Genomic DNA, 122839 nt, shown 5'->3' with positions numbered 1-122839 from the left:
AGAAAATACTCCAGAAATGGTAGGGGGAAATATGGAAAAGGAAAGCCCCTTTTCTCAGAAGAGCAGACTCGGCTCCCTTCCGTGTCTGTCACCGGTGGATTTAGCTTACAATAAGGGTGTCCCTCCCTTCCTGTGGGATGTAATAAAAATGAAGACAAGACAAGGTAATATGGTGCAAACAAAGGTTAGTGTATTAAGGGTAACGGTACAGAAAACTGGGAAAATGGGGGGAAGAAACACAAACTTAACCATACAGTGATTCAGTGACTGGCTTTAGGAGCTTGACGCTCAGACCCACAAAACCTCCCTTGGCATTTGGAAAAACAAGAAATGAAACCCCAATACAGAAACCTTTCCTATGATTTAGGCGCAGTGGACACAGCGCACAGGTGCGAAGCCCGGGACCTTCTACTCTCCGGCTGATTTAGCGCCTTCGAGGAGGACTACTGGGGAGTCCCGACGACTGTTGGATTTCGTCGCAGGTGGGAAGACCCTGTGGGATGATGGACACCAGGAAAGCAGGACCCTCCACAGGTAAGATGGATAGTGGCGGGATAGCTGGTACTCTTCTCTCTAGCTCTGGAGCGTTAGGAAGACCTGACCATGCACGCGCAAACGCTGGAAGGGACAGCCCTGCGCAGGCGCTGAGCAAGTTCTTATATAGACTTTGTGGTGGGAAACGTTTTGAGGGAATAGGATGTTGGGGGTTGGTTTTGGCGGGAAAAACTGGTTCAGTCCGGTTTGAGCCAGGGAAATCCAGTGTCTTTAACAGTAAACAAGTCTGCTTACAAAGATGGAATCCGAGGGTTACAGATGATATACTCCATATTGGATTTCATTAAAGCCAGTGACTTACATAACCTTTACCTTATACACACTATTAAAACAGCTAATTAAACACATTTAAACAGTACCAACACAACACCGCCTCTACATCAACACTTAGCTCAGTATAACTACGTCGCTCAGGAGTGTGGATTATTCCCACGTAATTTCTAGTGTAGAGTTGTTCTTAGACAGAATCCCCCCCACTGGATAGAAACTCCGCTCCCACCCTCTTTCCCTTCCCATAGGGATTTGGCACCCCTACCGCCTGCTTAGCGAGTGCAGTGCCAGGAGCATAATCTCTAAAAAAAGGTCTGCTAAGCACAGATCTGCTGCCCTTTACTTATACCATATGGATAACAACATTGCAGGACCCCTGCATTCAAATTTAATTGTTTTTATTAAAGCTAATGCTAAAATTATCTCATACACGGGTTAAGGAAAGAGTATGTATACATCTGAGTGTAGTGCTTAAATTATTCAAATGTACAAAGTTTGGTTTAAAAGTCATAAAACACATAATCTGTAATATCCCAAATTAAGGTTAATACATTTAAACATTAGCATCCAACTATTTGGGTACATCACTCCTAAAAAATTATACTAAGAGTGGCTTGTGGAAAGCAAATATAGCAGTGAGTGTAGATTGTCCCTCAGTAATTGAGAATTTAGGATAGGGTGTCCCTCTGGGAAGTATTTCAGTAACTGATCACCTTGGCAAGGCAGCTCTGCTGCTGGATACCTAGGCAGGTGTGTTTATGCAAATACGGTCTGGTCCTGATGTCAGGGGAGAGCTCATTCAGACCCGGCTTACACATCCTGTGTGGAAGCAAAATGTGACTATAGGCAGGACTCTGTCTAGCTTGTTTTATTCCATGGATGGGGGTATCGGTAAGTGGGTGGTTGATGTTGGCAGTGACCTGCGCGACCAGCCACTCACCTGTTAGAGAGGGAGCAAGAGAAGCTGATGGAGGTGAGCTAGGAACAAGGGCTCCCTAAACCCGAGTAAAGAAGTGGCTCCCTCATGAACATAGAACATAAGAAAGGCCGTACTGGGTCAGACCAAAGGTCCATCTAGCCCAGTATCTGTCTACCGACAGTGGCCAATGCCAGGTGCCCCAGAGGGAGTGAACCTAACAGGCAATGATCAAGTGATCTCTCTCCTGCCATCCATCTCCATCCTCTGACGAACAGAGGCTAGGGACACCATTCTTACCCATCCTGGCTAATAGCCATTTATGGACTTAGCCACCATGAATTTATCCAGTCCCCTTTTAAACATTGTTATAGTCCTAGCCTTCACAACCTCCTCAGGTAAGGAGTTCCACAAGTTGACTGTGCGCTGCGTGAAGAAGAACTTCCTTTTATTTGTTTTAAACCTGCTACCTATTAATTTCTTTTGGTGACCCCTAGTTCTTGTATTATGGGAATAAGTAAATAACTTTTCCTTATCCACTTTCTCAACATCACTCATGATTTTATATACCTCTATCATGTCCCCCCTTAGTCTTCTCTTTTCCAAACTGAAGAGTCCTAGCCTCTTTAATCTTTCCTCATATGGGACCCTCTCTAAACCCTTAATCATTTTAGTTGCTCTCCTGTTTGGTCTAAGGAGTCTGTGTTGTACCCAGCCCGCAGCACAGCTCCTCGGAACCTGCTGGGAACTAGGGCCTGTTCTGGGGAGTCCCCATCCCCCAAGGCTGCTGGGCTGCATTTTGACCTGCAAGTTATTACATGGTTTTTCATGCATTTAGCAAAAAGGGAAGCAGCTTGGAGGGTAGCACAGGTCAGTCTCAAAATTCAGGGTCAGGAGTTCATCCATTTCTGGTGCGTTTCTCAAGTGAGTTGGATTTTTCAAAGGGGAAGTGGATTTGTTTCGTAACTAGAGAGGCACTGACTGATTTGCAGGCACTTCACACCGTGTCTGCAACTCCCTGATGGTCCAGGAGTGTGTGGGACTAGAGAGGAGACCTGGAGGGAAGGCAGGAGGGCACCACTGGAGCCCAGACTCTGAATGGTCTGACTCAGGTTTATGGGGAGCCAGGGGCTGGGCTGAGAGACGGGCAGGAAGTTCCTCGGTCCCTAGAACACTTTCTTTGTGCCAGAAGGGGAAGCTAAAGTAAATTGTGGTGAATCAAAATTTGAGTGAAACCCTCCAGTGCCACTGCATCATGGCCCCATTTCCAGGGCCGCTGGCCCCATCCCAGAGCCATTCACCTTTCTTCAGTCTTCGGGTAGATGCGGAGTCCGGGCGCCAGGAAGATCAGACCCAGCAGGAAGCCCCCGACCCCCGTCAGCATCTTGCTTCTGGCGGAGTCAGACTGCGCCTCTGTGAAAACAGGAACTCAGGTGGTTTGGGCTGAGCCCAGCCTCTCTTTGCCTTTGTAATAATGTCCCTGCTCTCTGCCCCCAGGGGCTCTGACCCAGGCCCATCCCCTGAAGGCTTCACACCCAGAGACTCTTACCCCAGTGCACAGTGAGAGGGTCCCTCAGGCTGATGTGCTCCACCTGGCAGGTGTAGACGTCCCCGCGCCGTAGGGTGACCAGATGTCCCGATTTTATAGGAACAGTCCCGATTTTTGGGTCTTTTTCTTATATAGGCTCTTATTACGCCCCACCCCGTCCCGATTTTTCACACTTGCTGTCTGGTCACGCTACCGCGCTGGGGGCTCATCTCCAGCATCACCAGGATCTGGAAGGTCCAGTCTCCATTCTGGAGCAGCTCCGTGGACACCATCTCCCCCCCTCGGGGGTAAAACCTCATTATGGAGCAAACCAGCAGGTGGGGGTGGGGCTGGAACCCCAATCTGAGGGGGAAACTTTCACCATGGGTTGAACTGGAAGGGACAGGAGAGAGTGAGCTGGAAAAGGGGTGAGAGATGGGAGTGGGACTCAGAGAACAGGTTCCAGCTCCAATTCTTACAGCCTTCCTTGGAAGAGGCTGCCCCAGTGTGGGGATCTCTGCTCACCGGGGGGCTCCGTGCAATGAACCAGGTGGGTTCTCAGCACTGTCAGTGTCACTAGCAGAGCCCCAGCCCCCAGGGCTGCTCCAAAGGGAAGGGGACAGGGAGACTCACCCAGAGAACTTCTCTGCACAGCTACGAGCACCAGCCCCCGGGACTCTGCCCATCTCCCCGGGGGGCACCTCCAGGCAAGGGGCCAGGCAGCATCGGGGCTGGGCAGCATCACCAGGAAGAGCTGGGCTCAGGTGCCCCCTTCCCCGAGTGTAGTGGGGAGGGGAGGGGATGCAGGGTCCCAGCAGCCCAGCTGGCCCAGGGTCAGGCAGGGACAGGGCAGGATGTGAAGGGAAGCACGGGAGACGCCAGGCGGGTTAGGTTAATTTAACCCTTTTGCTGCTGTCTCTGCCTGATCCACTCGGCCCCTTGAGAGCCACCGTGCAGGCGAGGGGCACAGACCCCTGGGCAGAGGGGGGCCCCAACGGATGGTGCAAGGGCGCTGCCCAGTGGACAGTCCTGGGAACGAAGGTGCTGCTCCTGTCCGGGAAAGGCTGGCTCCTGCCCTAGACGCAGAAGGGGCTTCCCCACTTTTGGACTCCTAGATCCCCAGGCGGGAAGGGACCATTGTGACCAGGGCCGGCTCCAGGCACCAGCTTAACAAGCAGGTGCTTGGGGCAGCCAAGGGAGAGGGGCGGCACCTGCGGCAATTCGGGGGCGGCAGGTCCCTCACTCCCTCTAGGAGCGAAGGACCTGCCGCTGAACTGCCGCCGCCGATCGCGGCTTTTTTTTTTTTTTTTCCAATTGCAGCCGGGGCGATCGCGATCGCGGCTTTTTTTTTTTTTTTTTGCTTGGGGCGGCAGAAATGCTGGAGCCGGCCCTGATTGTGACCGTCTAGTCTGACCCTGTGCAGAACTGGGGCAGGCCCGGCTGGGCTGGGGGCCGATGGAGGCTGGAAGCCCGAAGTCTGCCCCCTCCCCCGGGCACCAGCACAGACCCCGCACCACCCACGGGGCATTAGCCGCTGGGCCAAAGGGGCCTGTGCACAATTGGGGGACCCCAAAAAAAGGGTGCCCGGGCCCCGACCCAGCTCCCCGCAGGCGGAAGGGGTGGGGAGGGGCCTCTGGCAGCACCACAGGCTCGCGGCACTGAACAGCCCAGCTGGGGGTAAGGGCGGGTGCCGGGCTGGTCACAGCCGCAGCGACTCACCTGGGCCCCGGGTGGTGGCTAGTTCCTGGGGGAGCTGTGGGGACCCCCCTGGCAGAACACGCTCACACACAGACCATCCCGCAGGCCCAGGGGCCCACAGACCCTGCCGGGGGGAGCCATATGTGTCACAGCCGGGCCTGGGGCTATATAGGGACTGGGCCCCGCGCTGGGCGCAGGGCTCAGCAGCGTTGGACCCCGGGGCAGCCGCACACGGGCGTGGGGGGGGCTTTAAATTGCCCCCCCCCATCCGCAGGCGGGTCTACAAAGGCTCCCGCGCCCCGCCCCCGCCAGCTGCAGCCGCCCGCAGGCCGGAGAGGCCGGGCCCAGCCCCGGGACCTGGCGCGGGCTCGCGGCGCGGAACAGCTGGGGCTGGCCAGGGCAGGGGCGGGGCGCGGGCAGGCTGCGGGAGGGGCGGGGCCGCGTGAGCACGTATGCAGATCTCCGTGCGAGCGGAGCATTGTGGGAACGGGAGCAGGCTGACGAGCAGGGCCCCAATTGACCGTGCGGGGCTCGGTGGCGAGAAGGGTCCGAGCCCGGGGCCTGTCGGAGCAGCTAGCGGCGGTCGGGGCCGGTGTGGGCGGGGCCGGCGGTCGGTCCGAGTCGAGCCCCACCGTGTGTTGAGAGTATGGGGCGAGCGAGGGCGGGCGGCGGCCGGGGCGGAACAACTCATACTTACCTGGCCGGGGAGATACCATGATCACGAAGGTGGTTTTCCCAGGGTGAGGCTCATCCATTGCACTGCGGGTGTGCTGACCCCTGCGATTTCCCCAAATGCGGGAAACTCGACTGCATAATTTGTGGTAGTGGGGGACTGCGTTCGCGCTCTCCCCTGATCTCGCGGGTGCAAAGAAAGACTGATTCTGGAGGCTGTGAAGTGCTGTTGTAGCGCTTTTTAATTTGTTAGTTGGGGGTTGTGTTTATTTGTTTACTTTGTTCCTGGTTATTTTATGCTGTGTAGAAGTTCACATCTCTGCTCTCAGTTCTGTTATAGTCAGGCCCGTCTGAAATCTCTTAAAACTAAAAGCATCCTGCTGTTTTCTTTCTTCTCTGCAGCTCTTTACTCCGGGGTTCTCACACCGGGGGCTTGGGACCTCTCAAGGGTGTTGTGAGGTTATCACGTGAGGGGTTGCAAGCTGTCAGTCTCCACCCCAAGCTCTGCTTTGCATCCAGCATTTATCATGGTGTTAAATATATAAAGGACTGTTTTTAATGTATAAGGGGGGGGGGTCGCATGCAGAGGTTTGCTATTTGAAAGGGGTCACCAGTACAAACGTTTCAGAACCCCTGCTTTTACCGCTCCATGCCCCTCGGCTGTAATGGGGGACTGCGTTTGCGATTCCCTTGGCACGCAGTGAAGCACAGACAAAGCTGGGAAGGCGGGAGGTGGGGTGTGTGCTGCTCTCTCCTCTGCTCTGGTGCCTGGTGGGGGGCTGCAGCTGATCTGTTCCTTTGCAAGTGGCTCTGTGTCCCCTGCCTTGCTCACCAGTCTGCACTATGGGGACTTGACCCATGGCCTCACTCGCCCCAAGGAGCCCCAGCGGCTCCTCTGCCCCCTTCCCTGCCCACAGCCCTTTGCCCATCCATCCCTCTTGGGCTCTCACCCCTCTGGCAGAAAAACAGCCCCTCCAAAACCTGTCTCACCTGGCACCTGGCAGCACTTGTCCAGGAGGCAGGTTCCTGGCCTGCCCCAGGGCGCCTTTGGCTTTTGCTGTCCATTCTCTCTCTCGGGGCACGGCGGCACTACCGAGACTGGGCCGGCAGAACCCTGTGGCGGAGGAGGTCTGTCTGTCTGTCGCTTTACCCCACCGCCTCCCTGAACGCCGTCAGCTACACTGGGGGTTAGGCCGGGTAGCCGTGTCGCCCAGGAGCGGGTATGACTTCTCACACCCCGGCCGGACAGAGCGATGTAGACGTGACGGTTCAGCACGCACCAAGCCTCTGGACTGGTCTCCTGGGGAACTTACATCAGCACAGCTCCATCTGTCAGGGGTGCGGAGGGAAGAATTCTTCCATCGACCTAGCTCCCGCCTTTCGGGGAGGTAGATGTCCCACGCCGACGGGACAAGCCCGGCTAGCGTCTAGACTGGAGCACCGCGGTGGCACAGCCGTAGTGGCTTAAGCAGAGCCATAAGAACGGCCGTACTGGGTCAGAGCAAAGGTCCATCTAGCCCCGTGTCCTGTCTGCCGACAGCGGCCAGTGCCAGGTGCCCCAAAGGGAATGACAAGAGCAGGGAATCACCAAGTGATCCATCCCCTGTCGCCCATTCCCAGCTGCTGGCAAACAGGCCAGGGACACCATCCCTGCCCATCCTGGCAAATAGTTCTTCCCTCAGGGAGGCCTGGGGCTGTCTCGTCCTCGTGCTGGCTCCCACGTCCCCACAAGCTGGCGCTGTTACAGGCAAAGGCAGAGGAGCCAGAGAGCTGAACCGGAGAGGCGGGGCGGGCGCCCATCCTGTGGTGCCAGTTGGTGCCGGGTTTCCGCCCCATCTGCCCTCCGCAGGGGCTGCTTCCGTTGAAGAGCGCCGGCCTGGGGCCCCCCCAGCTGCCTTCGAAAATGTACGGAAGGAACTGGAGGGAGAGGGCGACGGGCTAATTTTGGGGGAGGAAAAAGGGCCGGATCGAGGGCAGAGCGGGAGCTAGGGCCGGGTCGGGGGCTGGCCACACGGGGAAATACCGCTCTGCTCCGTTACATATTTCACAACGTTATCGCTGAACACAGATTTTTAAAATTACTCTAGGGAAATATTTTCTTTCCATCCCAAACGATGGTGCAAATATACTCCCCCGGCGCCCCTCTCCCATTACCCCAGTATCCGAGCATCTTCCTAATCTGCAGGGGAGTTCTCCTCCGACACTCGTGCGAGGTTGGGAAGCGCCACCAGCCCCATTTCCAAGACGGGGAAACTGAGGCCTAGAGAGACCGAGTGATGTGCCCGAGGGCACCCAGGAAGTCTGTGGCAGAGCAGGGGCAGGGGCCGGATGCTTTTTCTTAAGGAGGGTCCCACCCTCCCCCCCGGTCTGGGCTGCTCCTGGATCGCCCCTGCTCTGCTCCAGCCGCTGAGCCCGGATCAGAACCGCCGCAGGGCTGGGCCAGGCTGCGGGGCGATGGAGGCTGGAAGCCACGTTGGTGCCCCCCGAGTTCTGGCCCCGGCACAGGCAGCCCCAGCAGCTGCTTGAGCTCCGGGCAGCTTGGAGAGGCCCTTGTGCTCTGTGCTGAGGCCCGCAGCCGCCCGCCCGCCCGGGGAGAGCAGGTCCAAGGCCTGGAGCTCGCGAGGCTGCCGCTGAGCTCGCAGCGCGGAACAGCTGGGGCTGGCCAGGGCAGGGGCAGGGCGCGGGCAGGCTGCGGGAGGGGCGGGGCCGCGTGAGCACGTATGCAGATCTCCGTGCGAGCGGAGCATTGTGGGAACGGGAGCAGGCTGACGAGCAGGGCCCCAATTGACCGTGCGGGGCTCGGTGGCGAGAAGGGTCCGAGCCCGGGGCCTGTCGGAGCAGCTGGCGGCGGTCGGGGCCGGTGTGGGCGGGGCCGGCGGTCGGTCCGAGTCGGGCCCCACCGTGTGTTGAGAGTATGGGGCGAGCGAGGGCAGGCGGCGGCCGGGGCTGAGCAACTCATACTTACCTGGCAGGGGAGATACCATGATCACGAAGGTGGTTTTCCCAGGGTGAGGCTCATCCATTGCACTGCGGGTGTGCTGACCCCTGCGATTTCCCCAAATGCGGGAAACTCGACTGCATAATTTGTGGTAGTGGGGGACTGCGTTCGCGCTCTCCCCTGGTCTCGCGGGTGCAAAGACAGAACAACGGGCTCCGGGGAGTTTCTTGTTGCGGGTGTTGTCTTTTCGAGCGGCTGTACGTCACCGCTTTTTCCTGCAGCCTCCCTGCGCACTTTTCTCTCTCCTACGGATCGCCGTTGGGGCGGGTGGCCAGGGGCGGGGGGGTGCTGCTTTTTAAAGCGAGGGGCCCGCTCCCGCCAGAGCAGCGGCTGCCCCTGCACTGCTTGGCGCTGGCTTCTGGCCTTCAACTGCGGTGCGGGGCCTGGGGGGTGGGCCGGGAGGTAGCGGCGGGGAGGGCACTTTCCAGCCGCGGAGGAGAGCGCAGGGCCACAGCGGAGGGCGGCCTTTTGGCGGGGCGGGGGGGGGAGCGCCCCCCATTCTCTGGCCTAAGGGTGAGCGCCGGGGGGCGGGCAGGCTCTTGGGGGGAAGAAGCAGCAGGAGGGTGGGCGGCCCAGGGACGGGGCCTCAGGGGAAGCTCATGAAGTGAGAGCTGGGCCGTGCAGGGGCCGGTCTCTGGTGCCGAGCGGGGGCTGGGGTGACGGAAGGTCCTTAACAGAGGTGGGGCCACCAGCGCCCCCCCCCCCCCCCCCCGTCAGCTCTCGGGCTCCTGTGCCTTTGGCCAGAGGCTTTCTGGGCTGCCGCGGCGCCACCTGGTGGCGATTTGGGGGCCAGCGCCAGGCCGGGAGAAAGCCCGAGGGCCTCACGGACACTGCGCTGCGGGGCGCCCCAGTCGGGGGCAGAAGGCAGGCGGTGCGGGAGAGGGAAGGAGCCTGGGAGTGAACCTGGCGGGTTGCTGGGTGTGGGTGGGGGGAGTATGGGACAGTTTCTTTGGGGGGGGGATTGTTAGGGAGGTGGGGGTCCTCCCCTGTCCCCATGTGGCCTGAAGTCCCCCCGCCCCCCATCAGCCTCTGGCCCAACCGGCCCCGGGGCTGTACGAGGGAGTGAGGAAAAGAGGCGGGAAACGGGCGGGGCGATGGCGCGAGGCGTCAACGGACATGGAGAGCGAGACAGGGGAGGGGCCAACTGTCACCTGAGGGGGTGGGACCAACAGTCACCTGATGGAGGAGTTGGGGGAGGGGCTAATTGTCACCTGAGGGAGGGGGATGGACCAAATGTCACCCTGCTTGGGCTGTGTGGACAGGCTGGGTTGTTATTGTAGGGTTGGTGGGGAGCGCTGGGCTGTGGACAGGCTGGGTTGTTATTGTAGGGTTGGTGGGGAGCGCTGGGCTGTGGACAGGCTGGGTGGTTATTGTAGGGTTGGTGGGGAGCGCTGGGCTGTGGACAGGCTGGGTGGTTATTGTAGGGTTGGTGGGGAGCGCTGGGGCTGTGGACAGGCTGGGTGGTTATTGTAGGGTTGGTGAGGAGCGCTGGGTCTGTGGACAGGCTGGGTGGTTATTGTAGGGTTGGTGAGGAGCGCTGGGGCTGTGGACAGGCTGGGTGGTTATTGTAGGGTTGGTGAGGAGCGCTGGGTCTGTGGACAGGCTGGGTGGTTATTGTAGGGTTGGTGAGGAGCGCTGGGTCTGTGGACAGGCTGGGTTGTTATTGTAGGGTTGGTGAGGAGCGCTGGGGCTGTGGACAGGCTGGGTGGTTATTGTAGGGTTGGTGGGGAGCGCTGGGGCTGTGGACAGGCTGGGTGGTTATTGTAGGGTCGCTGGGGAGCGCTGGGCTGTGGACAGGCTGGGTTGTTATTGTAGGGTTGCTGGGGAGCGCTGGGGCTGTGGACAGGCTGGGTTGTTATTGTAGGGTTGGTGAGGAGCGCTGGGGCTGTGGACAGGCTGGGTTGTTATTGTAGGGTTGGTGAGGAGCGCTGGGGCTGTGGACAGGCTGGGTTGTTATTGTAGGGTTGGTGAGGAGCGCTGGGGCTGTGGACAGGCTGGGTTGTTATTGTAGGGTTGGTGAGGAGTGCTGGGGCTGTGGACAGGCTGGGTTGTTATTGTAGGGTTGGTGAGGAGCGCTGGGGCTGTGGACAGGCTGGGTGGTTATTGTAGGGTTGGTGGGGAGCGCTGGGCTGTGCACAGGCTGGGTGATTATTGTAGGGTTGGTGAGGAGCGCTGGGTCTGTGGACAGGCTGGGTTGTTATTGTAGGGTTGGTGAGGAGCGCTGGGGCTGTGGACAGGCTGGGTGGTTATTGTAGGGTTGGTGGGGAGCGGTGGGGCTGTGGACAGGCTGGGTTGTTATTGTAGGGTTGCTGGGGAGCGCTGGGCTGTGCACAGGCTGGGTTGTTATTGTAGGGTCGCTGGGGAGCGCTGGGGCTGTGCACAGGCTGGGTGGTTATTGTAGGGTCGCTGGGGAGCGCTGGGCTGTGGACAGGCTGGGTTGTTATTGTAGGGTTGCTGGGGAGCGCTGGGCTGTGGACAGGCTGGGTTGTTATTGTAGGGTTGCTGGGGAGCGCTGGGCTGTGGACAGGCTGGGTTGTTATTGTAGGGTTACTGGGGAGCGCTGGGCTGTGGACAGGCTGGGTTGTTATTGTAGGGTTGCTGGGGAGCTCTGGGGCTGTGGACAGGTTAGGTTGTTATTGTAGGGTTGCTGGGGAGCGCTGGGCTGTGGACAGGCTGGGTTGTTATTGTAGGGTTGCTGGGGAGCGCTGGGGCTGTGTGGACAGGCTGGGTTGTTATTGTAGGGTTGCTGGGGAGCGCTGGGCTGTGGACAGGCTGGGTAGTTATTGTAGGGTTGCTGGGGAGCGCTGGGCTGTGCACAGGCTGGGTTGTTATTGTAGGGTTGCTGGGGAGCGCTGGGGCTGTGGACAGGCTGGGTTGTTGTTGTAGGGTTGCTGGGGAACGCTGGGGCTGTGGACAGGCTGGGTTGTTATTGTAGGGTTGCTGGGGAGCGCTGGGCTGTGGGCAGGCTGGGTGATTATTGTAGGGATGCTGGGGAGCGCTGGGGCTGTGGACAGGCTGGGTTGTTATTGTAGGGTTGCTGGGGAGCGCTGGGGCTGTGGACACGCTGGGTTGTTATTGTAGGGTTTCTGGGGAGCGCTGGGGCTGTGGACAGGCTGGGTGGTTATTGTAGGGTTGCTGGGGAGCGCTGGGGCTGTGGACAGGCTGGGTTGTTATTGTAGGGTTGTTGGGGAGCGCTGGGGCTGTGGACAGGCTGGGTGGTTATTGTAGGGTTGCTGGGGAGCGCTGGGGCTGTGGACAGGCTGGGTTGTTATTGTAGGGTTGCTCCTCATTGTTGTGCTGTCTCATGCTGGTCTCACAACAGTGAAATGCAATGACACTCCCCAGTTGGTTGTGGGTTCAAATTGCCACCTGGTGGGTGGGACTCCATGTGGGGTGTGTCTTTTCTGGGGGTGCGGGGACCTCTGTGTGAAGGGCGAGCTCCCTGCTTGGTTTTCCCCACTTGGCCCGGGAGCAGACGGTGCTTTTCCAGAGAGAATTTCCCCCAATTCATCCTCTGGGTTCCGGCTCTTGTCTCAACTCCATTGCTGGGGTCAGGGCAGGTCTGGGTGTTGGGCCCTGCCCCCCTCAGCATCCCCTATTTCCTCCAGCCCACAGTAACTGAGCAGATGATTGCCACCCGCAGCAGGGGGTGCAGTCCCCTGGGGTGACCCCTGTGATGTTGCACTCCATATGTTTATGGAAATATGCTTATGAGTGTAAATATAATGTTACTGGGATATGCTTTATGCAAAAGGTCTCTTGTAAGGTATCATTACAAAGCTTATAATCTATTGAGTGTGGTCATCCCATTTGTATGAATGTATCATTCTTGTATCTGAAACTAGAAATATGAAGCATTACTCTGAGGGCCTATTGTAACTATGCAAAGTGTGGGCCATTAATGGTGGCTTGGAATCTTGATGGCTCCCATTAACCAGGACCATTGGTTGTAAATGGCTCTGTTTACTCCCAAACCTTCCTGGCTCTGTGCAGGCCAACCCTGAAAGAATGGAGAATAAGGTCTTACAGTGACATGTGATCATGTCACCTGATACTGAAATCCATCTTAAACCTGGTGCTTTTCCATTGAGAAGGAGGGGTGGGGACCCAGAGAGACAAATGATTCCCGCCTTGTGCCAAAGCTATAAAAGGGTGTGGAACAGGACAAAGGGGGGGCCAGTCATGAGAAATCCCCTAGCTACCACCTGAGCTGGAACTAACAAGAACTGTACCAGGGGAAAGGATTGGGCCCAGAGTAAGAAGGAGTCTAGTCTGTGAAAGAAGCTAATTGGAACATTTCTGAGGGTGAGATTTACCTGTATTCAGTTTCTTAATGTATTAGGCTTGGACTTGCGTGTTTTGTTTTATTTTGCTTGGTAATTGACTTTGTTCTGTTATTACTTGGAACCACTTAAATCCTACTTTTTGTATTTAATAAAATCACTTTTTACTTATTAATTAACCCAGTGTATGTATTAATACCTGGGCGGGGGGGGGGGGGCAAACAGCTGTGCATATCTCTCTATCGGTGTTATAGAGGGTGAACAATTTATGAGTTTATCCTGTATAAGCTTTATAGAGGGTAAAACGGACTTACTTGGGGTTTGGACCCCATTGGGAGCTGGGTGTCTGAGTGTTGGAGACAGGAGCACTTCTTAAGCTGTTTTCAGTTAAGCCTGCAGCTTTTAGGGGATGTTGTTCAGACCTGGGTCTGGGTTTGCAGCAGGCTAGCGGGTCTGGCTCCAACCAGGCAGGGCACTGAAGTCCCAAGCTGCCAAGGGAAACAGGCTCGGGGTAGTCTCAGCACATCAGTTGGCAGTTCCCAAGGGGTTTTCTGTGACCCAGCCCGTCACAGCACAATACACAATGACCAGCTAGGGGTCTCCTAACTCCTGCCTGCACAGAAACATGTTTTCAACTTCAAGTGACCTGCCTGTTCTATACTTTAAGAACATAGTTTTTCTGTATAGATACAGAACTCCTTAAATCTCATCCACACATACAACTCATAATGCTTATGGCCACCTGCGAATTGCTGTCTTTTGTTAGAGTCCTCACATGCCGCCCTTTAATGAATTATTACATGTCTGTCTGACCCAGGGGATCCTTGTGAAACTCCTGAGCATGCCGTGTGCCCTCTGCCAGCTGGCATCAGGAGGTTCCTGGGTCACAGCGACTTTTGGGGCTCTCAGACTCACTGGTTTGAGAGAAAGGAGCCCCTGGAAGAGTCACGAATGCTCAAAGGCATCGTTCCTTTCGCTCCAGATCAGTCAATCCAGTTCAGTTCCACTTCCATCAGACTCTGTTGACGTGACCAGCTGTGCCTGCACTGCCCGAGGGTAAGGAAAAGGCAGAGCCCTGGCTCTGTGTCAGGGGAGGGCTCACACAGAGTCTGGGATGCGATCCCTTGTGTCTATTTATCCTGACTGGGCGGCAGGTTGATACATGTCAATCCCTATTGTCTCCTTTCTCCCCGGGTCACGTATGCATTGTCATCATCACTTTATGAGGAGACGACTTTTACGTTTCCCAATAACCGGAGGAAATATTTTTCTCATGTTTCCTTGTGTGGGGGACACTGGCTAGCAAGTGTTCCTGTCTCAATCTCTCCCCTGTCCTGCTGGCTGCAGTCGCTCTTCTCTGGGTTTTGACTTTGCTTTGTACTTTCCAGGCTGTACCCCAATGTTGAGGCCTTAGAGTCTGCCTAAGTTTTGCACATTTCACTATGGTCACGTATCTGCTAGCGTGATAGTTCTGTGCAGGGAGCTGGGGCCATCCCAGACAGGTTCCCGCAAGGGCAGCGAGAGTGACTGTGGGGCTGGGCAGGGGGCCAGGCGACCCTTAACTCAGGGGAAGTGTGCATGAGAAAGTGAGGACTCCCCCGGGGGGAAGCAGCACAGGAGGGTGGGGAGAGCCCAGGGAGGGGACAATGACAGACCAGAGGGCACCAGGCCTCAATCAGCAGCGCAGGAGTGGACCCCTGGGCTCCCAGCTTCTACATTCTCCAGGACGGGATCTGATTCAGGAGCCCGGCAGGGAGAGAGATATCACCACCTGGCAGTGAGGCTAGCGGAGAACAACGTCGAGTCAAACTCCAGCTCCAGCCGCTCCACATTCTCCTCGCTTGATTTAAGGGGCGACTTTTGTGCTTTTAGAAAGATTGTTCTAAGGGCGAAAGGCCCCAGGGAAAACGTGGGAAGTGGTGTGTGAGTGTGAAAGGGACGTCGTTGCTAATGTCTACCCTCCTGGGAAAACACCGAAACACGGGCATCATGCAGTCAGCATTCTGACCTGCAAGTTGTTGCATGTTCTTTCGCACGTTTAGGCAAAAAGGGAAGCAGCTTGGAGGGTAGCACAAGTCAGTCTCAAAATTCAGGGTCAGGAGTTCATCCATTTCTGGTGCGTTTCTCAAGTGAGTTGGATTTTTCAAAGGGGAAGTGGATTTGTTTCGTAACTAGAGAGGTACTAACTGATTTGCAGGCACTTCACACTGTGTCTGCAACTCCCTGACGGTCCAGAAGTGTGTGGGACTAGAGAGGAGACCTGGAGGGAAGGCAGGAGGGCACCACTGGAGCCCAGACTCTGAATGGTCTGACTCAGGTTTATGGGAAGCCAGGGGCTGGGATTAGCGCCACACATCCTGGGCCTGGGCTGAGAGACGGGCAGGAAGTTCCTGGGTCACTGGATTCGAGCCTGAAGGGAAAATTAAAGCAAATTGTGGTGAATCAAAATTCGAGTGAAACCCTCCAGTGCCACTGTATCATGGCCCCACTGGGGACTCATTTCCTGGGGCTGCCAGCCCCATCCCGGAGCCATTCACCTTTCTTATTCCTCAGGCAGACAAGCAATCCCAGGACCTTGAAGAGCAACCCCAGCACGGAGTCCCCGACCCCAGCCACCATCTTGCCCCGGCAGAATCAGCCCATGCCTCTGCAGAAAGAAGAGCACAGCTGGTTTAGGCTGAGCTCAGCCCCTCCTTCCCCTTGCGCTCTCTGCCCCGGGGGGGGGGGCAGGGCTTGACCCAGGCCCATCCCCCGAGGGCTGCCCCTGCGGGCTCAGGGGCTGCCCCACACTCAGAGACTTTTACCCCAGTGCACGGTGAGGGGGTCCCGCAGGCTGATGTGCTCCACCTGGCAGGTGTAGACGTCCCTGCGCTGGGGGCTCATCTCCAGCATCACCAGGATCTGGAAGGTCCAGTCTCCGTTCTGGAGCAGCTCCGTGGACATCACCCCGGCCGTCTGCTCCTGCCCGTTCTTCAGCCACTTGATTTTGATCCCCCCAGGGTAAAACCCCGACACGGAGCAAACCAGCAGGTTGAGATGCGCTGGGACTCCGATTTCATGGGGGAAACTTTCACCTTGGACTGAATTGGGAGAAATGGGAGAGAGAGAGAGATGGGAAAGGAGTGAGAGACAGAGCAGGACTCAGAGAGACCAGGTTCCAGCTCCTATTTTCACCCTCGGAGCATGAAGAGATCATCACAGATCCGGGTGAAAGTACCATTGTTAACCTTTGGTATTCCCCCATTGTCCCTATCTGGGGGACACCTACTGGGACAGATCTGACAATACCTTGCAATGTCCTGGACAAGCCTTATGGAATTAAGATAAACCTTATTGAATTAAATATTTGAGGAGTTCATTGTCTTCAAAATGCCGTGGTTTAAGTGTTGTTATGGAATTGTGTGTAACTTCTAGGCAACATGACTAACGTGATCATGAACTGATCGATTTCATGATTCTAGGGAAAGGAAGGAGTGAGAGCAGCAGAACTGGGACAGTGGCCTTCAAAAAATCAGACTTCAGCCAAGTCAGAGAGCTGGTAGGTCAGGTCCGAGGGGAAGAAAATCTCAGGAAAAAGGGAGTTCAGAAGAGCTGGCAGAGTCTCAGAAAGACAGGATTCAAGGCACAACTGCAAACTATCCCCATGAAAAGAAAAGATGGAAAGAGTCTGTCACAGAGTCACAGGGTCTGGTCTATGCCCCAGCCTGTGACCAGAACGACCCCTTAGTGTGCCGGGCCCCAAGGACCCACCCAGTTCCATAGGGGCAGGCCCGGGGCCGCCAAGACTCGGACACTGGGCCTTTGGCACCAGCAAACCCTGTCTCTCTCCTTGGCTCCCTGCAACCAATCCAGCCCAGGCAGACACCCATGGGAGGCTTGTGCGGTATTTCTGCTGGGCTCCGTGCTGTCGCTGAGGACTTGCAGCGACACAGGCAGTCTTTTCCAAACAAGGGAACCATTTATCCGTCCCCTGGCCTACAGAACCCGAAAGTCCTGAGGTTAGCAAAGGGGGTCAGAAGTGAAGCCGTCGTGCACCCTGACCAAGGCAGTGCCCTGAGGACCCAGCCAAGCTGTCATGGACTCCCTTTCTCGCGCTCTCCCCGGGACTGAGCTCCTGTGTCCCGCAAAAGGGCCCCCTTCTTCCAGTCACCTGACAGCTTCTTCTCCAGCCGTTCCCTGTTCCACCTGCTGGGGGTTCCTGGTGTTTGGTCTCGATTGTTCATCTCTTTGTCTTGCTGCACCTTCTTTTGGTTTGGGTCTGTTTCAGCCAGCTTTTCTGATGACTATAGTCACTCCGCCAGGCAGCGAGGTGACACACACATCTTCTGTCTCCTGTGCTGTTCCAGGAGCAGTGCTGACCCTATCAATGTGACGTACAGAGGGAGACTGAGGCAGGCCTAGGATTCATAACATACATCACAGAAAATTCCCACTTCATCACAGAGGCCAACATGGCTCCATCAGGAACTGTCTAATCACCTGAAAATCAAAAAGGAATCCTACAGAAAGTGGAAAGATGGACAAATTGCTAAGGAGGAGCACAAAAGAACAACATAAGCACGTAGGGATAAAATCAGAAAGGCCAAGGCACAAAATGAGTTACACCCAGCAAGGGACATAAAAGGCAGTAAGAAGAGGTTCTTTAAATACATTAGGAGCAAGAGAAAGACAGAGGAAAGTGTGGAAGTAGAGAAAGAACTGACAGGGATTTGAAGGGGATTTCAATGCAAACAGTCCCCTCTGTGAGCAAGAGTCAGGCTAGCTGTAACCCTAATAACGCGAGATTTGTAGAAGCGAGGATTGTGTGAGGCAAGTGGGAAAGAACTGTGTGAGAAGTTGTTGCGACCTTGTGTTAGATAAGTATGGAATGTGGACTAGAGTCTAAATAGAGGTGAGAAAAATAAGATATCAGGATGACCTATGTATAAACAAAATGCAGCTGTTGCTCATTATTGTATGTAACAAAAGTTATAAATGCTTGCTGTAATTGTTTACCTAGAGAGAGACCTGTTTTGCTCTCTCCCGCCACGCAATTGCTAGAGATAATAAAGTATCTGACTTGCTGCACCCAACCTGAGAGTGAGAGCTGTTTTTCTCAGACAAAAGTGTAGGTCCTCTACTTAGTGGGGAAGGAGAGCTAATACCTGACAACATCAAGAAGACTGAGGTGTTTAATGCCTATTTTGCTTCAGTCTTCACTAAAAAGGTTAATGGTGACCAGATATGCAACACAATTAATATTAACAACAAGGGGGAAGGAACACGAGCCAAAACAGGGAAAGAACAGGCTAAAGAATATTTAGATAAGTTGGATGTATTCAAGTCCAAAGGTCCTGATGAAATTCCCCCTGGGATACTTAAGGAACTAGCTGAAGCAATCTCAGAACCACTAGCCATGATCTTTGAGAGCTCATGGAAGAAGGGTGAGGTCCCACAGGACAGGGGAAGGGCAAACCTAGCACCTGTCTTTATAAACGATACCAGAACAAATTATTAAGCAATCAGTTTCTAAGCCCCTGGGGGATAATAGAATCATAAGGAATAGCCAGCTTGGATTTGTCAAGAACAAATCATGCCAAACCAACCTAATTCCCTTCTTGCACAGGGTTACTGGCCTGGTGGACAGGCGGGAAGCAGTAGACATGATGGATTTTGATTTTAGTCAGGCTTTAGACACAGTCCTGCAGGACGTTCTCATAGGCCAACGAGGGAAATGTGGGCTGGATGAAATGACAGCCATGTGGGTGCACAACTGTTTGAAAGTCCGTACTCAGAAAGCAGTTTGCAGTTTGCTGTCAAAGCGGGAGGGTGTATCTACGGGGTCCCCCAGGGGTCAGCCCTGGGTCCAGTACTAATAGCTTCATTAACGGCTTGGATCATGGAGTGGGGAGCCCTACAACATTAACTCCACGTAACCCCCGCGGGCACGGCGGCTCTCCGGTCCCAGCTAGTGGCTGATGGAGGCTGATGGAGGTGGCTCAGGCAGTAGAAGCTCCCGCTTGAGGCTCCAGAGATTGAGGATTCAATTCCCCTGGGAACCACCCAGACAAGATATTGAGTTACGCCCCCACTCACCTCTCCCGCCGTTCACCTTTCCCCCTCCATCCTCCTGTGGCCCTGGCTACAGTATGTATCCACAGCCGGGGCTCGTCTTTTCTCTAGCGCCCCACTCTGGCTGCTTGGCGAGCCACCGGCCCAGCGCTGTGATGGCGGCCTAGACACCCACATCCCTATGGAGGAATACGAGCTCCAGCCGATGCCAGCTTTGGCTCTGTGAGGGGAACGGGGAGCCCAAGCTCAGGGCTGGGCACAGCTTTCCTGCTGCACTTCCCCAGAGGGGATGTCCCAGTGTCTGCTCGGCCGTGCTTTCCTCACCTGGCGGCGCTGTGCAATGAGCCATGTGACTTCTCAGCACCGTCACCAGCCGAGCCCCAGCCCCGAGGTAGGACCCAGCCAGCCCCCAGGGCTGCTCCACAGGGAAGGGGATGAATCAGGAGACTCGGCCAGACCACCCAGACCGAGAACTTCTCTGCCCAGCTCCGAGCACCAGCGGATGGTGCAAGGGCGCCGCCCAGTGGACAGTCCCGGGAATGAAGGTGCTGCCCCTGTCCGAGAAAGGCTGGCTCCTGCCCTAGACGCAGAAAGGGCTTCTCCCCTTTCGGACTCCTAGATCCCCAGGCCGGCAGGGACCATTGTGACCGTCTAGTCTGACCCCCTGTACAGCGCAGGCCAGAGACCTGCCCCACAATAATTCCTAGAGCAGATCTCGGAGAAAAACAGCCGGTCGTGAGTTAAACATCGCCGGTGTGGGGAATCCACCACAGCCCTGGGGAACTTGTTCCACTGGTTATTTACCCTGTGAAACATTTCCCCCTTATCTCCAGTCTGAATTTGTCTATCTTCAACTTCCAGCCACTGGATCACATTATGCCTTTGTCTGGCACATTGAGGAGAACCATTATCCAATTTCCGTTCCCCCTGTAGGTACTTACTGGCCGGTAATCAAGCCATCCCTGGGGCACAACCTGGAACTGTGGGACCCCTGTGCCCCCTTCCCTCTCCAGCCTGGGCTGTCTGTCACAGAGCTAGGCCAGGGACAAGCAGCAATCGCCTCTGGGTGCTCAGCATGTGAAGCCCCACACCCAGCTAAACTGCATGAATGCTCCGGCAGCCACTCATGCATCATACGCAGAGAGGCACCAGCCTCGCAGCCCAGCACTATCCCGTCTGACACGGCTCGAGACTCCCTTGGACACTGCAACATCGGTAATTCGTCCGCCACCTCGACAAAGGGTAGTGAACGGGCGACACCCCTTGTGAACCTGAGCCGAGATTCTCTGAGCACTTCCCCCAAAACCACCCTGGTTTAGGTGAAAGATAACACAGATTTATTAACCACAGAAAGCCAGATTGTAAGTGATTATACGCAGAGATGGGGATCAAAGTTGGTTACATAAGAAATAAAATCCAACTTGCAGTCTAAATACTACAGACTAAGCAAGATTCGAATCAAGCAGTTTCTCACCTAAGGGGCTGTGTCACACTGGGCCGCCTCCACCCTGTAAGTGCCTTTGAGTCTGTCTCTGGAATAACCGGGAGTCCAGTGGCACCTTAAAGACTAACAGCTTGATTTGGGCACAAGCTTTCGTGGGTAAAAACCCCACTTCTTCAGATGCATGGAGTGAGACTGACAGATGCAGGGGTAAATATACTGACACATGACGAGAAGGGAGTTACCAGTGGAGAACCAGTGTTGATTGAATTGGGGTGGAGTGGGGGCAGGCAGAGCAGGGGCGGGGGTTTGGGAGAAGGGGTGGAATGGAGGCACGGCCTGGGGAAGAGGGGGGGTGTCCCAGGCCCTGCACCCCCCTAGGGACGGCCCTGGGCAGGGTGTTGAGCTCTGCCAGCTCCGATCTTGGGCCGTGTCCTGGAGTTGGTTCCAAAGAACTTCCAATTTTGACCCCAGTTTATAGAGTGAAACTTGCGTCCTGCTTAGCTGCACCTTCACCAGCCATTTTACTCAAGTCTTACAAAATAATTCTTTGACCAATCCTAACATATTGCAAAACAATTCTCTACCCAGTCCTACCCCTCCGCCTTAGTTGATTTAAACTTGCAAAATTAATTATGCAGGGACAGGAACAATGAAAGAACCAGACAGACCAGACAGAAAAACAATGGAGAAGTGGGGCCCATACAGGCAAAACAAGAAAGAGGTAGAGATTTTATAACCACAATCGTTGATAAGTGATTTCTTGCCAGACAGATGCCATCACACAAAGTTTTCTTTAACCATCTTGAGATCTGTTTCTTTATCTGGTGATGATAGATCCTATTAGAACAGGAGCCTCCTTAGTCGCCCGATAGTTCATTGGTTTGGTATCATGTAGAGGGAATGTGAGGACCTGCCTTTCTGCTTCTTGGCTCATGGCTGCTGCCGTGCTAATATGGCTGCAGAAAATGGCCTCAGACCTTACAGCGGGGGGGCTGGGAGCCTGGACGCCTGGGTTCTATCCCTGGCATTGGGAGGGAAGTGGAGCCTAATGCAGGGGTGGGCAAACTTTTTGGCCCGAGGGCCACATCTGGGTATGGAAATTGTATGGCGGGCCATGAATGCTCATGAAATCGGGGGTTAGGATGCGGGAGGGGTGAGGGCTCCAGCTGGGAGTGTGGGCTCTGGGGTAGGGCCAGACATGAGGAGTTCAGGGTGCGGGAGGGGGGTCCAGGAGGGGGCAGGGGGTTGGGGTGCCGGAGGGGAGGTGAGGGCTCTGGCTTGGGGGGTGGGCTCTGGGGTGCCGGAGGGTGGGACTGAGGGGTTTGGAGAGCGGGAGGGGGATGAGGGCTGCAGCAGGGGGTTGGGGTGCTGGAGGGGGTGAAGGATGCAGGCTCCGGGCGGCGCTTACCTCAAGCAGCTCACGGAAGCAGCGGCATGTGCTCCCTCCAGCTACTACGCGGAGGCGCAGCCAGGAGTCTCTGCGTGCTGCCCCGTCCACAGGCACCGCCCCTGCAGCTCCCAATGGCTGCAGTTGCCGGCCAATGGGAGCTGCAGGAGCAGTGCTTGGCGCAGGGGCAGCGTTGAGGAGCCTCCGGCTGGCTCTACACGTAGGAGCCGGAGGGAGACATGCCGCCGTATCTGGGAGCCGCCTGGGGCCACGGCACACACTCCCCGGCAGGAGCTCGAAGGCCGGATTAAAACGTCTGAAGAGCCAGATGCGGCCCCTGGGCCATAGTTTGCCCACCCCTGGTCTAGTGGGTTAGAGCAGGGGGGCTGGGAGCCAAGCTTCTTCAGCCACCAAACTCCTGCCCCCCACTGTAGGCCCTGTCTCCACACCAGGGTATGGGGGGGGCACAGGGATGAGAGCAGGGCCCCATTCTGTCTCTGGCCCTTTCCCACCCTTCCCTGACCCCCCAGTTCAGCCCAAGGTGAAAGTTTCCCCCACGAAATCGGGGTCCGGGCCCCACTCCCACCTGCTGGTTTGCTCGGTGATGGGGCTTTACCCCGGGGGGATCGAGATCAAGTGGCTGAAGAACGGGCAGGAGCAGACGGCCAGGGCAGTGTCCACGGAGCTGCTCCAGAACGGAGCCTGGACCTTCCAGATCCTGGTGATGCTGGAGATGAGCCCCCAGCGCGGGGACGTCTACACCTGCCAGGTGGAGCACATCAGCCTGCGGGGCCCCCTCGCCGTGCACTGGGGTAAGAGCCTCTGACTGTGGAGCCTTCAGGGGATGGGCCTGGGTCAGAGCCCCCCCCCCCCCCCCCCGGGGCAGAGAGCCAGGACGTGAGAAGGGGAACGGGAGGCTGGGCTGAGCCCAAACCCCCCAAGCTCCTGTTTTCACAGCGGCGCAGCCAGACTCTGCCAGGACCCCGATGCTGCTGGGGGTCGGGGGCTTCGTGCTGGGGCTGATCTCCCTGGCGCCCGGACTCCTCACCTACCTGAAGACTAAGGGAGGTGCCTGGCTCTGGGTGGGAACCGCAGCACCAGGGTGTGTGGTCAGGTGGGCTGCGGGAATCGGGTCCTGGGCTCCCCGTGGCAGACACACCGTAATCTGGTCCGGCAGGATGTCTCCACTGCAGTTACAACCTGCAGTGTTGTCAGGGCTCCGTGTGGGTAGCTGGGCCTATGTCCCACGGGGAACCCGCTTGCTTCCCAGGCACCCCAGCTCAGCCTGGACGCCCTGCCAGGGCCCTCCTGGTTCCCATCCCCCACCTGCGCCCACCCCCTTTGTGTATGTAGCTGGGCCTGACCCCTGCACCCAGGCCTGGCTCCTACAGCCCCAGGGGCCCGCTGGGCAGCCCCTCCCTGAAGGGTTTATTGAACGGCACAGGCCAGCGCCGGATCCTGGATCCCAACAATCCCACGGCGCCCCCAAGTGTCCAACGTCCCCTGAACGTCCCAGAGGGAGAAGAATCCCACCCCCCACCCAGGGCCCCGATCTCCCAGGGCCCCGATCCAGTCCTGCCCTCGGCGCCCTCAGCTCTGGAGCCGGGCACAGACCCAGCCCTGAGTGCCATGTCCCCAGGAGAGGGGCCGATCCCCACGCCCGGGCCGGGGCCGCCCCCTGAGGCCCTGGACTCCCCTGGTCTAACGTCCTGGTAGACTCTGGAATGAGAGAGGAGAGTGGATGGGTTAGGGGTGGAGTGTAACAGTTCCCCAACCTCCACCCCCACCCCAGAGAGGGGAGGACTCACCTGCGTCTGGTCCACCACAGCACCACGGCCACGGCGGCTATGGCCACAACCCCCAGGGTGATGCCCACGGCCAGGCCGGGGCCCCAGCGCCTGCTCTGCTCTGTAAAACAGAGGGTGCCATGCTGGGAATGGGGACACTCCACACAGCTCTCTCCACCCCGTCCCATTCGCGCTCCCCACAGCCCCCACCCTGTTCCCACACCCCAGTCCTGTCCCGTCCCCCTCAGCTCCTCCAGCCTGTTCCCCTGGTTCATCGCCCAACTCTCCCCTTCTACCTCCCTCCGCCCCAATCCCGCTGCCTGGACCCACCCCTGTCTCACTGAGGATGTGCAGGAAAAGCCCCCAGAGACCACGACCCCCCCCCCGGGACGTGCACCTACCCCAGGGGATCAGCAGGCTCCGGCCCCCCAGGCTGCTGTGCTGCACCCGGCAGGCGTAGCTGTGCCCGGCGCCCGGCCCCACGGCCAGGGAGCTGCGCAGCTGGTAGGTCAGGTCCGCGTTGGGCAGGATCCCGCTGGAGTTCAGCCGCCCGCCCGGCCCCACCTCCTCCCCGTCCTGCAGCCAGGCCACGCGGACGGGCCGGGGGTAGAAACCGGTGACCCGGCAAACCAGCAGTACCGGCGCGGGGGTCCCGGCTGGGGGAGGCGCTCGGGCAAACACCACGGCGACCGGCCGCTCTGAGACAGGAGGGGAGAGACGGGGCGGGGGAGAGGGGACGATTCAGCCTGAGCCTCAGGGACTCACTAGCCAAGCCCAGCTCCATTCCCCGGGGTCAGGTGTTGGCCCCGCTGTCCTGGCCAGACCCCAATTCTGCCCCCTGCAGTTACCAGCGATGACAGAACCCCCTTCACTTCCTGTCCTAAACTGCTGTGCAGTGCGGCTGTGAAATCGCTACTGTGCTGCACCCCAGATATAGCTGCATTTGTACTCCAGGCAAGGGGGCCATGTATAACCAGCCCCTGTGCCCCACCCCAGAGGTGGCTGCATCTCAGCGAGCAGGGAGTGGTGTCCAGCCTCACCTTGCCTCTCCAGAGACTCTTTCCCGTACAGAACAAACGTATTGAGCAGATAGATGCAAGTTATTCTAAAAAAAAACTGAAGCCTGGTGGACGCGCTCTTATCCCAGTTGAGAAGGTCCCGGGCGTTGAGCGCCAGCTTATCCTCCGACCGAGCGACCCAGGTGCCCACGTCCACGTCGAAGCTCACGACGTCCTCGCCATTCCCCGCGGCGTCATAGAATCCCCTCGAGGTGCCGTTGGGGGGCAGCTCGCAGCCGAGGGAGCCCTGGGTAACAAAGGGGTCTGGAACAGGAAGGGCAGGGGGATGAGGACGGGCGTCCGGAGGATACCGGGGGGTAGGGGGTAGGGATAGCTCAGTGGTTTGAGCATTGGCCTGCTAAACCCAGGGTTGTGAGTTCAATCCTTGATAGGGCCACTTAGGGATCTGGGGCAAAATCAGTACTTGGTCCTGCTAGTGAAGGCAGGGGGCTGGACTCGATGACCTTTCAAGGTCCCTTCCAGTTCTAGGAGATGGGATATCTCCATTAACTTACTTACTTACTAGAAATAGAGAAATGGGGCAATAAAGGTGCATGATAGGTGCAATGGGGACGTTTGGCCACAAGATGGCAGCAGGATTGTGGGGCGGCTCTGGCTGGAGTTAAGGGTATGCTGCAATTTCTGTTTAAAGCTGATTGTTCGAAGTGCTCTGAGGTTCATGTGCACAGTCAGATTGGCTCGAAAATCGCTGCGATACATCGGGGCCTGAGGCAGAGTTTGTGGTGCAAATTTGGGGCCCCTTGGTCACGCGGTTCCTGAGATACGGACCCCCCCAAATGACCTGCTTTTCAAAGGCTCAGGGTACACGTCAGGAAAGACCAGGAGCGTCGGCTCAGGGAGTGGGACGCGGGGCCTTTCCCCTCTAGGAAGTGGAGGCTACAATCTGGCCCCAGAGCTGGTGTTTCCCCTCTGGGGGACGCCCGCTCCAATCAGCCAAAGGGCCAGGGCCAGGTGAGTGTGTCAGTTCTCAGCACCCCGGGTGGGTGGGGGGAGGGATCCCCTCAGACCGCTCCATACTCACAGCCCTTTCCCTGCTGCTGGGCTATTGTGTTCACGGTAAGGATGAAGTCGGACAGGGAGCGATGGATCACCAGCTCCAGGTCCTGCCACTGCTTCGGGGTCAGGCCCTGCTGGGCCCAGGGCTGCAGGAAGCGGATCTGGCAGGTGCTGCAGTCCAGGGAGTGGGTCTCCAGGTCGCCCAGCAGGGCCTTCACCTGTATGTGCGCAGAGCTGGCGTCTGGGAACAGGGCGGTGAGGAGCACCCGGAGGGTGACAGTCCCTGGGGGGGCAGGAGGGAAGGCTGCGGAGGAGGGAGTAACAGAAAACAAGTGGAGAACAAAGCGGGTGGGGAGAGACATTAATGCGTCTCCCTGCTGACCCCTAACCCGCCTCCCCCCTCCTCCTACACCCCCAGCAAGGGTCACTAACACAGCACAGTGCTGTCCCCCCCGCCCCCCAGCCCTGGCTTTACACCATCCCCTCCCCCACAGTAGCAAAAACAGCAGGGGGGGGTCCCCACTTACCGGCCAGGGCCCCCCATGCCCAGGGCAGGAGCAGCAGAGGGAGCAGCATCCCGGCAGGGGAAGGGGGATCCGGGCCTCAGGGCAGTGGGACGAGGGGTCCGGAGTCGCCCATTTGCTCTCGGTTCTGCCCCAGGGCACACGCCTCTCTGCCAACTTCTCTCTGTCTGTGTCTGCGCAGACCTGTCCCCGCAGCTGCCAGCCCCGAGCCAATCAGGGTAGAGTGAGTCGGGGAGGGTGGCAGCGCGGGAGGGGGATCCCCGGCAGCAAGATCAGAACCAGGCCCTGTCCCAGGGTCAGTGTGTGCGATGCCCCCTCCATCTCCTCCGGCCTGGGGTACCGCTGCTCCCAGCACAGCCCCTAGCGCCACCCTGGGGCAATGGGGAGCCCTGACTGCCCGGGGAGAGCCCCCTGCTGCCCCCGCCTCGCTCCCTGCAGCACAGCCCCTAGCGCCGCCCTGGGGCAATGGGGAGCCCTGACTGCCCGGGCAGAGCCCCCTGCTGCCCCCCACCCCGCTCCCTGCAGCACAGCCCCTAGCGCCGCCCTGGGGCAATGGGGAGCCCTGACTGCCCGGGGAGAGCCCCCTGCTGCCCCCCACCCCGCCCCCTGCAGCACAGCCCCTAGCGCCACCCTGGGGCAATGGGGAGCCCTGACTGCCCGGGGAGAGCCCCCTGCTGCCCCCACCCCGCTCCCTGCAGCACAGCCCCTAGCGCCACCCTGGGGCAATGGGGAGCCCTGACTGCTCGGGGAGAGCCCCCTGCTGCCCCCGCCCCGCTCCCTGCAGCACAGCCCCTAGCGCCGCCCTGGGGCAATGGGGAGCCCTGACTGCCCGGGGAGAGCCCCCTGCTGCCCCCCACCCCGCTCCCTGCAGCACAGCCCCTAGCGCTGCCCTGGAGCAATGGGGAGCCCTGACTGCCTGGGGAGAGCCCCCTGCTGCCCCCGCCCCGCCCCCTGCAGCACAGCCCCTAGCGCCGCCCTGGGGCCATGGGGAGCCCTGAGTGCCCGGGGAGAGCCCCCTGCTGCCCCCACCCCGCTCCCTGCAGAACAGCCCCTAGCGCCGCCCTGGGCAGGGCCGGCTTTAGCAAGTGCGGGGCCCGATTCCTGGGGCGGCACTTCGGATTGCCAGCTGGGGAAGGGGGGGGCCGCGGGGCTGCCACGCTATGGCTGGAGCTCCAGCCAGGAGAGCGGGGCCGCGGGGTTTGCCGTGCTCTGGCTGGAGTCGCGGGGCCATGGGGCTGCCGCGCTCCAGCCGGCGCTCTGGCCAGGGGAGCGGGGCCCCCGAAGATGACTGCCGCCGGGGTGAGTGCGCGGGGCCCGATTCCGGGGAATCAGGCGAATTGGCCTAAAGCCGGCCCTGGCCCTGAGGCAGTGGGGCAGCCCTCACTGCCCGGGGACAGCGCCCCCCACTCACAGCCAGATTCACCCTCAGGCAAACTAGGCAGAGGGGGAACCCATAATTCCAGGCCAAAGTCCTGCTCCTCACCTCGCCGAGGGCCCCCCCGCCCTCAGCAGCAGCCCCAGCCCTTGCACCCCGAACCTGGGGGGGGAGATTTGAAGGGGGGGAGGGAGCCCATCCCCTTCACCCCACAGGGGGCCTGATGGGCTGGACCTGAGAGGCGAAGGGACTGGGGGGGGGGACGAGACAGAGCGGAGGGGAAGGCAGAGCCCCCCCAACCTGCCCCCTCCATCCCAATGGCTCCTCCCCCTCCCAATAGCCCCTCCTTCTCCTGGCCCCGTCCCGTTCATTAGCCCCGCCCATTATGTGGCCCTGCCTCCCCGTTCTCCTCCCACAGCTCTGCCACTCCTGGGCTCCTCCCTTTCCCTTGCCGCCTCAGCTGGCCCAGCCAATCAGAAGGCATCGCCGGGTCTTCGCGTCACTCATTGCCGGGCAGAGTCAGCAGGAGCGGGTCGAGGAGGTGAGGGAAAAGGGGGGAAGGAGCCCAAAAGCAGCGCGAGGGGGGAGGAGCCACCGGTCACCTGCGGGAGGGAGAGGGGCCCAGCTGTCACCCTGAGTGCTGGGCCTATGGTCAGGCTGGGTTGTTATTGTAGGGTTGCCGGGGAGCGCTGGGGCTGTGGACAGGCTGGGTGGTTATTGTAGGGTTGCTGGGGAGCGCTGGGCTGTGGACAGGCTGGGTTGTTATTGTAGGGTTGCTGGGGAGCACTGGGCTGTGAACAGGCTGGGTTGTTATTGTAGGGTTGCTGGGGAGCACTGGGCTGTGAACAGGCTGGGTTGTTATTGTAGGGTTGCTGGGGAGCGCTGGGGCTGTGGACAGGCTGGGTTGTTATTGTAGGGTTGCTGGGGAGCACTGGGGCTGTGGACAGGCTGGGTGGTTATTGTAGGGTTGCTGGGGAGCGCTGGGCTGTGGACAGGCTGGGTTGTTATTGTAGGGTTGCTGGGGAGCACTGGGCTGTGAACAGGCTGGGTTGTTATTGTAGGGTTGCCGGGGAGCGCTGGGGCTGTGGACAGGCTGGGTTGTTATTGTAGGCTTGCTGGGGAGCGCTGGGGCTGTGGACAGGCTGGGTGGTTATTGTAGGGTTGCTGGGGAGCGCTGGGGCTGTGGACAGGCTGGGTTGTTATTGTAGGGTTGCCGGGGAGCGCTGGGACTGTGGACAGGCTGGGTTGTTATTGTAGGGTTGTTGGGGAGAGCTGGGCTATGGACAGGCTGGTTTGTTATTGTAGGGTTGCTCTCAGTGCTGGTCTGCCTCACGCTGGTCTCATGCTTACAGAGACATGCAATGAGAATCCCCGGTTGGTTATGGGTGAAAATCGCCGCCTGGTGGGAGGGACCCCATATCAGGTGCGGCTGTTCTGGGGGCTGAGGGAGTTCACTGTGCAGGGGGAGCCCCCTGCTTGGTTTCCCCCACTTGGCCCCGGCGGAGATGCTGCTTTTCCAGAGAGAATCTCCCCCAAATTCATCCTCGGGTGTTGGGCTCTTCTGTAAACCCCATTGCCAACTTAGCGATTTTGTCACTAGATTTAGTGACATTTCGTATCAGGGGGTAGCCCTGTTACCGCCCAAGTGCTCGAGGCGGACTTCAAATGGTCCGTTGCCCGGTGTGCTTGGCACCAATAAAGACACCGAGGGGAGAAAGCAAGCCAAGTTTATTTCAGCGCTCTGAAATGGCACTAGGAGACCAGCATGTCTCAAATCCAGTGCAACAAATACAAATAACTTTTACCTTTTATACTTCAAGCAGTCTCTGTGTAAGCCTTTGTCCTGTTACTCCCTCTTACACCTCCCACCCCTCCCTTCTCTAGCAGTTACAATTAGAAAGTTCCCATACGCCTGCTTATCTTGTGGCCTTGCAAGGCCTGTTTACAGCAGTCTGCCTGCTAGAAAAGCTGACCCTTACATTTCTGCTTCAGCTTGCTACAAAGCCTGTAAGCAGCGAGCACAGAAGTAGGTGAGAGTTCACAAGATGGGGTTTGGGGGTGCAGATAGGCCCAGAGCAAAAGAGCTTCATCGACACTTTGGTCTTCCACTCTCCCGAGTTACCTGGTAGCTATGCCTAGTGGTCCCCCAACAATCCCTCCTTTGAGAACACTCAACAAACCTTTGTCAGAGTTTTCTCATACTCTAAAGACAAAATGCGATTAAGCTCCATACAATCAGGATTATCAATGAGAGGGTATAAAGGAACCTCTGGGGAGGGAGAGGTACAAATCTTACATATGAGCACTTTACAGCAAATGAGCAAAAGAACAAGAATAAAACATATCACCACACCTGTGAGCAAGATGCGAACAATGTTTCCCCCTATATCCCCTAGTTCTCCTAAACCAGGTATCCAACCCCAAAGGGAATCCAAAATAGTGGGTTCCCCTTCCTGGGCCTTCCACTGGTTAAAGGCCCATTCAGCTGACAAGATGTGCTTGTTAATGTCCTGTGAAAACTCTGGGACATAGGTACAACACTCTTCTCCAATAAGGGCACAGACCCCGCCTTGTGAGGCTAACACATAATCTAGGGCCTGTCGGTTCTGCAAAGCCAGCAGTCGAAGCTGGTACAGCTCAGAACTTATGCTTTTCTCTATGGCTAGGGTATCATTGGCAAACTGGGTGAGAAATTTAGATAATCTTCTGTAAAGTTGGGCTAGTCGTCCCACCCCATAGGAAGGGAGGGCTATCATCCCAAACCTGTCTCCTTCACTGATGGGTTCTAAGGTAGCTCTCAAGGACCGATAGTACCTGGGACGACCTGAAGGAGCCTTGGGTAGAATGCGGAGGGGAGGAGCAAGATAGCCTTTGTAACAGCTACCATGCCAACCATTAGGAAGCCATTTGTAGGCACTAGTACCACAAACCCAAATACCCAGAGGACAATAAGAATTATTGACACTAAACAAGTCAAAAAATAACAAGACCAAATACATAGGCCAGGTCCGCCTTCTGTGAGAAAATAAAACCAATGCTCAGGGTTTTCGCGGGGAGTATGCCGTGACTGTTCAGAAAGATCACAACGCATTCCCAGCGATCCTTACTGTCTTTTGAATAACAGCTTAAGTCCCAAATCGTCGTTAGCAGTCTTCTCCGCAGGCTGGACAGTCCACTGTTCAGGAGCGGGCACTGCTTTCAGTCGAGACTGATGAATCCAGTTCTTGTGTCCTTCGACCTTTGCCGCTGTATGGGTGACAAGCAGGACGGTGTGGGATCCCTTCCACTTCTCTTGGAGAGGCTCGTCCTTCCAGGTCCGCACGAGAACGGAGTCACCAGGCTGCAGGGAGTGGACCGGAGTATCCAGCAGAAGAGGCTGTGAATCTTTGGTGTACCTGTGAAGAGAAGAAAGAACAGCAGACAGAGGGCACATGTACTGAGACAAGAAACCACACCCCACTTCCCATTCCCCTGCCAGAACTGGGGTACCATTCATAGGCCATGCTCTTCCAAACATAATCTCGAAGGGACTAAGCCCTAACCTACCCTTAGGGAGAGCACGAATGCGAAGTAACACAAGGGGTAAGGCATCAGGCCACTTAAGAGAGGCCTCCTGACAGACCTTTGAAAGGTGTCTCTTGAGCGTCTGATTTGTGCGTTCCACTACTCCACTGGCTTGTGGTCGCCAGGGTGTGTGGAGTTTCCAGGGGATTTGCAGAGCACTTGATAGCTTTTGAACCACTTGAGATGTGAAGTGTGTTCCATTATCAGATTCCATCCACTGGGGGAGGCCGAAGCGAGGAATAATTTCCTTGACAAACTTAAGAGCCACTGTTTTGGCAGTGTTGTTGCGACATGGGAAGGCTTCAGGCCATCCGCTGAATCGATCCACTAAAACAAGAAGGTACCTGTACCCTTGAGTCCTGGGAAACTCAGTAAAGTCTATTTGCCACACCAATCCTGGGCCTGGGGTAGGTTCCAGGGTGGCTGGTGGCACTGCTACTCCTGGTCGTGGGTTATTCTTTTGGCAAATTAAACATTCAGCTTGTACCTGTGATGCTAGGGGTTTAAGTCCAGAGGTTAGAAAATATTTAGTCATGAGCTGGGTGAGAGCCTCTCTGCCTGCGTGTGTGGTTTGATGTAGTTTCTGCAACACTGGTCGAATCAGGCCCTTGGGCAGGAGGATTTTTCCCTCTGTGGAATAAAACCATCCCTCTTTTTCCTGGAGACCAAGACTGTCAGCCAGGTTTCTGTCCTCTTGGGAGTACTGAGGGGCTGCAAGTTCACCCACTGATGGGATGAGGGCATGCATTTGGGCATTCTCCTCTGTTGGTGATTTCAGGGTAGCAGCTCGCTTAGCTTCCCTGTCTGCTCTGGCATTGCCCCTGGTTACATCTTGATCTTCCCTTTGATGGGCTTTGCAATGCACCACTGCTACTGCTGAGGGGAGTTGTACTGCTTCTAAAAGCCGGAGAATTTGAGATCCATGCTTGACCGGAGAGCCTTGAGCTGTTAACATTCCCCTTTGCTTCCACAAACCAGCGTGGGCATGCAATACCCCAAAAGCATACTTTGAATCAGTAAAGATATTAACCCGTTTGTCTTTTGCCAGCTCGAGGGCACGGGTCAGGGCCACTAGTTCAGCAAGCTGGGCAGACGTTCCTGCCGGTAAACTCTCAGCTTCCACGGTATCATGAAGAGACACAATAGCATAACCAGCCCTCCTTTGCCCATCCACAACAGTACTACTTCCATCTGTATACCATTCCAAGTCAGCATTTGGGAGTGGCTGATCTTTTAGATCTGGGCGGCTAGAATACTGAACATCTATGATTTCTAAACAGTCATGTTCCTGCCTTTCTGTCTCTGGTAGCAGTGTAGCTGGATTAAGGGAGGGACAGATCTGCAGGGTGACTTCAGGATTCTCTAACAGCTTTGCCTGGTACCGAGCAACCCGAGCCTGTGTGAGCCAAAGACCCCCCTTAGTGTCCAGCAAGGCTCGGACCATATGAGGAACATACACTTGCACAGCTCCTCCCAGTGTCAGCTTCTCCGCTTCCCCAAGCACCAGAGCAGTAGCTGCGACCGCCCTCAAACAGGCTGGCCATCCCTTTGAAACTTGATCCAGTTGTTTAGAAAAGTATGCTACAGGACGCTTCCAGGCACCTAATAGCTGGGTAAGCATTCCCAAAGCTACCCCTTTTCGCACATACAGTTGGAACGGCTTAGATATATCGGGCAAGCCGAGGGCTGGAGCTTCCATTAGCTTCCTTTTCAAGATCTTAAATGCCCTGTCCGCTTCTGGGGACCAGTGAAAGGGGTCTTGATCCGCTCCCTTAACATATTCATACAGAGGTTTAGCCCACAGTCCAAACTCTGGAATCCATATTCTGCAAAAGCCTGCCATGCCCAGAAATGCTCTAAGCCGTTTACGGTTGCTGGGGATGGGAACTTGGCAGATAGCCTCCTTTCTTTCGTTTGAGAGCTGTCTCTCTCCCTGCCTGATGTGAAATCCCAGATATTGAACCTCTGTAAGAGCAATTTGGGCTTTGTTTTGAGATACCCTGTATCCTCGCAATCCAATAAAGTTTAGGAGACTCACAGTAGCTCTGAAACAAGGGATTAGACCCACAGCAGCAATTAGCAAGTCATCTACATATTGCAGCAAGAGGGCTTTGTCTGAATTATCCCACTCCTCCAAATCTCTGGCCAAAGCCTGTCCAAACAGAGTGGGGGAATTTTTAAATCCTTGAGCCAATACAGTCCAACAAAGCTGCTTCTTAACCCTTCTGTTGTCCTCATTATGCCTTGCAGTATTTTGCTGATCTCAGTTGCTTGGGCACATTCAGGCCCCCCTTCCTCTTGGTTGTCAGCAAAGTCTTGGCTGTGAACACTGACCTTGGACTGAGGCCAGCTGTATTTTCCTCTCAGTTAACTCATTCTGTGCTTTTTCCTCTTCTCCCTTTCTCAGCTTCTTCTAACTTCCAAAGGAACCTTCCATTCTTCACTTATACACCTTTCCTCCAACCATTAACACATACACATTGCCATCATACACCTTTCCAGTAACATAACTTCTGTGCAAAGCTTTGAAACAACAAACCAGGATGAGCACACTCACTTCTGAGGATTCCACTCTGTACAACCTCTGGAGTCCAATAGCTTTCCCTTTTAAACCTTAAATGCCTTCTCTGTCTTCCTTCGCTTAGCCTTGGCTATAACCTGATTCCGCTCCACTTCAGACAACAGGGTTCTTATAAGTATATTACAATCTTCCCAGTCAGGCTTATGGCTAGCTAAACAACCTTCAAAGATTTCTTGTGTTCCTGGACAGGCTACCACACTCTCAGTAATCAACGGATACAATCCCACGGGGGTGGGGGGGGTACTCTCTAAAGCCTGTGGGGGTGGAGGAGCCGAAGGGGACACCGATTCTGGCATTACAACAGTGGGAGGGTTCTGGGGTTTAGCAGCACATACTACCGAACCTGTCGGAGTCAAATGACACTTGAGCAAAATATCAGTCCTATTTCTTAATACCATAAACGTATACGCATAGAGATGTTCATTCCATTTACCTGTTCTCTGACAAAACAAAAGCAACTGAAGGATCATGCTGCAATTAAGTGATCCTTCCGGTGGCCACCTTTCTTGGCACTCCAGCTGGTACTGAGGCCAATCAACTGTACAGAACCTTTTCAATTTACTTTTAATCAACTGATCAGATCCAAACACCTTCCAGTTCACCAGAATGCATTCTAAAGGTGTACACTGTACCCTGCCGGCTGTACTCTGTCCCTGCCCCATACTGAGGGAGACTCTGGGCGTCCCCAAGTCACAACAGGTAGACCTCTGGGCGTCCCCAGGTCAAGACAGATAAAGTCCCCACTGGACTATACCTACCTTATCCACGGGTCCGGTTCTGCACCGTCGCCCTATCGACGGTCCGTCGCCCTATCAACGGGACCGGTTCCCCACCGTCGCCCGCAGCTGCTTCTCCACTGTCTGTGTGCGTTGCACCGTTGTGCCCTCCGGGGTCGAGCAAACCACGTCTCTGCCGAGGCCCCCGATGAAGTCACCGGTGCGCGCTGGGCGTCGGTCGTCGTCGTAATCCGTCGGCCACCAGGAGGGATCCGGGCAAGGCTAAATTTCAGCCTCGAGCCCACCCAGGGACGCCAAAACTGTTACCGCCCAAGTGCTCGAGGCGGACTTCAAATGGTCCGTTGCCCGGTGTGCTTGGCACCAATAAAGACACCGAGGGGAGAAAGCAAGCCAAGTTTATTTCAGAGCTCTGAAATGGCACTAGGAGACCAGCATGTCTCAAATCCAGTACAACAAATACAAATAACTTTTACCTTTTATACTTCAAGCAGTCTCTGTGTAAGCCTTTGTCCTGTTACTCCCTCTTACACCTCCCACCCCTCCCTTCTCTAGCAGTTACAATTAGAAAGTTCCCATACGCCTGCTTATCTTGTGGCCTTGCAAGGCCTGTTTACAGCAGTCTGCCTGCTAGAAAAGCTGACCCTTACATTTCTGCTTCAGCTTGCTACAAAGCCTGTAAGCAGCGAGCACAGAAGTAGGTGAGAGTTCACAAGATGGGGTTTGGGGGTGCAGATAGGCCCAGAGCAAAAGAGCTTCATCGACACTTTGGTCTTCCACTCTCCCGAGTTACCTGGTAGCTATGCCTAGTGGTCCCCCAACAGCCCTGTTAGTCTGTATCTACAAAAACAACAAGGAGTCTGGTGGCACCTTAAAGACTAACAGATTTATTTGGGCATAAGCAAGAAGTGAGGTTTTTACTCACGAAAGCTTATGCCCAAATAAATCTGTTAGTCTTTAAGATGCCACCGGACTCCTTAGTGACTTTTCAGTTTCTCTAGCGAGGAATTAGGTGTCAAAGTGACACGGGACAGATCTAGCGACTTTCCCTGCCAATTACAGTGATAGTCAGAGACAGGCGTCACCAATTTGTCTAGTCACTAAATCATTCCCCAGCAGCTCAATGGTGTTAATGAAATCCATTCCTCTGTGTCACTGCATCTCCCTCGGGCATGGCCTCGGAAGGACACACATTCCCGGGCTTCTTGGGCAGGGCGGCTGGGGCTGACTCCCGCTCCTGGGGGCCGCAGAAACGGGGGCTCAGCCTCGACTCCTTGGGGTGGGGAGGGGGGTGAAAAGCCAGAGCTAACGGCGAGGAGGGGCTGGAAGAGGGGAGAACACAACTGCCCTTAGGAGGAAAAGTTATGATCTTAAAACCATTTGTGACCCGGGCAGGCGCCGCTCCCTGGGCGAGGGTGAGGCAGGAAAAACCATTTGTCAACAGAGCTTTGAGCCTTTGGCCACTGGAATGTTACCGGATCAAAATCCCCCTCCCAGGAGGGGGAAGCCGGCCTGTCTAGTTGGGTGAGTCCTTGGGTCTCTGCTGGGCCTGCCCCCGGGACTAGCTTGTGCCCCCCCTGCCCGGGCCGAGGACACTCCCAGCTGCTGATCAGAAAGCAGCAGCTATGCTGGGCGCTCCCTTTCCAGCCGAGTAGTCTTGGCAGCTGAGTTTATTTTATCATTGACTGGCTCCATTGGTATCTCTCAGCTGGTAGGGGCTGGCAAAGGGTTTCTGGCTGTCCTGGTTACATGAGGCGGGGCTGGGGTCCCCCCACTTCTTAACCTGGCATTTGGCTGCCCCTCCAGCCCTCCCTTCGGGGCTCTGCTCCCTGGCAGCGTGGCCCAGATTCCCTTGGCCCCAGTGGGGATAAGCTGCCCCTGGCAGAGTGAACCTGCCTCCCCCGGAGCAGATGTTGCCTTGAGAAAAGGCTCCGGTGGAAATCGCTCCGCGCTGCCCAAGAGGGGCCGTTTGGTCTCTCCAGCCATAGAAAAGGTTATTCTTTGTGCTCATCAAATCCCACCAGCGGGTCACCCCTCCCCTGAATCCTAGGGCTCAGCTCCCAGCCAGCAACCCCCCAAACCGTGCCTGCGATCGCTGGGGGCTTTGCTGCAAGTGCTGGCTCTGCACTCTCTGAACTTCCCGTCGATTCTCTCCGTCGGCAGGCCGGTGCGCGCATTTTGTCTGCCTGGGGTGCAGTTGTCTGGGGAGGAAGGAGGTTGGGAGGGAAGGGATCAGATGGGAGCTGCGCGTGTCTAGACAACTCCAGTGACTGCTGGCCTGGTAGCAAACATCCAGAGCAGTGAGCGGCAAAGGGACCTTTGCTTCTGCAGGAGATTCACTGCGGGGAAACCGGAGCACAGGACTGAACCCTTTGCAGGGCCTGCCCAGCATCGCTGCGGCTTTCGTATTCAGCAGCAGGGTGTCCTCTGGCCCGGGCAGAGACACGCCGCTAATTCTCGGCTGAATCCTGTGCACATTTTGTTTAGTGACATTTTTGATGCCGTTTTGAATGCTTAAATAGCACCATCTAGTGACTTTTCAGGGTGTCTCTGGCGATTTCCTGCCATGTGGAGTTGGCAGCTCCGAGCACCAGCCCCGGGACTACGCCCATCGCTCTGGGGCTGGGCACCCCCAGCCCAAGGGCCAGTCAGCACCGGGTCTGGGCAGCATCACCAGTTGCCAGGCAGAGCCGGCCTCAGCAGGGCTCGGTTCCATACTTCTCCCTTGTAGGGTCTGGGGTGGGGCTGCAGGACTCGCCCGGCGCCTGCCATGGCCCCATTGAGGCCCCCAGAGCAGCTGGGATGACGCTGGAGAGCGGGGCCAGCCGCCCCATAACAGGACACAGCAAAGTGCCTGGGCTGCTCCATCTCCTTGGCCTCGCTGCTGGGGGGGAGATAGGCCGGGGGGTGGGGGGATCACTTGGCTTTGTCTCTGTAAATTTAGTCCTAGTGAAAGGTTCAGGGCTGGCGTCTCAGGGGAAAGATCTGAGCTCCCCCTTCCCATGGGCCTGAGCCCTGCCCCCCAGACACCCCACCAGAGCGGGGGCTCAGTCTCCGTGGGTCAGGCACAGCTCGGCCTCCCAGGCTGCTCCCACCATCGATCTCCCATAGGGGCTTTTCAGGCCCCCCAGTCTCTGAGCCCCTCCCCCTCTCTGCTGCATTCACCCTCCCGCCCCCACCCCCCGTGGGGCAGGGCCGGGCCATTGTCCCCATGGTCCAGCTGGGGAGGGAGGCCCAGAGAATTCAGTGACTGGCCCAGGGTCACACATGGAGTCGCTGGCAGAGCCGGGAATTGACCCCTGGGATCCCGGCTCAGACGCCAGCCCCTGAGCTCCTCTCTGGACCCCTCTGTGACAGCTCCCCAGGTGTGGTGCATTGGCCCAGCCTTGGACGTGGGTCTGGGAGGACCCGTTTGGAGTGTCAGACACCCCCCGCCCTCCTCCCCCCGGGTCCCCCGGCCTCCTTGGGTCAAACCTCGGAGCCGTTAGCACCCCTGCCCCACACTGTTAGCTTCCTTCAGCGAGTCCCCCTGGGCTGGGCACCTCTGAGAAACGTGTACCCCAAAGGGGGCAATGCCCCCCCCAGCATGGGCAGGGACTCAGGCAGCCTGTCACAGCGGGCGGGTTTATGAGGTGATTGGCACACGGTATGGGAAGCCCTCAGGCCAGCACAGAGAAATGGGGTACATCAGAGTTCCTTTGGGGGTCTCCCAGCCCCAACCAAGCCGTGTGGACCCCTTGGCTCCCGCTTTGGGCCTCTTTGTCCCCTGTCCCCCTCTTTGTCTCTAGTTCCCGGGTGAGCTCACCCCCCACCCGGCCCCTCCTCAGTCCGTGTTCTTGGCCAGGGGAATGGGGCGCAGCTCCCTTGCTGAGAGGCAGGAAGTCCACACGCTCTGGGCCGTTGGGCCTCTGCAAAGAGTAAACAGCCTTTCCCCCCCACCTAGCGAACAATGCAGCATATAGGGGAAACTGAGGCACACACAGTATTCATACAAAATATTACAGACAATTCCCACTCCATCCCCCAAACAGCCGATCGGAGCTGGCACCCCTAGGAGGGTAATGTCCCTGGGAGGGCCCCTTCAGGGCGCCAGACCCACTTAGTGTCTCTCTCTCTCTGACTAGGGCAAGTGACGTGACTTCACCACCTCCTGGAACCGAACCTCGGAGCCGTCAGCACCCTGCTTCACGCCGTGAGCTCCCTGCAGCGAGTCCACCTGGGTGGGATGTTTTGCTTATAAGAAGCACACGGGATCTTTTTCAGGGGAAAAGGCAACACGCCACGTTTATTGGAAATACAACAATTAGCATATGCATTCAATCACACACACACACTGTCCTGCCAGTCGATGTCATAGTTACCAGTCCAGAGTCCGGATCAATCTAGTGGCCAGCTCGGTTGATTATGGGTAGGGAGGAGCCGGGTTCTGTCGGTCGTGACACGATGCTCCAGGGAAGTCTTGGCAGGACAAACCCAAAGTTTCATGGCAAAGCCCCCTGTTTATATAGTGATCTTCCTTCATTGGGACCAACGAGTTCTGCACCATCATGCTGAATTGTCCTTTGACAAGTGCTTCTTTTCTTAAATTGTTTTTCTCATCCTTTATCTTATCCTTTATCCACTTATCTTCTAACTCACACATTCCTTATTCACACACAAAACAGGACTGATTTACACAGAGCATTTGAATAGGAACATCAAATTGCAATGCAGGAGAAAACAATCATGGCATTCTTTTACTTATTTCAAAATGCTAAACCTATAACAAAGTGGTGATGTCCCTAAAGGTCTGTTACTGCCTTGAAATCAGCTTCAGACACAAGATTCTGGCTGATGCATCTTTACCAATGGCCCATTCGGCCCATTCCTTCCTGCTTTCAGAAAGGGTGGCTGGCAGAATATGGTGAAATCATACACCAGTACATTTAATAAATGCTGCATTATTATTCTTTATCCTTCATTCTCAATTATACAAAGTACAAGCGTAAAATCCTCCTACTACAAGGACACAGAGAGCCTTGTGCACCCAAAGGGAGCGCTGCCCTGCCGACAACATCTGCAGGGACTCAGCCAGCGTGGGGCAGTGGAAGGGTTTGTTAGTTGGCTGCACCGCAGCGTACACAGCCCTTGGTTAGCGCAGAGAGCAGAGTTTCAGCCTGGTCAGCCCAGAGCCCTCTGACCCCTCCTTTTCCCAGCTCAGGAGAGAGCCCCAGCTTCCAGCCCCCCACACTTCACACACACACCCCCCCGAACTGGCCCCTCCTCAGCCCTTTGTTCCCCCACTGGGCACACCCGGCAGGCTTCCTGCTGAGGGGTCAGCCACCCATGGTCGTTAGATGCTGGGTACCAAAGGTCCAGGCAATGGAAGTGGCAATTATCTTCTCGGACTCTCCATGGACATTGGGCCCAGGCCCCACAACTGGCATCTGTCACCTCTGGGTCTCTGCAGAGTACACAACCTTTCCCTGCCACCTAGTTAACCGTGCAGCACGTAGGGGTAACAGAGGCACACACAGTATTCGTTCAAAATAGTTCCGAAAATTCCCGTTCTGTGACAGCTCCCAAATGTCCAACATGCCCCGAACCTCTCAGAGGAAGGAAAATCCCAACCCCCCAGCCCGGGCCCCGATCTCTCAGCACTCCAAAGCAGATCAGCCCTCGGGGCCCTGAGCTCTGGAGCCGGGCACAGATCCAGCCCCAAGGTCCATGTCCCCAGGAGAGGGGCTGATCCCCACGCCTGGGCCGGTGCAACCCCCTCAGGGCCTGGACTCCCCTGGTCTAATGTCCTGGTAGCCCCTGGAAGGAGAGAGCAGAGGGGATGGGTTAGGGGGTGCAACGGCCCCACCCCCACCCCAGAGAGGGAGAGGACTCACCTGCGTCTGCTCCGCCACAGCACCACGGCCACGGCGGCTACGGCCACAACCCCCACGGTGATGCCCACGGCCAGGCCGGGGCCCCAGGACCTGCTGTGCTCTGTAAAACAGGGGGTGCCGTGCTGGGAACGGGGACAGGAGTATGGGCTCTGTTCCCTCAGCCTCCCCCGCAGCCCCCCCCGATCATCTCAACCGACCCACTGCTCTCAGCCCCCCTGACCCTGTTCCCTCAGCCTCCCCTGCAGTCCCACCTGCTCCTCCCACAGTCCCACCCCCTCAGCCTCCCTCTGCTCCAGTGCTGCTCCCCTCTGTCCGATCCCCTCCAGACCCCTGCCCCTCTCCCCAACCACCGCAAGCCCTCCCCAGCCCTGCCTCTCTTCGCTCCACCCAGCCCACTCCACACAGATCTCTCCCCCCACCCCATTCGTGCTCTCCTCAGCCCCCAGCCTGCTCCCTCCATCCAGGTCCTGTCCCGTTCCCCTCAGCTCCTCCATCCTGCTCCCCCTGGTCCATCCCCACAGCCCCCCACCCACCCCCTCTGCTTCCCTGCGCCCCTATCTCGCTGCCTGGACCACCCCCGTCCCACTCAGGACGTGCAGGAAAAGCCCCCAGAGACCACGACGCTCCCCCCCCCCCCCCCCGGGACATGCACCTACCCCAGGGGATCAGCAGGCTCCGGCCCCCCAGGCTGCTGTGCTGCACCCGGCAGGCGTAGCTGTGCCCGGCGCCCGGCCCCACGGCCAAGGAGCTGCGCAGCTGGTAGGTCAGGTCCGCGTTGGGCAGGATCCCGCTGGAGTTCAGCCGCCCGCCCGGCCCCACCTCCTCCCCGTCCTGCAGCCAGGCCACGGCCGGGGGTAGAAACCGGTGACCCGGCAAACCAGCAGTACCGGCGCGGGGGTCCCGGCTGGGGGAGGCGCTCGGGCAAACACCACGGCGACCGGCCGCTCTGAGACAGGAGGAGAGAGACGGGGCGGGGGAGAGGGGACGATTCAGCCTGAGCCTCAGGGACTCACTAGCCAAGCCCAGCTCCATTCCCCAGGGTCAGGCGTTGGCCCCGCTGTCCTTGCCAGACCCCAATTCTGCCCCCTGCAGTTACCAGCGATGACAGAACCCCCTTCACTTCCTGTCTTAAATTGCTGTGCAGTGCGGCTATGAAATGGCTACTGTGCTCCACCCTAGATATAGCTGCATTTGTACTCCAGGCAAGGGTCGGCTGTACCAACAGCCCCTGTGCCCCACCCCAGAGGTGGCTGCATCTCAGCGAGCCGGGAGTGGTGACCAGCCTCACCTTGCCTCTCCAGAGACTCTCTCCCGTACTGGGCAAAGGTATCGATCCCATAGACACACATTGTTCTCTGGAGGAACGGAAACAGGGTGGAAATGCTCGTATCCCGGTTGACAAGATCCTGGACGTAGCTTCCCAGCTCATCCCTGTGCCGAGCGACCCATTTGCCTGTGTCCACGTCGAAGCTGATGAAGTCCTCGCCGTTTACCGCAGCGTCACAGAATCGTCTCAAGGTGCCGTTGGGGTGGAGCTTGCAGCTGAAGGAGACCTGGGTAACAAAGGGGTCTGGAACAGGAACATAAGAACATAACATAAGAACGGCCGTACCGGGTCAGACCAAAGGTCCATCTAGCCCAGTATCCTGTCTATCGACCGTGGCCAATGCCAGGTGTCCCAGAGGGAGTGAACCTAACAGGCAATGATCAAGTGATCTCTCTGCTGCCATCCGTCTCCACCCTCTGACAAACAGAGGCTAGGGACACCATTCCTTACCCATCCTGGCTAATAGCCATTAATGGACTTAACCACCTTGAATTTATCCAGTTCTCTTTTAAACGCTGTTATAGTCCTAGCCTTCACAACCTCCTCAGGTAAGGAGTTCCACAAGTTGACTGTGCGCTGCGTGAAGAAGAACTTCCTTGTATTTAAACCTGCTGGAAGGGCAGGGGGGATGAGGACGGGCATCTGGAGGTCACCATGGGGGGGCAGAAATAGACAGACGGGGGGCCAGGGTTACGACAGAATGTCAAGTGATATGAGGACGTTTGGCACAAGATGGCAGCGGGATTGTGGGGCGGCCCTGGCTGGAGTTCAGGGTACCTTGCAGTTTCTGTTTATAGCTGATTTTTCGAATTGCTCTAAGGTCCACGTGTATAGACAGATTGGCTTGAAAATCACTGTGAGACTTCAGGGCCTGAGGCATCTGAGGCCCCTTGGTCATGGGGTTGGTGAGATGTAGACCCCCGCCCAAATGACCTGCCTTTTAAATGTTTTATTTGTTTAGATGCTCTAGAGAAAACTGTGGCCCTGAGCCTCAATAAACGTACATCCCTGGGCTCCCCTGAGCTCGGCTCTGCACCGGTAGCAAAGACACGTTTGGCTTCCCAACACAACGTTACACAAGTCCCCAGGCCTTGGTTCTGTCTGTGGAGCGGGATGCCAGGCGGTGGCACCTCTGCCCACAGACAGTTCACACCTCTGCGAGCAATTGTTTCCTCAGCAGCACCTCAGGGCGTGACACACCGAGTCACACACTCGCTCAGCGGGAGAGGCTGCAACCTCGGAGCCCCGGGAGAACCCATCCAAGCCCTGTCACTGAGCGGTTCCTGCGGCTGTGAGCTCTGATCACACGGTCGGCTGTCACTCTGTCGTGAAACGCACCTGCCCAGGCAGATTGCCATGAGACTAGCTCTGCCCCACCAAGGTGCAGGGGACACTTTGTGGTGCAAATTTGGGGGCAGGTGGTTAAGGGGTTCCTGAGAGAAAGTCTTGCCCGAGGACCTGCTTTTAGTGCTCCAGCATCAGACACCCAGCGCAGACCCTGGGCTGAGCCGCTGAGCAGAGGTGAGCTGGGTCTGTCCCATGCCCTGGGGCAGCGCTGGTTGTGGGGCGGGGGAGGCACTATCTTAGCTCTGCATTTCCTGCTCTTGTGTTGGGGGTTTCATGGTTTGCAGAGTGTCAGTTTTCAATGTCGTTCGGGAGGACAGGTGGCACCGTGAGCAGCCTACACGCTCCTTCCACAAAGGCCTTTGGTAGGACACGTGGCCATGAGCCTAGGGTCAGGGCTGGGACACGGGGCCTTTCCCGTCTAGGACACACAGGCTACAATCTGGCCCCAGAGCCGGAGGACTGGCTCAGTGGGGTAGAGAATGGGACATGGGGTGTTTCCTGTGACGTTGTGCAGTCTATATGGTTTTATAAAAACTTGATAATAAGTCAATATAATGTAACTGGGATAGTTTTAGAGAAAATACGGTAATAAGTGAATGTAACATAACTGGGATATGCTTCATGCAAAAGGTCTCTTGTAAGGTATCATTACAAAGCTTATAATCTACTGAGTATGATCATCTGATTTGTATAAATGTACCGCTCTTGTATCTAAAAGTAGAAATATAAAATATAACTCTGAGGGCCCATTGTAATTATGTAAAGTGTGGGCCATTAATGATGGTTTGGAATCTTGATGACTCCCATTGTCTGCAGATGGCTGTTTACCTGTGAGTCTCCCTGCATATGTGTGTGCTGGCAAGTGAGTAATGAAGTTTTGCAGTGACATGTGATCATGTCACCTGAACTGGAATCCATCTTTAAACTGGTGCTTTTCCAGTGAGGGGGGGTGGAAACCCAGAGGGACAAAGGATTCCCGCCTTATGCAAAAGATATATAAAGGGGTGGAACAGGGAGAGGAGCCATCATGAAGAATCCCCTAGCTATCACCTGAGCTGCAACAAGAGCTGTACCAGGGGAAAGAATTGTGCCCAGGCCTGGAAGGTGTCCAGTCTGAGAAAAACTTACTGAAGCATCTCTGAGGGTGAGATTATCTGTATTCAGTTTGATTAGACATAGATTTGCGCATTTTATTTTATTTTGCTTGGTGACTTACTTTGTTCTGTCTGTTACTACTTGGAACCACTTAAATCCTACTGTCTGTATTTAATAAAATCACTTTTTATTTAGTAATTTACTCAGAGTATGTATTAATACCTGGGGGAGCAAACAACTGTGCATATCTCTCTATCAGTGTTATAGAGGGCGAACAATTTATGAGTTTGCCCTGCATAAGCTTTATGCAGGGTAAAACGGATTTATTTGGGTTTAGACCCCATTGGGAGTTGAGCATCTGAGTGCTAAAGACAAGCACACTACTGTAAGCTGTTTTCAGGTAAACTTGCAGCTTTGGGGCAAGTGATTCAGACCCTGGGTCTGTGTTGGAGCAGACTGGAGTGTCTAATTCAGCAAGACAGGGTGCTGGAGTCCTGAGCTGGCAGGGAAAACAGAAGCAGGGGTAGTCTTGGCACATCAGGTGGCAGCTCCCAAGGGGGATTCTGTGATCCAACCCGTCACATTTCCCTTCTAGGGAATGTTGGCTTCAATCAGCCTAAGGGCTAGGGACTCATTGTTTTGCCCTCCATCCACCCTGCCAGGATACACTCAATCGCTGTGGGGAGTGTGTCAGTTCTCAGCTGTCTGGCGGGTAGTGGGAGGGATGCCCTCAGACTGCTCCATACTCACAGCCCTCTCCTTCATCCTTAACCACTTTGTTCACCAGACGGAAGAAGTCAGACAGGTAGCGATGGATCAGCAGCTCCAAGTCCTGCCACTGCTTCGGGGTCAGGCCCTGATGGGCCCAGGGCTGCAGGAAGTGGATCTCGCAGGTGCTGCAGTCCATGGAGTGGGTCTCCAGGTCGCCCAGCAGGGCCATCCCCTGCATGTCCGTGGAGCTGGCGTTGTGGAAGACGGTGGTTTTAAGCACCCGGAGGGTGAGAGATGCTGGGGGGAGATGAGGAGAGGCTGGGGGGAGGCGTCAGGAAACAAGTGGAGAAGAAAGCGGGTGGGGAGAGAGATTAATGATTCTCCTGAGCTTCAGGATATCCCTGCAGACTCCTAAACCACCTCCCCCCTCCTCCTTCACCCCCAGGAAGGGTCACTAGCCCAGCGTGGTGCTGCCCCACCCTGGCTTTAGTATTACACCATCCACATCCGCCCCAGTAGGAAAAAAGGGCAGGGAGGGGGTCCCCACTTACCGGCCAGGGCCCCCCATGCCCAGGAGAGGAGCAGCAGAGGGAGCAGCATCCTGGCAGAGGAAGGGGGATCCGGGCTGTGGCAGGTGTCAGGGCAGCGGGACGAGGGGCCCGGGGTCGCCCACATGCAGTACGTTCCTACCCAGGGCACACGCCTCTCTGCCCACTTCTCTCTTTGTCTGTCTCTGCTCAGCTCTGTCCCCGCAGCTGCCAGCCCCGAGCCAATCAGGGCAGAGTGAGTCGGTGAGGGGGGTAGCGCGGGAGGGGGATCCCCGGCAGCAAGATCAGAACCAGGCCTTGTCCCAGGGTCAGTGTGTGTGAGACGCCCCCTCCATCTCCTCTGGCCTGGGGTACCGCTGCTCCCAGCACAACCCCTAGCGCCGCCCGGGGGCAATGGGGAGCCCTGACTGCCCGGGCAGAGCCCCCTGCTGCCTCCCGCCCGACTCCCTGCAGCCCAGCCCCTAGAGCCGCCCTGGGGCAATGGGGAGCCCTGACTGCTCGGGGAGAGCCCCCTGGTGCCCCCCGCCCCGCTCCCTGCAGCACAGCCCCTAGTGCCGCCCTGGGGCAATGGGAAGCCCTGACTGCCCGGGGAGAGCCCCCTGCTGCCCCTGCCCCGCCCGCTGCAGCGCAGCTCCTAGCACCACCCTGGGGCAATGGGGAGCCCTGACTGCTCGGGGAGAGCCCCCTGGTGTCCCCGCCCCGCCCCCTGCAGCACAGCCCCTAGCGCCGCCCTGGGGCAATGGGGAGACCTGACTGCCCAGGGAGATCCCCCTGCTGCCCCCTGCCCCACTCCCTGCAGCACAGCCCCTAGCGCCGCCCTGGGGCCATGGGGAGCCCTGACGGCCCGGGCAGAGCCCCCTGCTGCCCCCGCCCCGCTCCCTGCAGCACAGACCCTAGTGCCACCCTGGGGCCATGGGGAGCCCTGACTGCCCGGGCAGAGCCCCCTGCTGCCCCCGCCCCGCCCCCTGCAGCCCAGCCCCTAGCGCCGCCCTGGGGCAATGGGGAACCCTGACGGCCCGGGGAGAGCCCCCTGCTGCCCCCGCCCCGCCCCTTGCAGCCCAGCCCCTAGCGCCGCCCTGGGGCAATGGGGAGCCCTGACGGCCCGGGGACAGCGCCCCAGCCCCATGTAGGGCCAGATTCGCACGTAGGCAAACTAGGCAGGTACGCAGGACTCAAAACTGTGGCGGGACCCAAAACTATTGAGCCGGCGCCCTGCTCCTCACCCCGCCCGGGGGGCCGCCCCCCATCGCTGCACCCTGGCACCGCCGCACACTTGGCCCCGCAAGGAGGGGACGTTGGGGGGCGAGAGCGAGCCCCCCACTCATCCCACAGTGGGGCTGGGGCCGGCTGCCCTGGAGTGAACGTAGGCAATGGGGTGTGTGTATGGGGGGGTCACCCCCTGCCTGCTCCTCCCCTCTCTCAGTAGCCCCGTCCATCCCTCCCAATAGCCCCGCCCTCTTTCCTATTAGCCCCTCCCCCTCTCTGCTCCTTCCTCCCGCTCGCTAGCCACGCCCACTCTGTGGCCCCGCCTCCCCATACTCCTCTAAACCCTCTCCCGGGCTCCGCCCTTTCCTCCTCATCCCTTCAGGCAGGACAACCAATCAGGACGCGCTGCCGTGTGTCTGCGTCAGTAGTTGCGGGGGAGACTCAGCCTGAGCGTCAGGAGGGAGCGAGGAAAAAAAGGCGGGAACGGGGGGCAGGGGGGGGGGGGGGCGAGGCTCCAAAGGCCCCAGAGAGCGGGAGGTGAGAAGGACCAACTGTCACCTGAGGGAGGGGGAGGAGCCAACTGTCACCTCAGGGGGTGGGAGGGGGAGGGTAAACCGTCACTTGAGGGAGTATGAGGGGGAGGGGACAACAGTCACCAAAAGGGGAGGAGCCAACTGTCATCCCTCAGGCTATAGACAGGCTGGGTTGTTATTGTAGGGTTGCCGTGGAGCGCTGGGCTGTGGACAGGCTGGGATGTTATTGTAGGGTTGCTGGGGAGCGCTGGGGCTGTGGACAGGCTGGGATGTTATTGTAGGGTTGCTGGGGAGCGCTGGGCTGTGCACAGGCTGGGTTGTTATTGTAGGGTTGTTGGGGAGCGCTGGGGCTGTGGACAGGCTGGGTGATTATTGTAGGGATGCTGGGGAGCTCTGGGGCTGTGGACAGGCTGGGTTGTTATTGTAGGGTTGCTGGGGAGCGCTGGGGCTGTGGACAGGCTGGGTTGTTATTGTAGGGTTGCTGGGGAGCGCTGGGGCTGTGCACAGGCTGGGTGGTTATTGTAGGGTTGCTGGGGAGCGCTGGGGCTGTGGACAAGCTGGGTGGTTATTGTAGGGTTGCTGGGGAGCGCTGGGGCTGTGGACAAGCTGGGTGGTTATTGTAGGGTTGCTGGGGAGTGCTGGGGCTATGGACAGGCTGGGTGGTTATTGTAGGGTTGCCGGGGAGCGCTGGGGCTGTGAACAGGCTGGGTGGTTATTGTAGGGTTGCTGGGGAGCGCTGGGGCTGCGGACAGGCTGGGTTGTTATTGTAGGGTTGCTGGGGAGCGCTGGGGCTGTGGACAGGCTGGGTTGTTATTGTAGGGTTGCTGGGGAGCTCTGGGGCTGTGGACAGGCTGGGTTGTTATTGTAGGGTTGCTGGGGAGCACTGGGCTGTGGACAGGCTGGGTTGTTATTGTAGGGGTCCTGGGGAGCGCTGGGGCTGTGGACAGGCTGGGTTATTATTGTAGGGTTGCTGGGGAGCTCTGGGCCTGTGGACAGGCTGGGTTGTTATCGTAGGGTTGCTAGGGAGCGCTGGGCTGTGGACAGGCTGGGTGGCTATTGTAGGGCTGCTGGGGAGCGCTGGGGCTGTGGACAGGCTGGGTGGTTATTGTAGGGTTGCTGGGGAGCTCCGGGGCTGTGGACAGGATGGGTTGTTATTATAGGGTTGCTGGGGAGCGCTACGGCTGTGGACAGGCTGGGTTGTTATTGTAGGGTTGCTGGGGAGCGCTGGGGCTGTGGACAGGCTGGGTGGTTATTGTAGGGTTGCTGGGGAGCTCCGGGGCTGTGGACAGGCTGGGTTGTTATTGTAGGGTTGCTGGGGAACTCTGGGACTGTGGACAGGCTGGGTTGTTATTGTAGGGTTGCTGGGGAGCACTGGGCTGTGGACAGGCTGGGTTGTTATTGTAGGGGTTCTGGGGAGCGCTGGGGCTGTGGACAGGCTGGGTTGTTATTGTAGGGTTGCTGGGGAGCTCTGGGGCTGTGGACAGGCTGGGTTGTTATTGTAGGGTTGCTGGGGAGCTCTGGGGCTGTGGACAGGCTGGGTTGTTATTGTAGGGTTGCTGGGGAGCGCTGGGCTGTGGACAGGCTGGGTTGTTATTGTAGGGTTGCTCCTCAGTGCTGTGCTGCCTCACGCTGGTCTCATGATAACAGAGACATGCAATGACCATGCCCGGTTGGATTCAGTGCAAATCACTGCCTCGTGGCAGGGACCCTATGTGGGGTACGGTTGTTCTGGGGGTGGGGGGCCTCACTGTGCAGGAGGAGTCACCTGCTTGGTTTCCCCCACTTGGCCCCGGAGCAGATGCTGCTTTTCCAGATTGAATCTCCCCCAAATTCATCCTCCGGGTTCCGGCTCTTAGCTCAACCCCATTGCTGGGGTCAGGGCAGGTTTGGGTTTTGGGCCCTGCCCCCCTGGGGGTCCCCTATTTCCCCCTGAGGTGACCCCCCCATCAGGACACCCCCACTGGGCCGTGTGATGGAGGGAAGGAGGCCGGGCAGTCGCAGCCACAGACAGACCCCACACATCCTGCTGGAGGATGCCACGTGCCGTCCCTGTATCTCCGCCGTGGAGCAGGCATAGCGGGTCCCTGCACAGCGAGACAGCAGGAGACACTGGGGAGCAGCCTCCCAGCCCCCTGAGAGCGCAGCGAGGTGACTGCAATGGGTTTCACACCGTTTTGCCGGTGGTGGTTGTACCACGTGTGCTCTGCAAGGCTGATGCTGGGGTTTATCTGCTTTTGCAGCAGGGGGCTTTGTTATTTTGTCTTGTGTGTTTTAGGGTCGACATCTGAGCTCTGAGGCAGCACACAAAAGACCCTCCTGTGACACGCCAGCGTGTTCGGTCCCTGGCTATTAGTGACAATAAGACGAGACAGGCTGGTTATTTCTGCAATATCACTTGTTAGCACCAGGGCCGTGCACATTCTGGTTTCTCACCATTTCCTTACATGGTTTTAGGTTTGCGCTGACAGTTAACCGCCAGCCAAGCAAGCAAATACCATTAGCCCCTGTTGCAGAGAGAAGGAAATGGGGAGCTGCAGCAGAGCTGGACAGAACCCAGGTGTCCTGACTCCAGTCTGGCGTGGTGGCTGCAACACTGTCCTGGCCAGCCCCTGCAGTGGAGGCTCTGACGGCCTTTCATTGCATGCCCTTGCTCTAGAAAGGGAACCCTTCTGCCAGGTGGAGTCGGCAGCCACAAGACCAGGTTCCACATCTAGGGGTTCCCCTTAACAATACAGCCCAGAACCGGCTCGAGCCCCCACCCAGTAATCTGGGAAAATTAAACACCCCCCCCCCAGCGCCTCTAAGAGGCAACACTTCCCCTCACGCAAGCACTGAGTCTGTGTCTAGCAAAGAGAACTTGTAATGCACATGGGAAAGGAACCCAGCATTGATTTGGTAAAACACCACAACCACTAGTCATAAGCATGTGACTGTGACGGGTTGGATCACAGAACCCCCCTTGGGGCTGCCAACTGATGTGCCAAGACTACTTCTGCCCCTGTTTCCCCTGCCAGCTTGGGACTCCAGCACCCTGTCTTGTTAAGCCAGACACGCCCGTCTGCTCCAACACAGACCCAGGGTCTGAACCACATGCCCCAAAGTTGCAGACTTAACTGAAAGCAACTTAAGAAGTGTTCCTGTCTTTAACACGTAGATGCCCAACTCCCAATGGGGTCCAAACCCCAAATAAATCCGTTTTACCCTGTATAAAGCTTATACAGGGTAAACTCGTAAATTGCTCGCCCTCCATAACACTGATAGAGAGATATGCACGGCTGTTTGCCCTCCCAGGTATTAATACATACTCTGGGTTAATTAATAAGTTAAAAATGATTTTACTAAATACAGAAAGTAGGATTTAAGTGGTTCCAAGTAGTAACAGAACAAAGTGAAGTACCAAACAAAATAAAATAGAACACGCAAGTCTATGTCTAATACAGTAAGAAAACTGAATACAGATAAAAACTCACCCTCAGAGGAATTCCAGTAAGCTTCCTTTTACAGACTAGCCTCCTTCTAGTCTGGGTCCAGCAATCAATCACACCCCCTGTAGTTATTGTCCTTTGTTCCAGTTTCTTTCAGGTATCCTTGGGGGTGGAGAGGCTATCTCTTGAGCCAGCTGAAGACAAAATGGAGGGGTCTCCCAGGAGTTTAAATAGACTTTCTCTTGTGGGTGGAGACCCCTCCCTCCCCCTGTGTAGAATTCCAGCTACAAGATGGAGTTTTGGAGTCACATGGGCAAGTCACATGTCCATGCATGACTCAGAATTTACAGGTAGCAGCCATGGTTCACATGCTACCTTGAATGTCCTCATGTAGACTTCTTATGTGGATTGGAGCCTCCCAAGATCCATTGTCCGTTAAGTGCTTCTTGATTGGGCACTTAACTTGCAAATTCCTTTCTAAAGAAGCTGACCAAATGCCTTACTAAGGTTATTTAAAATCAAACAAGTATGTGGCCAATATTCATAACTTTGAATACAACAATGATACATGCATACAAATAGGATGAATATATTCAGTAGATCATAACCTTTACAGAGATTTGTTACATGGCATATGTAGCATAAAACATATTCCAGTTTTGTCATAGATACATTCATAAGCATATTTCTATAAAGCCTCATGTGGTGCAACGTCACAGTGACCATGTGCAAAACGCCCACCCCCAGTACGTTGGGCAGTGCCCTTTGCCTCAGTTCCTCACTTGCGCTGTGAAAGTCCAACAAAGAAATGCTCCTTTCACACGCCACTCCCCTCTCCCTCTCCCTCCGCTGCGCCCCCCTCACAGCTGCTGTCCTTGGCCAGCAAAGACTCCGAGTCCGGAGGTGCATTCACATGAGTTCGTCTCCCACCCCCATTGAGTGATGCCCCAGCTGCTGCTGCCACCACCAGGGCAATACAGCAATGCCACCATTCACTGTGCTCCCCGCCGTGCTCGTTTGTTCTGTCCCAGATGGCCATTGCCCTGCGCCATCGCTTTTTCTGCTGCCACCGACCTGCCTCTCTATTGCAACCTCTGTGCTGCCACATCTTGAGGTCACACCGCTTAACCCAGCTCTCAGTGATTTCAGCAGTGAGCGGGGGAACCTCACTGCTAGTGCAGGCTGAGCAGTCGCTGCCTTGAACCCCTGTCCCACAGCAGGTCTAGGCCTTAGCACTAAGGCTACGTCTTCACGACAGGGGGGGTCGATTTAAGATACGCAAATTCAGCTACGCGAATAGCGTAGCTGAATTCGACGTATCGCAGCCGACTTACCCCGCTGTAGGGACGGTGGCAAAATCGACCTCTGCGGCTTCCTGTCGACGGCGCTTACTCCCACCTTCGCTGGTGGAGTAAGACCGTCGATTCGGGGATCGATTGTCGCGTCCCAATGGGACGCGATAAATCGATCCCCGAGAGGTCGATTTCTACCCGCCGATTCAGGCGGGTAGTGTAGACCTAGCCTCAGACCTGGTTATCAGTGACTTGAGCTTAGGGTGACCAGACAGCAAGTGTGAGAAATCGGGACAGGGGTTGGGGGGGTAATAGGCGCCTATGTAAGACAAAGCCCCAAATATCGGGACTGTCCCTATAAAATCAGGACATCTGGTCACCCTACTTGAGCTCCAGGGATCATTTAACTAAAGAAGGGACTCTCGACTGAGTCTAATTGGCTCTGCCTTTCAATAAGAGAGAGCAGAAGGGTCTGATGGTGCGTAGAATCCTTAGGCCATGTCTACACTAGTTCACTTACAGCAGGCGCCGCTGTAGCGCTTTGGGGGAAGATGCTCCAAGCCGATGAGAGAGAGCAAACCCTGCCTCAGCGAGAGGCCGTAAGTATGTCGGCCCCGCTGTTACCCCAAGGGGAGTAAGTTAGCGCTTCAGAGAGAAAATACTCCAGAAATGGTAGGGGGAAATATGGAAAAGGAAAGCCCCTTTTCTCAGAAGAGCAGACTCGGCTCCCTTCCGTGTCTGTCACCGGTGGATTTAGCTTACAATAAGGGTGTCCCTCCCTTCCTGTGGGATGTAATAAAAATGAAGACAAGACAAGGTAATATGGTGCAAACAAAGGTTAGTGTATTAAGGGTAACGGTACAGAAAACTGGGAAAATGGGGGGAAGAAACACAAACTTAACCATACAGTGATTCAGTGACTGGCTTTAGGAGCTTGACGCTCAGACCCACAAAACCTCCCTTGGCATTTGGAAAAACAAGAAATGAAACCCCAATACAGAAACCTTTCCTATGATTTAGGCGCAGTGGACACAGCGCACAGGTGCGAAGCCCGGGACCTTCTCCTCTCCGGCTGATTTAGCGCCTTCGAGGAGGACTACTGGGGAGTCCCGACGACTGTTGGATTTCGTCGCAGGTGGGAAGACCCTGTGGGATGATGGACACCAGGAAAGCAGGACCCTCCACAGGTAAGATGGATAGTGGCGGGATAGCTGGTACTCTTCTCTCTAGCTCTGGAGCGTTAGGAAGACCTGACCATGCACGCGCAACCGCTGGAAGGGACAGCCCTGCGCAGGCGCTGAGCAAGTTCTTATATAGACTTTGTGGTGGGAAACGTTTTGAGGGAATAGGATGTTGGGGGTTGGTTTTGGCGGGAAAAACTGGTTCAGTCCGGTTTGAGCCAGGGAAATCCAGTGTCTTTAACAGTAAACAAGTCTGCTTACAAAGATGGAATCCGAGGGTTACAGATGATATACTCCATATTGGATTTCATTAAAGCCAGTGACTTACATAACCTTTACCTTATACACACTATTAAAACAGCTAATTAAACACATTTAAACAGTACCAACACAACACCGCCTCTACATCAACACTTAGCTCAGTATAACTACGTCGCTCAGGAGTGTGGATTATTCCCACGTAATTTCTAGTGTAGAGTTGTTCTTAGACAGAATCCCCCCCACTGGATAGAAACTCCGCTCCCACCCTCTTTCCCTTCCCATAGGGATTTGGCACCCCTACCGCCTGCTTAGCGAGTGCAGTGCCAGGAGCATAATCTCTAAAAAAAGGTCTGCTAAGCACAGATCTGCTGCCCTTTACTTATACCATATGGATAACAACATTGCAGGACCCCTGCATTCAAATTTAATTGTTTTTATTAAAGCTAATGCTAAAATTGTCTCATACACGGGTTAAGGAAAGAGTATGTATACATCTGAGTGTAGTGCTTAAATTATTCAAATGTACAAAGTTTGGTTTAAAAGTCATAAAACACATAATCTGTAATATCCCAAATTAAGGTTAATACATTTAAACATTAGCATCCAACTATTTGGGTACATCACTCCTAAAAAATTATACTAAGAGTGGCTTGTGGAAAGCAAATATAGCAGTGAGTGTAGATTGTCCCTCAGTAATTGAGAATTTAGGATAGGGTGTCCCTCTGGGAAGTATTTCAGTAACTGATCACCTTGGCAAGGCAGCTCTGCTGCTGGATACCTAGGCAGGTGTGTTTATGCAAATACGGTCTGGTCCTGATGTCAGGGGAGAGCTCATTCAGACCCGGCTTACACATCCTGTGTGGAAGCAAAATGTGACTATAGGCAGGACTCTGTCTAGCTTGTTTTATTCCATGGATGGGGGTATCGGTAAGTGGGTGGTTGATGTTGGCAGTGACCTGCGCGACCAGCCACTCACCTGTTAGAGAGGGAGCAAGAGAAGCTGATGGAGGTGAGCTAGGAACAAGGGCTCCCTAAACCCGAGTAAAGAAGTGGCTCCCTCATGAACATAGAACATAAGAAAGGCCGTACTGGGTCAGACCAAAGGTCCATCTAGCCCAGTATCTGTCTACCGACAGTGGCCAATGCCAGGTGCCCCAGAGGGAGTGAACCTAACAGGCAATGATCAAGTGATCTCTCTCCTGCCATCCATCTCCATCCTCTGACGAACAGAGGCTAGGGACACCATTCTTACCCATCCTGGCTAATAGCCATTTATGGACTTAGCCACCATGAATTTATCCAGTCCCCTTTTAAACATTGTTATAGTCCTAGCCTTCACAACCTCCTCAGGTAAGGAGTTCCACAAGTTGACTGTGCGCTGCGTGAAGAAGAACTTCCTTTTATTTGTTTTAAACCTGCTGCCTATTAATTTCTTTTGGTGACCCCTAGTTCTTGTATTATGGGAATAAGTAAATAACTTTTCCTTATCCACTTTCTCAACATCACTCATGATTTTATATACCTCTATCATGTCCCCCCTTAGTCTTCTCTTTTCCAAACTGAAGAGTCCTAGCCTCTTTAATCTTTCCTCATATGGGACCCTCTCTAAACCCTTAATCATTTTAGTTGCTCTCCTGTTTGGTCTAAGGAGTCTGTGTTGTACCCAGCCCGCAGCACAGCTCCTCGGAACCTGCTGGGAACTAGGGCCTGTTCTGGGGAGTCCCCATCCCCCAAGGCTGCTGGGCTGCATTTTGACCTGCAAGTTATTACATGGTTTTTCATGCATTTAGCAAAAAGGGAAGCAGCTTGGAGGGTAGCACAGGTCAGTCTCAAAATTCAGGGTCAGGAGTTCATCCATTTCTGGTGCGTTTCTCAAGTGAGTTGGATTTTTCAAAGGGGAAGTGGATTTGTTTCGTAACTAGAGAGGCACTGACTGATTTGCAGGCACTTCACACCGTGTCTGCAACTCCCTGATGGTCCAGGAGTGTGTGGGACTAGAGAGGAGACCTGGAGGGAAGGCAGGAGGGCACCACTGGAGCCCAGACTCTGAATGGTCTGACTCAGGTTTATGGGGAGCCAGGGGCTGGGCTGAGAGACGGGCAGGAAGTTCCTCGGTCCCTAGAACACTTTCTTTGTGCCAGAAGGGGAAGCTAAAGTAAATTGTGGTGAATCAAAATTTGAGTGAAACCCTCCAGTGCCACTGCATCATGGCCCCACTGGGGACTCATTTCCAGGGCCGCTGGCCCCATCCCAGAGCCATTCACCTTTCTTCAGTCTTCGGGTAGATGCGGAGTCCGGGCGCCAGGAAGATCAGACCCAGCAGGAAGCCCCCGACCCCCGTCAGCATCTTGCTTCTGGCGGAGTCAGACTGCGCCTCTGTGAAAACAGGAACTCAGGTGGTTTGGGCTGAGCCCAGCCTCTCTTTGCCTTTGTAATAATGTCCCTGCTCTCTGCCCCCAGGGGCTCTGACCCAGGCCCATCCCCTGAAGGCTTCACACCCAGAGACTCTTACCCCAGTGCACAGTGAGAGGGTCCCTCAGGCTGATGTGCTCCACCTGGCAGGTGTAGACGTCCCCGCGCCGTAGGGTGACCAGATGTCCCGATTTTATAGGAACAGTCCCGATTTTTGGGTCTTTTTCTTATATAGGCTCTTATTACGCCCCACCCCGTCCCGATTTTTCACACTTGCTGTCTGGTCACGCTACCGCGCTGGGGGCTCATCTCCAGCATCACCAGGATCTGGAAGGTCCAGTCTCCATTCTGGAGCAGCTCCGTGGACACCATCTCCCCCCCTCGGGGGTAAAACCTCATTATGGAGCAAACCAGCAGGTGGGGGTGGGGCTGGAACCCCAATCTGAGGGGGAAACTTTCACCATGGGTTGAACTGGAAGGGACAGGAGAAAGTGAGCTGGAAAAGGGGTGAGAGATGGGAGTGGGACTCAGAGAACAGGTTCCAGCTCCAATTCTTACAGCCTTCCTTGGAAGAGGCTGCCCCAGTGTGGGGATCTCTGCTCACCGGGGGGCTCCGTGCAATGAACCAGGTGGGTTCTCAGCACTGTCAGTGTCACTAGCAGAGCCCCAGCCCCCAGGGCTTCTCCAAAGGGAAGGGGACAGGGAGACTCACCCAGAGAACTTCTCTGCACAGCTACGAGCACCAGCCCCCGGGACTCTGCCCATCTCCCCGGGGGGCACCTCCAGGCAAGGGGCCAGGCAGCATCGGGGCTGGGCAGCATCACCAGGAAGAGCTGGGCTCAGGTGCCCCCTTCCCCGAGTGTAGTGGGGAGGGGATGCAGGGTCCCAGCAGCCCAGCTGGCCCAGGGTCAGGCAGGGACAGGGCAGGATGTGAAGGGAAGCACGGGAGACGCCAGGCGGGTTAGGTTAATTTAACCCTTTTGCTGCTGTCTCTGCCTGATCCACTCGGCCCCTTGAGAGCCACCGTGCAGGCGAGGGGCACAGACCCCTGGGCAGAGGGCGGCCCCAACGGATGGTGCAAGGGCGCTGCCCAGTGGACAGTCCTGGGAACGAAGGTGCTGCTCCTGTCCGTGAAAGGCTGGCTCCTGCCCTAGACGCAGAAGGGGCTTCCCCACTTTTGGACTCCTAGATCCCCAGGCGGGAAGGGACCATTGTGACCAGGGCCGGCTCCAGGCACCAGCTTAACAAGCAGGTGCTTGGGGCGGCCAAGGGAGAGGGGCGGCACCTGCGGCAATTCGGGGGCGGCAGGTCCCTCACTCCCTCTAGGAGCGAAGGACCTGCCGCTGAACTGCCGCCGCCGATCGCGGCTTTTTTTTTTTTTTCCAATTGCAGCCGGGGCGATCGCGATCGCGGCTTTTTTTTTTTTTTTTTTGCTTGGGGCGGCAGAAATGCTGGAGCCGGCCCTGATTGTGACCGTCTAGCCTGACCCTGTGCAGAACTGGGGCAGGCCCGGCTGGGCTGGGGGCCGATGGAGGCTGGAAGCCCGAAGTCTGCCCCCTCCCCCGGGCACCAGCACAGACCCCGCACCACCCACGGGGCATTAGCCGCTGGGCCAAAGGGGCCTGTGCACAATTGGGGGACCCCAAAAAAAGGGTGCCCGGGCCCCGACCCAGCTCCCCGCAGGCGGAAGGGGTGGGGAGGGGCCTCTGGCAGCACCACAGGCTCGCGGCACTGAACAGCCCAGCTGGGGGTAAGGGCGGGTGCCGGGCTGGTCACAGCCGCAGCGACTCACCTGGGCCCCGGGTGGTGGCTAGTTCCTGGGGGAGCTGTGGGGACCCCCCTGGCAGAACACGCTCACACACAGACCATCCCGCAGGCCCAGGGGCCCACAGACCCTGCCGGGGGGAGCCATATGTGTCACAGCCGGGCCTGGGGCTATATAGGGACTGGGCCCCGCGCTGGGCGCAGGGCTCAGCAGCGTTGGACCCCGGGGCAGCCGCACACGGGCGTGGGGGGGGCTTTAAATTGCCCCCCCCCCATCAGCAGGCGGGTCTACAAAGGCTCCCGCGCCCCGCCCCCGCCAGCTGCAGCCGCCCGCAGGCCGGAGAGGCCGGGCCCAGCCCCGGGACCTGGCGCCGGCTCGCGGCGCGGAACAGCTGGAGGTGGCCAGGGCATGGGCGGGGCGCGGGCAGGCTGCGGGAGGGGCGGGGCCGCGTGAGCACGTATGCAGATCTCCGTGCGAGCGGAGCATTGTGGGAACGGGAGCAGGCTGACGAGCAGGGCCCCAATTGACCGTGCGGGGCTCGGTGGCGAGAAGGGTCCGAGCCCGGGGCCTGTCGGAGCAGCTGGCGGCGGTCGGGGCCGGTGTGGGCGGGGCCGGCGGTCGGTCCGAGTCGGGCCCCACCGTGTGTTGAGAGTATGGGGCGAGCGAGGGCAGGCGGCGGCCGGGGCGGAACAACTCATACTTACCTGGCAGGGGAGATACCATGATCACGAAGGTGGTTTTCCCAGGGTGAGGCTCATCCATTGCACTGCGGGTGTGCTGACCCCTGCGATTTCCCCAAATGCGGGAAACTCGACTGCATAATTTGTGGTAGTGGGGGACTGCGTTCGCGCTCTCCCCTGATCTCGCGGGTGCAAAGACAGACTGATTCGGGAGGCTGTGAAGTGCTGTTGTAACGCTCTTCAATTTCTTAGCTGGGGGTTGTGTTTATTTGTTTACTGTGTTCCTGGTTATTTCATGCTGTGTGGAAGTTCACATCTCTGCTCTCAGTTCTGTTACAGTCAGGCCCGTCTGAGATCTTCTAAAACTAAAAGCATCCTGCTCTTTTCTTTCTTCTCTGCAGCTCTTTACTCCGGGGTTCTCACACCGGGGGCTTGGGACCTCTCAAGGGTGTTGTGAGGTTATCACGTGAGGGGTTGCAAGCTGTCAGTCTCCACCCCAAGCTCTGCTTTGCATCCAGCATTTATCATGGTGTTAAATATATAAAGGACTGTTTTTAATGTATAAGGGGGGGCGGGGCGCATGCAGAGGTTTGCTATTTGAAAGGGGTCACCAGTACAAACGTTTCAGAACCCCTGCTTTTACCGCTCCATGCCCCTCGGCTGTAATGGGGGACTGCGTTTGCGATTCCCTTGGCACGCAGTGAAGCACAGACAAAGCTGGGAAGGCGGGAGGTGGGGTGTGTGCTGCTCTCTCCTCTGCTCTGGTGCCTGGTGGGGGGCTGCAGCTGATCTGTTCCTTTGCAAGTGGCTCTGTGTCCCCTGCCTTGCTCACCAGTCTGCACTATGGGGACTTGACCCATGGCCTCACTCGCCCCAAGGAGCCCCAGCGGCTCCTCTGCCCCCTTCCCTGCCCACAGCCCTTTGCCCATCCATCCCTCTTGGGCTCTCACCCCTCTGGCAGAAAAACAGCCCCTCCAAAACCTGTCTCACCTGGCACCTGGCAGCACTTGTCCAGGAGGCAGGTTCCTGGCCTGCCCCAGGGCGCCTTTGGCTTTTGCTGTCCGGTCTCTCTCTCGGGGCACGGCGGCACTACCGAGACTGGGCCGGCAGAACCCTGTGGCGGAGGAGGTCTGTCTGTCTGTCGCTTTACCCCACCGCCTCCCTGAACGCCGTCAGCTACACTGGGGGTTAGGCCGGGTAGCCGTGTCACCCAGGAGCGGGTATGACTTCTCACACCCCGGCCGGACAGAGCGATGTAGACGTGACGGTTCAGCACGCACCAAGCCTCTGGACTGGTCTCCTGGGGAACTTACATCAGCACAGCTCCATCTGTCAGGGGTGCGGAGGGAAGAATTCTTCCATCGACCTAGCTCCCGCCTTTCGGGGAGGTAGATGGCCCACGCCGACGGGACAAGCCCGGCTAGCGTCTAGACTGGAGCACCGCGGTGGCACAGCCATAGTGGCTTAAGCAGAGCCATAAGAACGGCCGTACTGGGTCAGAGCAAAGGTCCATCTAGCCCCGTGTCCTGTCTGCCGACAGCGGCCAGTGCCAGGTGCCCCAAAGGGAATGACCAGAGCAGGGAATCACCAAGTGATCCATCCCCTGTCGCCCATTCCCAGCTGCTGGCAAACAGGCCAGGGACACCATCCCTGCCCATCCTGGCAAATAGTTCTTCCCTCAGGGAGGCCTGGGGCTGTCTCGTCCTCGTGCTGGCTCCCACGTCCCCACAAGCTGGCGCTGTTACAGGCAAAGGCAGAGGAGCCAGAGAGCTGAACCGGAGAGGCGGGGCGGGCGCCCATCCTGTGGTGCCAGTTGGTGCCGGGTTTCCGCCCCATCTGCCCTCCGCAGGGGCTGCTTCCGTTGAAGAGCGCCGGCCTGGGGCCCCCCCAGCTGCCTTCGAAAATGTACGGAAGGAACTGGAGGGAGAGGGCGACGGGCTAATTTTGGGGGAGGAAAAAGGGCCGGATCGAGGGCAGAGCGGGAGCTAGGGCCGGGTCGGGGGCTAGCCACACGGGGAAATACCGCTCTGCTCCGTTACATATTTCACAACGTTATCGCTGAACACAGATTTTTAAAATTACTCTAGGGAAATATTTTCTTTCCAAACAGATTCCATCCCAAACGATGGTGCAAATATACTCCCCCGGCGCCCCTCTCCCATTACCCCAGTATCCGAGCATCTTCCTAATCTGCAGGGGAGTTCTCCTCCGACACTCGTGCGAGGTTGGGAAGCGCCACCAGCCCCATTTCCAAGACGGGGAAACTGAGGCCTAGAGAGACCGAATGATGTGCCCGAGGGCACCCAGGAAGTCTGTGGCAGAGCAGGGGCAGGGGCCGGATGCTTTTTCTTAAGGAGGGTCCCACCCTCCCCCCCGCGGTCTGGGCTGCTCCTGGATCGCCCCTGCTCTGCTCCAGCCGCTGAGCCCGGATCAGAACCGCCGCAGGGCTGGGCCAGGCTGCGGGGCGATGGAGGCTGGAAGCCACGTTGGTGCCCCCCGAGTTCTGGCCCCGGCACAGGCAGCCCCAGCAGCTGCTTGAGCTCCGGGCAGCTTGGAGAGGCCCTTGTGCTCTGTGCTGAGGCCCGCAGCCGCCCGCCCGCCCGGGGAGAGCAGGTCCAAGGCCTGGAGCTCGCGAGGCTGCCGCTGAGCTCGCAGCGCGGAACAGCTGGGGCTGGCCAGGGCAGGGGCAGGGCGCGGGCAGGCTGCGGGAGGGGCGGGGCCGCGTGAGCACGTATGCAGATCTCCGTGCGAGCGGAGCATTGTGGGAACGGGAGCAGGCTGACGAGCAGGGCCCCAATTGACCGTGCGGGGCTCGGTGGCGAGAAGGGTCCGAGCCCGGGGCCTGTCGGAGCAGCTGGCGGCGGTCGGGGCCGGTGTGGGCGGGGCCGGCGGTCGGTCCGAGTCGGGCCCCACCGTGTGTTGAGAGTATGGGGCGAGCGAGGGCAGGCGGCGGCCGGGGCTGAGCAACTCATACTTACCTGGCAGGGGAGATACCATGATCACGAAGGTGGTTTTCCCAGGGTGAGGCTCATCCATTGCACTGCGGGTGTGCTGACCCCTGCGATTTCCCCAAATGCGGGAAACTCGACTGCATAATTTGTGGTAGTGGGGGACTGCGTTCGCGCTCTCCCCTGGTCTCGCGGGTGCAAAGACAGAACAACGGGCTCCGGGGAGTTTCCTATTGAGGGTGTTGCCTTTTCGAGCGGCTGTACGTCACCGCTTTTTCCTGCAGTCTCCCTGCGCACTTTTCTCTCTCCTACGGATCGCCGTTGGGGCGGGTGGCCAGGGGCGGGGGGGTGCTACTTTTTAAAGCGAGGGGCCCGCTCCCGCCAGAGCAGCGGCTGCCCCTGCACTGCTTGGCGCTGGCTTCTGGCCTTCAACTGCGGTGCGGGGCCTGGGGGGTGGGCCGGGAGGTAGCGGCGGGGAGGGCACTTTCCAGCCGCGGAGGAGAGCGCAGGGCCACAGCGGAGGGCGGCCTTTTGGCGGGGCGGGGGGGGGAGCGCCCCCCATTCTCTGGCCTAAGGGTGAGCGCCGGGGGGCGGGCAGGCTCTTGGGGGGAAGAAGCAGCAGGAGGGTGGGCGGCCCAGGGACGGGGCCTCAGGGGAACCTCATGAAGTGAGAGCTGGGCCGTGCAGGGGCCGTTCTCTGGTGCCGAGCGGGGGCTGGGGTGACGGAAGGTCCTTAACAGAGGTGGGGCCACCAGCGCCCCCCCCCCCCCCCCCGTCAGCTCTCGGGCTCCTGTGCCTTTGGCCAGAGGCTTTCTGGGCTGCCGCGGCGCCACCTGGTGGCGATTTGGGGGCCAGCGCCAGGCCGGGAGAAAGCCCGAGGGCCTCACGGACACTGCGCTGCGCTGCGGGGCGCCCCAGTCGGGGGCAGAAGGCAGGCGGTGCGGGAGAGGGAAGGAGCCTGGGAGTGAACCTGGCGGGTTGCTGGGTGTGGGTGGGGGGAGTACGGGACAGTTTCTTTGGGGGGGGGGGGATTGTTAGGGAGGTGGGGGTCCTCCCCTGTCCCCATGTGGCCTGAAGTCCCCCCGCCCCCCATCAGCCTCTGGCCCAACAGGGGCGGGGCGCGCGCAGGCTGAGGCATCTGACTCAAACCTTCCGCCTGATCCTAGAAACAATCCCTAGTCTCTGGGGCAAACAGTTACAGAGCCTGCTCCCTAAGCTAAAACAGTGATCATTTTCTCAAGGGGGGAGGAATGGACATTTTTTTTCCTGATGGGGACACTGATGAGAGAGCGACTGACCCCAAACCACACGCTTCTGGAAGCAGGGGCGGCTCTAGCTTTTTTGCCGCCCCAAGCACGGCAGACAGGCTGCCTTCGGCGGCACGCCTGCGGGAGGTCCCCGGTCCCACGGATTCGGTGGCACGCCTGCGGGAAGTCCCCAGTCCCGCAGATTCGGCGGCGCGCCTGCGGGAAGTCCCCAGTCCCGCGGATTCGGCGGCGCGCCTGCGGGAGGTCCGCCGGTCCCACGGCTCCAGCGTCCCCACCGCCGAATTGCCGCCGAATCCGCGGGACTGGCGGACCTCCTGCAGGCAAGCCACCGAAGGCAGCCTGACTGCAGCCCTCGCAGGGACCGGCAGGGCGCCCCCCATGGCTTGCCGCCCCAGGCACGTGCTTGGAGCGCTGGTGCCTGGAGCCGCCGCTGTCTGGAATTACACTAATGAGAGCAGTGTGGGCACCTGCTTGGAAAAGAATAACCAGCCATTTAAGTGACCTACAAACAGTCATAAAGTAGAAAGGGAAAAAAGCAGACCCCTAAATTGAAAAACACATAGTAGGAGAACAATGCAGAGTCATGTTAAAAACAAGACAGTAACAACACTTTTTTCTCTTTTTTTAGACCAGAATGCTCTCGCCGAGAGGAGGTGCACCATTCCCGGAAATATGAAATAGCAGATTGCTGCGCGGAGTGGATGGAGCAAGCTCCTATTCCTTCTCCCTGTTTAAAAAATCCATTTACTATAAAGCTCTCAGATAGAGAACCTGTCAGATATTAAACTGATAAGAACAGATTTTAAAATGTTATTAAAGCTAATGTTAAAAAAATTATGTAATACATAGGCTGAGAACAGCGTATCTGTACGTCTGGGTATCATGCTTAGATTATCCACAAATACAAAGTTTGCTTTTAAAACTCAGATGATACATAGCATACATAATCAGCAATAACCCAAATGTAGGTGAATACATTTAACAATACAATTTGGAATCCAAATACTCCGGTACATTGCTCATGAAGAGTTCTACAGAGAGTTGGTTGGGGAAAGCAAAATAGATCAATGAGTGGAGAGTGTCCCTCAGTAATTGGGAATTAGGGTAGGGTTGTCCGTTTAGAAAATACAGTTTATCAGGGAAGTATTTTAGTTACTTTCCTTACTGTGAAAAGAACAAGGAGTACTTGTGGCACCTTAGAGATTAACAAATTTATTTGGGCATAAGCCAGGGGTAGGCAACCTATGGCATGCGGGCCGAGGGATGTGCTGGCCGCGGCTTCCCGCCGCCCCCATTGGCCTGGGATGGCGAACCGCGGCCAGTGGTGGCCGGGATCGGCCGAACCTGGCGCGTTAGCTGGTAAATAAACTGGCCCGGCCAGCGAGGGTGCTTACCCTGGCGAGCCGTGTGCCGAACGTTGCCGACCCCTGCAATAGCCCCTCCCCTCACTGCTCCTCCATTCCAATGTCCCCACCTGCCGCTCCCTCTCCCAATAGCCCCTACCCCTCCCATCACTCATTAGCCCCTCCCTCCCTGCCCTCTTTCCTATTAGCCCTCTCCCCTCTCTGCCCCACCCTCCCGCTCATTAGTCCCTCCCACTCTGTGACCCCGCCCCCTCGTACTGTGTCGCTGTGTTAGTGCCATTCGTCGCTGGGTGGTGCCAACCGAGGCAGCAGGAGGGAGTGAGGGAAAAGGGTGGGAAATGGGTGGGGAGGCAGCATGAGGCGCCAACAGCCTCGGAGAGCACAAGGAGGGAGGGGCCAATTGTAAACTGAGGTTGTGAGAGAGCCCAGCTGACACCCTGAGTGCAGGGTCTGTGGAGCGTCTGGTTTGTTATTGTAGGGTTGCTGGGGGTCACTGGGGTGTGGACTGGCTGGTTTGTTATTGTAGGGTTGCTGGGGAGCACTGGGTTGTGGACAGGCTGGTTTGTTATTGTAGGGTTGCTGGGAGTCACTGGGGTGTGGACTGGCTGGTTTGTTATTGTAGGGTTGCTGGGGGTCACTGGGGTGTGGACTGGCTGGTTTGTTATTGTAGGGTTGCTGGGGATCAGTGGGGTGTGGACTGGCTGGTTTGTTATTGTAGGGTGGCTCCTCAGTGCTGTGGTGGCTCAGGCTCATCTCATGACAATAGTGACATGCAATGACAATCCCCGGTTGGTTCCAGGTGCAAATTGGCGTATGTTGGGAGGGACCCCATGTGTGGCAGGGTGGTTCTGGGGGCGGGGGGTGTGACAGGTTGGATCACAGAAACCCCCTTGGGAGCTGCCAACTGATGTGCGAAGACTACTTCTGCTCCTGCTTTCCCTGGCAGCTCAGGGCCCCAGCACCCTGTCTTGCTGAGCCAGACTCACCCGTCTGCTCCAACACAGACCCAGGGTCTGAACCACGTGCCCCAAAACTGCAGACTTAACTGAAAGCAGCTAACAGAAGTGTTCCTGTCTTTAACACTCAGATGCCCAACACCCAACGGGGCCTAAACCCAAATAAATCCGTTTTACAGGGTAAACTCATAAATTGTTTGCCCTCTATATCACTGATAGAGAGAGATGCGCAGCTGTTTGCCTCTCCCCCCCTCCCCCCGCAGGTATTAATACATACCCTGGGTTAATTAATAAGTAAAAAGCGAATTTATTAAATACAGAAAGTAGGATTTAAGTGGTTTCAAGTAGTAACAGACAGAACAAAGTGAATTACCAAGTACAATAAAATAGAACATGCAAGTCTATGTCTAAAAGAAACTGAATACAGATAAAATCTCACCCTTAGAGTAATTCCAGGAAGCTTCCTTTTACAGACTAGTCTCCTTCTAGTCTGGGTCCAGCAATCAATCACACCCCCTGTAGTTATTGTCCTTTGTTCCAGTTTCTTTCAGGTATCTTTGGGGGTGGAGAGGCTATCTCTTGAGCCAGCTGAAGACAAAATAGAGGGGTCTCCCAGGGGTTTAAACAGACTTTCTCTTGTGGGTGGAGACCCCCTCCTTTCTCCTACGCAAAGTTCAGCTCCAAGATGGAGTTTTGGAGTCACGTGGGCAAGTCACATGTCCATGCATGACTAAGTTTCTTACCAGCCTAGCCACATTCCTGGGAAAGCTCCGATGTGGATTGGCATCTTTGAGTTCATTGCTGGCTTAAGTGGTTCTTGATTGAGCACTTAATTTGCACACCCCTTTCTCAAGATGCTGACCAAATGCTTTACTAAGGTTATCAATCAAGTACACAGCCAATATTCCTAACTTCAAGTACAAAAACGATACGTGCATACAAATAGGATTAATAGATTCAGTAGATCATGACCTTTACATAGATATTTAACATGGCATATGTAGCATAAAACACATTCTAGTTATGTCATAGATACATTCATAAGCATATTCCATAAATCATTATGGGGGCACCGTCACAGGGGGATCCCACTGTGCAGGGGTTTCCCCCACTGAGCCCTGGAGCAGACGCTGCTTTTCCACAGAGAAGCTCCCCATATACATCCTCAGCAGTCGGGCTCGTCTCTAAAGCCATTTGCTGGGGTCAGGGCAGGTCTGGGGGTTGAGCCTTGTCACCCACAGAGTCCCCTATTTCCTCCAGCGCAGAGTGAGCACACAATTGCTGCCCCACAGCAGGGGGCGCAGTCCCACAGGGTGACCTCCCCCCCCCAGCCATCATAACCCCCCCCCCCCCCAGAACTGTGTGACAGAGGGAAGGAGGCCAGGGCAGGTGCAGCCACAGACAGACCCCACATGACCTGCCGAAGGAAGCCACGCGCCATCACTGTACCCGCCATGGAGCAGGGGCAGCGGGTCCCTGCACTGCGAGACAGCAGGAGACCCTGGGGAGCAGCCGCCCAGCCCCCCGAGAGCGCAGAGAGGTGACTGCGGTGGGTTTCACACCGGTTTGCCGGTGGTGGTTGTGCCGTGGGTGCTCTGCAATGCTGAGGCTGGGGCTTGTCTGCGTTTGCAGCGGGAGCTTTGCTGTTTTGTGCCTTTTGGGATGGACATTTGAGCCCTGCGGCAGCACACGAATGACCATCCTGTGCACAGCAGCGTGCTCCGTCCCTGGGCTACTACCAGTGACAGCACGACGACACCCGCTGGGTTATTGCCGCAAGGTCACTTGTTAGCACCAGGGCTGTGCAGATTGCAGTGTCTCTCATTTCCTTACGTGGTGTCAGGTTTGCACTGACAGTTAACCGCCAGCCAGGCAAGGAAATACCATTAACCCTGTTCCAGAGAGAAGCACATGGGGAGGTGACGTGACCTGCCCGAGGTCACACAGTGAGAGTGCAGCGGAGCTGGACAGAACCCAGGTGTCCTGACTCCTGTGTGGCGTTGTAGCTGCCAGACTGGCCTGGCCTCGCCCTGCCCTGGAGACTCTGACGCCCTTTCGTCGCATGCCCCTCCTGTACAATGCAACCCTTCCGCCGGGGGAGTCGGCAGCGACCAGGGCCGGGTTCAGCATCCAGGGGTTCCTCAGAACAATCCAGCCCAGAAGCCGCTTCAGTGCCCGGCCACAATTGGGAAAATTAACCACCACCCCGGCGCCTCTCAGAGCCAGCGCTTCCCCCCCGCCCCCACTGAGTCGTGTATAGCAAAGAAAAGGGGAAAGGAGTCTGCCATTATTGTGGTGAAACACCATCACCACTAGTCATGAGCAAAACGCCCACCCCCGAGTACGTTGGGCAGTGTCCTTTGCCCCAGCTCCTCACCTTGCGTTGGGAAAGTCCAACAAACAAATGCTCCTTTAACACCCCCCCACCCCCACCCCCACTGCCCCCTCACAGTTGCTGTCCTTGGCCAGCAAAGTCCCAGAGTTCAGAGGTGCATTCTCGGGGCGGGAGTTCACTTCCCACCCTGGTTACAATGAGTGACGCCTCGGCTGCTATTGCTGCCACTACAGCAAGTGGCCCCCAGGTGCCACCGTTCACTCTGCGCACCACTGTGCCCCCGTTGGCCACGGGGCCTTCGCCGCCTCTGCTGCCACCTGTTCCTATTGCCGCCTGCTGAGCCCCCCGCTCAGCCCAGCTCTCGGTCACTTCCGCAGTTAGCGGCTGGGCCTCACCGCTAGGGCAGGCCGAGCAGTTCCTGTCAACTGTCTCACAGCAGGTCTCGGGCTTAGCACGGAGGCCTGGGGATCAGCGATTGGAGCTCCAGCGATCAGCTAACACGTCTCATCAGCGCTAGAGAGCAGAAGGGTCAAATGGTGTGTGGAACTCTTACACGGAAACCCCCGCCCCAGGGAGAGACCCCTCTCCCGCCCTTTCCCCCTCCCCTGGGATCTGGCACCCCTGCCGCCTGCCGAGCAAGTGCTGTGCCAGGGACAGACGTGCCAACACTCGCCACTTCATCGCCAGAGATGCGATTTCTAAGTAAAATTCAGCCTGACTCGTGGTCTGGGGCTAGAACTCTCAAATGTCACCGATTTATTGTTTCAGCTGAGTTCTCTGCCCAGGCCATTGCTGGGGGGGCTGAGGAGAGGCTCCCGCTGTCAGCCCCGGGCAGGCTGGTCTGGTGCTTTTCGGGGGAGAGAGAGAGAGAGAGAGAGAGAGAGAGAGAGAGTGTGTGTGTGTGTGTGTGTGTGTGTGTGGGTGTGTGTGTGTGTGTGTGTGTGTCACAGAGCCCCGTGTACGTAAGAGGAACTCAGGAAGTTATTACATGCTTTTTATGCATTGAGGCAAAAAGGGAAGCAATGTAGAGGGTACAATAAATTAGTCTCCGAGTTCAGGGGTGGGATTGCTGTTGCGTTTCTCACGTGACTTCGGTCTCCATATTTGTAATAGGGGAAGTGTATTTGTTTCACAACTAGAGAGGAAAGTGGCTGATTTACAGACACCACCAACTGTGCCCGCAACTCCCTGACGTTCCAGGAGTGTGTGGGACTAGAGAGGAGACCTGAAGGGGAGGCCAGGAGGGCCACAACTGTAGCCCCGAATCTCAATGGTCTGACTCAGATTTATAGGAAGCCAGGAGCTGGAATTAGCCCCACACTTCCTGGCCGTGGGCAGAGAAAGGCAGAGGAAGCTCCTCGGTCACTGGAGAACTTGATTCATGCTGGAAGGGGAAGCTAAAGTAAATTGTGGTGAATCAAAATTCCAGTGAAATCCTCCAGTGCGACTTCATCACGGCCCCACTGGGAGTCATTTCCTGGTGGCGCAGTGCTGTCCCGGAGCCATTCACCTTTCTTATTCCTCAGGGAGACGAGCAATCCCAGGACCATGAAGACCAACCCCAGCACAGAGCCCCCGACTCCAGCGACGACAGGGTCAGCCTGTGCCTCTGTGAAAACAAGAGCACGGGTGGTTTGGGCTAGGCCCAGCCTCTCCTTCCCTTTGTCACGTCTCTGCTGTCTGCCCCCAGGGATGGGGACGGCTCTCGGAGACATGCCCGTGTCTCCCTCGGGATCCACGGAGCTAGGGGTGCCCCTGAGGGCTCAGGGAATGTGCCAGGTTCGGAGTCTCTTACCCTAGTAAGAGGGGGCGCTTCAGGCTGATGTGCTCCACTGGCAGGTGTAGACATCTCCGTGCCGGGAGTTCATCTCCAGCATCACCAGGATCTGGAAGGGCCGGTCTCCATCTGCGCCTTCCCAGTCTTAGACTGCTTGATTTCAGTCCCCGAGGAGTGAAACCCCGTTATGGAGCAAACCAGCATCTTGGGGTGGGGCTGGGATCCCGATTTCAGGGGGGAAACTTTCACCTTGGGCTGAACTGAGAGGGAGGGGGAGAAAGCTGGGAGGGGGGAGAGATGAGTGGGATTCAGAGAACAGGTTCCAGCTCCAAAGTAACAGCCGTCCTTGGAAGGGGCTGCCCAGCGTGGGAGTCTCTGCTCTGCAGCGCTCAGCTCTGGGGGCCCCTCTCTCTTCTTCTCTCTCTCTCCTGAGTTAATGCGAGTCATTACATTAGAAGCAAGAGGAAGACCAAAGACAGGGTAGGCCCACTGCTTAGTGAAGAGGGAGAAACAGTAACTGGAAACTTGGAAATGGCAGAGATGCTTAATGACTTCTTTGTTTCGGTCTTCACCGAGAAGTCTGAAGGAAGGCCTAACATAGTGAATGCTAATGGGAAGGGGGTAGGTTTAGCAGATAAAATAAAAAAAGAACAAGTTAAAAATCACTTAGAAAAGTTAGATGCCTGCAAGTCACCAGGGCCTGATGAAATGCATCCTAGAATACTCAAGGAGCTAATAGAGGAGGTATCTGAGCCTCTAGCTATTATCTTTGGAAAATCATGGGAGATGGGAGAGATTCCAGAAGACTGGAAAAGGGCAAATATAGTGCCCATCTATAAAAAGGGAAATAAAAACAACCCAGGAAACTACAGACCAGTTAGTTTAACTTCTGTGCCAGGGAAGATAATGGAGCAAGTAATTAAGGAAATCATCTGCAAACACTTGGAAGGTGGTAAGGTGATAGGGAACAGCCAGCATGGATTTGTAAAGAACAAATCATGTCAAACCAGTCTGATAGCTTTCTTTGATAGGATAACGAGTCTTGTGGATAAGGGAGAAGCTGTGGATGTGGTATACCTAGACTTTAGTAAGACATTTGATACGGTCTCGCATGATATTCTTATCGATAAACTACGCAAATACAATTTAGATGGGGCTACTATGAGGTGGGTGCATAACTGGCTGGATAACCGTACTCAGAGAGTTGTTATTAATGGTTCCCAATCCTGCTGGAAAGGCATAACAAGTGGGGTTCCGCAGGGGTCTGTTTTGGGACCAGCTCTGTTTAATATCTTCATTAACGACTTAGATATTGGCATAGAAAGTACGCTTATTAAGTTTGCGGATGATACCAAACTGGGAGGGATTGCAACTGCTTTGGAGGACAGGGTCATAATTCAAAATGATCTGGACAAATTGGAGAAATGGTCTGAGTTAAACAGGATGAAGTTTAACAAAGACAAATGCAAAGTGCTCCACTTAGGAAGAAAAAATCAGTTTCACACATACAGAATGGGAAGAGACTGTCTAGGAAGGAGTACGGCAGAAAGGGATATAGGCGTTATAGTGGACCACAAGCTAAATATGAGTCAACAGTGTGATGCTGTTGCAAAAAAAGCAAACATGATTCTGGGATGTATTAACAGGTGTGTTGTGAGCAAGACACGAGAAGTCATTCTTCCGCTCTACTCTGCTCTGGTTAGGCCTCAACTGGAGTATTGTGTCCAGTTCTGGGCACCACATTTCAAGAAAGATGTGGAGAAACCCCCGGCCAAACCCCGAGCGCTGCGCCGCCCAAATCCCGAGCGCCGCGCCGCCCAACCCCCCGCCCCCTTCCCGAGCGCCGGGCCACCCGAACCCCGAGCACCGCGCCGGGCCGCCCAACCCCCCGCCCCCCCCAGCGCCGCGCCAACCCCCGCCCCCCCCAGTGCCGCGCCGCTGAAACAAAAACAAACAAACAAAAAACCTCGAGCCAAAAAACCCCCACCGAACCAAAAAAAACCAAAAAAACAAAAAACCCCGAGCGCCCCCTGCCACCCCAAGTTTGGCCGCCCCTTCCAAGGTGCTGCCCCAAGCATGTGCTTGGTCGGCTGGTGCTTGGAGCCGGCCCTGGGGGCAGTGGCGTGGGACGTGCAGGGGGTCAGATCAGATGATCAGGAGGTTTCCTGTGGCCTGAAACTCTACCCATCTGACTCAAACCTTCCTCCTCTTCTGCTCCTAGTCTGGGGAAACCACTGACAGAGACTGTTCCCTACACTAAAACAACGATATTTTCTCAAGGGGAAAGGGTCCAAAACGTTCTCTTTCAGGGGCACACAGATGAACGGCTGATCCAAACCACACACTTTTGGAAAGTGCACGAAGAAGAGCAGTGTGAACACCAACAGTCCAGCAAATAAGAAAAGAGACACTTAAGTGATCTCCAACCAGCAGTAACGCAAAACTAAAAGCAACAAGCCCCCAATTCTAAGATCCCAGATAAAAACAAAACACTAATAACCAGCCGGAAACAAAGACAAGACATGGGAACATCACAATCCAGACACTGACCCCACCATTGTTTTCACTTCCTTTGAACCAGAAGATTGTCCCAGCTGGGAGAGGCACCGCTCCTGGAAGCGCTGCAATGCCAGGCTGACGCGTGGAATGGGCAGAACAAGCCCCTACTCCAACTCCCTTTCTCCAAACCCCTATTGACCACCCAGCTCTGCAATGGGGAACAGATCAGAGATCACACTGAGTAGAACAGATATTAGCTGAGGAGATAATATTTGCACTTCAGGGTCCAAGAATCAAAGACAAGGATTTCACTTCGGGGTCAAAGACCAAACACGTCAAGACGCCTGACCAAAGCTGTTAATGGACCAAGAAGCTACTGCACTTGGTCTTATCTCTAAGGAGCAGAGAAGTGATGCTTCTTTACTGCAACACTACGCAGCCCTCCCGCTCCCGCCGCTTTCTACAGCCCCAGGAGCAGCTCGCAGACGGACACCAGGCAGCATTAACAAGACTTCACTGCCCTGAAATCACTCCCATTCAATCCTTCAAAGCAAGAACTCTCCACACCGGATTCTGCACAGACAGACTTCCTCCCGCCTGCTTCATTCAATTCATGTGGGCGGCTTCCCTGGCTCCTGGCAGACACTGTTAATGGGCCTAAACCTGCCCACTGACATGTAACGCCATCCGCCAGCGTCAACGCTTACAGCAACGGGTCAGAGAGACTGTGCCCGCACTGGGCCGGAGCCCCGATGCGCCGTGGTGCCCTGGCACAGCTACTGAACCAGTGCAGCAGGCGTGCGGCAGACGCTTACAGCTTCGCTCAACACACGTCCAGCGCCCTGTCTAGCCACTGCCCAGGGGCTGCCCTGCGCTGACCCCCAGCTTTTGCACTCAGCTCAGGAAAACAGGACTGCAGAGCTGTGCTGGGCAGGGAAATCATGCCAAGGGGAGTTTTCTGGTGGGGGGAAGGTGTGGGGGGGTGCAGGTCAGCATGATGGAATTTCTGGTCTGTAAAAGTGGGGGGCCACCAGTTCCCAAACAGTGGTCCTCCTACCCCATGCCAGCCCACTCCACCCTGTTCCACCAGTGCCCCCTGATGCCCCATTCCCTCTCCATGCCTTCCCCCGGGCCCTGCCCCACTGCTTCCCCCTGAAGCTCCAGCCTGACGAAGCCCATTCCCCTGACTCCCTGCCCTCATAATTCCCCTTCTCCCCAAGCGCTCAGCCTCACACCGCCCCTTCCCCCTAGTCCCGCCCCTAAACCCCCCCTTTCCCCGAAGCTTCGCCCCGCTGCCACCACATTCTCTCCCGTGGGGACACAGATGAAACCCTGCTCCACGCCACACGTTTGGAAAGTGCACGAAGGGGATCAGTGTGAGCAGAGACAGAGAATAAAATAGGAAGAGAGACACTTCAGTGATCTATAAACAACAGTAAAGTAAATGTAAGAAAAGCAGTCCCCCAACTCAAGAGACCCAATCAAAAACAAAATACAAATAACCAGTGCAAAATAAATGAATACTATATGAGCATTACAAAGCAGACACTAACACAAGACATTTTTTTCACTTTCTTTTAACCAGAAGATTCTCCCGGATGGAAAGTACATCACTCCTGGACACACAGCAATACCAGAGTGATGCATGGGACGGATGGAGTAAGCCCCTAACTCAGTTCCCTGTTTCAAAAATCCATTGAATATACAGTTCTCAAATAGAGAACATAGCAAATATTATTAAACTAAGATTTAAAATTTTTATGAAAGCTAATGTCAAAAAACTATATAATAAACAGGTTAAGAAAAGCGTGTCTGTACATCTGAGTATCGTGCTTAGATTAGCCACAATTACAAAATTTGTTTTAAAAGTAATAAAATATACGTAGTACATAATCAGTAACAATCCAGATTAAGGTGGATACATTTAACAATACACTTTAGGTGTTACTATCTAGGTATTTGGGTACATCACGCATGAGAAGTTATACAGAGTTGGCTGTGGGAAGCAAATATATCACTGAGTGAAGATTGTCCCTCAGTATTACAGAAGGTAGGTAGGTTGTCCATTTAGAAAATACAATCCACTAGGGAAGTATTTCAGTTAATTTCCAGCTCCATTTTTCCTTGGCACTCTAGCTCTTCTCTCCTGGGATTGCTGATGTCCACTGATGTGTTCTAGGTAGATGATCCTCACCCACCTAATAGCACCCAATGCCATGAGTTCCCACATCAACCAAACGTAACATTGAGCAAGTCTCTGGACACTCGCTCTTCTTCCAGGGCTCGCTGGTGATGACGATGCCCGGTCGCAGCTGGCTGTGTGCGCCGTATACTTCACCTTTGGCACAAGTATTCCTAGGCCTTGGCGTGCCTCCCACCACGTCCAATCGCAGCCTACGTGCTTCCCCAGTCCTACCGAAGCATTGCGGGCACGAGTCTCCTGCCTCTCCGACTCCCACAAGCTCCGCTGGCACCAATATCTGCATATTTGCTCAAGTGGCCCCGCCCCTCCTGCAGCCCACCCATGCATGGCTCCGCCCCTGGCCAGCCCCAGCTGCGAGCGCAGCAGCAGCCCCAGATCCTGCCTGCGTTTTCCCCGGGGCAGGCGGCCGTACCTGGCAAGGGCGCAGGAAACTTTCTAGAAGTGGGGGGCCAAGACCCAACTGCTGATAGTGGGGGTCACAATGTAAAGGTTTGCCCCCCCAGGCAGCCCCCACTTAGCCTCAGTTTCCCCTCCCTGCAGCTCCCAGCTGTTCTCCTACCATGCCCTGAGGAGCACCCCTCACCAGCTCCAGCAGCTGCCACTGAGGGACCCAGTGGGGCCAGCAAGCTCTGGCAGAAATGGGGGGCACATGACCCCACATTGCCTCTGAATGACAAACTTGTGCATGTTTCTTTTGTTAAAAAGAGGGGCCACGCCCCCCCCCCCCCCCAGTTCCGCTGGGTCATGCCCACTTGCGAGCTGAGCAGGGTTTGGTCTGGTCCTTCCTTGGCTGGGGACCTGAATGGAAACCAGTGAGCTGAAGGTGGCTTAGTAGGGGGTGCTCTCCCCGCGCAGTCCTTGCACCAGCACAGCCTTGGGGAGCCTGTGCTGCAGGGCGTGGGGTAGGGGCGCTCTCCCCGCACAGTTAGCGCTGGTCCAATGCACCACCCCGATGCTGGGGGGCACCGTGCTCCATATCGCTGCCTTCCCCTGACACCAGGACGTCCTAGTGCGATTGTCACAGCTGGGGGCTGCACTGCTGGGGGAAGTGCTGAGGGACCCCGTGCCATGGGGGGCAGAGGGTCCCTCCCACGGAGGGGCAGCAGATCAGTCCCTGAGTGGCTCCTGGTAACTGACCCTCTTTGCTTTCACATAAACGCGGGGAGGACCCGATGCCCCTGAATCCGTCCAAGGTGCCTTCGTGGGAGCTACTTGCACTGACCCCCCCATCCCTAGTGTCCCTGCTCCACTCCCAGCTGCTCCTGGGTGGGAGCCCCATGGCCCCATAACCACGATGCCGTCCCCTTCCCGCAACCTGCTAGAGACTCACCAAGGGCTGCCCCTGCACCCCTCTGCTGGGAGAGGGCTGCTACCCTATGGGGTCTGGGAACGGGGCAGAAGAGCCCACAGGGCTGATCCAAAGCCCATTGCTGTCAATTCCCAGTTGGTTCCAGCTGCACATGGCTGCTTGGTGGAGGGACTCAATGTGGGATGCAGCTGTTCCGGGGACGGGGGCATTTCACTGTGCAGGAGGAGTCCCCTGCTCGGTTTCCCCCATTTGCCCCCCAAGCAGATGCTGCTTTTCAAGAGAGACTCTCCCCCAAATTCGTCCTTGGGGGTCGTGCTCTTCTCTAAATCCAGAGTCTGTCCAGGTTTGAGCACCAGCCCCAGGACTACATCCATCGCCCTGGGGATGGGCACCCTCAGCCCACGAGCCGGTCAGCACTGGGGCTCGGCAGAGCATCAGTCGCAAGGCAGAGCCGGCCCCAGCAGGGCTCGGTTCCATACTTCTCCCTCGCAGGGGAGAGAGCAAGGGCCTGGGGTCGGGCTGCAGGACTGGCCCAGTCCCTGCGCTGGCCCCACTGAGCCCCCAGGGCAGCTGGGATGGCGCTGGAGAGCGTGGCCAGCCCAGGAACCAGTCGTCCCTGAACAGGACACAAAGCAGAGTGCCTGGGCTGCTCCATCTGCTTGGCCTCCTGCTGCTGGGGATGGGGCAGGCTGTGGCCGGCATCGGTCAGCTTTGTCTCTGTAAATTTAGTCCCAGTGAAAGGTTCAGGGCTGGCATCACAGGGAAAAGGTCCGAGCTCCCCCCTCCCACCTCAGTGGGCCTGAGGGCTGCCCCCAGGGACCCTGCTGGAGAGTGGGGCTCCGTCTCCATGGGTCAGGCCTCTCTACCGCTCGCACCATCCATCTCCCTACGGGGCTTCTAAGCCCCCAGTTTCAGCCTCTCCCCACCTCTGCTGCATTCACCCCCTGCCCACCATGGGGCAGGGCAGGGCAGGGCCAGGCCATCGTCCCACTGGCATAGCTGGGGAGGGAGGCCCAGAGAATTTAGTGACTGGCGCAGGCTCACACATGGAGTCACTTGCAGAGCCAGAAACTGACCCCCAGGACCCCAGCACTTGAGCTCCTGGGCTCTCTCCGCTCTGCACCCCTCTGTCACGTCCCCACAGGTTCGGTGCATGGGCCCAGACTTGGAACAGTGCCTGGGAGATCCTTTCGGAGTGTCAGACCCCCCAGAGGGCCCCACTCTACCTTCAGGGAAAGCCACAGGGCATCACCGCTTAGCAGCCCTGCTTCACACCGTGAGCTTCCTTCAGCAAGTCCATCTGGGTTGGACGCCTCTGTGAGACTTGAGCCCCCAAAGGGAGCGATTCCCCCCATTCAACTCAGCCAGCCTTGGCAAAGCAGGCGGGTTTATGAGGTGATTGGAACTCAGCGTTGGCCGACTCAGCACAGGGGAATGGAAGTTACAGCAGAGTTCCTTCGGGGGATCTCCGAGCCCCACCAAGCTGTGTGGCCCCCTTGACTCTCACTCTGTGCGTCTTTATCCCGTTCCCCTAGTTGTCTAACACCCCACCTGGCCCCTCCTCAGTCCTTTGTTCTTGGCCAGAGTATTGCTGTTCAGCCTCCTTCCCGAGAGGCAGGAAGTCTGTACCGCTCTGGGTCCCTGGGCCTCTGCAAAGAGTAAACAGACATTTCCTCCCCACCTAGCGAACAATGCAGCATATAGAGGAGACTGAGGTGCATACAGTATTCATACAAAATATTACAGAAAAGCCCCACTCCGCTCCCCCTCCACCTGCCAGCCCACTAACAGCAGATTGGAGCTGGCAACCCCAGCAGGGTGAAGGACCCCCATGTCCTATTCCTTGCCCCACAATGGGCTGCTGGCGGAGTCACACCGCTCAGGGCCCCGCCGTGCAGACACAGCACGCAGGTGCAAGTGTCTGGCCAGGAATTTGTCCATCTGTTCTCAGCGTGGCTCAGGGCTGCTGTTCTACCTTGTAACAGGCTGGTCGGTGCAGCCCCCCTGCTCTCACCCGCTAGACTCCACTCCCCTCTCCCAGAGCTGGGGATAGAACCCAGGAGTCCTGACTAAAATCCCCCCACCTTGCTTGAACCCACTTCACATCCACAGCCCGGACTATTATTATTGCTGGATTACCGCAGGGCCGGGGAGCCCGGTCGTACCCAGGACCCCCGAGTGCTCGGTTCCGCACAGATGCAGAACAAAAGGACGGAAGCTACCCCCAGAGAGCCCGTGGTGCCCCACACCCAGCTCTGGAGATGGGCCCGGCCCCCAGGAGCTCTCAGCCCAGCCAGCGAGTTGGAGCGGCCTCCCCGGCGTCCCGTAGTGTTATCAGGGCTCCGTGTGGGTAGCTGGGCCTATGTCCCAGGGCCAATCCGCTTGCTTCCCGGGCATCCCAGCTCAGCCTGAACGCCCTGCCAGGATCCCCTCCTGGCTCCCATGGCCCCTGCTGTACTCTCTCCCCTTGTGTATGTAGCCAGGCCTGACCCCTGCACCGGGGGCCCGTTGGGCAGCGCCTCCCTGCAGGGTTACTGAATGGCACAGGTCAGCTCCGGCTCCATGCGGATCCTGGATCCCAGCGATCCCACAGCGCCTCTGGCACAGTCCCTGGGCGGGCCCCTTCAGGAGCCAGACCCACTTAGTGTCTCATTCTGTGACTAGGGGAAGTGACCTGGCTTGACCGCCTCCTGGGACCGAACCTCGGCGCCTCCAGCACCCCTGCTTCACTTCGGGAGCCCCTGTCAGCGAGTCCACCTGGGTTGGACACCAGGGAGAGCCTTGTGCACCCAAAGGGAGTGTTCACCCTGCTGCAAACATCTGCAGGGACAGCAGAAGGGTTTGTTAGCTGGCTGGACCATAGAGTAGACATCCCTTGGTTAGCACAGAGAGCTACAAGCCCTTAGCCCTCGGATCCCTCTTTTGTCCCATTGCAGGAGACAGTCCCAGCTTCCAGCCGCCCACACTCCACACAGGAGCGCTGCCAGCTTTTCTGCCGCCCTAGGTGGCGGAAGGTCCTGCCCCAAAATGCCGCCCCCCACAGAGGCGGCGGAAGGTCCCGCGGCTGAAATACCGTCACGGTCGCCGCCCCCCAAATTGTAGCGACCTAGGCGACCGCCTAGGTCGCCTAATGGGTTGCACCAGCCCTGACTCCACAGCCCTGTACCTGGCCCCTCCTCAGCCCTTTGTTCCCCAACTGGTCACACCCAGCTGGCTTCCTGCTGAGGGGTCGGCCACCCATGCTCATTAGGTGCTCGGTACCAAAGATCTCGGTAATTGGAGTGGCCATTATCTTCTCCGACCCTCCAAGGACATGGGGCCGAGGCCCCACAGCTGGTATCCATCACAGCTGAATCTCTGGGTCCCACCACATAGTAAACCATGCAGCATGTAGGGGAAACTGAGGCACACACAGTATGCATACAAAATATTACAGAAAATTCCCATTCCATGACAGCCCACAAATGTCTAATGTGCACAGAACATCCCAGGGGGAGGAGAATGCCACCCCGAGCTCAGGCCCCAATCTCCCCCTGCTCAGATCCAGACTGGCCCTCAGGGCACTCAGCTCTGGGGCTGGGCGCAGACTCAGCCCCAGGGTTCACGTCCCCAGGAGAGGGGCTGATCCCCACGCCTGGTGACGCCCCCTGCCCTCAGGCCCTAGACTCCCTTGCTCCAATGTCCTGGTAGGCCCTGGACGGAGAGAGCAGAGGGGATGGGTTACGGGGTGTAACGGCCCCACCACCCCGATGAGGGAGAGGACTCACCTGTGTCTGTTCCACAACAGCACCGCGGCCACAGCGGCTACGGCCACAACCCCCAGGGTGATGCCCATGGCCGGGCTGGCAACCGAGTGCCTGCTGAGGCCTGTAAACCACAGGGGCAGCCATGTTGGGAACAGGCACAGCAATATGGACCCTTTTCCCTCAGCCTCCCCCACATCCCCGCCCAACCCACTGCCCTCAGACCCCCCACCCCAGCCCTGTTCCCTCAGCCTCCCCCACAGTCCCCCCCACTGCCCCACCCCCACCCACTGCCCTCAGACCCCCCACCCCGACCCTGTTCCCTCAGCCTCCCCCACATCCCCCCCCGACCCACTGCCCTCAGACCCTCCACCCCAGCCCTGTTCCCTCAGCCTCCTCCACAGTCCCCCTGCTCTCCTCACCCTGATCCACTGCCCTCAGACCCCCCCACCCCAGCCCTGTTCCCTCAGCCTCCCCCATAGTCCCCCCCATGGCCCCACCCCCACCTACTGCCCTCAGCCTCCCCCAACCCTGTTCTTCAGGTCCTGCCCCAAAATGCCGCCCCCCACAGAGGCGGCGGAAGGTCCCGCGGCTGAAATACCGTCACGGTCGCCGCCCCCCAAATTGTAGCGACCTAGGCGACCGCCTAGGTCGCCTAATGGGTTGCACCAGCCCTGACTCCACAGCCCTGTACCTGGCCCCTCCTCAGCCCTTTGTTCCCCAACTGGTCACACCCAGCTCGCCCACAGTCCCCAGCGCTGCCCCACCCCGACCCACTGCCCTCAGACCCCCCCACCCCAGCCCCATTCCCTCAGCCTCCCCCACAGTCCCCACCGCTGCCCCACCCCGACCCACTGCCCTCAGACCCCCCGACCCTGTTCCTTCAGCCTCCCCTACAGTCCCCCACCGCTGCCCCACTGCCCTGAGACCCCCCCACCCCAGCCCTGTTCCCTCAGCCTCCCACACAGTCCCCCCCACTTCCCCACGCCGACCCACTGCCCTCAGACCCCCGACCCTGTTCCTTCAGCCTCCCCCAGTGCCCCACCGCTGCCCCACTGCCCTGAGACCCCCCCACCCCAGCCCTGTTCCCTCAGCCTCCCACACAGTCCCCCCCACTGCCCCACCCTGATCCACTGCCCTCAGACCCCCCGACCCTGTTCCTTCAGCCTCCCCACAGTCCTCCCCACTGCCCCACCCCCACCCACTGCCCTCAGACCCCCCCCACCCCAGCCCTGTTCCCTCAACCTCCCCTATAGTCCCCCTGCTCTCCCCACCCCAACCCACTGCCCTCAGACCCCCTGACCCTGTTCCTTCAGCGTCCCCCAGTACCCCACCGCTGCCCCACTGCCCTCAGACCCCCCACCCCAGCCGTTTCCTCAGCCTCCCCCACTGTCGCCCCACTGCTCCACCCCCACCCACTGCCCTCAGACCCCCACCCCAGCCCTGTTCCCTCAGCCTCCCCCACAGTCCCCACCGCTGCCCCACCCTGATCCACTGCCCTCAGACCCCCCGACCCTGTTCCCTCAGCCTCCCCCACAGTCCCCACCACCACCGCCTGCACTCAGACCCTCCCCGTTCCCTCAGCCTCCCCTATAGTCCCCCTGCTCTCCCCACCCCCACCCACTGCCGTCAGTCCCCCCACCCCAGCCCTGTTCCCGTGCTATGCAGACAAAACTACACAGGATCTTTTCAGGGGGCAAGACAAAGATGCCACATTTATTATAACACAATTTAATTTATGACCAATACCTAATAGACACACACACACACGATGTTCTGAAGCTGCTGTATAGTTACCAGTCCTGAACGTAGCTTGAGTCCATGGCTTGATTTCACAGCTTGGGTTCGTAGCTCGTGGCGGTAACTGGCCAGGAAAGCCGGGCACAAGGAAGGGCTGGGTCTCTGTTGGGCGCACTGATGCCCTTCCATGCTGGCAGCAGAACGTTACCCTCCAAAGTCTTCCATCTCACCCATCCTTTTTTTTAGGCTTTTAGTTTGAATCCAGAGTCTATAGGTCTTGCTGTGTCACACTGTCTCTGGGTTCGGTGTGATTGATCACCCATCAATTGCAGACAGCCTCGGACCTGGCTTTGATCTTCCTTCATTTGCACTTTTTTGTACTCTTCTTACTTTGTTAGGGCTGTTGTCTGCATCTTCAGCCCTTGGTGTTTGCACTTTATTTCATCAGGACAGGCTGGGGCTGGAGGTTGATTCCACCATTCATACATACCTCATTCACACATCTGAACTAAACTAATAAGGTTACAGCAGGGTTTTGCAAAAATGAAGGTTGGAGCCAGCTTTTACAAAATGGAGTAAGCGTTGTAAAATGGAGTTTGAATTACAATATGGCAAACAATGAACAGAAGTTACAATACTGAAACAGTGCAAGTCTCAGTAATTTAAGCAGGAATTGGATTGACAGTGAAATTTACAAGGGCAACTGGCTGAATGCTGTGGCTCTTAACAAGGATCTTAATTGTCAATTAGCCAGTTATTGGGGTAACCAGTTTTATGAATGAATGTTGTTTCATTCATAAAACTTTACTTATGAAGTTACATTAATAAAGTGAACAATTAAAAACAATTTCATTCATCAGTTCTACAATAGTCTCCCTGCTCTCCCCACCCCAACCCACTGCCCTCAGACCCCCCACCCCAGCCCTGTTCCCTCAACCTCCCCTATAGTCCCCCTGCTCTCCTCACCCCCACCCACTGCCCTTAGACCCCTCACTCCAGCCCTCTTCCCTCAACCTCCCCTATAGGAGAAATAAGTGGTCCTCTCCCTCTGTGGAGAAAGAAGTGGTCTGTGACTATTTAGAAAAACTGGACAAGCACAAGTCCATGGGGCCGGATGCGCTGCATCCGAGGGTGCTAAAGGAGTTGGCGGATGTGATTGCAGAACCATTGGCCATTATCTTTAAAAACTCACGGCGATTGGGGGAGGTCCCGGATGACTGGAAAAAGGCTAATGTAGTGCCCATCTTTAAAAAAGGGAAGGAGGAGGATCCGGGGAACTACAGGCCAGTCAGCTTCACCTCAGTCCCTGGAAAAACCATGGAGCAGGTCCTCAAGGAATCAATTCTGAAGCACTTACACAAGAGGAAAGTGATCAGGAACAGTCAGCATGGATTCACCAAGGGGAAGTCATGCCTGACTAACCTAATTGCCTTCTATGAGGAGATAACTGGCTCTGTGGATGAGGGGAAAGCAGTGGATGTGTTATTTCTTGCACTTAGGACGGAAGAATCCCATGCACTGCTACAGACTAGGGACCGAGTGACTAGGCAGCAGTTCTGCAGAAAAGGACCTAGGGGTTACAGTGGACGAGAAGCTGGATATGAATCAACAGTGTGCCCTTGTTGCCAAGAAGGCTAACGGCATTTTGGGCTGTATAAGTAGGGGCATTGCCAGCAGATCGAGGGACGTGATCGTTCCCCTCTATTCGACATTGGTGAGGCCTTATCTGGAGTACTGTGTCCAGTTTTGGGCCCCACACTACAAGAAGGATGTGGAAAAATTGGAAAGAGTCCAGCGGAGGGCAAAAATAATGATTAGGGGGCTGGAGCACATGACTTATGAGGAGAGACTGAGGGAACTGGGATTGTTTAGTCTGCAGAAGAGAAGAATAAGGGGGGATTTGATAGCTGCTTTCAACTACCTGAAGGGGGGGTCCAAAGAGGACGGATCTAGACTGTTCTCAGTGGTAACAGATGACAGAACAAGGAGTAATGGTCTCAAGTTGCAGTGGGGGAGGTCTAGGTTGGATATTAAGAAAAACTTTTGCACTAGGAGGGTGGTGAAGCACTGGAATGGGTTCCCTAGGGAGGTGGTGGAATCTCCTTCCTTGGAGGTTTTTAAGGTCAGACTTGACAAAGCCCTGGCTGGGATGATTTAGTTGGGGATTGGTCCTGCTTTGAGCAGGGGGTTGGACTAGATGACCTCCTGAGGTCCCTTCCAACCCTGATATTCTATAGTACCCCTGCTCTCCCCACCCCCACCCACTGCCCTCAGACCTCCCACCCCAGCCCTGTTCCCTCAACCTCCCCTATAGTCCCCCTGCTCTCCCCACCCCAACCCACTGCCCTCAGACCCCCTGACCCTGTTCCCTCAGCCTCCCCCACTGCCCCACCCCACTGCCCTCAGACCCCCCCCACCCCAGCCCTGTTCCCTCAACCTCCCCAGTACTGGATTTACCATGGCGACGGGCCCACACTCCAAAGGGACCCCGGCCCGCTCTTCTCTGCCCCCCGCTCTCTCCTGCCGGCAGCCAAGCTTCCCCTCCCCCACCTCTTCCCCGCGTTCCCGTGAGCCACTCAGGGCAGACGGCTGGGGTAGTGGGGGTGCTCCCAGCCCCCTGCCCTGACTCCTGCAACCCCCACACCCTCAGCCCCCCTGCCCTGACTCCTGCAACCCCCCACACCCTATGCCCTGACTCCTGCACCACCACACATACCCACCCCCACCATCAAATGGGGCCCCACATTCCCATCTGCACCCCTCACACCAAATGGGAACTGCCCCAGGTAAGCACTCCACACCCCAACCTCCTGCCCCATCCCTGAGCCCCCTCCCTCACCCTAGCTCCTGGCCAGACCCTGCACCCCAACCTGCTCCTGCACCCTAACTCCCTCCCAGACCCTGCACCCCCAGCCCCGTGCTCAGTGCACCCCCACCCTCAGCTTAGTGCAGAGAGAGACAAAGAGAATGGGCTAGAACCAGGGCTGCTCTATGTGGGCAGGGGCGGGGGGGGGGATCCTGTTTACCCCCTCCTCAGCCCTGCTGCACTTGCAGTTTACCCCCAGCCCCCCCCTTGCTCCAGGGACCAACCCTAGCTCCTGCCCCGCTGTGCTTTTCCCCGGCCCCTCCCTCGCTCCAGTCAGCAGGGACCAATCCTCTCCCCATGCCCCCCTGTGCTTTTCCCCGGCCCCTGTCTCGCTCCAGCTGGGGACCAATCCTTCCCCGCCCCGCACCATGCCCCACTGTCAGGGTGGATAAAAATCAATGACTTTTTAAAAAAAAAATCAAAAACTCAGATTTTTTTTTTTTAATTTAAATCAGATTTTTGAGGGGGAAAAAAACTATCTAAAGATAGAATGTATCTTAATTAAAACTATCTCATCATGGAATAGGGATTATAAATTCTAATTCTATAGTATGAGACAATATAGTCATGTCATGTTTAAGAAAAGTTTTGTAAATGAGTTCCAATAGTTCATGGATTAGGGACCCAATCTTATGGGGTTCAACAGGCTTATGTAGAGATTATTTAGGTTAATCTTTCTATCTACCCCATGGGACTCAGTGCTCAGTCTAGACCAGGGGTGGCCAACCTGAGCCTGAGAAGGAGCCAGAATTTACCAATGAACATTGCCAAAGAGCCACAGTAAATATGTCAGTAGCCCCCCATCCGCTACCCCCCTCCAGCCCCCAGCACCTTCCGCCCACCGGCAGCCCCACCAATCAATGCCCCCCCCTCCCTCCCCACACCTCCCGATCAGCTGGGCAGGCTCTGGGAGGGAGTTTGGGGCCAGGGGGTGTGTGTGGGAAAGGGGAGGGGGTGCAGGCTCTGGGAGGGAGTTTGGGGCCGGGGGGGGTGTGGGAAAGGGGAGGGGGTGCAGGCTCTGGGAGGCAGTTTGAGGGCCGAAGGGGTGTGTGTGGGAAAGGGGAGGGGGTGCAGGCTCTGAGAGGGAGTTTGGGGAACAAAGGGGGGTGTGGGGGCCAGAGGGGGTGCGGGAAAGGGGTGGGGGTGCAGGCTCTGGGAGGGAGTTTGGGGCCGGGGGGGTGTGGGAAAGGGGTGGGGGTGCAGGCTCTGGGAGGGAGTTTGAGGGCCGAAGGGGTGTGTGTGGGAAAGGGGAGGGGGTGCAGGCTCTGGGAGGGAGTTTGAGGGCCGAAGGGGTGTGTGTGGGAAAGGGGAGGGGGTGCAGGCTCTGAGAGGGAGTTTGGGGAACAAAGGAGGGTGTGGGGGCCAGAGGGGGTGCGGGAAAGGGGTGGGGGTGCAGGCTCTGGGAGGGAGTTTGGGGCCGGGGGGGTGTGGGAAAGGGGTGGGGGTGCAGGCTCTGGGAGGGAGTTTGGGGCCGGGGGGGTGTGGGAAAGGGGTGGGGGTGCAGGCTCTGGGAGGGAGTTTGGGGCCGGGGGTGTGTGGGAAACGGGTGGGGGTGCAGGCTCTGGAAGGGAGTTTGAGGGCCGAAGGGGTGTGTGTGGGAAAGGGGAGGGGGTGCAGGCTCTGAGAGGGAGTTTGGGGAACAAAGGAGGGTGTGGGGGCCAGAGGGGGTGCGGGAAAGGGGTGGGGGTGCAGGCTCTGGGAGGGAGTTTGGGGCCGGGGGGGGGGGTGGGAAAGGGGTGGGGGTGCAGGCTCTGGGAGGGAGTTTGAGGGCCGAAGGGGTGTGTGTGGGAAAGGGGAGGGGGTGCAGGCTCTGGGAGGGAGTTTGGGGCCGGGGGGGTGCGGGAAAGGGGAGGGGGTGCGGGAAAGGGGAGGGGGTGCGGGAAAGGGGAGGGGGTGCGGGAAAGGGGAGGCAGTTTGAGGGCCGAAGGGGTGTGTGTGGGAAAGGGGAGGGGGTGCAGGCTCTGAGAGGGAGTTTGGGGAACAAAGGGGGGTGTGGGGGCCAGAGGGGGTGTGGGAAAGGGGTGGGGGTGCAGGCTCTGGGAGGGAGTTTGGGGCCGGGGGGGTGTGGGAAAGGGGTGGGGGTGCAGGCTCTGGGAGGGAGTTTGGGGCCGGGGGTGTGTGGGAAAGGGGTGGGGGTGCAGGCTCTGGAAGGGAGTTTGAGGGCCGAAGGGGTGTGTGTGGGAAAGGGGAGGGGGTGCAGGCTCTGGGAGGGAGTTTGGGGCCGGGGGGGGTGTGGGAAAGGGGAGGGGGTGCGGGAAAGGGGAGGGGGTGCAGGCTCTGGGAGGCAGTTTGAGGGCCGAAGGGGTGTGTGTGGGAAAGGGGAGGGGGTGCAGGCTCTGAGAGGGAGTTTGGGGAACAAAGGGGGGTGTGGGGGCCAGAGGGGGTGTGGGAAAGGGGTGGGGGTGCAGGCTCTGGGAGGGAGTTTGGGGCCGGGGGGTGTGGGAAAGGGGTGGGGGTGCAGGCTCTGGGAGGGAGTTTGGGGCCGGGGGTGTGTGGGAAAGGGGTGGGGGTGCAGGCTCTGGAAGGGAGTTTGAGGGCCGAAGGGGTGTGTGTGGGAAAGGGGAGGGGGTGCAGGCTCTGGGAGGGAGTTTGGGGCCGGGGGGGGTGTGGGAAAGGGGAGGGGGTGCAGGCTCTGGGAGGCAGTTTGAGGGCCGAAGGGGTGTGTGTGGGAAAGGGGAGGGTGTGCAGGCTCTGGGAGGGAGTTTGGGGCCGGGGGGGGTGTGGGAAAGGGGAGGGGGTGCGGGAAAGGGGAGGGGGTGCAGGCTCTGGGAGGCAGTTTGAGGGCCGAAGGGATGTGTGTGGGAAAGGGGAGGGGGTGCAGGCTCTGAGAGGGAGTTTGGGGAACAAAGGGGGGTGTGGGGGCCAGAGGGGGTGTGGGAAAGGGGTGGGGGTGCAGGCTCTGGGAGGGAGTTTGGGGCCGGGGGGTGTGGGAAAGGGGTGGGGGTGCAGGCTCTGGGAGGGAGTTTGGGGCCGGGGGTGTGTGGGAAAGGGGTGGGGGTGCAGGCTCTGGAAGGGAGTTTGGGGCCGGGGGGGGTGTGGGAAAGGGGAGGGGGTGCAGGCTCTGGGAGGCAGTTTGAGGGCCGAAGGGGTGTGTGTGGGAAAGGGGAGGGGGTGCAGGCTCTGGGAGGGAGTTTGGGGCCGGGGGGGGTGTGGGAAAGGGGAGGGGGTGCAGGCTCTGGAAGGGAGTTTGGGGCCGGGGGTGTGTGGGAAAGGGGTGGGGGTGCAGGCTCTGGAAGGGAGTTTGAGGGCCGAAGGGGTGTGTGTGGGAAAGGGGAGGGGGTGCAGGCTCTGGGAGGGAGTTTGGGGCCGGGGGGGGTGTGGGAAAGGGGTGGGGGTGCAGGCTCTGGGAGGCAGTTTGAGGGCCGAAGGGGTGTGTGTGGGAAAGGGGAGGGGGTGCAGGCTCTGGGAGGGAGTTTGGGGCCGGGGGGGGTGTGGGAAAGGGGAGGGGGTGCAGGCTCTGGAAGGGAGTTTGGGGCCGGGGGTGTGTGGGAAAGGGGTGGGGGTGCAGGCTCTGGAAGGGAGTTTGAGGGCCGAAGGGGTGTGTGTGGGAAAGGGGAGGGGGTGCAGGCTCTGGGAGGGAGTTTGGGGCCGGGGGGGGTGTGGGAAAGGGGAGGGGGTGCAGGCTCTGGGAGGCAGTTTGAGGGCCGAAGGGGTGTGTGTGGGAAAGGGGAGGGGGTGCAGGCTCTGGGAGGGAGTTTGGGGCCGGGGGGGGGTGTGGGAAAGGGGAGGGGGTGCAGGCTCTGGGAGGCAGTTTGAGGGCCGAAGGGGTGTGTGTGGGAAAGGGGAGGGGGTGCAGGCTCTGGGAGGGAGTTTGAGGGCCGAAGGGGGGGTGCAGGCTCTGGGAGGGGGTGGGGTGCTTACCTGGGGGTCCTAGGCAGGATGGGCCAGGGGTCTCCATCGCTGCTACCCCCCAGGCACCGCCCCGCAGCTTCCTATTGGCCGCAGGGGCGCTGGGGGCGGGCCACAGACCCCCGCCCCCCCAGGTCCGGCAGCCACGTGGAGCCGCTGCGCTGGTGAGTGGGGCCCCGGGCTGCTTGAAATGGGCCGGGATGGGGGGGCACCTCGGGCCCCTAGAACTCGTTACCCGTGGGGGGGATCCGCCCCCGGGTCCCATAACCCGCCCCCCCCGCAGGCCGGTTTCTCCACGCGGGCGGGGGGCCGAGTCTCACCTTCGCTCTGCGCTGGGGGGCTCCGGGGCTCTGCCCGGCTCGGGGTCCCGCCAGGAGACCGGCCTGGGAAGCAGCAGCCGCGGGGGGGTTGCGGGGACCCGGGCGGGGCCGGGGCCGGGGCTGAACGCGGCAGTGAATGCGAATCACTTCCTGCCGCGGGACCCGTTTCCATGGGACACAGACCCCGCTGCTGCCTCCGGCCGGAGCCGCTGCTGCTCCCGGGGGGTGCGGGGAGAGCCCGGCCCGGCCCCCCCTGTGCCCGGCTGGGGGGACCCAGCCCCGGGCTCTGCCCGCCCCGCCCCGCCCCCGGAGCCGGCAGGTGAGGGAGGGGCGGGGGCGGCGGGAGCAATGGGGGGAGGGTCCCGGCTCCCAGCCCCATTCCCTGCAGCCCTCCGGCCCGGGGCAGTGGCTGTCCTGGGAGAGGGGAGGGGCAGGGAGAGGAAAAGCCAGGTCCTGCCTCACCCTGGGGACAGGGTGGGTGGGGGGCGCCCCACGGCGGCTCCTTGGATCCTGCTCCTGTCTAGCGCCTGGGTCAGACTCTGTGCCTGGGAAGGTTTATAAGGCTCCGATTGAATCATTTGTAGCAAAAGTCCTGGACAGGTCATGGGCAATCAACACAAATTCAGAGCCTGTGACCTGCCCCTGACTAAATCTCTACTCCTGGCCCCACTGCTCCGCAGGGCCCCTGCTCCAGCCGTGGGGCTGACTGCCCAGAAGGCCCCCAGGGACCGCTCTACCGGTGGCCCACAGCTGCCCCCATGGCCACTGCTCCACCCCCGGCCACTACTCGGCGTTCCCCAGGGCCGGCTGCCTGAGCAGGAGCCAATGGGGCTGGCCCCACGGGTGGGAAATGGACTAAAGCCCCTTCTGAAACCTCCGCATTCGCCCTCCCACCCTGACCGGCTACAGAATAACACTCACATTTCACTGCAGGTCTTTCTATCCCCCTGGGGAAGTAGAGGGGAAATGGCTGAGGTGTAGCTGGCCTGGGGGAGAGATTTTCAGGGGCCTGCTGGTGGTTTTGTGATGGCGGGGGCAGGACGGGATATACAGATTCCTGTCCTCTGGCTAGTAGGGGTGTGATAAATGTAAGGCCCCTGCCCCCCACCCCCCTCGCTGTGGGGGGGATAAAGAGCTCTCTCTTTCTCTCCAGCCCCTGAAACCTGCTGGCTTCTCTGTGCAGGGTAGGGGTGGCTGTCCCTCCCAGAGCTTCCTCTATTTCTGGCACTTCTCCCCTATTTATAATGGGATTATGGCTGGGGCACCAGGTTCTGAGTTTGTTATAGATGCCGGTGAGCTTCGAGGAGGTGGCTGTGTATTTCACCCAGGGGCAGGGGGCTCGGCTGGACCCTGCTCAGAGAGCCCTCGCCAGGGACGTCACAGAGTTCTGAGACAGTGACCTCGCTCGGTGAGGGGTTCCTGCCCCCTTGCTTATTAGAAGCTGTGGGATTTCTGACATGCCCAGTTTCACTTCTGCTCCGGTTCTTCCATGGGCACATCAGGGAATTGGGTCCCAAAGGCCGCAGATCCCAAGGGAAGGTGACTTTCATCTCCACAGGGTGCTGAGGGAAGGGAGATCCCGAGAGACGCCCATGCAGGAGAGAGTCGATGAAAGTGAGACAAACTGTCCGTTAAGAGAAGGGAAAAGCTGGGTCTCTCCCACAAATGTGCTGTGAACAAGCTCCCCCCAGTCAGGGTTGTAGCCAGCAGGTACAGTACCGGGTTTACAATGGCACCGGGCCCACCCTTGGAAGGGGCCCCGGTGCCTGGACCGTTACCTCGCCCCCCTCTGCCTGCACTCCACCCCAAGGCTCCCCCCTGCTCGGCATCTTCCCCCGAGGTCCTGCCTGCCGCTCGCTCCTCTCTGCCCCCGCTCCACCCCCCCACCTGCCGCTTGCTCCTCTCTGCCCCCGCTTCCCTCCCCCTGCCGTTTGCTCCTCTCTGCCCCTGCCCCCCACACCTGCCGCTCGCTCCTCTCTGCCCCTGGCCCCCCCATCTGCCACTCACTCCTCTCTGCCCCCGGCCCCCCACCTGCCGCTCGCTCCTCTCTGCCCCCGGCCCCCCCACCTGCCGCTCGCTCCTCTCTGCCCCCGGCCCCCCCACCTGCCGCTCGCTCCTCTCTGCCCCCGCTTCCCCCCCACACCTGCCGTTTGCTCCTCTCTGCCCCCGCCCCCCACACCTGCCGCTCGCTCCTCTCTGCCCCTGGCTCCCCCCATCTGCCGCTCGCTCCTCCCCCACCTGCTGCTCGCTCCTCTCTGCCCCCGCTTCCCCCCCACACCTGCCGTTTGCTCCTCTCTGCCCCCGCCCCCCACACCTGCCGCTCGCTCCTCTCTGCCCCTGGCTCCCCCCATCTGCCGCTCGCTCCTCCCCCATCTGCTGCTCGCTCCTCTCTGCCCCCGGGTCCCCCCCATCTGCCACTTGCTCCTCTCTGCCCCCGGCCCCATCCCTCCTCCCCCCAACTCGCCACTCAGTCCTCTCTGCCCCCTGGCCCTCCCCCTAACCTCACCGACTTCTCTCTCCTCTCCATCCCCTGGTCCCACCCACCTACCGCTCTCTCCTCTCCGCCCCCCCCACTTGTTCCAGAAGTGACGCATTGGGGGGGGCATGTGGGGTCAAGTTCTCTCCTCCCCCTCCAGCTTTCTGCTTGGCGGGCCATGGGGGAGGGAAAGAGGCTCAGTCCTCCTGCTGCCCTCGCTGCCACCTTCCCAGCCAGGCTTTCTCTCAGGCAGCACCACCCAGAACAGAGCGGCTGGTGTGCAGAGTAGCTGGACTCACCTCTTCCTCTCCCTGCCCAGGCCTGGCTGGCAGGGACAGGGGCCAAGTGAGCCTGAAATGTGCCGGGGGTGGAGGGAGTTGCTTCTCTCCACCCCATGGCTCCTCATAGACTTTAAGGTCAGAAGGGACCATTATGATCGTCTAGTCTGACCTCCTGCACAAAGCAGGCCACAGAATCTCACCCACCCACTCCTGTAACAAACCCCTGACCTATGCCTGAGTTATTGAAGTCCTCAAATCGTGGTTTAAAGACTTCAAGGTGCAGAGAATCCTCCAGCAAGTGACCCGTGCCCCGTGCTGCAGAGGAAGGCGAAAAACCCCCAGGGCCTCTGCCAATCAGCCCTGGAGGGAAAATTCCTTCCCAACCCCAAATATGGCGATCCTCCCCTCGCCCACTCCCCTCCACCCTCTCCCCTCCCACCTGCTGCTCACTTCTTGCCACCTCCTGGCCTCTCCCCCTGCCCACTTACTCCCCTGCACCCCCTATCCCCCGCCGCTCACCCTTAGGGCATAGCCCTCCCACTTTTAAAAGTGATGGGGCCATGGCCCTCTGACCCCCCCCCCGCACACACACACACACATTCCAGCACCCCTGTTGCCGGGTGTCCAGTTTTCAACCAGAAAGTCCAGTCAAAAAGGGGACCTGGCAGTGGCTGGTCAGCACTGCTGACCGGGCACTCAGTGTCCGGATACAGGAGTAACCTCAACCAGCCTCCCCACCAGCAGGGCGGGAAGAGCAGCAGCTTCTGCCTGGGGGAGCTGCAGCGCAGCTGGAGAGAGAGAACGGGCTCCCAAGGACCCGGCTCCTGCAGAAAGAAGTAGGTGCCAGCTCTGCCCCGCCCCGGGGGGATCCTGTCCACCCCCTCCCCCCAGCCTTGCTGTGCTTTCCCCCAGTACCTGCCTCACGCCAGATGTGGACTGCCCCTCCCTGCCCCACCCCAAGTGCTCCTGCCCCAGCCCCTGCCTCACTCCAGCTGGGGACTGGCCCTTCCCCACACTCTGCTTGTCCCTGGCCTCTGCCTCACTCCAGGGACCTACCTGGGCTCCCCCCACATACACCCTCTGCCCTTTCATTTTATTTCCGCACTGTATTTGTTTGCAGGAAGGCCCGTGGCATCAGACAGTCAGCAGCGTATGTGCATATGCACACCTTGCAATCTCCCGCAGGTGTGAGTGAGGTGCAGGGCGAGAGACTATAAATACAGGAGAACGAACGAACAAGTCCAAGCGATAAAGAAAATAAATGATGAAAAAACATTTAAGTGGTGCTCAAAAACGGAGGTGTAAAGCAGAAGTTGAAGAGCAGAAGGCCAAACTGCATCGCATAAGCAGTTACTTGGTTAATAACAGCCTAGAGACTCCCAGTGGCGATACTAATGCTACTAGTTGTACTAATCATGATGATCACTCTGTCATTGATACTAGTACGGTGGCGGGTCCGGCCTACATTGATCACGGTTCTGAAGATCAGGCTGTTTCTTCTGCAGAAATCCTTTCGCCAAATAAAGAATCCAGCGATAACCTGCTGCTGCAAAACACACCAGTACGATTGCCTTCCTCTGATGCCGCTCTGTGGACTGTTGATGCTTTCACCCAACAGTACTGCATTGACGTGGGCCCTGATTTCTGCCGAAATCGCGATGGAAAATATGCAATGTCATCAAGACAACAGAAGGGCAGAACAAGGTAATGTGACAAAGTTCCTCCTCTATCTTGGTGGGTCCTGCGCTTATTGGTGGATTTTCTTGCCTCAGAGATTCACCATGTGGGTTGGGGAACAGCCCAGAGACCTTCCCCTCTGGAAGAACCCACAGTCCAGGTCAATTGGGAGGTTTAGGGGGAACCCAGGCCCACCCTCTACTCCGGGTTCCAGCCCAGGGCCCTGTGGACTGCAGCTGTCTATAGTGCCTCCTGTAACAGCTGCATGACAGCTACAACTCCCTGGGCTACTTCCCCATGGCCTCCTCCAAACACCCTCCTTATTCTCACCACAGGACCTTCCTCCTGGTGTCTGATAACGCTTGTGCTCCTCAGTCCTCCAGCAGCACACCCTCTCACTCTCAGCTCCTTGCACCTCTTGCTCCCAGCTCCTCACACTCACACCACAAACTGAAGTGAGCTCCTTTTAAAACCCAGGTGCCCTGATTAGCCTGCCTTAATTGATTCTAGCAGCTTCTTCTTAATTGGCTCCAGGTGTCCTAATTAGCCTGCCTGCCTTACTGGTTCTAGCAGGTTCCTGATTACTCTAGTGCAGCCCCTTCTCTGGTCACTCAGGGAACAGAAAACTACTCATCCAGTGACCAGCATATTTGCCCTCTACCAGACTCCTGTACCCCACTGGTCTGGGTCTGTCACAGTAATTATCACCTTTCTATGCTTTTTTTAATACATTATTTGAGTGTTTTTGAGATCAGCTTTTCCCAGAAAGGGGTTGACTTCACTATTCATTTTGTGAGACAATTGAAATAAACAGATTTGTGTTGTATCTATCTAAATGTAAAAATGTACATTCTAGGTTGCTCACTACTACACTATGAGCTGCTTACTCTCTTAATACCCCACAAGTATGCCTATATTCAGCAGAAATGTTGAAGAGTATTCATTAATATTAATTTTTTTTTATTTATTTTAGGAAACTCTGTGATACAGCCTTCAATCAAGTGTTCCCGAATGGTGAAATTATTGAAAGGCCCTGGCTCATATACTCCCCATCGACTGGCTGCGTCTTCTGTTTTGTGTGCAAATTGTTTTCTTCGAACAGCACATCTGTTCTAGCCAAGAGAGGATTTGATTCATGGGATCACATTGGCAGACTCGGTGACCATGAAAGATCTACTGAGCACCGACAAGCTCTCACCACTTATATAATGCGTTTATCGAAGACTCAAGCCCTTGATAAACATACAGCAGATGGAAATATTAAAGAAAGAAATTACTGGACAGACGTGTTGAAGCGAGTTGTAGCAACAATACAATTTCTGGCAACACAAGGTCTGGCACTGAGCGGGACTAATGAAACCGTTGGCAGTCTTAATAATGACAACTTTCTGGGTTGCTTAGAGCTCATAGCAGAGTACGACCCTTTCCTGGCCTGCCACATCAACAAATATGGGAATGCTGGTCATGGCACAACATATCTATCATCAACAATCTGTGAAGAGTTCATTAAACTCATGGCTGACAAGGTAAAACAGGTCATTGTGGATGAGCTAAAATTGGCTAAGTATTTTTCCTTCTGTGTTGATTCCACACTAGATACTAGCCATTCCGATCAGCTGACATTTACTGTGCGCTACCTGCTTAATAACTGCACACCTGTAGAACGCTTCTTGAATTTTGTTCCAGTTACATCACATACAGGTCTTCATCTGTTTAATGTCATCAATGAAACCCTGAATGACAAACTGAATATCAATCTAAAGGACTGCAGAGGTCAGACCTATGACAATGCTAGTAACATGTCTGGCATTTATTCTGGTGTGCAAGCTCAGGTAATTGCAGTCAATGAGAAAGCCGTGTACATCCCATGCATGACCCATTCACTTAACCTATGTAGTGTTGCTGCTGCAGAGTCATGCACCGATGCAATTACATTTTTTCGCTTTGTCCAAAAGCTGTATGTGTTCTTCTCAGGATCGACTTATCGCTGGGGCCTCTTGCGAGATTCTCTGAACGAGGAGACGTGTGAGGCTGGTAAGAGAGAACGTCTCCCAAAGCGCCTCAGTGACACAAGGTGGCCAGCTCAAGCGGATGCACTTTGCAGTTTATCGTGCAACTATAAAAGCTACAAATCCGTGCTTCAGGCTCTTGGTGCGGACACTCTGCAGAACGGCTACATACGAGCAGAGGCAAACTCTTTAGTTGGAACCATGGATCGGTTGGAGACTGCATTTATGACAACGTTTTGGAGTAGTATCCTGACAAGAGTAAACAAAACAAGTCAACTCCTGCAGTCTGAAACAATGGACTTAGGCACAGCTGTGACACTGCTGAAGTCACTCTCTGAGTTTGTGGCAGCACAACGGAGTATTTTTGAGGAATACCATGAATCTGCGATGTCTTTAAGTTCTACAGCTAACTTTCAGTTAAAGCAGCAACATCATCCAAAGCGTATGGCTGATGATAGTGAAGTACCTGCCGTCGTGCTGACTGGTGAAGAGAAGTTCAAAGTGGAATCATTCTATGCCATAATTGACTCACTTGTCAGCCACCTCAACAGAAGAATTTGTGCATATTCAGAAATTAACAACCGTTTCTGTTTTTTAACAGGTGACCTTGACAGTCCTGCTGTTAAAGAGTCTCTCAGAAGATTAATTGAATTCTATTCAGGTGACCTCAATGAAGAGCTCTTTGAAGAATGGGTACAGTGGTGTTCACTTGTCAAGCCGCTTGCCTCCAAGCCGTTATCACAAGCTCTGCCTACACCACTGCAAATGCTGACCATAATGAGCACACACAATTTGCAAACAGTCTTTCCAAATGTCTTTGTTGCACTGCGCATTTACCTGACACTACCAGTGTCACACTGCAATGGTGAAAGGTCTTTTTCACATTTAAAAAGGATAAAAAGTGCTTTACATGCTACAATGATTCAAGAAAGACTCAACAGTCTTACTCTGTTATCCATTGAATCGGAGATGGTAAACTCTGTAGACTTTTCCAGTTTAATAGAAACGTTTGCTGCTGCAAAGGCACGTCGAAAAATCTGAAGACGTTTTTCATCTCTGTAAATAGCACCATAGCTACATGCAATGGTTTGGTTGAGTAAGTTACTCACATTAATACTGGCTATGTAATATACAAATTACTTATCTGAAGCAAGACTAGTATGAATAATGATACTGTAAATAAAATGTATTCAAGTTTTTTGTATTTTTTATTCTTAAAATTTTTAAAAGGTTTTAAATCCACCTCAATTTCATACAAAAATTTAATTAATGGGAAGGGTGAGATAGTTCCTTTTAGTGGGAACAGCACATGAACATAAGAACGGTCAGACTGGGTCAGATCAAAGGTCCATCTAGCCCAGTATCCTGTCTTCCGACAGTGGCCAGCACCAGGTGCCCCAGCGGGAATGAACAGATCAGGTAATCATGTAGTGATCCATCCCCTGGCACCCATTCCCAGCTTCTGGCAAACAGAGGCTAGGTTCACCATCCCTGCCCATCCTGGCTAATGGCCATTGATGGACCTGTCCTCCATGAACTTATCTAGCTCTTTTTTGAACCCTGTTCTAGTCCTGGCCTTCACAACATCCTCTGGCAAAGAGTTCCACGGGCAGGGCCGAATTAACCCTTTGTGGGCCTGGCGCCAAACCTAGTTGTGGGGAACGATTGTAAAAGATGGGAGATCGACACAGAAGTTGTCTTTGACACAGCACACAGCTGCACAGGTTTTATTAACAGTATTTACAAGTTTAAATTGCAAATGGAGGTGGCTACCATTAGAGTGTGAGGCTGTATGGAATATGTGGGACACTTTGATATTGTTGATACCAATATTATATAAATGCAAAGAATTTGACCAGATATGCCATGTGAAGTATCTGCAAAAATGTTATCATTTGCCAAGTATGATGATCTTGTTTATATGTTTGTATCACCGTTGTTTTGAGAGTTATAGATATGTAGCGTTATAAATCTGTAGGGTATGTTTGTTTTTTCCAAACCTGTGCTGTGTTTCTGGATGACACCCCCAGACAGAATGGAATCAGCACTAGGCCTGCTTGATGGCCCATCAAGGGACATCAGCTGTACAATGACCCACTGAAAAGAGCCAGGGACTCACCTTATGAGTCAGCAAGCCATGTAAGGGCAGCCTATGGACAGAATTCTAAGGCCTTTCCATGCCATGTGATGTGAAGCTTGTGTTTGAGACAAAGGAAGTACCAGACACATGGCAAAAGGAATATAAAGGGCAGCAGCAGCATCTCCATTTTGTCTTCATTCCTGCTTCTTACCTCTGGAGTGACACTTCTACAAACTGAAACTCCGAACAAAGGACTGAACGACCCATCCCAGCTGTGGATGTGTTCCAGGGGACTTTCAAGCCAGCAAACTCACCAACACTTTCTTAAGAACCTGGTATATGGACTTTGAAGTCTCTGTGTGTATTTGATTAGTTTACCATTTAACAACTCTCTTCTTTTCCCCCACTCTTTATAATAAACCTTTAGTTTTAGATGCTCACGGTTCGGCTGGCAGTGTGGTAGTTTGGGTAAGATCCAACGTAAGATTGACTTGGCCCTGTGGCTGGCACTTTGGGGTCAGAAGAACATTTTGTATTGTGAGAAGAGTTTTTAAATAACTTCTCACTGGATTGGACCTAGGTGCTTTCTGGGAGCCAGAGAACTAGAATGCAATAAAGGGGGCTGTGTGATTCCTTTTTTCAGCTTTTCGGTAACCTGGGTGGAGGATCAGAAGCACCATTCTGTGACTGGTTGGGGAGTTTAGCTTCAGTGTCATCCACCAGTCTTGGGCATATCTGCTCTCCTTTTGTAGCCTGCCCTGACCTTACCATTTCCAGTGAGGGCTGCCCTAGGCACACCAGGTCCCATAGGGAACCGGCAATGGTAGACCTAGGGCAAAAAGAATACACACAAGTGACCATACATTGTAAAAGAAAAAAAATACAAAATAAAACACTGTGGGTCAAAACAGCTAACAAAAGCCCAAGCTGGATAAAACACCAGCCATGATATAAAATTACTAAAGATAGTTAAGACCCAGGCAGACTGCGAAGAGCTACAAAAAGCTCTCAAAACTGGGTGACTGGGCAACAAAATGGCCAAATGAAATTTAATGTTGATAAATGCAAAGTAATGCACATTGGAAAACATAATCCCAACTACACATATAAAATGATGGAGTCTAAATTAGCTGTTACCGCTCAAGAAAGAGATCTTGGAGTCAGTGTGGATAGTTCTCTGAAAACCTCCACTCAATGTGCAGCGACAGTCAAAAAAGCGAGCAGAATGTTGGGAATAATTAAGAAAGGGATAGATAATAGGACTGAAAATATCACATTGCCTCTATATAAATCCATGGTATGCCCCCACTTTGAATATTGCGTGCAGATGTGGTCGTTCCGTCTCAAAAAAGATCTATTGGAATTGGAAAAGGTTCAGAAAAGGGCAACAAAAATGATTAGGGGTATGGAACGGCTTCCATATGAGGAGAGATTAATAAGACTGGGACTTTTCAGCTTGGAAAAGAGACGACGTGATAGAGGTCTGTCAAATCATGAGTGGTATAGAGAAAGTAAATAAGGAAGTGTTATTTACTCCTCATAACACAAGAACTAGGGGTCAGCAAATGAAATGAATAGGCAGAAGGTTTAAAACAAACACAAGGAAGTATTTCTTCACACAATGCACAGTCAACCTGTGGACAGTACCGGGTTTGCCATGGCACTGGGTCCATGCTCCAAAGGGGCCCTGGCCCGGCCCGCTCTTCTCCCCCCAGCTCTCCTGCGGAGGCAGTGGGCAGAAGCTTGGTCCTGTCCTGGGGCTCCTGCTGCAGCAGGGCAGGCTCCGCTGGCAGCCAAGCTCCTCCCCTGCCTCTTCCCCCAGCGTGCTACATTCCCTCCCCCTCTCCCTGCTGCTGAACAGCTGTTTGCCGGCGCGAGGGAGGGGGAGGAGCAGGGCCGCAGCGTGTTCGCCGCTTGGGGAGGAGGCGGGGCGGGGTCTTGGGGAAGGGGGTGGAATCAGGGTATACCCCCTCCAGCCCCCGCCATGAACTGCTCAGGGCAGGGGGCTGGGAGCACCCCCAAGACCCCAGCCCACACCTCCAGCCCCCTGCCCTGACTCCTGCACCCCCCACATCCCCACCACCACCCTGAGCACCAAACAGGAGCTCCTGCACCTCCCCCCCCATTCCCACCTGCACCCCGCACCAAACGAGCTGCCCCAGGTAAGCGCTCCACACCCCAACCTCCTGCCCCAGCCCTGAACCCCCTCCTGCATCCTAACTCCTGGCCAGACCCTGCACCCCAATGTTTTTTTACATTTTTTTTATAAAGCGCTCTTATCCAAAGCACTTTACAATAGTTAGCTAATGGTACAAACAATATTTGGAAAGATCATTAAGAGGTCCACCGAGACCCTCCGCAATTTTCAAGTGGTCTGTGGAAAAATAAGTTAGACTGCAAGAACAATCAAGGTACCTCACTTTATTTTCATTTACTTGCTATTACTTATAGGAGGAGGTTGAAGAAAAAAAGAATGAAAAACGGGGGTGGGGGGAGATAAAAGAGAATGTTCTTTTTCTTGGCTGGGTCCCAAGGAGGAGCCCCAAAAATTAAGCTGAGCACAGGGCCGGGGACCCCACTAACTCTAAATCCACCACTGGCTGTCACGTCACCTGGGCTGGGGATACCATGTCAGCTGATCCCCACAGTCTCCAACCTACCTGGGCAGTACAGCAGACATGGCCCTGCCCATTAGCTCCTCTCCACTCCCGAGCCCACCCACCACTTGCCTCCCCCCCCTTAAGGCTTAGCCCTCTTACTTTTAAAAATGATTGCTTGCCCCCCCCCCCCCCCCCAGGCTTTTCTGGCAGCCCTGTTGCCAGGTATCCAGTTTTAGACTGGAAACTCCAGTAGAAAATGGGACCTGAGTGTCTGGTTAGCAGTGCTGACTGGAAACTAAATGTCTGGTTATAGGAGTAACCAGATTAGCCTCCGCTCCTCCCACTCCCAACACCCACCCCCGAGGGCTGGAAGAGAACCTGTCCTGCTGCTGTGGGAGGAGGGGCAGCTCAGTGCAGAGAGAGAGGAAGAGAATGGGCTAGAACCAGGTAGGTACCCGCTCTATGTGGGCAGGGGCGGGGGGGGGGATCCTGTTTATCCCCTCCCCAGCCCTGCTGCGCTTGCAGTTTACCCCTGACCCCTCCCTTGCTCCAGAGACCAACCCTAGCTCCTGCCCCACTGTGCTTTTACCCCCGGCCCCTGCCTTGCTCCAGTCAGCAGGGACTAGTCCTCCCCCCATGCCCCACTGTGCTCGTCTCGCCCTGGCCCCTGCCTCGTTCCAACTGGGGACCAATCCCCCCCATATCCCCCTGTGCTCTTGCCCCCGGCCCCTGCCTCGCTCTGGACAGGGCAAGAAGCTCACACTGCTTCGACCTTCCTGGGTCTGACCTCGGAGCATTCAGCCTCCCCTGCCCCACCGTGCGCTTCCTGCAGCGAGTCCAGCCAGGCGGGGCTCCTGGGGAAGCCAGAGGGCCTGCACCCCAACTCCGCAGTCAGACGTGATGCTCAGCCAGCCGGGAAAACAGAAGGTTTATTCAGGGGTGACAGTAAGGCGGTAGGGGCCGGTACAGCATACTGGTAAAAAGTGGCCGTCGGTACCGGCCCCTATCGCCTTACTTTAAAGTGCTGCCGTGGGAGTGCTTTAAGGACCCTGCTTATGCCCCACTGTGCTCGCTTTGCCCCTGGCTCCTACCTCGCTCCAGCTGGGGACCAATCCTCCCCCTCCCCATGCCTTGCTGTGCTCTTCCCCTGGCCCCTGCCTCGCTCCTGTGGCCGGCTGGGAACCAATCCTCGCCACCCTGCCCCACTGTGCTCTTGCCCCCAGCCCCTGCCTCGCTCTGGGGACCAACCTGGGCAGCCTCCTACAGGTCAAGCCCTGGACTCCTCCCCACACTCTGCCAGTGCCCCTCACTCCTGATCTGCAACCCTGAGCCCTCTGCCCACCCAACCTTTCCTTTTCTTTTCCTCCCCTGCAGTCATTTATGGAAAGGCACATGGTGTCAGTGGCATGTGTATGCACTGTAATCTACTGCAGGTGGTGAGCAGGATTCTATAAACATAGGAGAACGAAGAAATCCAAGTGATAAAGGAAATAATGATGAAAAAACATTTAAGTGGTGCTCAAAAATGGAGGCGTAAAGCAGAAGTTGAAGATAAGAATGCAAAAATGCGTCATTTAAGCAGTTACTTCACTAATAATCGTATAGAGACTCCCGCTTGTGATGGGCTGGATCACAGAAACCCCCTTGGGAACTGCCAACTGATGTGCCAAGACTACTTCTGCTCCTGCTTTCCCTGCCAGCCTGGGACCCCAGCACCCTGTCTTGCTGAGCCAGACACGCCCGTCTGCTCCAACACAGACCCAGGGTCTGAACCACGTGCCCCACAGCTGCAGGTTTACCAAAAAACAGCTTACAGAAGTGTTCTTGTCTTTAACACTCAGATGCCCAACTCCCAGTGGGGTCTAAACTCAAATAAATCCGTTTTACCTTGTATAAAGCTTATACAGGGTAAACTCATAAATTGTTCGCCCTCCATAACACTGATAGAGAGATATGCACAGTTGTCCCCCCCTCCCCAGGTATTAATACATACTCTGGGTTAATTAATAAGTAAAAAATGATTTTATTAAATACAGAAAGTAGGATTTAAGTGGTTCCAAGTAGTAACAGACAGAACAAAGTGAATTACCAAGTAAAATAAAACAAAACATGCAAATCTAAGTCTAATACAGTAATACAACTGAATACAGGTAAAATCTCACCCTCAGAGATGTTTCAATAAGTCTCTTGGACACCCTCCTAGTCTGGGCCCAATCCTTTCCCCTGGTACAGTCCTTGTTCCAGCTCAGGTGGTAGCTAGGGGATTCCTCATGATGGCTGCCTCCTTTTCTCTGTTCCACCCACTTATATATCTTTTGCATAAGGCGGGAATCCTTTGTCCCTATGGGTTCCCCCCCCCCCCCTTCTCAATGGAAAAGCACCAGGGTTAAAGATGGATTCCAGTTCAGGTGACATGATCACATGTCGCTGTAAGACTTCATTACTCACTTGCCAGCACACATGTATACAGGAAGATTCACAAGTAAAACCAATTTCAGAGTAGCAGCCGTGTTAGTCTGTATCAGCAAAAAGAACAGGAGTACTTGTGGCACCTTAGGCCTGGTCTACACTACGACTTTAATTCGGATTTAGCTGCCTTAATTCGAATTAACGCTTGACCCGTCCACACAACGAAGCCATTTAATTCGAATTAAAGGGCCCTTTAATTCGATTTCTGTACTCCTCCTCGACAAGAGGAGTAGCGTCAAAATCGGTATTGTTAATCCGAATTAAGGTTAGTGTGGCCGCAATTCGATGTTATTGGCCTCCAGGAGCTATCCCACAGTGCACCATTGTGACCGCTCTGGCCAGCAATCTGAACTCGCATGCACTGGCCAGGTGGACAGGAAAAGCCCCGGGAACATTTGAATTTCATTTCCTGTTTGCTCAGCGTGGAGAGCACAGGTGACCACAGAGAGCTCCTCAGCACAGGTAACCATGCAGGCTGATAATCGAAAAAGAGCACCAGCATGGACCGTACAGGAGGTACTGGATTTGATCTCTATATGGGGAGAGGATTCAGTGCTAGCAGAACTGCGTTCGAAAAGACGAAATGCCAAAACTTATGAAAAAATTTCCAAGGGCATGATGGAGAGAGGCCACAATAGGGACACAGATCAGTGCCGCGTGAAAGTCAAGGAGCTCAGACAAGCCTATCAAAAAGCAAAGGAGGCAAACGGTCGCTCCGGGTCAGAGCCGCGGACATGCCACTTCTACGCTGAGCTAAATGCATTTCTAGGGGGGGCCGCCACCACTACCCCACCTCTGACTGTGGATTCCGAGCTGGGGATAATCTCATCAGGTACACCTGATGATTCCGTGGAAGGGGAAGAGGAGGAGGAGGAGGATGAGCTGGCAGAGAGCACCCAGCTCTCCGTTCTCCCCAACAGCCAGGATCTGTTTCTCACCCTGACTGAAGTACCCTCCCAAGCCTCCCAAGCCAGCACCCAAGACCATGACCCCATGGAAGGGACCTCAGGTGAGTTTACCTTTTAAAATATAAAACATGTTTTAAAAGCAAGCATTTTTAATGATTAATTTGCCCTGAGCACTTGGGATGCATTCGCAGCCAGTACAGCTACTGGAAAAGTCTGTTAACATGTCTGGGGATGGAGCGGAAATCCTCCAGGGACATCTCCATGAAGCTCTCCTGGAGGTACTCCAAAAGCCTTGCCACAAGGTTTCTGGGCAGTGCAGCCTTATTCCGTCCTCCATGGTAGGACACTTGACCACGCCATGCTAGTAGCAAGTAATCTGGTATCATTGCCTGACAGAGCCTGGCAGCGTATGGTCCCGGTGTTTGCTGGCATTCAAGCAACATCCGTTCTTTATCTTGCTGTGTAATCCTCAGGAGAGTGATATCGCTTAGGGTAACCTGGTTGAAATAAGGGAATTTAATTAAGGGGACAGAGGTGGCCGTTCCTACTGGGCTGTTTGCCTGTGGCTGAAAAGAAATCCTTCCCTGCATTTAGCCAAGTGCAAAGGGGGGGGGGGAGGATTGGCCCAGAGCTTTTCGCGTTTTGCTAGCAGGGATCTTCCCTGATACCAGCCACGCGGTGGGGGGAGGGAGAAAGCACTCATCCCAGAGAATTCATGGCGGGTGAGGGGGGGTGGTGTTAGTTTGGTTCCTGCAGGGATCTTCCCTGATACCAGCCACCCGGTGGGGGGAGGGAGAAAGCACTCATCCCAGAGAATTCATGGCGGGTGGGGGGGGGTGTTGTTAGTTTGGTTCCTGCAGGGATCTTCCCTGATACCAGCCACGCGGTGGGGGGAGGGAGAAAGCACTCATCCCAGAGAATTCATGGCGGGTGGGGGGGGTGTTAGTTTGGTTCCTGCAGGGATCTTCCCTGATACCAGCCAGGCGGTGGGGGGGAGGGAGAAAGCACTCATCCCAGAGAATTCATGGCGGGTGGGGGGGGGTGTTAGTTTGGTTCCTGCAGGGATCTTCCCTGATACCAGCCAGGCGGTGGGGGGAGGGATAAAGCACTCATCCCAGAGAATTGGATGGGGGGGGGGGGGGTGTTAACCTTCAGCAGCAGAAAACAAGCTAACAGGAAAACTGCAGCACAACGGGCTTTGCTTGGTATGTGGGAAAGCAGGGCGCAGAAGCCTAAAGACAGTGGCTTACCATGGCAGCATGCAAGGTGAATTCTGTTGCCCGGACCTGCGTCTGTGATCTCTAGCAGCAAAGCCACAGGCACTCAATATTAAGAGGCAAAATGCGACCTTGCACAGAAATCACATGTGCTATGTAATGTGAATAGTATACACCGTGAAAGAGTATAAGCATTGTTCTGAAAAATGTATCTTTTAAAAAAATTCTCTCCTTTTTTCACTCCCTCCAGCAGGTGCAAATGTTTCAAGCCTCCCTACTCCTTCCCGAAGGCTATCCCAGATAAGGCGTCGTAAAAAAAAGACGAGAGAAGAGATGTTTGCCGAAATCATGCAATCCACCAGGAGTGAAAGAGCTCATCTGAATGAGTGGAAGGAGACGGTTTGCAAGTATAGGAAAGAAGCCAGTGACCGTGAGGACAGGAGGGACCAACGTGAGGACATGAGGGACCAACGTGAGGACAGAAGGGACCAACGTGAGGAGAGGAGAGACGCTCGAGATGAGAGGTGGCGGCAGGAAGATCAGAGGAGTCGGGAAGCAACGCTGGGGCTGCTGCGTGAGCAAACAGACATGCTCCGGCGTCTGGTGGAGCTTCAGGAACGGCTGCTGGAGAACAGAGTGCCGCTACAGCCCCTGTATAACCCCCCTACCTCCTCACCATGTTCCATAGCCTCCTCACCCAGACGTTTAAGAACACGGGGGGGAGGCTCCGTACACCCTCCCATTCCACCCCAGTGGACAGCCCAAGCAAAAGGCTGCCATTTTTTTAACCTTTTTTTACTGGGCTTTTCCTTCCCGCAGATCCTCCTCCCAAACCCCACTCAGGTTCTGTGCTGCTACAGCCCCTGTATAACCCCCCTACCTCCTCACCATGTTCCATAGCCTCCTCACCCAGACGTTTAAGAACACGGGGGGGGGGGGGAGGCTCCGTACACCCTCCCATTCCACCACAGTGGACAGCCCAAGCAAAAGGCTGCCATTTTTTTAACCTTTTTTTACTGGGCTTTTCCTTCCCGCAGATCCTCCTCCCAAACCCCACTCAGGTTCTCTCCCTCTTTTTATAATTAATTAATAAAGAATAAATGATTTTTAAACAATGGTGACTTTATTTCCTTTGAAAGCAAGCTGGGGGAAGGGGGAGGGTGGGTTCCTTACAGAGAATGAGTCAATAAAGGGGGCGGGTTTTCAGGAAGGATAAACAAACATAAATTTCACACTGTAGCCTGGCCAGTCATGAAACTGGTTTTCAAAGCTTCCCTAATGCGCAGCGCTTCATCGTGTGCTCTTCTAATCACCCTGGTGTCTGGCTGCGAGTAATCAGCAGCCAGGCGATTTGCCTCAGCCTCCCACCCTGCCATAAAGGTCTCCCCCTTGCTCTCACAGAGATTGTGAAGCACACAGCAAGCAGTAATAACAATGGGGATATTGGTTTGGCTGAGGTCTGAGCGAGTCAGTAAGGATCGCCAGCGACCTTTTAAACGGCCAAATGCACATTCTACCACCATTCTGCACTTGCTCAGCCTGTAGTTGAACAACTCCTGACTCCTGTCCAGGCTGCCTGTGTATGGCTTCATGAGCCATGGCATTAAGGGGTAGGCTGGGTCCCCAAGAATAACAATTGGCATTTCAACATCCCCCACGGTTATTTTCTGGTCCGGAAAGTAAGTCCCTTGCTGCAGCCGTTTAAACAGATTGGTGTTCCTGAAGACGCGAGCGTCATGAACCCTTCCCGGCCAGCCCACATGGATGTTGGTGAAACGTCCCTTGTGATCCACAAGTGCTTGCAGCACCATTGAGAAGTACCCCTTGCGGTTTATGTACTGGGTACCCTGGTGCTCCGGTGCCAAGATAGGAATATGGGTTCCATCTATCGCCCCACCACAGTTAGGGAATCCCATTGCAGCAAAGCCATCCACTATGACCTGCACATTTCCCAGAGTCACTACCTTTCGTAGCAGCACCTCCGTGATTGCTTTGGCTACTTGCATCACAGCAGCCCCCACAGTAGATTTGCCCACTCCAAATTGATTCCCGACTGACCGGTAGCTGTCTGGCGTTGCAAGCTTCCACAGGGCTATCGCCACTCGCTTCTCAACTGTGAGGGCTGCTCTCATCTTGGTATTCTGGCGCTTCAGGGCAGGGGAAAGCAAGTCACAAAGTTCCATGAAAGTGCCCTTACGCATGCGAAAGTTTCTCAGCCACTGGGAATCGTCCCACACCTGCAACACTATGCGGTCCCACCAGTCTGTGCTTGTTTCCCGGGCCCAGAATCGGCGTTCCAAGCCTATAACCTGCCCCATTAACATCATAATCTCCAAAGCACCGGGGCCCGCGGTCTCAGAGAATTCTGTGTCCGTGTCCATGTCCTCATCACGCTGGTCGCTGCGCTGCAATCGCCGCCTCCTCCTCCTCGCCTCTTTTTTCTGGTCCTGGGTAAGCATAAACTCCACGAGAACGCGCGAGGTGTTTATAATGTTCAAGACTGCGTTCTGGAGCACAACGGGATCCATGCTTGCTGCGGAATGGAGTCTGCAGAGTTCACTCAGGAAAAAAAGGCGCGAAATGGTTGTCTGCCGTTGCTTTCAGGGAGGGAGGGGGAGGCTGTACCCAGAACTACCTGCGACAATGTTTTTTGCCCCATCATGCACTGGGGTCTCAACCCAGAATTCCAAGGGGGGTGGAGACTGCGGGAACTATGGGATAGCTATGGAAAAGCTACCCACAATGCAACGCTCTGGAAATCGATGCTACTACGGTAGCTTGGACGCACACCACCGAATTAATGGAGCCTAGTGTGGCCGAATACATTCGAATTTATAAAATCGGTTTCCTAAATTCGAATTATATAAATTCGGATTAATCCTGTAGTGTAGACATACCCTTAGAGACTAACAAATTTATTTGGGCATAAGCTTTCATGGGCTAAAACCCACTTCATCGGAAGCAACAGAGCCATCTGCAGACAATTGTCCTGGTTGACGGGAGCCATCAAGATTCCAAACCACCATTAATGGCCCACACTTTGCATAATTACAATAGGCCCTCAGAGTTATATTTCATATTTCTAGTTTCAGATACAAGAGTGGTACATTTATACAAATAGGATGACCACACTCAGTAGATTATAAGCTTTGCAATGATACCTTACCAGAGACCTTTTGCATGAAGCATATCCCAGTTACATTATATTCACTCATTAGCCTATTTTCATAAAATCATATAGACTGCACAATGTCACAGACCTATCCTCCACAAACCCATCTAATAGTTTTTTGAACCAAAGTTATGCCTGAGGGCTAGAAACTCAGCTCCCTCCCCGGGGTGCATTCACAGCCAGGGAGCAGGTTCCCGGGGGCTGCCAGATCTGGGGGATCCTTTGTGCAGAGAGTCACTTTCCTGCACATTCCCAGTCCTGTCCCCGTCACCTGGCTGCAGCGCAGGCAGAGCCCAGGGCTGCCCCAGGGGCTGGGTCCCCCCGGCCGGACACAGAGGGGGTTAATGTCGGGCTCTCCCCACTTTTCCCATCTCCCACTTCCTTCCTCCCAGCAGCATCACCAGCCGCTGTCAGCTGATTCAGCCCCTTCCTGTGTCCCCCAGTAGCCACCCCGCCTGCAACAACACTCGCTGCTGGGACCCGGGACTTTCCCAGGCTGGCAGTACCGGCTTTACCATGGCGCCGGGCTCAGAGCAGAAGGGGCCCCGGCCAGCTCGATCCCCGAGCTGGCTGAGCTGGCCAGGAAAGCTGCCCCTGCCCCTGCTCTGCCCCTGCCCCTGCCCCTGCCCCCTGCCCCTGCTCTGCCCCACCCCCACTCCACCCCTTCTCCCCCAAACCCCTTCCTCTGAGCTACGTCCCAGGGGACTGCAGCAGGGGTCAGGCCCGCCCTGCACTCACAGGTGAGTGCTGGGGGGCGGTTCCCCCCTCCCCCCAAAGTCCGGGAGCCAGGGGAGCAGAGCGGAATGGGCTGGGGCCAGGTCACTCCACTTCCTGCCGCCCCATGAGTGCGGGGTCGGGCCCGCCCTGCAATCACCGGGCGGCAGGAAGTGGAGCGACCCAGCCCCAACCCGCTCCGCTGGCTTGTGCTGGGGGGAGGTTTCCCCCCTGGCCCCCAAGCCTGGGGAGGAGATGGGGCGGTGGGGAAGGGGCATGGTATGGGGAAGAGAAGGGGATGGGGGAAGTGGGGGTAGGGGAAAGAGGCAGTGGGGATGAAGGGGGTGGGATGGGGAGGAGATGGAGCGGTACGGAAGGGGCATGGGATGGGGAAGAGAAGGGGATGGGGGAAGCGGGGGCGGGGGAAAGAGGCAGTGGGAATGAAGGGGGTGGGGTGGGGAGGAGATGGGGCAGTGGGGAAGGGGCATGGGATGGGGAAGAGAAGGGGATGGGGAAGTGGGGGCGGGGGAAAGAGGCAGTGGGAATGAAGGGGGTGGGGTGGGGAGGAGATGGGGCAGTGGGGAAGGGGCATGGGATGGGGAAGAGAAGGGGCTGGGGGAAGCAGGGGCAGGAGGGAAGGAAGGGGGTGGGATGGGGAAGAGAAGGGTGCAGGGGAAGAGAAGGGGATGGGGGAAGCAGGGGCAGGAGGGAAGGAAGGGGGTGGGATGGGGAGGAGATGGAGCGGTACGGAAGGGGCATGGGATGGGGAAGAGAAGGGTGCAGGGGAAGAGAAGGGGATGGGGGAAGCTGGAACCCAGCATGCGGATCCCCTTAGCAGCAGCTGGGGCTCCCCTGTTAAGCAGCCCCATTGAACCTTCACCCTGACAAGCCCCACCCCACCTGCATCTGGACCACCCCAATGAGCCCCCCCCAGACACCCTCCCCACTGAGCCCCAACCACCTGCACCTGGACCCCCACCCAAATGAACCCCACCTCCCCTGCACCTAGACCCCCCCGCTGAGCCCCAAAAACCTTCACCTGGATCCCTGCAGAGTCCCATTGCCCCTGCACTTGGAACCCCCCAATGAGCTTCTGTGCATCCAGATCCCCCACTGAGCCACCTGCACCCAGACTGCCCCACAGAGAACTCTCCTACCCCCACCTGGCTCCCCCCACACTAAGTCCCTCTGCACTTGGATCCTGCTGCCGGGCTGAGCCTGCTCACCCACACCTGGTGCGCCTGGCCCCAGGGTGTTTCTGGGGCAGGCCTGGCCCTTGCACTGTGTCAGGGTCGGGTGCAGCCTCACTGCTGAGTCCCTGTCCCGGGGTGGGGTGGGAGGAGGCTGCAGGGTGATCTCCCACCTCCACGCAACCAGTGGCCTGTGCTCTCCACTGCCATGTTGGAGCCTCCACATTTATTTATTGACAAATAACATTTGCAGAATTTTAAAATATTGTGCACAGAATTTTGAATGTTTTGGTGCAGAATCTCCTCAGGGATATGGGGTGCTCTGCGGCTGAGATGGTGGGACTGTGAGGAAGGGGGTGGGCAGTGGGGAGGTCGGAGGGAGGGGCACTGGGCGAGCGGTGTGGTGTGCAGGGTGCTGTCCAGTTGTGGTGGGAGGCCAGCGGGGGAGGTCTCTGGGAGGGGTGGGGGCTGGGCATAGAGATCTGTGGTGGAGGTCTCTGGGCGAGGGGGCGCTGGGCATACAGGTGGGGCACTGGGCAGGCGGCGATGTGATGCAGGCCCGCCCCCGAGGGGAAGGGGCTGGCAGCACAGGGCTGGGCAGGCCAGTGTGCGTCTGGCAGCTGCAGGTTTGTAAACAGTGCCCTCGTGCTGGGCTGCGCAGAGCGGGGTGGCCCCTGTCCCCCCCCCCCCCCGCTCCCCCCCGCGCTGTGCCTCATTGCCCCCAGCCCTCCCTTCACTCTGGAGACTGACCATCCGCCCCCCTGCACCTTGCCCCAGGGGGCCCCACAAATATGTTTGGTGCCGGGCCCACAAAAAGTTAATCTGGCCCTTCAGGCTGGGGCTCGCCTTTGGCTAGAAGAACCCAGGTGTCCTGACTCCCTGCTCTCTCACCCCCACTCCACACTCCGGTGGGTGTACCCCTGTCACACCCATTGACCTGCATTTCTTTTCACTTCCATCCAAGCCGAGGAGGGTTGCCCCTCCCCCATCCAGAGTCGCATTCATTTCGAGTGTCACAAACACCCTAGGAGGGGCCCTGGCACAAGCCTATGAGAAGTTCCTCCATGCCCCCCCCCACCCCAACCCAGGGGGCCCCATCCTGGCTGCAGAGGACCCCTGGGGTAACTTACCAACTGCTTCCCTTCTGGCCCAATTGTTTACTTGTCGCAGTTACTGACAAGTAGGTATTTTCCTTTGCTGCCCCTGTCAAACTTTGCTGCCTCTGTCTAGAAGGTAGGGATCGGATACAGAGGGACCTAGACAAATTAGAGGATTGGGCCAAAAGAAACCTGATGAGGTTCAACAAGGACAAGTGCAGAGTCCTGCACTTAGGACGGAAGAATCCCATGCACTGCTACAGACTAGGGACCGAATGGCTAGGTAGCAGTTCTGCAGAAAAGGACGTGGGGGTCACAGTGGACGAGAAGCTGGATATGAGTCAACAGTGTGCTCTTGTTGCCAAGAAGGCTAACGGCATTTTGGGCTGTATAAGTAGGGGCATTGCCAGCAGATCGAGGGACGTGATCGTTCCCCTTTATTCGACATTGGTGAGGCCTCATCTGGAGTACTGTGTCCAGTTTTGGGCCCCACACTACAAGAAGGATGTGGAAAAATTGGAAAGAGTCCAGCGGAGGGCAACAAAAATGATTAGGGGTCTGGAGCGCATGACTTATGAGGAGAGGCTGAGGGAACTGGGATTGTTTAGTCTCCAGAAGAGAAGAATGAGGGGGGATTTGATAGCAGCCTTCAACTACCTGAGGGGGGGTTCCAAAGGGGATGGAGCTCGGCTGTTCTCAGTGGTGGCAGATGACAGAACAAGGAGCAATGGTCTCAAGTTGCAGTGGGGGAGGTCTAGGTTGGATATTAGGAAACACTATTTCACTAGGAGGGTGGTGAAGCACTGGAATGCGTTACCTAGAGAGGTGGTGGAGTCTCCTTCCTTGGAGGTTTTTAAGGCCCGGCTTGACAAAGCCCTGGCTGGGATGATTTAGTTGGGAATTGGTCCTGCTTTGAGCAGGGGGTTGGACTAGATGACCTCCTGAGGTCCCTTCCAACCCTGATATTCTATGATTCTATGATTCTTTCCCATCCTCTGGTGCAGGGGAAGCACATTGTGACGGATGGGCATTCCTGTCACATTTTGCTACTATTGTGAGATCACTATTTTGAATTTGGACACAAATAAAGACAGGGTTTGTTTTGGTTTTTTGGAAAAACATTCTATAATGTGAAACCTCCGGACTATTGTATATAAAACCCCGAGGCAAGGCATTGTTATTTCTTTATTAGTCTCTTTCGATTGTAGATTAGGCCATACCATTTCTATAGCAAACAAACATTTAATGCACACAAAACGGTGAAAATAGTGCAAAGCGTTGTAAACAGTAGTTGAAATACTGAAGAAGGCCTTGGAAACACAAGCTGTTAGGCAGAAAATAGACCATTGTTCCTTGTACAGACTCCCCCCCCCCCCTTGTCTCTGTTACATATATCAGGGGGGCTGGAATAATGTGTAGAGTGGGGGTGCCGAGAGCCATTGAAGCAAACTGTTAACCCTGTATGTGCTGGACACCACTTCAAGCCAGGGGGTGCGGCAGCCCTCCTAGTTCCAACACCTATAACACATATTGAACAAGTTTTCCACACAGAATCTGTACTTCTGTACGAAACAAAACAGACACCTATGTTAACGGTGAGGAAAAGACCTAAGGGCTAAATTCACAAGAGACTTGAGTTGTGATGCTGAGTGTTGCAATGCCAAACTTGCAGATGCCTAGAAAGTCCCAGGAGCGGCGGTGTGACCCACCAAGCCTGAGGCCGGTGCCTGGGATCTCTGTACAATGAATGAGGAGAGAGGGGGGCCTTAGAATGCCGGCTCAGCGGGGAGAACCCCAAGCTAGCCAATGGGAGATGCTGATGACAGGGATCTGTCCTAAGCCCCATATGCCTCCTGATACTGAGGGGGCACAGTGTAAGTGTGTGTGTGTGTGGGGGGGGACACATGACCACCCCACACGTTGCCTCTGGGAGTAACTTCCAGCCCACCTCCCTGGGCCAGGGCTGCCAATCCTGCCAGCTCTTGGGGGGTTGGTCATGGGATCAGAGAGCACGTGTCTCTGGGCCTCAGCAGGGGAGGGGCGGGATGCAGGCGAAGCCTCTATCTCTGGCTGAGCAGAGACTAGGGAACCAGCTCCCAGCACGTTCCCCTGTGATGCCCCCGCCTTGCACCCAGCCGTGCTCTCCCCACCCCACCCCAGTAACCTGTGGGAGTGAGGGGACTCTGTCCTTCTCCTGCTGTGCCTGTCCACAGCACATTTCCAGCTCGCTTGGCTGCTCTCCCTGGCCACTGGGTCCAGGCCCAGGCAGGGAGCGGGACTGTGGGCTGAGGTCACTGCCTCTGTGCAATGCAGCAGCTGTCTGAGAGAGAGCCCAGCTGGGGAGGCAGCGGCGGCCTGCCCCCTCTGCTCCCCGCCTGGACCCGGCTACCTGGGATAGGGGCCTTGCTTGACCCCTGTCCTGGGCTGCTGGGCACAGGTGGGGAGCAGATGGGGCAGGCCCTCAGCTGGGTCCTCACAGGCAGCCTTCGTGCTGCACAGAGCAGCCACCTTCTTTTAGCCCGCATGAGAAGTGGCTCCATCACATCCCTTCCACTCCCTGCCTGGGCCCGTCTGCCAGCCAGGGAGAGGGGCCAAACGTGGCAGCAGGGGAGGCGCAGCAGAAGGACAGAGCCCCTCTCCCTACCTCCAGGCCAAGCAGAACCTAGGTGGGCATTTGACCTCACATTGTCCCCACCCCACATGTTGCCGGTGCTAAGCCCCACCTGTCTGATACAGTTCAGCACCCAAGGGCCCATCTACTCTACACATTTTTGCTGATGCGAGTTATATCAGCATAAAGCTGCTGCAGTTAGTATGTCGCTCATGCACGTGCATACTTGGCTGCTTGGGGCAGCACGCGCGCGCACACACACACACACACACACACACACACACTAACAGAGCAAGTGTGAGTGCACCGGGTCAAGCCGCTCTTTTAAGCTGCCACCCTTATGTGCCACAGGAACCGCATCGGAATAGAGTAACCCTGAGCAGGCTGGGTCGAACAGCACTTCCAGGCTGCCACCCCTATAGTGTTATGCAGACAAAACTACACAGGATCGTTTCAGGGGGCAAGACAAAGATGCCACATTTATTATGATAACACAATTTGATTTATGACCAATAAATAATACTTATACACACATCCACACACACACATCCACACACACACACACCCATCAGATGTTCTGCAGCTGCTGGATAGTTACCAGTCCTGAACGTAGCTTGAGTCCGTGGCTTGAGTTCACAGCTTGGGTTCATAGCTTGTGGCGGTAACTGGCCAGGAAAGCCGGGCACAAGGAAGGGCTGGGTCTCTGCTGGGCGCACTGATGCCCTTCCATGCTGGCAGCAGAACATTACCCTCCAAAGTCTTCCATCTCACCCATCCTTTTTGTAGGCTTTAGTTTGAATCCAGAGTCTATAGGTCTTGCTGTGTCCGCTGCCTCTGGGTTCGGTGTGATTGATCACCCGTCAATTGCAGACATGACTTTCAGCCTGGGACCTGGCTTTGATCTTCCATCTATTGTACCTTTGTTTTTTTTTTCTTTTTAGGGTGGACTCTTCTTACTTTGTTAGGGCTGTTGTCTGCATCTTCAGCCCTTGGTGTTTGAACTCTATTTAATCAGGACAGGCTGGGGCTGGAGGTTGAGTCCATCATCCATCCATACCTCATTCACACATCTAGCTTTTTGCAAGCTTTTACAAAATGGAGTAAGCGTTTTAAAATGGGGTTTGAATTACAATATGGCAAACGGTGAACAGAAGTTACAATGTAGACAAATGTAATGAATGGTGAACAGAAGTTACAATACTGAAACAGTGCATTTAAGCAGGAATTGGATTGATAGTGAAACTTACAAAGGCAGCAGGCTGAACAACTGTGGCTCTTAATAAGCATCTTAATTCTCAATTAGCCAGTTATTGGGGTAACCGGTTTTATGAATGAATGATGTTTCAGTCATAAAACTTTACTTATGAAGTTATATTCATAAAGTAAACAATTAAAAACAATTTCATTCATCAGTTCTACATTGTGTCACAGGTTCAGCACGTCTCTATCCCCACTTTCATGTCACAATTGTACTGGGAGTAACCCACTTGATGAGCAAACCCCACAGGCTCTTTGGCACTACAGGGATCTTTAGCTTAGGTAAGAGAAGCGTTGCTGCAGAGTAAATGGGGGAAGCTAAAACCACAAAAGAGTAAAGTTCAGAGAGAGAGAGAGGGAGGGAAGCAACCAGCTTGACCATAAAAGTTATTTATTGAATAATAGTGATAACCACACAAGGAGCCTAAACCAACATAACAGTTACATTATTAAAGGTTACAAAAGTCATATATAGAAAACCTGAGGTAGAAAAGAAAACAGAGAGAGTGAGTTGGAATCTCACCAATCCATGAAGCTTGAACTGGTTAGGGTTCCCAGGTGATGGTGGTAGCTCAGGGTCCTGAGTGCTGGAGACTGGCAGAGCCCCCAGCACGATCAGTCAGGATAAGATGGAGTCCCAGTGGAACTGATGCAGAGTTTGGATTCAGGCATCAGAACACAGACTTGAACAGAGGTAGGGTTTTTTTGTAGAGAAACAATAATGGTTCAAGGGAGAACACTAGATTTGTTTATAGGTCAGCTGATGACTCAAGGGTTTTCTTTAGGTTAGACAATAGGAGCTGTTCACTCTTGGCTATGGGGGGTGTTTTCTTCCAGGGAGCTCACAATGCAACTAGGCTGCTTCAGTATTTGGATATCAATCAAGGATTTATTACTAGAATTGGTCTGATCACTGCTGAGCTGGGTGTGTGCTGGTGGTAGGTTCATTAGCATCTGGAGCAGAGATCCCCCAGCATGCACTGCTTCCCTGCTCCTCTGGTCCCAGAGTTCAGGTGGTTCTTGCCTTGGAATCTCGTTCTCCATTCTGTATGCTAATGGAGATGCCTCCCTGTCCCATCTTCGGTGCAGATGAGGCCAGGGGAGTCACCCTTGTCAGGAAGGGTCTAGCTGTGTCTCCCAACGCCCTTCACTCTGCTCTGCAAGTCTTTCCTCTGATCGCTTTTGGTTCAAGCAGAGGCTGGGGTGGGGTGGGGGTGTCCTTCATGGGTCAGACAGGCTGGATACTGCGCCCTGGTTCCCCAAGAACACCGAGCTGCCTGGTATCACAGCAGGAGTGCCTGTCTCAATGCACCGCATGGTGCACCAGGGATAAGTCTCCCGCTGTGCACCTCGCTATCGGCCGGCACCCTGTCTTTGGGGAAATTATGGCAATACCTGGTGGGGCAGAATTGAGTCACGCAGGTGTGACTGGGAGCAAGAGGTCAAGTTCCCACTGTGCAACTTTCTCCATCACATAAATGTCACCCATATCCCATAATTTTCATGCCTTTTATAGTAATCCCATGAACCTGTGAGGTACTACGCACTGTCCGTCACCTTTGATAGAAGCATGGCGCCCGCCCAGCTCTGCACTATTGTTCAGGGCATGGCAAATTCAGGCCGAACCTTCCTCCAGTATTTGCAAAACCACAGAAAGAACCATAGCAATATTGCCTTCCGCTACCTCCCCCCAAGCCCCACAGACCACTGTCACAAACGTTTTTTTCTGATTTCTATGCACAAAATTATTTTTTTCCAAGTATGTGGCATTTCATTCCACATTAGGCATAAGAACATAAGAGTGGCTATACTGGGTCAGATCAATGGTCCACCTAGCCCAGTGTCCTGTCTTCCCACAGTGGCCAGTGCCCGGTGCCCCAGAGGGAATGAACAGAACAGGGAATCATTGAGTGATCCATTCCTGTCACCCATTCCCAGCTTCTGGCAAACAGAGGCTAAGGACACCATTCCTGCCCATCCTGGCTTACAGCCATTGATGGACCTACCCTCCATGAATTTATCTAGTTCTTTTTTGAATGCTGTTATAGTCTTGGCCTTCACAACATCCTCTGGCAAGGAGTTCCACAGGTTGACTGTGCATTGTGTGAAGAAATACTTCCTTTTGTTTGTTTTAAACCTGCTGCCTACTAATTTCATTTGGTGACCCCTAGTTCTCCTGTTATGAGGCATAAACAACACTTCCTTATTTACTTTCTCTACACCAGTCATGATTTTATAGACCTTTATCATATCCCCCCTTAGTTGTCTCTTTTCCAAATGGAAAAGTCCCAGTCTTATTAATCTCTCCTCATACGGAAGCTGTTCCATACCCCCCTAATCATTTTTGTTGTCCTTTTCGGTGCCTTTTCCAAATCCAATATATCTTTTTTGTCACCTCCCCCATTTAAATGCTGGTGTGTAGCCACGTACGCCCCTCTGCAATTGCAGCTCAAAGTGAGTTTGCAGATCTGGAATCATAAACTGGTTATAGCAGCCATTCCCTGGGCCTCTGCAAGCTCCCATGCTGAGATCCTGGATTTTCTTGCCCTCTGGCGAGAGGCATGTGTCCTGTCCATCAGTCGTCACCAGAATGCCAAGATCTACAAGCAGATATCAGACCTAATGAAGGAGAGGGGGCACTCCCGGGACCTGGCCCCGTGCCCCAACAAAAGACAGGAGTTCCGGCTGTTATAAAAACACCAGGCACAGAGACAAGACTTCCAGCCACTGTCGCCATACCAGTCCCAGCTAGGCGGACCTGGACTGGATTGTTGCCGAGGAGGACAGCACCAGGCCCTGGCACATTCCAGACTGCTAAACTTTGCACTGGACACCACACAACCATTTTATAAAGCTGAACATGGGGGTGTTGGGTGTTCCCCCGAGGTACAGAGCGTCACACCATGCTGCCGCTCTGGTCAGCGATTTAACTCCACTGCCCTGCAGCTCATCTGCCCCTCCCCCTTGCAAGCCCCAGGAATTTGAAATCCCATTTCCTGCTTGCTGGCTCAGCGTGAAGAGGTGTCCTGGCGTCTTCCCAGGGGAGCATGGCTGGCTATCGCACCACACGCGCTCCCGCTTGGAGCACCGCGGAGCTGTTGGATCTGATCAGTATATGGGGAGAGGAGTCTGTTCAGTCACAGCTGTCGAGTGACCCCGTAGGAGTCAGGACACATATGGGCAAATTTCTCGAGGCTTGTGTGAAAAGGGCTCTGATCGGGACATGCAGCAGTGCAGAGTGAAGATAAAGGAGCTGAGGCAGGTGTACCATAAGGCACGGGCGGCAAACCATCGCTCCGGTGCTGCACCTAAGACAGCCCTCAGACAACCCTAGCCATAGGCGCCGACTCCGTGGGTGCTCCGGGGCTCCCTGCCCCGCCCCCCTGCCCCAGCTCACCTCCACCTCTGCTCCGCCTCCTCCCCTGAGCGCGCCGCAGCTCCGCTTCTTCCCCCTGGGGAAGAGGCGGGTCCGGGGCGGGGATCCAATAGGGGCAGGGAGGGGGCGGAGTTGGGGGAGACTTTGGGCAAGGGGTTGGGAGGGGGCGGGGCAGGGGCGGATTGGGGGGGTTGAGCACCCACCGGCGCCGGGAAAAGTTGGTGCCTATGCACTTAGCCAAGCACCAACCCTGACACTGCTCAGCTTGTGAAATATTCCAACGGCGCACTACTCCGTGGCTGCAGACAACATGTACAGTAATTGCTTTTCCATCGCTAAATATACGCATCCCTCTCTGAGGCTGTTCATTAATAAAGATAAACAGAGGACGGACTCACCCCGTCTCTCCCATGCTCTCCGCATAACACTGCCTGCTTCTACCTGCACTAGTGTGAATTGCGGGTAGTGGTAGTTCCGTAGGAGAGAGCGTGGGGGAGGCGGTGGGAAAGGAGGCAAGACAAAGCACGTGGTCAGAGAAGGAAGAAGGCTAATTTGGTGTTATGGATTAGGAGCCAATACTGGATAAATAAACTTCCCTGAGTAGTGTGTGCTTGTAAGTGTTGCCTTATTATTCCAACAAAAAGTGAATGATAGAAAACACATGACCAGAGTTATCTTCCTAGTAGCAGAAAAATGTACAGATAAATGGATTTTAAGGGCAGAGAGACCATCTAGTCTGACCTCCTGTGTACCACAGGGCCCAGAATGTCACCAAGTGGTTCCCCCGTCAAACCCGTGGCATGTGAGTGAGCCGGAGAATGTCGTTTGGAGCGACAGCCACAGGCATTGGCGCCAGCTGCTAACAGAAACTCTTTCTTCTGCAGTGATGTGGAGATAAGGGACTCGGAGAAGAAGAAAACCTCGAGCTGGCTGTGACTGAAGTTAGAACAGACAGGCCAGGGTAATCAGAGCTGCGGCCCAAGAGTGACAATCAGAACACCTGCCGATTTCTATTCCTGGCTTTGTGACCATGAGCAAGTCTTCACCTCTGTGTGCCTCTGTTTCCCCAACAATAAAATAGCGATAATGAAGGCTTCATTTATTGTCCCCATTTTACAGGGTGGGGGACTGAGACACAGATGGGTCCTGTCTACTCTACAAGACTGTAGTGTACAGTACAGGCATCTCCTGCCCTCCGTGCAAACAAGCTGTGCAACGGAGAAACCTCAGGCCCAACAGGCAGCTGGCAAATACCCTAGACATAGCCAAAGGGCTGAGTTTCCAGGCCGCAGGAGGGGAGAGGGGGTGTGGGGACCACCAGGAGGCTCTGACACTGTTCTGCAAAGAGGATTAAACCCCCATCTGTCTGGTTTGCCGTCTGTCCCGGGCACACGGAGCTCACACCATGGTTCCCACAGAGGAGGACCTCCAGGAGTACAAGATAGGGAATTGCTGTCCAGCTCAAGGAGTAACAGTTTTGGATTTTTATGATAGGTGCAAGTTGCCTGTCACGGGTGTCACTGCATGGTTCAGCTCTGTAAAGCTTTCTCTGTATGGGAGATGCTATAAACAGTACATGAGATGGCTGGGTGGCGGGAAGGGCAAACAATGAAGACTTGAGGGATTTTTAATGTGGGAAACTTTTACCTGAGAAGCTGAATCCTTTTCAAAGCCAGCTCTCCCTGGTGAACGAAGGGGACGCTTAATGGAACAGATGCGGTTAAATGATCAGCGAGGCTTAAATCACAGAGCCTGCCGGCTGGTCTAGGTCACAGGGTCGTCTTCAGGTTGGAGAATGTCAAGTTATACAGTTGGGGTTGTCATCGCTGATTTGTATCTTAGCATTTATCATCACTGTTGTTATTTGCATCCCAGTAGCCGATACAGACCCCAGGTGAGATCCGACCTAGATTCTGATGGAACCTGCATGAAAGTGTGTGAGGGACAGTCCCTGTTTTGAACAGATTACAAGCTAATCTGAGAAGAAAAATGCAGAGTGGGGGGTTGGGGGGAACTGAGGCTCGGAGAGGGGAAGTTAATTGCCTACGGTCACCCAACAGGACAGTGGCAGGGTGGGAAATAGAACCCAGGTTTCTCAAGGCCCACGCCAGTGCCCGAACCATGAGACCATGCTGTTGTGGCCCAAGCAGCATCTACCAGTGATGAAGCCTCTAAGAAGGAAAAGACTCCTTGAGATAGGTCCCAAGCCCAGCAGGGAGACGAAGTTTCTCCTTGGGATTCTGAATTCCCATGTTGCTGGTCTGCACTAGAGGAGCTCGCTGGGCTGACCACGGGGTGGCCCCTGAGCACTGTGAGCTCATGCACAAGAGCGCTCCAGGCAGCGCAGGTCCATGTCAGATCCCTTTGGGGTTGCACCTGATTGCAGGAAAGCTAACCCCTGGGTGGGGCTGCCCTGTGTCAGGCTGAAGGACCAGCCACAGTGGCTCCATTAGTCCTCACACAGCTCTCCCATGCTGTGGCATTTTGAAATCCCAGAACCCGCTGCTGCTAGCAGCTGCTGGGATCGGTGTCTCTGTGTTAGTTAAACCTTCTCCAAAGCAGGTTGTTTCACACAGTGAGAGAAAATCCAAGGGTGTGACCCCAGTTTCATGTTGGTGTAAATCAGTGAAGACACGAGGTCAAATAATTTCAGAGTTTGAATATAAAGCATTCTCAGGCTCCATTAATAGGACTCCACTTCCTTGGTATCTCTGACATCATAAACCTCCAGTCATCAGTGGAGACAAGTCTGTTTTTATGTTGGGGAGGGTTTCTTTGGTTCACCAATAAAAATAAAAATCAAATCACCCAAATAATTTCTGATGATTCAGGGACAATCCAGATCCATCTGAAGATTCTGAGGGGAGAGAGAAAAGCTCCTAGGATTTAAACTGAGTAGAGAGAAGCCAGGAGTATCTGGTAGGTCCCTGCCCGCGCTACACCCTCTTCTCCAGGCCAGTGGCAGTCCAGCTCCGGCTGGAGGCCAACAGGTGGCAGAGGGCAGCCGGTGACCTGGCGCTGGGGCTGACGCTGAGGCTGGCTGGCCACCCACTGCTGGGGTCGGTGGGCAGTCCGGTGCTGCGGTCAGCAGGTAACCAGGCCAGTGCTCGGGCTGGCACTGGGGCCAGCTGGCAATCCGACGCTGGGGTCAGTAGGCAGCCCGGTGATGCGGCCAGCGGGCGACCTGACACTGGGGGCGGCGGGCAGGTGGGTGCTGAAGCTGGCAGGCAGGTGAGCTGGCTCTGAGGCTGGCTGGTGGCCCGGGGCTGTTCAGATGGGGCTCCTCCAGCCATTGGGGGGAGGGCTCAGGGCTCCAGCGGCTGGGGGAGCCTGGTGGGGATGTTGGGAGGGCTCGGGGGTGGGGAGGTATGTTGGGGGGCTTAGGCTCCAATGGGTGTAGGGGGGCTCGGTGGAAGGGATGGGGGCTGCATGGCTAGCCTCCCCAAAGGGGGGGCTCACACACCACCCATGGGGGGGTCTGAACTGAGTGGGGTTGGGTGGAGACAGAACTGATGAGGGACTGGGGGGACAGGATTAATTGCTGGGCAGGAGGTGGGCAGATGTGGGGCTGAGAGCTCCCGTAGCAGGGACCAAAATCTCCCTACCCAGTATGTGGGAGAGTGGGCGACACTAATTGTCACATGCGCACACCCCAGCAATGGGCAGGAGGAGCTCAAACATCACCAGTCTGACCTAAAAACACAATGTCAACTTCTATTAACATGTTATCATTTTGGGGCCAATCTCATGATTTTGGGGGGTCAGACTCATGATTTTTGATCTGGCCCAATCTGGCAATACTGCATTGATGGGCAAAGGGAGAGGTAGCAAATTGTGAGGAGCACACCCTGTCTCCATCACAACTTTAGGGAAAGATAGAGAGGAAGGGAAATATGAGATGTAGCAAATTGTGATGAGAATGTCCCCATCCATCAGAATTGACCAGCCCTGGACCAAAGGATGGAGAAAGGCAGAAGTGGGAAAAAGAGGAACCCCATTCATGACAGTCTGTTACCCCAGGAGCAGAAAGTGGGGAAAGGAGAGAGGTACCAAACGGTGGTGGGAATGTCTCCATCCATCACAGTTTACTGCCCTGGGGCTATAGGGTGGGGAAAGGCAGATGCCGCGAACTGTGGCATGGCACCAAAGGAGGGCTACACAGACAGTAATAACAGCTACCAGGCAAAGTGACACTGGCAGGGGGAGCAGCAGGGAGCCCTGCGGGGAACAGGAGGGTTTTCCCACAGGCCAGTGGCGGGTTAATTTGACCTGGTGGCACAGACATGACCCGAAGGAAGGAGCAGCAGCCCTAGCTCGCAGCTCAGCCTTGCGCTAGCAGACAGTGAAGGTGCTGTGGAGAAAAGAGAGCACATCCTAACCCCCCCCCCCTCCATCTCCGACAGAGCGAACCCCACCAGTCAGCGCCCCGGGACACGGCCCTGCCTCTCTGGGATCGGGCCCAGGGTGATACTGGGAACTCTTGGGAAACAGCCCAGGTCTCTGTAGATGTCCAATCTGGGTGTCTGCTCTGTGTCCCCCATTGACACGGGGCCTTCTCTGCCCAGCCTGGTCCAGGGACTGGGGCTCCTGGAGCCGGAGGCCCAGGGCGGGGATGCAGCAGATCTTTGGGATTGATCGGATTAACTCGCACAAAGACACAATAACAATGCACACAAAGAAGTGACTGACAGCGGGGCTGTTACCGACCCCGCCCGGTGCAGGGAACAGCCAGGGACGTTATTCAATCCCATCACACAACGTGTGTGAGTGTGAGAGAGTGTGTGTGTGTGTGTGAGTGTGAGGGTGCGCGTGTGTGTGTGTGTGTGAGTGTGAGGGTGTGTATACACACGCAGACACACCGGTACAACCCATCCGGGGCACAGCCCGGCAGCAGGAAGTGAATTGCGGGCGCTGCAGCGACTCTTTGTTTTGGTGCAACCCACGTTCCTCGCCAGCCCCGGACCCGGCTGCCGCCGCGGGGGAGGGACATTCCCGCTGCCCCCCCCGCCCCGAGAGACTCTCCCCGGGCAGAGACCCCGGCCCGGCCCCCCTGACTGGGACCCCGAGCCTCCCCGGCAGTGCCCCACGTGGGGAGAAGGTGAGACACCCCCCGGGTCCCGGCCTCGGGCAGAGGGAAGCGGCTGCAGATCCCAGGGTTTGCAGGGGGTGGGGCAGCCTCATGGGGGGGGGGGGCAGCCTCATGGGGGGGGGGGGCAGCCTCATGGGGGGGGGGCAGCGAAGTGTGGAGAGCCGGGGGGTGGGAGCCGGAAGGGGGCAGAGCAGGGGGCTCTGAGCCAGCGGGCATTGGGGGGTGACCAGGGATGTGGGAGGGGGCAGGAATTGGGGAACAGGGATGTGGGAGGGGAGTGAGCTGGGCTGTAGGAGGGGGCGGGAGGGGGGTGACCGGGGATGTGGGAGGGGGCAGGAATTGGGGAACAGGGATGCAGGGGGCGGGAGGGGGCCGGGGGATGTGGGGCGCTGGAGGGAGGCTGGGGGAACACACAGGTATCGGGGCAGGGGGAGAATTCTGGGGCTCAGGGGAGCAGAGCTGGACTAGAGGGAAACTCTGAGTGTCGGATAAAGGGAAGGAAAGGGGGGATGTGGGGGAGAGACTGTGGGGGGGCTGGAGGGGGAATATGGAGCAAGCAGAGACTGGCTGGGAGGGGGGGGCAGAGCCAGAGGGTAGGAGGAGGAAGGGGAGAGATACAATGGCAGCTCCCCCAGCCCATGGGGTAGGAGGGGCTGCACCGGCCAGCAGCCAGTGGGAATCTTTTTCCCTAGATGAGGTCAAACAAGCATGGGGCAGGGGGTTCAGAATTTACAAGGCAAATACCCCCCCCCCCCGCTTCCAATTTAGTCTTCGAATTATTTGACATTCTCAGTATTTGGGTGTGTGGCTCCTGAATGTTAAATGTTTGGGGTTGACAGGACTGAACCGGGTCCTGCTCTGATTTCTGTGCAGGATTCTGTGTGAAACCAGAGTCACTGCTAGGAGGAGCAGGCAGGGAGTCCAGCTGGTATTTGGTTTGGTTTGATTCGGGTTCAGTTACATTCAGTGTGGTCCCTTTCATTTCTGGTTCAAGCCACCCAAAGAAACAAAAATAGAAGTTCAGTGACAGATTGAATCCTATTTCAATCTCAGTGGAGGTAAATCCCAAAAAGAGCTGGAACTTCAAATGCAAACAGTTTTGGCTTTTGATCATTTATTTATTTTGCAACTTTACAAGAATTTTCCCAGTGTTTTTCTGTTGTCAAATGTACATGATTATTTTTTCCTAAACAAACTGCTTGAACAACCTCAAATAATGTATTTAAACAGTTGCTTTGCCATGTTGGATCTCTGCAGTGAAAGGACACATTGGAGGCCTGGACATTTTCTTTCAGCGCTCACTTGTGTTGCTGGAACTGCCAGTACAAGTTGTGCTAGTTG

At 56.1% G+C, this 122839-nt stretch overlaps 4 protein-coding genes, 6 non-coding genes and 2 pseudogenes across 10 annotated transcripts; 5 read left to right on the top strand and 7 right to left on the bottom strand.

Annotated features, from left to right (window-relative positions):
• Nucleotides 1-3038: 3038 nt before the first annotated feature.
• LOC135885365 (DLA class II histocompatibility antigen, DR-1 beta chain-like) lies at nucleotides 3039-16164 on the bottom strand. Its single transcript, XM_065413035.1, is given in 4 exon segments — nucleotides 3039-3154; nucleotides 15725-15964; nucleotides 15967-16000; nucleotides 16138-16164. Coding segments are annotated over 4 exon segments (417 nt in total).
• LOC135885941 (U1 spliceosomal RNA) lies at nucleotides 5657-5820 on the top strand. The gene has a single exon (XR_010561772.1). It is a non-coding gene; the product is annotated as a U1 spliceosomal RNA (small nuclear RNA).
• On the top strand, nucleotides 8597-8760 carry LOC135885935 (U1 spliceosomal RNA). The gene has a single exon (XR_010561766.1). It is a non-coding gene; the product is annotated as a U1 spliceosomal RNA (small nuclear RNA).
• A 5635-nt stretch (nucleotides 16165-21799) lies between the features above and the next one.
• Nucleotides 21800-23165, top strand: LOC135885364 (DLA class II histocompatibility antigen, DR-1 beta chain-like). The gene is made up of 4 exons (XM_065413034.1): nucleotides 21800-22022; nucleotides 22333-22614; nucleotides 22760-22884; nucleotides 23073-23165. The coding sequence occupies exons 1-4, from the start codon at nucleotides 21800-21802 to the stop codon at nucleotides 23163-23165; spliced, it is 723 nt and encodes a 240-aa protein (XP_065269106.1).
• A 22-nt stretch (nucleotides 23166-23187) lies between these two features.
• On the bottom strand, nucleotides 23188-26296 carry LOC135885363 (antigen-presenting glycoprotein CD1d-like). Its single transcript, XM_065413033.1, has 6 exons — nucleotides 26192-26296; nucleotides 25690-25968; nucleotides 24630-24911; nucleotides 23991-24287; nucleotides 23611-23710; nucleotides 23188-23521 (listed from the first exon to the last, which is right to left on the bottom strand). The coding sequence occupies exons 1-6, from the start codon at nucleotides 26238-26240 to the stop codon at nucleotides 23188-23190; spliced, it is 1341 nt and encodes a 446-aa protein (XP_065269105.1). The 5' UTR covers nucleotides 26241-26296.
• Nucleotides 26297-40198: 13902 nt separating this feature from the next.
• On the bottom strand, nucleotides 40199-45470 carry LOC135885260 (antigen-presenting glycoprotein CD1d-like; annotated as a pseudogene).
• A 7345-nt stretch (nucleotides 45471-52815) lies between these two features.
• LOC135885362 (H-2 class II histocompatibility antigen, E-S beta chain-like) lies at nucleotides 52816-78592 on the bottom strand. Its single transcript, XM_065413032.1, has 7 exons — nucleotides 78525-78592; nucleotides 73861-73883; nucleotides 68869-69006; nucleotides 55952-56027; nucleotides 55754-55821; nucleotides 55506-55617; nucleotides 52816-52945 (listed from the first exon to the last, which is right to left on the bottom strand). Exons 1-7 carry the CDS (start codon nucleotides 78590-78592, stop codon nucleotides 52816-52818), a joined length of 615 nt encoding a protein of 204 aa, XP_065269104.1.
• LOC135885934 (U1 spliceosomal RNA) lies at nucleotides 58115-58278 on the top strand. The gene has a single exon (XR_010561765.1). It is a non-coding gene; the product is annotated as a U1 spliceosomal RNA (small nuclear RNA).
• LOC135885933 (U1 spliceosomal RNA) lies at nucleotides 61069-61232 on the top strand. Its single transcript, XR_010561764.1, has one exon. It is a non-coding gene; the product is annotated as a U1 spliceosomal RNA (small nuclear RNA).
• Nucleotides 62963-63152, bottom strand: LOC135885942 (U2 spliceosomal RNA). The gene has a single exon (XR_010561773.1). It is a non-coding gene; the product is annotated as a U2 spliceosomal RNA (small nuclear RNA).
• Nucleotides 71343-71514, bottom strand: LOC135885946 (U2 spliceosomal RNA; annotated as a pseudogene).
• LOC135885944 (U2 spliceosomal RNA) lies at nucleotides 72846-73030 on the bottom strand. Its single transcript, XR_010561775.1, has one exon. It is a non-coding gene; the product is annotated as a U2 spliceosomal RNA (small nuclear RNA).
• Nucleotides 78593-122839: the final 44247 nt, after the last annotated feature.

This window comes from Emys orbicularis, chromosome 11 (genome assembly GCF_028017835.1).
Source record: "Emys orbicularis isolate rEmyOrb1 chromosome 11, rEmyOrb1.hap1, whole genome shotgun sequence".
In the NCBI taxonomy this organism is placed as follows: domain Eukaryota; kingdom Metazoa; phylum Chordata; order Testudines; family Emydidae; genus Emys; species Emys orbicularis.
This window is presented reverse-complemented; position numbering and strand designations above follow the sequence as displayed.

Coding starts and splice junctions, on each gene's coding strand:
- LOC135885363 (XM_065413033.1), bottom strand. CDS start 26,240: ATGCTGCTCCCTCTGCTGCTCCTGCCCTGGGCATGGGGGGCCCTGGCC. Junction 25,969..26,191: donor GGCATGGGGGGCCCTGGCCG/GTAAGTGGGGAC, acceptor CCTCCTCCGCAG/CCTTCCCTCCTGCCCCCCCA. Junction 23,522..23,610: donor CTGTGGTGGACCAGACGCAG/GTGAGTCCTCCC, acceptor CTCTCATTCCAG/AGTCTACCAGGACGTTAGAC.
- LOC135885362 (XM_065413032.1), bottom strand. CDS start 78,592: ATGGGCATCACCCTGGGGGTTGTGGCCGTAGCCGCTGTGGCCGCGGTG. Junction 73,884..78,524: donor CTGTTGTGGAACAGACACAG/GTGAGTCCTCTC, acceptor CCCCACTTCTAG/AAAGTTTCCTGCGCCCTTGC. Junction 52,946..55,505: donor TACCCGAAGACTGAAGAAAG/GTGAATGGCTCT, acceptor ATCATCCCACAG/GGTCTTCCCACCTGCGACGA.
- LOC135885364 (XM_065413034.1), top strand. CDS start 21,800: ATGCAGGCTCCGGGCGGCGCTTACCTCAAGCAGCTCACGGAAGCAGCG. Junction 22,615..22,759: donor CCCCCTCGCCGTGCACTGGG/GTAAGAGCCTCT, acceptor CTGTTTTCACAG/CGGCGCAGCCAGACTCTGCC. Junction 22,885..23,072: donor AGGGAGGTGCCTGGCTCTGG/GTGGGAACCGCA, acceptor CTTGCTTCCCAG/GCACCCCAGCTCAGCCTGGA.